This window comes from Lepisosteus platostomus, chromosome 2, assembly GCF_059453375.1.
Source record: "Lepisosteus platostomus isolate fLepPlt1 chromosome 2, fLepPlt1.hap1, whole genome shotgun sequence".
Taxonomy (NCBI): Eukaryota; Metazoa; Chordata; class Actinopteri; order Semionotiformes; family Lepisosteidae; genus Lepisosteus; species Lepisosteus platostomus.
This window is the reverse complement of record NC_142612.1, coordinates 67,441,757-67,585,935: the sequence shown is the minus strand read 5'-3', so window position 1 is coordinate 67,585,935 and position 144,179 is coordinate 67,441,757. Positions and strand designations below refer to the sequence as shown.

Below are 144,179 nucleotides of genomic sequence, written 5' to 3'. Positions count from 1 at the left end.
AGGGCTCGGAGCACCTGACCTCGTTAATTCGGTTTTATTCCCTGTCCCTGTTCCGGATCCCGTTCCGGATTTTAACCTCGTTTGTATCGTCTTGGATGGATCCCCCTGTTTAGGACTTTGGACTGCGCCCCGGATTTCCCCTTTTGGACTGTCTGGATCTGTTTGCCCTTGCCGCTGTCGTCACGCCCCCCTGTCTGTCTACCCATCCTATCCTGCTGTACCTTCCCCTGATGTCCTTCCCCACTTACTGGACTTCTGGATCATGGCACCTGCACAATGTCCTGAACTACGCTTCACGGGAGCCTGGACTGGCTCCCGTTACACATCCAGTTTCAAGCATTGCCTTTCTCATGGACAGAGCAAGAGCTTATCACGTCTCCTAAAAGTGTGTGCTGTAAACCATAGTCAACTGTAACACAAGTGTTTGCCATGCATATTAACATGTAATAGTGTACACGATCCACTGGGGCAAGCACAGTCTGGACAACATTTGGACAGTGCAATAACTTTGTCAGGGTTTCCAAAAAGGACCAAGTTAATAATCTGGTTTTGTTTTTGTGTGATACATGAATCATATAAAGTAAGAATTCATACACTATGAGACATACAGTATGTCATACATAACAAGAAAGTAGTATATGATGTAATATTCATTAAGCCTTACTGGGACATTTTCCATAGAGCCTATCAGACCTAATCTGCATGCTTTAAAAGTCCACATTAACATCATCGGTGCTGAAGGATGTAATCAAACAGGACTCTGGAACTGTTGTATTGTTAACCACTATTCTAATTGTCTACTGTACATAATATATATGATACAAACTGTACAACATCTTTTTAACAAATGTCTTTTTTTGTTACAATGCTGTTCAGTGTCCTTAGTGTCCTTAATTTTAAATTAAGGTACATGTGTTTAAATGTTGCTTTCCTACACTCCAGAATATCTCAGTACACTACATTTTAGTGTGGGGAATTCCCAGTACAACCAAAAAATTAGAAGCTGTTACAGTATTGCATCACACACCTTTATTGCTCAATCAAGGAAGTAGTTGATGTCATCTTGTAAGACAAATATGCTGTACTTTTTTTCCCTCTGTAAAAAAATTGGTATTTAAATAGACAACTGCATCTGAAATCTGTCCATTTTTCTTTATTCTCATTAAAGGCATTGCATTTTATTAATAATGTAATACAAGTAAATACATGTTTACATTGAAAAATAATGCTGGTTTATTCTACTTAATAGCTTATATGCAGAAATAATAAAAATCAATAATTGCATTGAAGCTGAAATGAAATATTAGATGCTTTGTGTGGCCTTGAGCAGTAGGGTTCCAAGGAAATTCGTGAAGAATAAAGGTCTTTAAAGCTTTGTCACTCCAGAATTTAAAGCGTGTTACTCTGTATTTTTCCCATCTTCCTCTCCAGTAGATGTGGGCTTAGCCATATTCTTCAGTCTGGAGCTATTGACACACAAGGACGTGGTTAACACATGTAACAGAAACAGTTATGTGAATCGCTGAAAGTATGAAGTTGCTTTATGGTATAAAAACAGTAAAAAATGGATAAAAAGCAATTTACAAGTCTGCACTTTAATTATGTACTGCACTATTTATCTGGCTAAAAACCATCATGGTGTATCGGCATCCATTTTAAACCACTATCAGTCTTGCATGAAAGATATTATAAGTAGGTAAATTTTACTGTACCTTAGATACTGGAGTGCATTCTTAACCCAGGTGTCTTTCGCACTTGCACAGATTTTTTTTCCACGGTAGGTGTAGAAACTGTACATTTATTTGAAAAAAAGTCATAGAAATTCAGTTTGGTGCTTTTTCTTAAGAAGAGTGGTTAAACACAATAAATATAATTTCCATGTTTAAGTACATCTCATCTGTTTCAATGGGTTTTGCACAGAGATGTTATGGGAAAAGCCCACCTGCAGACAGAAGGCTTAGCCAGCCCTTTTTTCTTTGAAACATACTGTATTTACTGCTTGTCAAAGTTGACTGACATAGTAGCTAATGGAAGACATACTGTAGGAAAAAGCAAACCACGTGATGCTGGTCATCAACGTGGCTTTGGTATTACTGAATTTCGTACAGTAAGAGGAGGTTTATTTTAACAGTACATGACTCTAATTCACTAGCTTTCAATTGACGTGGTATATAAAAATATCTACACTCCAAACTCCAAAAAATTGTTTTTTTATTTAACCCTTGAGAAGTGCGCTTAGTTGATTCTGCTATTGTCATTCTATTTACTGAACAGCACCTCTGTGATCTCTGGGTGTGCATTAGTTATTCTGATTGTACTCAATTAATATGAAATGCTTAGCTGAAAAGGGTATTATAGCTCAATAGAACTGTCATGCATTTTAAAGATTCAGGATAATATAGAATCCCTCAAATAGGCAGGACTTTCATGAGTAGTATATATTTACAGAATATTTTACATACATGATCGCATCTAATCTACAGACTTCCAGGGAACTCTGCTCATAATATCCTTTAATCAACTTGAAAGGCACTGGTTTGGTGGTGTAATTAATACAGCAGTCAAGGTTGAGTGGTCTATCTGCAAGACATGAACAACAAATGAACGCATCAGTATGTGCCTCATCTTTTTAGCCAATGTGAAAGAGATATCTACAGTTTGGTACATGTCAAAAGACTTAAGCTTAGAACTTCCAGAGAAACACTCAAATAAACAAAACAGCCAAAAAACAACAATAACAAAAACTAAAATCACCTTTGACATCAAAGGGAAGATAAAGTAACTGAGAAAAGGTGTATTGAAAGGTACCTCAGTAGCTGTAGGAGTAATAACACCCATACCGTAAGTACAGTATACTTTACATAATTATAACAATCACTAGTCTTACACTAATCCCATACTTTAATAGTAATAGACAATTAATAGACATGAATTAATTAATAGATAATAGACGTTAATAGTAGTAATGAGACTCCAGCGTGACCTACGTTCACAGAAAAAACAAATGTGTGTTTGTACATGATCATATTTTCCATTTTAAACTGTATCATACAGGTGAGCCACCCATGCAGTGTCAGTTCTCCTCACTGCCTCCCACACCTTAGTAAGGTGCTTCTTATGATACCTGCCCATCAGCCCAGGCCACTAGGTGCAAACAAACCCACACTACTATAGCAATTAACCCTTATCCCACAGAAATCTCTCCTATAGCTCCCACAAACATATTTAGTACTCTCAGCCCCTTAAGCCACTTTGTTGTTGTTTTTTACTTGCCACTGCAAGCATGATAGCAGTAGATGTGGTTTAAAGAGCAATGTAAATGTAAACAAAAGTTATTAATTCACCACTCACTACTGGGACACACGCAGTGACAATTTAGAGACCCCACTTGGCTTAGGCTGGTCTTCACAAGGAAACCAGAGCACCTGGAGAAAACTCATGTGAGGTCTGCAATCAAACCCCAATGCTGTGAGACCATAAATAATTGTACCATAAATAAATAGTCACTGTATATAATAATTAAGTCACAGCAGACTTTTACAAATCTGTTACTTCTAATACTGAGCAAATCACTGGGATATTTGTTTCGCAAATATCTGTTTCAAATATTTGTTTCAAAAATGCTTCTCCTAATTTTATTGTACCGCAACATATGATCAGGTTCAACAAAGACAGAGCAAAAACTCACATGCAAATGCTTTCTCAAGAGTGATGATTAGAAAGAGGCATGACAGCAGGGCAACAGTGAACAGGCTTCTCTGAGACATCCTGTCGGTTGGAGAAATGGCTTGGTTGGCTATGTGCACTTCAAGCTCATGTCACTTTTATAGAAGCCTTATGGGCTGGGGGGATGGTGTTAGTGGCTGCTGTTGGTCTTTACATGATGTCTGAACACATCCTCAGTTCAAAAATCCAAGACGTTCTGAAAAATCTCAAAGGCACAATAAGCACTCATTACCATTTAAAAAGTATTCTGCCACTGGCACAGTTTTCACTATAAAGTTTGCAGTCAGGACATTCAAGTAGCCTTTAATGTTTGTTGAGCACAACCTACTCCACACATTCAAAGCAAAATATAACTGAAAGAACTGAAATAACCGAAAGAAAGAATATGAATAATGAACATGACAGAAAAATGAAGTCATGATTGCGTAAGTACACAAACCTTTTGCTGTGGCAAGTATAAATTAGTTTAGGTGCACAATATTACCTCAACAAGGCACACAGTTAGTCTCTGTGTGCAACAATAGCAATTCAGAATAAACACATCTGTCTCTGCAACGTCTATTAGCTAGGTAGTGAATACGAAGAGTTTTTGCAAAGATTTAACCACAAAGATAAAGGTAATGTTTAAAAAAACTCAGGGATAAAGTCATAGAAAGGTACAGACCAAGAGGAGGGTAGAAAAAGTCTGACATTGCCTATCCCTTTGAAGACAATGAAATGGGTTATTAAGAAATGCAAGGTGTATAATGTTACTCAGACACCGCCAATCTCAGACTGTCCCTCCAGGGACTAACGTGGTTAGGAATTCCACTGTGGGGGCAACAGTGACTTTGAAGCTGCAGCCTACTACAATAGCTGAGAAAAGATCCATGACTGTATAGCACAGTGACAAGAAGTATGTCATTACTGGAAAAAACAGTTCGAATACTGCGCGGATTTTGAATTAAAGCATTTAAGTGATACTGGTGACATGACAAAACTTGTTTAGTGTCTGACATGACAGAATTGCAATATTGGTCTAAATGCAAAATGTTACTTCTAGTGCATACAACACAGCACATCATCCTGTTAGCATCATCCCTGTTGTCAAGCATGGTGATGGCGGTATTATATTATGGGGCTACTACTCATCTGTAGAGACTGAATAGCTTGAAACGACTGAAAGGAAAATAGATGTACAGGCAAATATTAAAGAAAAACCTGCTTCAGATTTCTTTCTGCTGAAGAACAACAACTGGGAAGGAACTTCACCTTTCAGCAGAAGAATGACCCAAAGCACATTGTCAAAGCTAGACTGGAATGGCTAAAGAATAAGAAAGTTAATGTCCTTGAATGGGCCAAAGTCCTAAGTGGAAAATTATTGACAGTTTGTGGAAAGACTTGAAATCCACCGTCCTTAAGCAATCCCCAAGCAACATTACAGAGCTTCGGCAAATCTGCCATGAAGAATGGGTAAAATCCAAGTTTGTGTGCAAAGCTGGTACTCTTGAACAAAAGTGTGTGGCTCTAATTGCTGCCAAAAGTGCTTCCACCAAGTTTTTAGCTCTGTATATGTACAGTATGCAATCAATGTATTTTTTTCTCTTTTATTATTGCTATCATTTACAGTAACCTTCGCAGAAGTCTTCAGATGGAGCACTGAGGTTTTGAATAAAATATTCAGTTCAGGAAATGTGCATCAGATTGTAACTTCACAAAATGGGACACCCTTTAATTTTCTGAATGCTTTTGCATAGCTCTTGTGAACATAGACTTTTGTGTGCCCATAATTATTTTATTTAATTAATCTGTGTGTTGAGAAGTGGCAAAAAAGTAAGCAGTTTCATTAATTGCATAGGAACTAATTTAAGAATGTAGTGCATTTCTCAGCAAAAACAGTAAGAAGAAACCTGTCATCTGGCCAAAGACTAGACACAATTAACATTTGCTTTGAGTGATTATCATTTAATTATATGATTCAAAATGTAATTCCAGTTTTGTATCTGACAGGCCTAGAGTAATAGTGTGAAGACAGCTGTCATGGTGTATTGTGCACGGTACACCATGAAATGTTGTAGAAAGAAACAGCATTATAGCATTGCATTACAGCAGATTTATGTGTGCTGAAAGTGGAGAAAGGAAATGTAGGACTTTGCAAAGAAAGATTTTGCAGTGAATATGAATATGACAACTAGAAGTAAATTTAAGAACTACTGATTCGACAAGATTAGGATCACAATATGTGCAGTAGTAAGTCCATATTTGAAAAAAAAATCTGAGCAAATAACTTTGTATCACTATATTATCAGAACAAACTGTTGTAGGCACTGTACATAAAGCTATGAATGACCACATAGTCCTAAACTGTGGTTTTGTTAAAGGTGAATCCCCTTTGTTAATAATAAATTTAGCATTATTGCTCATTTGGAATATTACTAATTTATACATCATTACTTGACTAAAGGTGGTTGTAGCTATCATAAAAAGAGTGTTCTGCAAACCTTTCAAAAACTAGGCCATCCTGTTCTGCCACAATCTTTAAGACAAAACCTACAGATGAGTTTTATTCACATAGTTTTTCTAGAGAGTAAATGAAAATAACACTGGAGATAAATAAAACATCTGCCTCTATCCCCTTTTTAAGGTGAGATGGACGATTTATTAGCAACTTAGTTTCAAACAATATAAGAATATGTACTAGCTTTGCAAAATCTGCATATCACATAACACTTTAGACTGAATAAAAAGGAAACTGATTATTTGACCTACTTTATGGTGTCTGATGATGTAAACAAATCTTGTAAACTATTTTAACTTCTGAAAACCCAGATTTCCAAATGTTGTCAGGAAGTTAGAGAAGAAATATGTTGAAATTCAAAGAATGCAGAGCTTGCATTTAATCACAATATGTATTTATTGTGTTGCACAATACAATTGCACAATATGTAATTATTGTACTACAATAAGTCTTGTAGTACAAATCAAATCATCACATGAACACATATTTTACAGATTCCACTTTTAGTTCCTCAATAAGCAAAATGAACATCTTGTGTTCTAAACAACACATTTCTGAAAAATACTGTTTTTGTTCTCTTCCTAAATGAAATACTTAGCTTTAATAATGTGTTCCTTACAAAGGTCACTAATAGTACACCTTATTTAAGTACAATTTTTAAAAAAGCATGAAAAACATGCATAAGGCCCACTATTACTCTTACAAAACTTACTTATGGGACTGCATCACTTCCAGTAATAAAAATCAACCATTTATATCTGTTCTGTGTTAAACATCAGCGGATGTTTCATTGTTTTTGTCCATGGCTCCTATTTTCCTTAGTCCTGTAAGAAACAACACATGTAATAATAACACTTATAGTAAAAAAATGCTGTGTAATAAACACTGTGACTGAGTGATCTTAGAGGAGCTGAATGGCCTATTCTATTTCTGGGTTTTCATAATATCCCTATTCCAAAATCCACGACCATTATTCATGAGGCTTCAGTGTTCAATTACTAATGTTCTAACATTTATTTCTAAAAATGTGAAATTGGCAGTTAATCTGTTCAGACTGAATACTTAAATACCATGAACTGTTTGCTCCGAAATGTAAGTTTGTCAGAACCAACCACCTCTTTCTCACACTGTTGCATGGTGTAACAAGGTCACCCTGGCCTGACCTGCACTGATTCACATGGCCTTGGTGTGCCTTTCACACTTTTGTGCAATGCATTTTTTGAGCCATAACAGCCAGCCTTTAACAGGAAGATCTTATATAATTAAAACCCTGTGGTTTGAACGCAATCTGCAAATGCAAAATGCAAATCTTACTTCAATCGACGAATGATTTCTTTCACCTTCCTCGCTCTTGGATCGGCACAGATCTCCCATCCCTTCCTTGTGATGAGCCTGCCAAAGGCAATACACACTTTCACACCTGCTGCTGTGTATGCAAGACACACTGAGAGGAGGAAATTGAAATCTACTGTATGCTTTATACAGTATGTAAATACTATCACTGTTAACTACAATCTGCCTTACATACTAAAAGAACTCCAAGTATACTGAAATAATACAATTTCCACAAAAATACATTTTGACAACAGTTTAAACTCTGTGAACCCCTAAAATAAAAAACACAGGGAACTTTGTAAATAGCGTAGATGGTTTGAGACAGTTTATTAGTAATACTATTAGAATAATATAATACTATTAAAAACATCAAATGAAGAAGTTATAAAGAACTTCTTAGACACCTCTTAGACAACAAAGGAAAAAAAAGCATTTTTTCTTACAAGACAGCTTCAACATTGCAGACTCCATTAGAATCCTGTTTCTTGTATGCCTTAATTAGTTCAGGTTTTACTTTCTGGATACTGGAATAGCTGTTACAGCAGCGATATCCTCCTAAAAGAATGATGACAATCATTATTTGTCGTTTTTTTGTTCTCATTTCTGAAAGTAAAGGTTAGAAATGCGTTAGATGGAGTTGTACTTACTCGCTGCATCAGTGGTGTTGTAAGAAACAAACACTGCAATCAGTAAGAGTGCAGCCAGGCTCAGTGTTCTGTAACTCATCTTAACATTAAGCATGATGATACAGTTACAAACAATTACAGAAGAAGTTAAACAAGCAGAGCTTCAGCTGAAGGAGTGCATTGCAGACTCACATTTATACACTTCTATGAGGTGAAGGGAAAATTTGCAGGGCGTTATGCCAAAAACAATTGTACTTTTCTTCCTCTCTGGGGGGATTCTCGGGCAGGTGGAACGTTTAAAGTTCACATACGGCACATGAGCACCCATCTCTCCGTGGGATAAAAAGAGAAGACCTGTGGGCAGGAGGTTTTGTGCATTGTTCAGCGTCTCAATAACGCTGTGGTAGCAGCGTAGGCACTGTGTACTGTAAAATAAGCTTTATGAGCATGGGAGGAAAACAGGTGTGTTACCCATAAAATAAAGGAATACAAAGTTGGGCCAAAAGGAAAAAGCACATTCTTTGTGCACATTCTTAATCAAATTCGCTATTTTGTTTTTGTTTTTTTACAGAAATTTTTACCTTATTTCATATTGATCAATATCTCTGTTTTGATAAGGTTCGGTCGTTTTGGTTCAAATACTGTAAGTGTCTGGCTGTTCCTTGAAAATGCACTTAAAGACATTTCTTAGCATGTTACTGACCGAGTAAGCTTAGTTTGACATTAGTTTGTTCTGCTGTAATCATGTCTAGTCTCTCATATATCAGTAAAACTGATTACAGATCCATAACTCATTTTAGAAAGGAGGTCATTTCCATATCCAAGCCACATTGGCTCATCGGGCCAGAGCTTATCCTGTCTAAACCAAAGAGAGAGCTATTGAATCCCCCCCACACTGCTCTCCCGATTACCCCCAGTGATGAGGTCACCACGTCTACAGCTGCCTGGACTGGAGCAGCTGGGATACAGGACCTCACTCAAGGCGTAACAGCAGAATCACAGCAGGGGAGCTGAGCTCACAACTCACCAGTTAGTTTGAGGAAGTACTGAACAACATTAACAGACTTGAGAAATTCTTATCACCGTAGGAATTCCCCACTCTGCCTTGGCTAATCAGTGACAGAATTTAATCCTTTCAAACATGAGAGTTCAAACACACCAGAGACAGTCCAGAGCAGTCCTGCTCCCCAACACCCTTTACTGTACATTCAGGCAACAGATCCCATTCAGATCCTGTCCTGGACAAAACTGTACCACAGTTCTATCTCACAAAATGTTATAGAGCACCTAAGAACGGCAATACAATAATTATTTCTGGTTGTAAATTAAAGTAATTTTCCTGTATGCGCTTATCTTAGCACAATACTTTGCTTAGATCCTGTTCCGGAGGCTGAACTAGAGGTGCAAATTACAATATCTGAATACAAATGCTACAAATTAAAAGTAGCATTATTGTATTTTAATATCTGATATGATTTATTCACAATACACATTATTTATATTTGGCTAGCCATTTTTAAACATGTGTAAATGACCCAGTACATGCAACATACTATAGTGCATGTAAAAACCTTAATATAAAGTGTTACCAGAATAATAAAGCTGAGTTCAAATATCTAGCATTATTAGAGACTTGGTCAGTCAAAGCAAGTATACTGTAAATGTCACAATTTAATTTTTTATGTAATTTAATTTTCTACATTGTCCGTGCTACAGTGGTGTGAAAAAGTGTTTGCCCCCTTCCTGATTTCGCAGCATGATGTCTAGCTTTTGAGGATCTTTTGGTCTACTTCACTTTGTCAGGCAGGTCCTATTTAAGTGATTTCTTGATTGAGAACAGGTGTGGCAGTTATCAGGCCTGGGTGTGGCTAGAGAAATTGAACTCAGCTTTCCAAAGATGTGATAAACCACAGTTGATTTAAGTTTTAACAGGGGGGGCAATCACTTTTTCACATAGCTCAAGCTGAAGCGCACTTGGGTTCTGCAGCAGGACAATGATCCAAAACACACCAGCAAGTCCACCTCTGAATGGCTTAAGAAAAACAAAATGAAGACTTTGGAGTGGCCTACTCAAAGTCCTGACCTTAATTCCGATTGAGATGTGTTGGCATGACCTTAAAAAAGCGGTCAAGGCTCGAAAACCCTCCAATGTGGCTGAATTACAACAATTCTGCAAAGATGAGTGGGCCAAAATCCCTCCACAGTGCTGTAAAAGATTCATTGCCAGTTATCGCAAACGCTTGATTGCAGTTGTTGCTGCTAAGGGTGACCCAACCAGTTATTAGGTTTAGAGGGCAATCACTTTTTCACACAGGGCCATGTAGGTTTGGATTTTTTTTTCCCTTAATAATAAAAACCTTCATTTAAAAACTGCATTTTGTGTTTACTTGTGTTATCTTTGTCTAATATTTCAATTTGTTTGATGATCTGAAACATTTCAGTGTGACAAACACGCAAAAAAATAAGAAATCAGGAAGGGGGCAAACACTTTTTCACACCACTGTATATTGTATATTCAAAATACAATTACAGAAATCAAAACATTGCTTTAAATTGTTTCGAAACCATGCAGTTGCACATACCTGTATATCAAACTGTACATTTTGCCAACACCAGTCTGAAATTACTTATGAAATAAATTGTGCTACAAGAAAGACACCCTGTCTTTCCATGAGATCATATTACATACAGCAGGGACTACACAATACTTCTGCCACTGGATCCTATTACCCTGTGTACATTTGGAAAACGTGTCGTCATGGCATGTCAGCTTTGTACGGATTTTTTCCCCTTTATATTGTTTACATGTGCTATTTCTAGGTTTGACTGAACTGACATTTCTCTAATTACATTGCATATTACAATTCACAGAGGAATGCACCTGCTGTCCTGCATACTGTACTTCCTTTTCTTTCACTACCTACTGCTTAGTTTAAAAATAAAGTACTGGACCCAAATTATACAGTAGTTAAGGCTGGAGTACTGCTACTGTGTTCCTACATTTGACCGCATCTGAGGCAGTGGTGTACCTGTTTAAAATGCTGAGGTCTCCCTATGTTTTATTTTTCTAAATAGGTCTAGTTACTCAAACCAGGTAGTCTTTATCTGTGTCTCTATTAATACCGCAGTATTATTTTATGCATGTAGTATCTCTATAAAAGGGATGTTTTAGAACATAAGTTCAAAGAGAACAGACCATTCAGCCCCTCTGGATTGTTGTGTCAAAAATAAAGTCAGACACATCTGCCCAAACAGTGAGTGGATCCTTAAATTAAAAGTTGCTGCTCTTCTGACGAAGCTATACAGTGACTTTACTAGTGTGACAGTCCCTTTCTATTGATATTACATCACATCTTTCTTGGCCAGATCTCCGTTTTAAACCCTGGCGAATGCATGGCATCTAGTTGTAGGCCCTGCTTGTCACTTTCATGATAAATTCTGACTTTCTATTTAGAGGCCTTTCACCCAGAGCTCAGAGTGGCTGTCAGGAGCAAGCCAGGAGCAAGATACTAGAAATCTAAAATTTCTAAAGCATAACGCAATATTATGAAGCTACAACGGCTTTTGAAAAATGCACACTCTGTCATATCACATAACAATGTTACATGCGATCCACTTGCTAACTAAAGTTAAATTTAGCAAAGCCAATAAAATAACACATTATGTTCCCATACCAGGCTTTATTAAATGTAGCCACTTTGAAAATAAATGAGTAATTACTGTAAATATTTTTCCCTTTACTGTGTAAGGACTGTAATCATGATGCTGATGGTTCAAAGTGCAGTTTATATGGTGCTGTACATATGCAGTATGCTATAGTTTTGTTCACTATGCATCTATCCATATTCAGCATATCACATCATATCTTTGCATTGTTGACCTACTTTCTTTTTGTTTTTGCATTCCATATTTATATGGGGGACCGGATGGCTGCCTCTACTTTTTTCAGTTCTCTTAAAATGTACAGTTAATTATTATTATCGTTTCAATTTCTATATCTTACTGTTTTAAAGTTCTTTTTCATCATAAATTACTGCCCGTTCACTAAAAGATTTGCTGAAGGCAATTCTTGATTAATGAATGTTCCCCAAGAGCAGTCACGAGCAAAATATTCATGGAATGTTCATGGCTCAGACTGAAAGTGTAACAGAATTTTAATGATCTTCATGTTTTTTCATGAGTAGTCGTGACATTTAATGACGAATTATGCATGAAATCCTCGAATTTATGCATGAAAGCTACATTTGCTGGCACCACCATGAATAATTCATGATTGTGCATGGTTTATTCATGATCATAAATGCAAGTTGCATTGCTTTCAAGACGAAGCTGGGCTCTAGTTTCTCATTCAGAGAACACAACCTCAGCATTAGAACAAGCAACAGAACCCTGTATTTTCCTGAAGACATACAGAAGCTACTTTTAATATCCATCAAAACGGAATATTGATGTTCCAAAATAGGAGATAATCAACAGTTTCTTAAGAACCGTAAAGTCGTCCGTGGTTGCAAGACATTGTCCTTCAGCTTCAGCCTTTGTCTGCTTCCTGCAGATCATCACATAATATTACTCTCGGCAATGGATGCAGAGATTGTTTCTGATACAGCAATGCCATTTAGGTATGTTTCCTGTTTTATTGCTGATTAGGAAAACAAGAGCAGGTAATTTGCTAGATTGTTGTTATGGAAACTCAAATTCGGGCTGCTGACCTGATTTTAGACTTCCCAGTGTTTAGAGGTGGCATTGAAAGTAGTTTTAGATTAAATGTATGTTTTTCTGTTAGCATAAAAGGCTTTTCTTCATAAATAACAGATGTTTTTTTTTTCAATGCATGTTGAAGACTTCCAGTTTTCTAATTAGAGATTTGAATAGTGAAAGGACCTCTGATAAGCCTCAATTACTATGTGGCTTATATTGAGACCCTTTGCGCACACAGTCATTGTGGTAACATTGTGAAACTCAGTGACATAAATTTCATAGACCTCGGTAACAGCACGTACAAAAATGCGCTCAACTATAATTATGGCTGAAGAGACCCCATTAAGCTTTATTCTTTATCTTTCCTCATTTTGCTTTCAGCATTGCAGAGAGGCTAGAGACGCTGGACCAGAAAGTGGCAACGATTCCCAAGCTAGAGATGGAAATCAAGGATCTCAAAAACCAGCTGAGACGAGTACAGAAGAAGCTCAAGAGCCTACAGGGGGAGGCCAGTGAGGGTGTGAAGGGAAAGTCAGAAGACCTGTATAACGGGCACACTAAGAAAAGCCTGGAAAACGTGCTCGGCCACGAAACATCACTGTCCGCTGCCTGTAAGGCCCTGCTGCTGAAGGTTTTCGATGAGCAGTACCTCATGACCCACAGCATCACGGGTCGTCGTGGCAACACGAAAAGGGAGCCCAAGCCAATGATGGATGAGCGCAGCATCCAGCTGATCCGCTACCTTCTCAAGAGCAGGTTCGGCCCATGTGTGAATGACAGCACCATTACGGAAAAGATTCAGAATGTTCAGAAGGTCCTGCGGCTGAAACACCGACGCAGGGCAGCCCAGTCTCACTGAGCGCTCATTTCAGGCCTCTGATGAGGTTTTGAGGTTTTGCTGCACACACTGCATGGAGCTCACAGTTTCAACACCTTGAAGCAATTGCCACGTGTAACATCTTTTAATTATACAGTTCTGCCTTGAAAGTTATTTTTTAAAACAGCCATTTTGATGTAATTTAACAGAATGCTTTGAATGATACATAAACATTTCACTGTATTTAACAATTAGTATATGCTTATAGCTCAGTCCTAATATTTCTATGTGCAGCAGCAAAAACTATTACTGTGTCGGAGTTGTGATGCCCTGATTCTTTTTCTTGGAATGCCATGATCACCTTTCGTGGAACTATTGCCTGCTCTCTTTGAGTAGTTAACCACTGGTATAAACAATAAAACATCAACAAGTGGCTCCCCTTTCAGAATGCTAATTCATGGGGCACAAGTAACAGCTCCCTCACAAGTCATTAGTGGCTCAAACTGGACCACACTCTAAAAAGACATCATTAACTCTGCCATGGGCTGGCCAGGTACCAGACAACAGACAAAAATGTATGAGCGGCCCAACATAAACTTCATGCTTCCTGGGACTCTCCTTATCTCTCAGAAGGTTCTGTGCAAGTAATTAGGTATCATCTCATGGCCACATACTGTACTCTTTTACACAAGTTTAAGATCATTGATGTTTTGCATAAGGTGAAATAAAGTGCAATAAAGCATGAACCCCACTAATATTTGTGTTACACCGTATATGTTTATAGAACAAACAAATGATCTTTCAAATTTGAATGTCAAACTATGGAGTTGTGGTATGTCACTGTATAGACAGTTTGAAAAAATATAATAAAACGTATAATCTAATCCATCTCAACCATTCCAGAATCAATTTCTAAAGCCTTGTTGTTATGGCTCTCAGACAAGATGAGTAGACAGCAAAAAACATTACCTGCCTCTGAGTTCTAGGTTCAGTTCCATGCAGTACAAAGACCAGAAGCTTGGGTGAAAATATGGTGGTTTTGTATACTTTATGTACCATGAAAGTTTTTTATAAAGAAAACAGGTCCTCCAGACAACAATGCAATGCTATGGAATTTATTTGTAACTGAACATTATATATACAGTAAATATACATGATTCTTACATTGCATAACAACAGGTTTAATCTCCAATTATATATTAAATCTTTCACAATAGTATTTAATCTATCTAAATCTGTAAAATAGTAACAAAAACATTTTTAAAACAAAAGGAATTCTTAAAAAGAAAGTCAAATACATCCTGTCAGGCAGTTTTCGTCTTCCAGGGCTCCTCCAGTCTTGTTAGCAGTGCAAAATTGTGTCAATGACGTCAGCCAGCAATCTTATTGTTCCTTTAAGAGTGTGCAGGGAAAACATCAGTATTTCAAAATAAAACGACAAAATGTCCAAAAGATTCTTCTACATGAAAAGCATACTGTAAATGTTGAAACACGAAAAGTGACCTTACTTAATCTTCTGTATGGCTGTCATAACCCATTTGTCTTTTGGATTTGCACAGATTTGCCTTCCCCTCACTGTTAAGAATCTGTGATAGAGAATGAAAAGAATTTAGCACGACAGATTGTTTCCCTTACAGTGTTAAGCATCAACATCTTATTTATTGACTTTTAATATGAGATATTCTAGCATTTAAGGCACAAACCACATACAGTATACAATATATACAGTATGAGTATATGTATATTTATGGATCACTTACAGTCTATAGCTGAACTACAGTATATGGCTCATTAGAACATGATATTAAATCATTAAATTTAAATAATTGACTTTTTAAGACTTCTTAATTGAGCAATTTAGTCATCAATAAACACCCAGGTCTAAAGACTATTCAGGCATAGAGGTCCCTTAAAGGAACAAGTAATAGGTTTATTCCATGCTGAAAAAAAGAAGAAAGAGAACACAACGTTTCAGCCGTGGAGCCTTCTTCAGGTGTGAGAGAGACAGGGCAGTAGGCAAAGGTAAAGTAGCGGGAGAACAAAGGTTGGGAGGGAGGAGGAGTGAGAGGCGGGAGCAGGGGACAGAAAGAGAGGCCAATCAAGATGTGTGAAGTCAGAATGGGTGCAGAGAGGTGTGAAATGAAACTTCCAATGAATGGAGAAAATTTAGAAGAACAGTAGTCTGTCGTTAAGAGAAGGGAGAATGTGTGATCCTAGCTGCAGAATAATTTTGGTTTCTGTAGTCTTTCTGATGTATGAGTTGGGAAAACCATCTTTGAGAACACAGACAGAGAGATTAGAGTGGTCGTGGCCATCAGAGGTGAAATGAGAAACAATGGGCTTGGAGAGATCTTTAATCTTCACAGCCCTGACGTGTTCTCTGAGGTCCCTTAAATACTTGTTACATTGATCTATAGCTGAAAAGTGTTGTAAATCTAAAAACATACAGTACATGTTTCAGAGTGTCTTATAAAACTAGATTGGGGCCCTCCAGGACAAGGGCTGGAGACCCCTGTAATAGACAGTGTAATGTAAATGGTATAGGAAAGTATGTATAGTAGGTACAGTCACAGAGCAAAATAAGAGAGTGACATCTACAGAAAGCAGATAAAATATGATATTGCTACAATTCAAGTTGAAATAGAGATAAAACTGTACTTACACTACTGCACTGATGTTGCAGTATTCCTTTGTATCTTGAATTCTATAATCTTTGATTATTTTGAGTGGGATTGGCTTTTCCGAATAAGACACACAACAGTTTACAGGACCTGTGCGGGGGGGGGAGAAGGATGTTATTTGCATTTACTACAATCTACAATCAAAGAAACAAACAAACAACAAGTAAACAGTAAAAAATGAAATCGGGGCCGCAGTATGCGGACGAAATCTGGTGCATTCGAGATCAAACCGGAAGAAGCCGAGTAACGAATGTAAAGTTGCACATTCAGGTTTCACAAGGAGTGGTTCCGTTCTGCTGGCAGATGGGTCTTTTCCAAAGCTATTAAAACGAAAAGTGATGGTTTTCCACTTACTCTGAGATTCAGCGACTGAAGTCAGTGTCATCAGAACTGCCAGGACTATTGTAACGCTTAAGATAAGACGCTCCATTGGGGTTTCTCGATTCTTGCCTTAGCTGTCGAGTTATGAACTATCTTTGGCGGCACGCTTCTGGTGTCTTTCTGTCGGGGTCCTCTTTTTATACATTTTTTATCATAGGAAATCTCCCATTCTTTCTCAAAAATACCTCACTCATGACAGGAACATTAGGGAAATTATTGCATAATGGTAAAATTAAAGTAGGTCACCTGGGGACCACAACCTTCGAGTTCCTTCGAAAACCTAATGCTTCCTGGGTTTAGAAAATCCCCAACTCTTTACGTGCTTCCAGTATTATCTGACAAAAATTAAATCTACAAACGTAACTTCAATGCTAATACAGTATATTAATTACTGTGTGTCATTGGAAACATTGTCATTGGATTTGTCTTTATTCATATTAAAACTGGCTCAAAATCAAATCCACCAGTAAATGTTAATTTTCTGAATTGTGATTTTTTAAAATATCAGTGGAGAGCTGTTTTTATTCCACTTATACACTGTTCTGTGTATAATTTTAGCAGACAATTGGTCTTTTGTTAAAAAGGCATTTTTATTATTTGGATTATACAGTATATGAAAAATACCAAAAATGCTTTAAAACATTCACAATTGTAAAGCACGTTTAGAGGGTTCATATTCTGCCATGTGATTATAAAAGAGTGAGCTACAGAAAAGTTAAACATAAATCATGAAAATGTTGAAATACCAGTTACACACAGTACATGCAAAAAGAAATGAAATCACAAAGGGGACTGACTTATGGTTCTTGGTAGCCTCATAAATAAACAAATAGCATGATCATTTCAATAGTCCACTCTACAGTACATATTTCTCCTGTTATTGCTTCTCAATATCAAATTAAAACATCTGGCCACAATATAATGGAATCGATGGATTCATTTTTGAGAAAATATCACTTCAATTACTGTTACACTCCTGTTAATATTGATTACTTTTATAAACCATATAATTGATTTCCATCAGACTTTTCTGTGATTCTAAATTATACCGTATTTTGACTGCTTACTAAGAATAGCTAATGCGGATGTTTAACACATTTATAAAAATTCTAAAATATTCCATAAAAACTAATGCAAATCTGATTCTCATAATCCTCAGTTGACTTACGTGTACCTTGCCAAACATGTTGAAATGTTTGAAAAGATAACTGATGGTTCATCTGAATGCTCAAAATAACCTAGCAATAACATGAATCACTTTCACTTCCTTTGATAACATAATTTAGGTATGAAACAGCAAATCGTTGAACATATCATCAATAAGCGCAACAGGTAATTTCAGAAGTTAGTGATAGTCAGCTCCATTGTATATGGTTAATACTGTTAACGAATTCTGACAGTGCTGCCCAGGGGTAACACATCAGAGCTTAATAAACACCCTTGTTAAGGAATGTGTAGAGCAGAGTTGATGGAATTCGTTGTAAATTTTGAAATTATCTCAACTGTTGGAACATGTGACTACTTGACAATTCAGCTAATAAGTATGCTATTTTTTTTAAATGTTCATTTTTTTATGATTTTGTGGCATAGAGCAATTTTTCTTCCAACATCTGAAAAGCATAAGTTTTGAATCTACATACAAAACTTTAGTTGAAGGGAATTTGTTAGGAATTTGTGCACCTTACTAAAAATTACGATCTGTACAGTATATACTGTATGCTGGTTAAAGTATCGTTGCACAAAGTTTTTATTACTTATCGCTTGGAGTAGGACAGGTCAAATCTGATATGATTTTGACAGTGGCTGTTAACATTTTTATGTGTATTTTACTGTAGAGGACATTTAGGGAACAAATCAACCACACTGTGATTAGACTTCTCTAAAATAAAACAATCAGAGGGAAGTTGGTATTTATATAATTTCTCTCAATAACTGTTATGCTTTGACTCTGTTTGAAAAAAAAAACTGGTACTCGTACTGATGGTATTTCACGAAATAATAACATTTTATTATCTTAGATTTCTATATTCTCACATCACAATTAAGAAAAAGCTTTGAAAGTATGGTATTCACTTGTATTACTATATTGTATTACTGTCTATAAATTCACTTCTATTACCAGATTTTTCTCATGAGGTACTTGGTTATTGTGAAACCAGATATTTCAAGGACAAAAGCATTAATAAGCACATGGCAATTTTTCAAGAGGAATTTTAAGAACCTCAGACAAAGAAATTGCCCTTTGGCGGTGAACTAAGTCATTTAAGAAATCTAGGGCATTCTAAATAAAAAAAAGTCAATTGAAAGTTATAAAACATGGGCGAAAAGCAGGGGTGGGAGATAAAGGGAAATTAATGACATGGTGAGAGAAGAAAGAAGATACAAATGTAGCTCACAGCTTGATTCACCGTGACCCATTTAGCTGTGGGGAAACAAGAGTTTTTCCCCTGCAAGCAGAACACCATTGCACATGACAGGCTTCCGTTCAGTGTACTATGTTCTTTCCCTAAACAGACAAATAAAACCACATAGATTTATCACGTATTCTCATTAATTATTTGGAATTAAATGCGTATTTTAAAATAACTACCACAGTTTAAAAACTAAAAATACAATCTTTTGTCTGGTGCCCATTGTGAATCTCTAGGGTTCGAAGATAATCAATTCCACACAGTAGTGTGTGTCACTACCTTCTGCCATTAAATTGGCCAAGAAGCTTTGAGATTTGGTGTTCCAAAGACCTTTAGTGCTGAGTACTTGACGTAGACATGACAATAATGGGACTTGATTCACCTAAGCAAAACCCTGCAAGGCATTGTCTAACGTGGCCCTTTGGACTTCTCCAAGATCACTAAATACAGTGGACAATGTCTTGAACTTCTTCACATTCAGCTTGTCAGCTCTAAAAAAGCATAACTATGGTCATACCTCATATTTGGTTAATTCTTTGGGTGTAGACATTTCTAAAACATTTCCAATTTCTTGTACTAGTTCATCCCCACCCATGCTATTCCTGAAATGAGTTGTATTCTACGAAAGCAGCAAGAGAACACCTTGAGCATTTGTGGATGTAGAAGACCTTTTATTTACAGGATTTTGAATCAGGTTTATATACAGGATTATGAATAACGTCCACTTCCCTGTAGGGATGACCCTAAGGCAGCCAGATCCTAATTTTACTATAGATATTGAGTGGCGTCACAGTAACCCTACAACTGATTTCTCAACCACCAATCAAATGCTTGGACCAGCTACTGTAAGTCTGCCTTCCTTCCCTCAACAAGAAGCACGTTTACACAACAAAATACACACTATTAATAATCATTTGTGGATCTCATCTTCTGCAATTTAATCAAATGGACTCAATACTGATGTGGAGAAATTTGATTTATATCACATGTTACTTGTGCTTTGGACAGTATTCCCATACTGCTGTTCAAATCTAGTCTCCCTTGCACTAATCTAATCAATAAGTCTTGAAGTCTGGTTTTGTACCTTGTAGACATACAGTTAACTGCTTTTACACCTGTGTAAAGAAAAATAGAACTTTATAATTCTTTACTCTTTGGCTTCCAATGTATCCATTTTTGGCAAAATTATGTAACAGGTGATTGCAGACTATCTGCAATCTCATCTTGCAATTTATGAATTGTTTAAACCTTTCCATTTGGGATTTAGACAAGGGCACATTACTGAAACAGCCCTTATTAAGGTGGGTAATAACTTACTTGATGGATTATGACTCTATGCTTGCCTTTCTGGAATAAGTGCAGCTTTTGATATTATGAATAATGGCATTCTACTGGATTATTAAAATTAATAAAGGATCAGTGTTCTAGTTGTTTTGGGTAATAGAAGCCATTTTTTAAATCTTGGCTGTTTTAAACCTGATGATGCTCCAATTACTCAAGGCGTTCCACAAGGTTCCGTGCCGGGTTCTTGCATCTTGGTCAGATTATTAACCATCATTGAATTGGGATTTAGGTTGAGGATGAATATGACACTTAGTTTTAGATTACTTACAAACTAAACCAGTTTCTACTGTTACTTTTCTGTACGTTACAGCTACATATTAAATATTAAATATGGGTTTATCTAAAGATAAACTATAATTAAAATGAACTCATTTCCGATCAAACCATACCATACGGTGTTTCTACGGTGTCGAAGTCTAGCCAGCAAGCAACAAGCGCAAGGCAGGGTACCCCCTGGATGGGGCGCCAGTCCATCGCAGGGGAAGTGCAAGCCAATCACACATGGGGACACTGGAAGAACGAGGGGATAAATCTGGCCCAGACACCAGGATAACTCCCTACTCTTATCAAGAAATGCCCAGGGATCTTTAATGACCACTAAGAGTCAGGACCTCGGTTTAACGTCTCCTCCGAAAGATGGCGCCCACTACAGTATAGTGTCCCTGCCACTATACTGGGGCATAAGAACCCACACGGACTGCAGGGTGAGTGGCCCCTGCTGGTCCCACTAAACACCACCACAGCTTCCCAGGAGGTCTCCTATCCAGTTACTGACCAGGCTCCACCATGCTTAGCTTCAGTGGGTAGCCAGTTGAGAGCTGCAGGGTGATATATGTATATCTCCATGAAAAACATATTGGGGTCGCACTCCTATGCTACTCTTAATTTTACGACTCTTTTCTTGAAATGTGAAATACAACCTTGAAATGTAGCAGATTAAACATGAAAGCATTTTTTTCAGGGACTTTAAATAATATTCTAAAACATTTGTGTCCAGCGATTTTGATTTGCTCTCTCATTAGGACAGGACAGGTTTCAACATGGCAGTAAATCTTTTTTTTACCACTCCTATTAATTTTCCATGTCATGAGTCTCTAACTCGACTGGCGTTTTCATATTGTCGTACTTACTTTCCTTTCTTTCAACTAATCAAGTGCAAATTCATCTTGACAATCTTTCAGTCTATATATAGTCTATATTAAAATTACAGTTAATTATTAGGATTATTTCAGATATTTTTTATATTTTGGGAATTTAACCCAAGGCCCCAGTGCTGTGAGGAGAAATACTAACCACTGCATCACTGTGCCACCCTTATATTATAACTATGAATTAGAAATCATCATTACTAGTTCATTACTACTCAAAAACCTCATCATTCTCTTTTCCACCTGTGGGAAGCACTTTCCCCAACACAACAATGGATCACAGTTTGTTCCAAACTTGCATAGCTCTAGTTCCAGGATAACTTTCTAACCTCAGTGTGGTTCAAGCAACTGTATTTTGAAGTGTTTAGTAAAATTCTTATTATGAGGAACTATGTAAATTTGCGGTGGTCTCTTATGTTAATGTCTGAGTTATTTAAGCTCTTTCAAAGGTCAAAAACATTTCAATAGTGAGCAGGCATTAGGTACATTTCTGGCATCAGGGAAAAACTATTTGGTCGTATTTGGATTTGTATTTGGAAAACAAACACCTACCCTTATGTGGTCACACACCGAAAAAACAGGTCTCGTGCTCCTGCTGTGATATGAGCTCCCAACACTTCCTAGTCTCATCTTTCATTTGAAGTGCTCTAATTTCAGAGATGGAGGAGAAAAGCATGTCTAGTCTTGATAAACCTTAAATACCAAGGGGACGGTTTTGCAGATACAGTACAATTGACACCAATATAAACTTTCAACAAAATTACAAATTCTAAATCTGAATTATTCACACCCCTTGGACTTTTTCATATTTTACTGTGTTGCAATATAGAATCACAATGTATTTATTTGGGATTTTTTGCCACTGATTGACACAAAACACTCTATAAAGTCAAAGTGAAAACAAAATTCTAACACCTGCTGTGAAGCATGGTGGTGGCAGTATCTTGCTACGGGGATGCCTCCCTACATCAGGGCCTGGAAAACGTGTGAAGAAAGAGAAGGAAAAATGGCTGCAGTAAAGTACAGAGAAATCCTGGAAGAAAACCTGCTGCAGTCTGCAAGAGACCTGGTGAGAAGAACCATCTTCCAGCAGGACGATGACCCAAGCCATGCAGCTAAAGCCACAGTGGAGAGTCAATGTTCTGGAGTGGACCAGTCAAAGCCCAGACATGAATCCAATCAACAATCTGTGGCAGGAGTTAAAAATTGTTGTTCACCAACTTTTCCCATCCAACCTGAGAGAGCTTGAGTAATTTTTGCAAACAAGGATGTGCAAAACAAGTACAGATGTGCAAAGCTGGTAGAAACTTTTCCAAGAAGAAATCTGGCTTTAATGTCTGACAAACTTGCCTCTACCAAATATTATCTCAAAGAGTGTGAATATTTAGTCAATCATTTTCCATTTTATGTATATAATGAATTTAGGAGGATCTGTATATTTCTGTTTTCACTTTGACATTAATGGTGCTTTTTTCAATCCATAGCAAAAATTCCCAGTTAAATACTGTTAGACATTATTATTCCATATAGTAACACAAGAAAATGTAAAAAAGTGCAAGGGGGATAAGTACTTTGATAGCCACTCAGCCGTTTTTCAAAACCTTCCTGCATTTACAGTAAGAGAACATTTCATACATTAACCGCCTGAATTATCATTAATGTTTTTCTTAAGCTTTAGAATTAAATTATTTAAATTTACCATTGCACTCAATTCAGATTTAGGTATCATGCACCTATAGCCATGACATGAGTGTTTTCAAATCAGCATGTTTCATACTGCACATGCAATTGTCTCACAATTCCAATCCATTTTGTGTACCATTACCTATTTCAATACTTCTAACAAGACACCTGTAGACATAAGTAATGTCATCATATATCTGAAACAAGGTTATTAACTAATTTATTAGGCGCAATTAATACTGTTAGCCTAGGTATGGGCATATTTGTGGACGAGACCACTTAACTATTTTAAGACACCAATTTAAATATTTTTTGTTATTTCGAAAGACAAAACTGATCCTTCCTTCCTTCTTCCCCCATTTTCTCCCTTTCCATTAGCGTGGGACAAGGTGCAGAGATTTAAAAGGGGAATTACATGCAAGATCGGAAAATACCATTACAACCCGCTGGAAACTTTTCATCCCTCTTCGATATAAAGGCGCCGCTAAAGATGAAGGACACAAGAGAGGAACACAACTCTAATGTTCTGATCTGTTCATTCATTCAAGCATTCTGACCTAGTGAAAAAAGAACTGAGAGAAGATGACCCAATTTAAACTGTTTGCTGTCACCGTGATGATGCTTTTGTCGGTGAACTTGTTCAGCGAACAGGTTGCAGCCTGTGAGTGTTACTTTCTTTTTCATTGTACAACTCCTGGACTTCTACATATACTCTGTCCAGATCTAAAGACGTGTGTTGTATACTGTATATAACTGGTTCGCTTTTCATTATTGCTTTTTTAAAACTTTTAAGCTATTAAATGTGCTTGCCGTGTCAGTTACATTAACTGGTTTTTCTCTATTATGTGATGTCTTTATGTTCAGTCTGGTAACCAGTAATTCTAACTGCTTGTTTTCTTTCAATTTCTAGACTGCTGTACAGGCTACTCAAAATCACAATTGCCATTCTCCAGAATCAAAGGTTACACAATACAGACTGTACATGGTATCTGCAACATTAGAGCAATAATGTGAGTATACAGAATATTTTAAATATTTTCATATGGTTGTCTGGTTTATATTTAAATCCTCTTACATAAAACACTTATCCAAATCAAGCTAGTGCCAAAATTTCAGTGTCATTTAATGGAGTCTTCAAAAGACAAAAATCTGAGTTTTTAGCATTGCTTCTTCTTAGATAAAATGATATCACTTTATGGGCCCTATACAATTTCTTGTATTAGGAATTTGTCTTTTCACATACCCCAACTAGCTCTCCATGAAACACACAGACAGGGAGAGAAACCTGGGGTCAGAGCACAGGGTCAGTCATTTATACAGCACCACTGGAGCAGTTGGGGTTAAGGGTCTTGCTCAGGGGCCCAACAGAGTAGGACTCCTCTGCCAGCTGCAGGATACGAAACCGGCAACCTTCCAGCCACAGGCACAGATCCTTAGCTGCAGAGCCACCACCACTCTTCCTGCGAGGTAACGTGTAGTTTAATGATAGAAAGAGCAGTACCTCGAAAAAGAAATATTAAGAGGTACAGTACATGAAAATGTAGAACAGGAATATTTTGATGTATTCTAATTAAAGATCTGTTCATTTCCAGATTTCACACAATCAAAAACAAGGATGTGTGTGCTGATCCAGCCCAGAAATGGGTGATGGACAGAATCCAGCGTCTTAAGTAAGTCCTACTATCTTTAATGTGTCATGTACTAGAAAGCAGAATGATCTACCACAACCTAGAAATGATTCCAAATTTAGCATGTTTAAGTAGTTTCTAAAAGCCTTACTTTTAGGTTGCAAAAATAAGACACTCTATTGAATTAACTGTTGCAATTTTAGTAATTCCTCAAACAAATGCTCCTACATCACCTTTAAAATTATGTTATAATTAAGATATGTATATAAGTGGCAAACGAATGTATAATTTGATGTAATCTGACTGTTCTTGTTTGCTTTTTTCAGGCTCAAAGCAGAGGCACTGTCTTAAAGATGAGAAGATATGAAAATGGTTCATGAAGAAAAGAGGAAACGATACTTCAGCTGTACCAACAATAATAATTTCATTAACAGTATTAATTTATTAGAAAGGGGGAATGAACAAAAGTCATTTATTTTTTCTGTTGTTTGCACTGAAATAACATTCATAAACAAGATAGTATAAAAGTAGCTAATCTAATGATAAAAATGTTTATGATAAATGTGATAATGACAAAACATATTTTAATATATTTATGCTGATATTTAAATTAATGAATTATGTGAACCAGAGTATTTACATCTATTCTAATATGTAAGATCAAAGGAATAATGAAATATCTAAAAAGCTAACATATTCTTATATAGTTGTCATAAGCTAAGTTTTGATGTTTAAAAACTAAAGTTTAATGTATGTTCATTGGAGGATGTTTTTATTCATATGGAAATGGATATGTGTTGTACATTTCAGAATTCACATTGAATGCAATGTAAAACTATGCAGTGTACATTTTATTAAAAATCCAGCATGCAAGTCCATGTTTCTTCCCTCATTAATGAAAATATTTTGAAAATATAAAATTCAGGTTTGTCTATACAGTAGCTTCATAACTCAAGTTCAAAAATGCTCAAATTGAATTAGTCTGGTTACCCTTCTCAAAGACAATACTGTGATGATTTCCATCCAGGGTTCCCCAAACACTGGTGCACAGCACTGGTAGACCTGTGGGTAGTATTAGGATAAGTCATCCATTACTTTCTAAACTCTCCAGAAAACACTTTCTCCTGAGACATGCAGTGACATCATTGAGAGACTCACTACTGTCCAGTCAGAACTACCTCTCCTGTCTGGTGCTGTGGAGCTTGCAGTGTGTTAAATGGACATTGTCTGCAATCACAAACACAGGTGGAGAAAGTTTACAGGTCTCATTCTCTTTCACATGTACAGTATACCGTAGTCACCGCTAGACAGTAAAGTCTCCAAAGAATGATTCTAGATTGAAGGGTGTTTAATAAAAATATTTGAGATCACAATTAAAAAAATAAAAAGGTATTGTGCTAAAAAAGTTATTTTGATTTCTTGCATTGTTTTTTAAGCATACAATGTGCACAGCTACTGTACCAAACACTGTGTCTCTAATATACTGTATGCTAATTTCCAGTCAATAACTAACAACATACTGTATGAACCCATATACTTCCTCAAATTCTACTTCAGTTGTGAGATGTTTCCTATAAAATAAGAGAAATGGGATCCATTTGAATAGAGTGATGATGATCGGGTTATTTTAAATAAACCCGACTTAGCACTTACATGACAATAATAAATATGGAAAACAATGTAGATAATTGTAGAAAACAAATAACCAAAGGTGTGTCACTTTTGTGAAACATACTCCCATTCTTTTAAAAAAAATGCCACATTAAAAGACGACTTTAGAGAAACCAAGTGATTCCTAAAGATTGTTTAGTGATTCATAAATATGGCCCCATGCCAGACGAGAAATCAGAAAGACCTTTTCTGGTTTCTAAATTAACCACTGGCCTTTCAACACTGTGACAGTGTGTAGTCGGAGCCGCCACACCGAGCACTGGTAAAAAGTGAACGCCCCCTGTGAGGGGACGGAAACACCGGTGTGAGGTCAACAGGGACCAAAAATAATACAAAAGTGGAAAAAACAAACAAAAAGCAAAAAGAAAGTATGCTGCTGTGCTGCGTTACCTCCAGGCTGGGCTTTACCTATAGTATTTAACAGCGTCCAGCTTGGGGAAAAAGAGAGCCTCTAGCACAGCGGTGACCAGACTGGACATATTGTACCCTCTTTAGCGGGGCCAGTCTGGTGAGGAGGGCACGCAAGGTTAAAACAAAACAAGAACTGCTGCATAACAAAAATGCGTGTGTATGCCACTGCCCCAGCGAAAGCGCGTGATGGGACAGGCAAAAAGAAAACCTTACGCGGTTGCAAATCTCTCCCCCCCCCTTGCGGGGGGCAAGTCCAGTGTGCCTTTATAGGACCCGCCCAGCTGGGGCTCATCAGCTGGAAGCTGGGACAGCTGGGACTAAAAAAGGCAGGCGTCGCCCTTCTACCAGGGCTCCGCCTCCACACTGGACACGCCCCCCAGCGTAACTACACGTAGTCCTCGGACACAGGAAAAATTAAAATTAAGACTGAGATACAATGATTACCTTGTCTCTTGACATTTATAAAGTCTCGTCAATAGAAACTATTCCTTACTTTGGTGAAACCACACAAAATGTATCGTACAGTATATAACTGTAATTGCACAAAATAAGCTTGTGTGAAAAATCACTCAAGAAGAATTGATTAGCACCACTCCATCTTTAGTGCAGAAATTGTCTTAAAATCATGAGGTGAGTTTTTAATAAATTAGTACCCAGAGTAATGTGTTAATGGCCATGCAGGTCAAACAGCACTACCTTATTGGTTAATAATAATAATTATAATAATATAATTATTATTCCCTATACTTCTATAGCACTTTTCTGGACACTCCACTCAAAGCGCTTTACAGGTAATGGGGACTCCCCTCCACCACCACCAATGTGCAGCATCCATACATCAGCTATCAGTGGGGCAGAGTAATGAAGCCAATTCATAGATGGTGATGATTAGGAGGCCACAATTGGTAAAGACCAATGGGAAATTTGGCCAGGACGCCGGGGTTACACCCCTAATATTTTCGAGAAACACCTTGGGATTTTTGATTATCACAAAGAGTCAGGACCTCGGTTTAACTTCTCATCTGAAGGACGGACTGTGATAGATGGTTTTGATAGTAAGTAAAAAACTGCTTCTGCTTTGTGCTTGTGCAGTACTGAGGCCTTGGCCAGTTGGCTTTGTGGATTATCTTACTGTCATAGAATCAGTGTAAGTAAGTAAGGCTAGTAAGGAAAGCATCAGAGTAAGTTGCACTTTATTTTAGAATAATGTACAGAATAACAGACTTTTCTTTATGGGTGTATTTTTCTAATAGTTTAAATGTGCATCTCTGAAGTAAAGGCCATTGAGTGTTCAACATCAAAAACTGAAAAAACAATTATTAAAAAAATACTGTTTAAAAGCCTAGTAATACAATAAGGATGTACAATATACTGTATATTACTTATGAACATAAACAACAAATTTAAAGCTTCCAATAGTTTCCTCATAGTGTGCATTATTAAAATAATATTGTTATTAATACATATAAATGTTAATAAGCTTCTAATATAAGTTAGTCATTAAGTAATCTTTAATTTCCATTGGACAGGATCTTCAAAACCTTAAACACCACAATTCACAATTCACTGTAAAATATACATTATATAGTTCCTCAACATTAATACATTTTTTCCTCTCTCCTATACAGATACAGATTTATTAGAATTAATCATTAAATTAAAATAAAATGATTAAGGTATCAGTAAAATCACTACAACATAATTGGGGTTTTGCATATTGGAGGTAAAAAACACTCAGTGATCACCCTGTTTAAATGACTTCAATATGGCACCAGTTTGTGGAACCGGTCTATACTGAAGGGAAAAAAAATAATGAATAGAAACATAAATAATTATCTAAAAATGAACATGAACACAGCAGGTGAAAAAACTGTCTAAATCGCATCAGAATTTTTATGCTTAAACAAAACTTCTGAGTTAATAAATTTTCGGTGGCTGTTACTTTAAGCAAAATCTCTTAGCTCCAGTGTGCAGGGTAAAGATATGGTGACACACCTGTAAACTCATGCAATCTGTGGGTATACTGTAGGTGACATTCCCAGTGCCAAAGATGACAAACAAGCCAGACTAGAAAAACTCCCAACAGGATCCGGGTTACAGCCCATTCAACAAACTGGATTACATCATCGGCTTTGTGTTGTTTTGTTTTTAAATGTAAACATCCAGGTTGGACTTTCCTCTAGTTTTCACTGGCTTCAAACACCTTTAAAATTATGATGTAATATATTCAATAGCATAATTATTGCAGCCTAAACATAATGTATTGACACCCTTCCTGTTTGCTAGTTCAAGTACAGTATGCAGCAAACATTTGTAGAAATACGCAGAAATGTTAACTACTCCATTAACCTATACAAAGTCGAGCTACTTTTGCACTTTGAATATGATCAGTTCAAAATAGACAAAATAAAAAATATAAACATGTTTTAAATCTATTTATAAGTTATAATATATAATCTATAAATTATGAATAATTAACTATGAATCTATACATTTATCTACAAAATGGAAAATTGGCAACACTATTTCAGGGATTGCAAAATGCATTGTATATTGTAACAGGTAACCAGACATTTTTTCTCATTCTGCTTCTCTGTCCTTTTTTAACAGACTTCCTCAGCGCAGGGTTTCAAAGGTCAGTGAAAGAGAGTAACAAGAGAGTGTGCCAGGGGGTTTCCGCAGAGATCAGGCTTAACTGCATGTCTTTTTTTAAATGTGACACAAACATTTTATTTTTTCCTTTTCTGCCTGCTTTTATTTTGGTATTATGCAAAGCTCTTTTCTACAGGCAGCCAGGTGAGACACACATGTAAACAAAATGAATCTTTGTTTTATTTCCTTCTATTATTATCATAGCAGCAATCATACCAGTTAAGAGTAAGTAATATTGTAAGTATATAATATAGTAAGTATGTAATATAGCTTCTGCTAAGTAAGTATATTACATGTGCACTAATATCTCATATTCAATTAAGAAGGTATTTTTTCAAATATATTTACTGAAGATCTCTTACTAAGGTTAGCAGTGACATGAAGTAGTTCGTGGAGTTTACAATTATTTACTACCTTATTTGCAAGGTAATAGGATATGAGAGGGGAAAAGAAGATGTGGTGCACAATTAAATATTAATATTTATATATAAATAAAGTCCAAATTAAGCACTTCCCTCCATTATTACAGCTCAAACACAGTAGCTATAGCAAAGTTTAATTTAAATGGTATCATGCACCCAACCTACAACAGTGTATGAATATCTATTAATATAAGAATTATACTTGGAAATCAAATGGATTAAAAATTCAGATGTAGGCTGGTGAAGTTTTTTTGTGTTAGGAGGTACAATGTTTTTGCACAAAACTGCTTAAAAATTACTCTAAAGTGACATTTAAGCAAAAGAAGAGAAAACCGCTGAAAAACAATGTTTATTGTTTTAATCATCAGCATTGGTTTTGTTAAAAAAAGCGACAAAAACATTATTTGTAGAAAATGGAATGCCGTTGTAAACAATCTTCTGTATATAATAAAAAGAATGTTGCAAAATGTAGAAATTCCATGCCACGTGCCAGATAAAAATTTCTCCACTGTAAAAATGCAAGGGGAAAAGATTGAACAATGACAAAAGGAGGAAGTAATTTAGGAATATTGTTTCCATATACACGCCTCATCACAGAAAGCCCCATGTACGAAACGGGTTCTAATTTTGATGACCTGTGGAAACTCCTGAGTCTGCCTGTACTGTATAAATGTGGCCTCCTGTTAGGTTAGTTCATAGCAAAGCTCGTAGAACACAGATCTCGTCTTACTGTGAAAGGTTGCTGACTGTACCTTAACAACAAAATGGCAAGCTCTAATCTCATCACAGTCATACTGTTTGGACTTCTGACAGTGAACTTGTTAGCCCTACACTCTGAAGCAGGTAAGCATTGTATTCACTTACTTAGCTTAAATAGCTAAAACCAGTAAGAATAAATACATTTTAGATATACAGTGGCCTTTTTGAGTAATGATTTTTTTAAGATCAAGTTGTATTTTACTTTGTTTTAAAAAGACTTAGCCTTACGTGTAAAATACACCACTTATTAAAGACACTTCTAGGAGTCACTTTCTTTGCTCTTTTGTTTTTCTCCTGTCATTTTGTCTTCACTGTAAGATTTAAGAGCTAGGTCTTCAACTGATATAATGTGGACAAAACTTTCAAAATGTTACTGAATAAATTACAGAAGGCCTGTTTCCTAAGGAAAAAGGTCACAGTTTACTTTGGAAGTAACTAATTAACTAATGGGAATCACAGCCTGGATGCTAAACCTCCTTTCTCTTTTCTTTTTTCTTTTAGCCCAAGGAAACTGTTGTCTCTCGTACTCAAAGAAGCCGCTTCCACGCCATCTGATTGCAGGCTACACAATTCAGACTGTCATGTACAGATGCAACATTGATGCAATTGTGTAAGTCATCGCACATGCCAAGTTAGCACCTGACACAGGTGCATTTGTAAGGGAGCGACCTGATTGCAGTCCAACTTATTATTGTGGCAACTACTGCCTAAACACATTCGTTCAAATGAGAACAACAGGGCTAAGAACAGCACTGGCACCCACAAGTACAGTTATCTTATAGGCTGTGTCTCTGTATTTATGCCAGCACATTTCATTTTGCAGTACAACTGCATTCTTTAGTCAGCATCTTCTCACTGTACATTGCGTACATATCTTAACATTTAAACTACGGCATACAATTAAGTTATGATCTGTACACACTAGTAACTAAAACCCACAAAAGAGCACAAGATCAAAGTAAATGAAACACAAACGGAAGCAAACAAATGAAAGGACTCATGTGTGTACTTGCGTGTAATCTTTGAAGTCAGAGTGGTGATTAAGATGACCTACAGTATATTGTGCACAGTGCTCTCCTCAAAGAGTATTACGTATGATGATATTATAAATGTATTTTTTTTCAACCATGCTGATATGCTACAAATATCTGCACTTGCAGGTTCCACACTGTCAAGGGAAAATCTGTCTGTGCTAATCCAGCAGAACACTGGGTGATGAACAGAATCGAATGGCTGAAGTAAGTGTCATTTTTGGTGTTAGTTCTCTATGCTCACACTTCTAAGCCCATGAAAAACTAATATAAAATGCATATGCATTTATGAAGAAATGCTATAATACTAGTATTAGGCTATAATAATAATGTTTTTATTACAATTACTAATCAGCAGTCTTTAAGTTCCATCATAGTCTCTTTTTTAAATACATGAGCAAAATTATAATTCTATATTATATTATGTTGAAAAGTTAAAAATTGTTTTTAAAACTCTTCTTTCCTTCTTTTTCCTAGGGAAAAAGCAAACCAACTTGTTCAGTAAAATTCTGTCACCTCTTGAGTCTGAAGATGGATTGAAGAAGAAAATAAGCTAACGACCCAACTTATTTTTAAGCCCTGTACAAATGTACAAATACAGATGGAAGGACCCTCTTTTGTTCTACCTGCAAAATACTTTTTGGTTTTCAATTTTAATTGTAGATAATTCTGTATGGTCATTTTTACTAACTGCCTTTATGCTATGATACTAATGTTATTTATTATGCTGGTCAAAGATAAAGTGCTACAATAATTCTGTTACTCTGAAAAACTACTGTTATTTTGGAGCTTAAGCATTTACAGTACATGTTCTTATTCTAGCATTTTGAATGTATTTAACTTGTTGCCTAACAAGCATTTGGCATCATATTTGATTTGCATGTTTGTGTTATTACTCTGTTTCATAAACAGAAATGATGTAATGTATCGATAAGATACTATGGTAAGATATACAAGAAACTTTAAAACACTTTGTTTTATATGGTATCACACATTTGTGTTCTTAGTTTATCTCAATTGGAAGAGATTTGTTAAATGAATTTGTACGGAATTCTCATAGAAGGCTTTTAAACTGTTTTCCTGGGGATTAGTATGGATATTTCAGTAAAATAAAACAATATTTATAAATAATAAAAGATCAAGTAGTGTTCTGTCTTCTTTCTTAACTACAAAACTACAAAAACCTTTACAAAACAATCACAGCCACCACTGCTGTTTTTAAACTTCACCGTCCGGACACAAGCAACAAAGTCTTACTGTACATCAAAACAAAAAGACATCTTTCAAAATAATAAAATAGTAAAACTTTCAACAGAGTTATCCTTTTTACCATCACTTCCTAGGTTAGTCAATCAGAGACAGGCCATGTATAGTATAACACCGTGTATTGTATACATACTGGACCATATAAACTACATATAAAATAAGAAATTCACAAAGTTATTATCAAGAAAATGACAACCAATTTTGTAGCAGGTGCACCAATATTTTATAAACAGACACTATTTCTTTTTCAATGACTGCTAAGTTCAATACAGGGTCACAGTAAGGCAGAGCCTGACCCGGACAGTCCTGAATGGGATGTATACAGTCTCACATACAGTACATCTTGCAGATGGGGGACAAAGACACCGCTGAAGCTAGACCGTATGTCTTTGGACTGGGAGAAAGACGTAGCCCCTGGATCAAACGCATGATAATAGGGACCCAGAAAGTGCCTCACGCCTGCATCAAATCAGGAAGCCAAGAGCTGTGAGGGAGAAGTGCTAACCTCCAAGTTGCCAAGCCGCACCTGAACTGACATGACACAGGTACATACGTTCGATGATTAACATCCATCATGAACGGGAAAAGTCTGTGAAAGTCTCGGGCTAGTAGCATGTGTTGTCACTGATGGACAATGTACAAGCTGTACAAGGGTGGTGTATGCTCTGCATCAAGTGCAGTATTCTGGGATTCCATCCTAATCCTGTAATAATGTTTGGACAAGTATGTGCCTGTTCACTGGTTTCAAAGTCTTAAATGCCACAGGTTGTCTCAGCTCCCACACATATCTAATGGGGTTTAAGCCTGGCAAACAGAAGATCCACAGCAAAATTAACACGTTCTCAACTTGGAAGAAAGCCACCCTAACACAAGAAGACATACTGTAGTGTTATCCTGCTGGAATTTTGACACATCAGGACACATCAGGTTCCAGCACTTGATAGACAACCAGAGTGGACAACCTGTCTACTTGTGATTAATCACAAGTGCAGTTCTGTTGTGGCTAGACATCCCTGCCCAAACTGTCAAACTTGGAACTTCCCAATGAACTTGGTGAAATGTCATGGTTCGAGGTCTACCAGCTTGTTGCAACTGATGACAATGTATCTGGCTGTAGCATCATGCCACATTAGAAATTGAACACCCAAGACAGCAAGTAACAGAGGGCTGATCAGGATTAGCCTTTAACACACCAATGGCATGGATATGTTGCAAATACATGGCACAAAACTCTGCATGAATAGAAACAAGGCATTATGGTCCTTTTTCTAAGTTGCATAAGACTATACATTCAACAGAACAAAATCTCTATCTTTAATTAAATTATTTTGTGTTTATGCAAGTCCAGGTCTCTCAGGGTTATCACAGTCAGTCCTGAATAATCAATTAATCTAAAACATTTGATGAATAACCTGAATCAAAGCTTTATTTTTCTCAAAGCAGACAAGCATAGAGTCTTTCTTAAAGAAATTTAAGTACAGTAATAGGCCTTAAGAGAGCTGTGGGCTTCATTTAAAAAAAAAAACGAATTCAAAGATGTGCAAAACCCCTATTTAGCCTATTAAGAATACATATACTATACAAAAAGGTCGTTTTCGCAAATGGCACAAGGACCTTGCGTAGTCTTATACTGCCCTCTACTGGAAAATCTGCAAAATATAATCAGAAAATGGATAGATTGGAAAAGGAGTTATCAACCAGCGGTCTCGTGAAATTCAGACACTGTCTAAAATGAATGCAAGACAAAGGGAATCTTTTCAAGTCAAACACACTCACAGTGGATCTGTTGTGATGAAGCTCATAGTAGGATCACTGGCCTGCAATCTTGCTTTAATAATAGTAAAGCAAGTTGTAATGCACATATAATATCAAGCATTATTTAATCATAGTAAAGCATAATGAAACAATCCATTATAATAATTCAATTAAATGTAATGTTTAAAATAAGGGATTTCTTGAAAGGTTTTCCCACAATCAGGAGAGATTGAAAAGACCTGCCATAGAGCTTTACTGTGTAAAAAAAAAAAGTCTCTCTTTGATATATAAAAACTGTCGTAAGTCTCCTATTCCTTTTATCACACAATACAATTACATGTAAATTGAGACGTGTGAATCTTTCTGGTCATGTCAAAGCAATTTATTGAATCAAAAAAGTAACTATCTACCCAGCAGAGAAAATAAATTCCAGAGTAGGAAAATTCAATCCCGACTTGCATCCTGTACTCCAGAATGGGCTCAGATTTGCTGCAACTCTCACCAGGACCAGCAGCTATCTGTTAAAGGCTGGACAGGTTTTTACCCTCACAACATTAGGCAATATTAGACAGAAAAGTTCATGAAGCAACAGGTTTTTACTGAGCTGCAGAAATGCTCTTTGTTCGGAGGACACAGCCAACTCACTGCTGGATCCAGAAGGGAAATGATGTCTTATGGAAAAGAACCTGTCTGTGAACATCTGTGACACTGGGCCAGTAGCCAGGTCTTGTGGAAGGGTGTGAGTAAAGAGACTCTCTGGATCGCCGGGACTCTAAAGAAGACCCACAAAAGAACATTCTGTTCTGTTTTACCTCCAGCATGCTTGTAGAAAACTCATAATGGACCACTTGTGATGTTGAATTGAGCTGCTTGCCAACCTTAGAAGCCCAAAACCTGAACGTCTCTAGTATTACACCCTGGGGCCTCTGGCTCAGCAGTAGCACAGATATGGTTGTTCCCATGAGTAACATCACTGGTATCACCTGGCACACTGGGGTAGTGCATTCAATGATTAATAGCAGATTCTTCTGCAGCTTTTAACAGTATTTTCATGTCAAGTGTGAGGAGAAATAGCTGGGTCTGGTAAGCAGGCTGCTGTGGGTGAAACATTGAAATTTACTGACTGCAGCTCCGGTATGCTTGCAAAACGCTCACGTACTGTAGTGCCTTCCGCAAAACCTGCTTGAGCTCTTCTGACACTGTAACTGTCTGCAGCTGTGCTTCTAGGTTCAGGATGGAGGGCACCACTTCAGAGAAAGCCTGCTTCTCCGTGTAACGCTGTTCCATGAGCAGAGATGTTTGCAAGCTCCTCCAATTCGGACCACTGACTCTCGGACAGAGGCTGCATGCAAAGCTCTATAAGAACCTCATTCAAAACAACTCTCAACAGGTCTCTCAGTTTTACACGGGATCAGACCTCCAGTTTTGTTTACAGTCCAAAGACAATGTTTTACCACATTTGGACATGATTTTACCTGGGACTACTGAAGATTCAAGAGCACTGCTCACCACAGTTCTGGCTCTGTTAAGTGTTGTGCTTTCTGGACACTCCACTCAAAGCGCTTAACAGGTAATAGGGACTCCCCTACACCACCAATGTGCAGCATCCACCTGGATGATGCGACAGCAGCCATAGTGCACCAGTACACACACCACACACCAGCTATCAGTGAGAAGACCAGAGAATAGAGTGTTGGAGCCAATTCATAGATGAGGATTACTAGGAGGTTTACCATGCTTAGTAAAGGCCAATGGGAAATTTCAATGGGGTTTTTAATGACCACAGAGAGTCGTGAACTTTTTGCGTTTCATCCGAAGGATGGCGCCTTTTTACAGTATAGTGACCCCTATGGCTGGGCGATATACCGAAACTTTACCTCTACCGACGTTAAGAATCTCACACCGACCTAATTTTGCTTATGTAAAAGCTTTCCCTACTCATGCGTGCTTTCATGAGCGGTCCCCTTAAAAAAACTACAACACCCAGTCGTCATATCCAGTCACATGCTTCTGCCTCAACCAACCTTCGTTCTTTATTCAAAACACAAAGAAGCGTGCCGGGCATGAGACAACAGGGTCGCTCATGCTGAACCCCAGTCAGGCAGGGAAGACTCAAGTACAACTGAAGATGAGCTGGTATCTAAAAAAGATGCAGTGTCGATCGTTTGGTGCTATTTTGGCTATAGCAAACAGGATACTGAACAAAAAGAAGTCGGATGTAAACTGTCGGAAAACCGTTTCTGCGACCAAACGTAACACGAGCAACTTGTTTAATCAAAACTAAGAGTAAAAGGCCTACAAGTGCTGCATGAACACCGAAAGAGTAACATAAGGGAGGATTTTATTTATTTACATTATTCATTTTGAAAGTTCACAATGGATGTGAAACATAATTTTATATTTTTGTTAGTAATTCAGGCAACTTCAACTTGCCTTTTACTGTAAAACAATTTAAAAGTAATCTTTTTTCATAAGATGCATATTTTGATTTCTAGCATAATTTATATTGAAAATCTATAAGATGTGAGACATTTAGATTTAGTCGGCATTTAATAAATATTCAAAGTCCTATATTTTTCATAAATGTTCATGTGCAATATGTTAAAATGTTCAATATTTTTTTCATTAAAAGTCATTCTGTTTGTGTTTCCATGAATAATGTCCTTAAATGATTTGTAAGACATTGAGATAAGATGAAGTGTGTGCAGCTTCAATAGTTTAGCATATTTAAAACATGATCTTTCAGCATATCATAGGGTTACAAAAACAATTATCGTTAATTTATCGATATCGAGGTAAATGTGTGAAATTATCATGATATTGATTTGAGATCATATTGCCCAGCCCTAGTGTCCCTGGGGTATTAAGAGCCACATGTAGTGCAGGGTGAGCGCCACCTACTGGCCTCACTGACACCTCTTCCAGCAGCAATCTTAGTTTTTCCCAGGAGGTCTCCCATCCAGGTACTGACCACTTGAGCTCCAGTGGGTTGCCAGTTATGAGTTGCAGGGTGATATAGCTGATGGCTAAAATTGCTTAGATTGCTGTGTATTGCTTGGATATCTATAGGTATTAGTAATGAGAAACTGTTGTGTGTGTGCCAGGCTTGGGATTCTTCTGTATCTGGACAGTTCAACATCCTGCAAAATGTAATTTTGTAAGTTTGTGCTGTTGGCACCACATTATCAGCACCTGTAATGAAAAAATATAGATTTTGTTTCCAGTCTTTAAACTGGACATTTGAAATACTGTAAGCAGGAATGTCCAAAAATGAATTTCAATAAAGGAAACTGGCTTCTTCATGTGTGTATATATATTTATGTAACTTAAAATTTACAAATAGTTTAAGTACAAATAAAGTCTGTGAAACATAAGTCAGATTTTATGCACTTTTTTTAGTAGTTGTGATACTTTGCGAGGGAATCTACTGTATATGCTTATTTTTCTTAAAGATCTTAGGCAGGCAGGGCAGACTTACTAGCAGCCATATCACCCTGCAATTCACAACTGACAACTCACTGAAACTAAGCAGGTGTGAAACTTTTCAGTACCTGGATGGTACTCAGTACCTCCCGGGTCTAAAAACTAAGGTTGCTGCTGGTTAGTGGGGCCAGCAGGGGAGGCTCACCCTGCAGTCTGTGTGGGTCCTAAAGCCTCAGGATTTATTATTATTAAAATGGATATAGTTGTACAGCAGTTAGGAGAATTCTTAAAAAGGCATGTGTTGTTCAAACAGGAAGAAGAAAAAAACTAATAAAATCTCTGTACTCACCGCTAAGAACGCTTTCTCCGCCCTCTATTGAAGCATCAGTATGATCCCTACACTCTTCTTCCCAGTCCTCCTAATAATCTCCAATATTCACCACAGTCTCCCCACTTCGTCTCAAGGATTTTTTTTAAAAAAAGTTTGACCCATCCTCAACAATCACAAGCAATACCTTATCCTCCGATATGACGAATTTATCAAGAGCGCGTTCAAGGCACTTTAGGATCATCTCCTAGGTACTGTGTGTGGAAGAGGACTCACATTTAGATTAAAGAAATGCAGGCTGTACCCTGCTATCTGCTGGGATGTACAGTAGAAGCAAACAGAAATACCTAGAATTAGGAAGGATGCCAACAGCTCTCTCTGGTACCATCCATCTACAGACACAGTTACTTTTCCACGTGCTGTGTGCCAGACTCCTTTATGATTGCTGTCGTCCTCGCTGCGCGGTGAGTGTGGGGAAGCGGGCGATTCTTCTAGATCCTGGAACTCCGAAGCAGTAGCGTGATTCTTGGAAGTAGGGTTCTAACACCCTGCAAAATCCTTTAAAGGATGTCTCAACAAATTGACCAGCGCCTCCTCCCCATCCTTCTTCAAGTCAGGGGACCCGGCTCCCCCACATCTCAGACTTTCTCTGGCATGACCCCGGAAGGCTCTCCTCTGAATTCCTGCAAAACCCCTTTTTCTTCTCTCGCCCTTCTTTTGCGTTACGTTGTAGACCTCCTTCTGAAAGCTCTTCGGGATCTTTAAATCGGTTCTCTTTCTTTCCTTTCAACTCCACGGCGCAAAACTTGCTACGGGTTTCCAATCCTGCGTTTTTCGTTAACACGGGGCATCTGCTTTTTTTCTTTACGGGCATCGTGATAAAAGTTATACCGAACAGCATATTCTCGTGTACGTCCTGTGGTTGTTGTCGACGTGGAACCATCTAAATCCATAATTAAAAGAAATTAATAAGATGTTGGATAGAAAAGCTGTTACAATTGTTAGAAACAACCTCGGAAAAGTAAAGGAAATCTGGCTTTAACGCCCTCTTGATGGAGAAATAAGACATGTATTTCTTGCTTTTGAGATTCGCCCAGTCCAGTGAAAGGCACAATACAGAAACAAAAACTAGGACATTGAGTGCATGGATTCATTAATCAGTTTCAGTTTTGATTTTGGTTTTCCAACTCCGTTTCAATATTCGTGGTTTTATTTAACACAACCGCATTCAACACCTACTCTATTACGTCTTCCTTGCTTCGTTAATGTCCGGAACATTTCGTGAGGTTCCGACGCAGCGTACAGGTTCTTAGACACCATCCATGCTGAGTAAAAGCAGTTGCATTTTAAGGTCTTGCATTTGATTGTTTACTTAAATAAATATGTTTCTAACTACAATATTTATTTAACATTTTGTAATTAAAGACACTCTCAGGAAACTACCCTGTGAATGCTCATTATATGGACTTTATTTTTTTTATTTGAAGGAGTAATCTTCTGTTTTTATAGTCTTAATACAAAATAAAAATCTAAAGTGTACGAAGCTATTATTATACTACATTTCTCCAAGCGCCTTCAAGACTACCGTAAGTACGTCAGACATAGTGGGCATTTGATTATGTAGCACCCCCAATGCGGTTGTATCGTTTAAACCAAGTCTGTTACATTACCCGAGTAATAATAATAATAATAATAATAATAATAATAATAATAATAATAATAATAATTGCTTACACTTATATAGCGCTTTTCTGGACACTCCACTCAAAGCGCTTTTACAGGTAATGGGGACTCCCCTCCACCACCACCAATGTGCAGCATCCACCTGGATGATGCGACGGCAGCCATAGTGCGCCAGAACGCTCACCACACATCAGCTATTAGTGCGGAGGAGAGCAGAGAGTAATGAAGCCAATTCATAGATGGGGATTATTAGGAGGCCATGATTGGTTAGGGCCAATGGGAAATTTGGCCAGGACGCCGGGGTTACACCCCTACTCTTTTCGAGAAACGCCCTGGGATTTTTAATGACCACAGAGAGTCAGGACCTCGGTTTTACGTCTCATCCGAAGGACGGTACAATCGTTGTTTCAATGCATATTCGTTTTTTTCAAGAGAGTTTATAAAGGACCATACAGTCTACGTTTTCATTTTGTATTAATTCCATGCATACAAATTTTCTCTTGAACCGCGTGATTTCAAGTGAAAGTATCAGTTTAAGTATACTTTACCGTGTAGATGTCTGTATTTTTTAGCATTAGCGCTTTGAGCCAATTATTGCACGACGTTAGCGATCCATTTAGAATAATTTCAAATGCTTTGCTGCAACCATTCTGTGTTCTTGCCTGTCCTTGTGGAGTTACGACTTTAGCTTCTCAACTGTTTGCTGAATTGGATTTGAATCTGAGGATGAACATGCTCAGTCTTGAGATTCTGCTCTTCTTTCTGCAGCTGAACACCTGTGGCTGCCCTGGCTGTATTTGCAGGGTCATTGTCACACTGCAGAGTGAAGTGCTGAAGTGAGTAAGGCTCAAAATTCATTCCCCTGTCGCTCTCATGAGTTACATTATCACCAAAGAGGACTGAACCAGTTCCCGATGCCCAGGCCATGACATTATGTGGGCCAGGCTTGCTCACAAGCACAAGGCTTCAAGGCAGTCCCAGGAGATGACAAAAATGACCAAGCTCTCTGGACAGGTGAGGCAATGCTAAAACTTTCCCAAAGCGATGAAAAGGTTACAGCATGGAGAAGGAAAGGATCTGGAGAAGCTGCAAACAACGCAACCTGTGTGACAGAGGGATCTCTGTCACTGTCCGCGGACAGTACACGCACAACACACGTCATCTTTTACTTATTTTTATTATCCTTCTTTTTGTTATTTTTTGCACTGTATATAGTTTTCTGTGGGGTTTGAGAGGAGCGCCGTCCAAATAAACCACCACCTTTGCACCTGAGTGCTCTTGAGGCTGAGCCCTCGGTCTGTTTTGAAAGAAGCCACTTGGGCACCCCTCCTGCCCGCCCCGTGACAACCTCATTAGGGCCTCAGTCAGTCTGGCAGGCAGACAACCTGCCTTACAGGGGGAAGGGGGGAACTTGTCGTTCACTCCGACGTTATGTATCTGGAAATATCTGGAACCATCTGGAAAACGGTACCAGAGCATTCGGGCCCGGACTACCAGACTCAGAGATACAGTAGTTTTTACCCCCACACTATCAAACTGTTAAATTCCCAGCCTCTCTCACTTTCACTCTCACCTCACCTCTCACCTATGATCTGAACCTCACAGTGCCTTCTTCCTTTCTTTCTTTCTTACCAAAAACCCAAACACACATTTAAATCTACCTCTACCATACATGTCAAAAGCTCACTCCCCATAATTTCTATCCCTTTATTTTTATTCTGTTGATGCATATTTTTGCACATAACCTGTTAACGTTTTGTTGTTTTGCACATTGCCTGTTGTTGTTTTTTGCACATTGCCTGTTGTTGTTTTTTGCACATTGCCTGTTGTTGTTTTTTTTGCACATCGTCTGGTGTTGTTTTTTGCACACTGCCTGTTGTCTCTGTCTTTCTTTTGCTACACAATTGTATTGTTGTTGTTGTTGTTGTTGTTTTTTCTCTTTGTACTACTTATGTCTGAGAGCTAGCTAAATAGCATTTCGTTATACCATATACCATGTATATGAGTGTAATGACAATAAACTTGAAACTTGAACTTGAATGTAGTAAAATGGAATGAAAAAATGTGGTCCCAGGCTTCCTGTGCTTTTAAAATTACTGTATATAGCACAAGTCATGGAAAAAAATTAGTAATCTGTACGCACCTTTACCAGAGGATAAGAAGCTGAAAAGCAAAGGATCATGCTTAGAAACACTGACAAGCAAATGTTCCGTACACCTAACAGATATAAGGAAGTGGGCATTGTGTTGCCCAGATATCTTAGAAACACATTTTAATGCAAAATACCCCTCCACCACACACACACATACAAAACTAATAGTAATAGATTAAAGTACCTGTCAATCCCAGTCAGACCATAAATGCTCCCAAATAAAATACTACCTGTGCTTTTATAGACAGAATGACATGTGTTGGACTGTTCTGTGAGATAAGTACAGTAATTTACACCTTGATTTCTTCCGTAGGCAGTACAGGTAATGACACAGATGATTGTGGTTATCAGGTTAATGGTCTAGTTACATCACATGCTTACTTAACATTTACCGTGCTTACTGGATAAGATTAAAAATTCTGTTGGAGATATTACAAGTGAGTAAATGATAAGGATACTATATACAATTGCAGTCATTTTGTAGAATTTAGATGCATTTGCCAATTACAGCATATCATGTTTAATAAAGAAAGTCCAGTAATTATATCAGAATTATTGAGGCATCCTATATTTAAAGATAAGATGATATTCTGAAAAGAAGGTACATTCAAATTTTAAAAATGCATGTGACTTTAAACTCAATTGAGTAATTGCACAAATTAGGTGTTGGGTATTTCTTTGCTAAGAATCAAATCAGTGTAATAACATTTCAGCATTTCTTTTTTTCCTTGATTCTAGGTGTGTTGCAGTTTAAAACAATAAAGGTGGATATACATTTACAATTCTTTAGTGCAGGAGAAAAGAGAAGCTATCAATGAGAAAGATAATACAGGAGCATTTCAATGTTTACCATGACAATCTAAATAAACACCAAAAGCAATGTTTAGGCAGACGTCTTTCACAAGCTATGTATTGTGTCTGTTTAGACCTGTGAGCAAAAATACACATACTATGATTAGATCTTCACAATCAGATAAGAAAGTTTGCTGAAAAGAGCAGAGATGGAAATAGAATCACAAGGAAAATAAGCCAATTTAAAACCAATAAGAATCAGGGAAACTAGCAAAGAAGTGTGTAATTATTTAACATAACAAGATTCAGTCAAACAGTCCCAACCTACATCTGTGTACAGAGTCAGCACGCAGAGATGTGGTCTCTTTCCAAAGTTATAGACCTCCTTTGTCTCAGGTCTTTCAAAAGAGCCAGATCGATCTATGGTGTTATATTTCACCTCTGGCTGTCTGACTGCAGAAGTTAGATGCATGTAAATTTGAAATGTACATTTCTTAGCAAACTTTACAAACTTATCAATGTAATACATACAATATATTTGTGTATAATGCATTAAATATATTAGGAATTGAAAAACTGTAGCCATCAATATTATGGTTTCATGTGGTGTTTTAACAATTCCTTAATCCATAGAGTGTATTAGGAATCATTATTTTAATACATGAATGTACTACTTTAATACTTAAATTGAAAGAGACCAGTCAGATTTTATTATAATCGATTTTGTGGCAATGTGTAAATATAGGACAATACAAGCATCTCACTCCATTGTAAAGTTTTCCTTATATTTTCATATAGTGTTGCAAACCTAGCTGTGTGGTCTCAAGTGTATTTGCCATGTTTAATGTAGTATGCAAATATCATAATTTTCCTTAAAGTCTCTTTGTTTTGTGAGTTTTTGTATGAACTCTTGTGTTTATTTATTTTTCTAGTGAAGACTTTTCTCTGTGATGATAATTACTGTTTAGATCTGTAGAGGGAAATAAAAAGTAAAGAACTTTGTGGTTCTTCAATCATTAGAGCACCAGTAAGTGCATGGGACCTCACACACTCTGATCGCAGCTGATAATGTGTATCTGGCTCCCTTTTCCCAAGCACTTAAGAATCAGCACTCCCATCCTGCCCCCCACATTTCAGCTAATGATAACTTTTTTTGCATTATTTTTCAAGTGAGCACCTGCATCCAAAAATAAAATTACATGCGTGCCATATGGATAATTACCAACAATACAGATTTCTGCATGCATTCACCTGGAATGCCATGTAAAAAAGAGCAAGGAAATCTGAACTTAATCCTATCATTGTCCTATTCCAACCCAAAAGGAAATCAAATACCTGGAAGCTCTTAATTGCAGTCTTAACGCTGAAACTCAAACTTCATATTGATAGTAATGTACAGTATAAAGGATAAAGCATGGCTTAAACAGATCCTAAAACTGGATAATTGATGTGCTATTATTAATTATTCTACTGCATAGCCATGCTAAAGGAGAGAGGAGTTCTTTGAAAATACCAAACGTCCATCCATTTCAGGGTGAGGGGGGAGACAGAGCCTATCCCAGCAAGGAACGGGCACAAGGCAGGGTACACCCTGGATGGGACGCCTGTCCATCACAGGGCACACACAGACACACACTCACATCAGGACCAATTTTCGTAGGAGCCAGTTAACCTTTCAGCGTGTCTCTGGGCTGTGGGAGGAAACCAGAGCCCTCAGAGGAAACCCACACAAACACAGGGAGAACAGACAGACAAACCTTATGCAGGGAACACCCCAGGTCCAGAGCTGAACTCAGGACCTCTGGTACTGCAAGGCAGTAATGTTAACCACTGTGCCAGCATGCAGTCTTTAGTAAATATTTACACCTGGTTATGTCACAGTTGCTTTCAATACCAGTTAACTTCATGACAGGAAGGAGAAAGACTGTGACCCCATCATTTTACCAGCAGAGGTCACTAAAACTAAAAACTTGACTTTTTTTCTGGATGTAAAATATGTAAAGAAATGAAAACAAATCTAACTTTATGCATATTGTCCAAGCTGCATTTCTGATTATTTTATTAAATAATAATTTTGGTTTGTCCTGTGTTCTTCCCCAATGACCTTCCCAAAAATGTAAATTACACATAAAGCACAATACAGTACAGTATGTCATAATAATTAATTCTTTTCTATTTTCACCCCTCCAAAGGTTTCCCAGAGTGCTTATATATGCAATTCCATCAGGACCACTATAGAAAAGATCAGAAGTGAGAAACTAGGTATAGCAGTTTGTGAAAGTCCACAGAGGAATTAAGAATGGGGAACCGTGTCAGCAGGCATTGCATGTTGAGGTTAATTCCACACATTAATTAAAACTCCTCGCCATACTGGAGCATTGGTTTGGGAATTCCTGGCTGGAAGGAAGAACACCATCTACTGCTGTACATAATACCACTTAGAGCAGCATCCTGCTTTTCCACAGAGATCTCCCATTGCAATAATGACCCAGCCCAGCTCTGTTTCACTACTGATATCTGACATTCTGAGCCCACAGAGTGGAAACACTGCTGTAAAATATAATTTCTAGTGAGCTCACAAAGGTATGTTCTGCTTTTCATTCAAGTTTGGGATCTGTTTTCCTGCAAGCTTGAAGATTGGCATGGATCTTTGATGTTGTGGCTAGTGTTTTACACAATAAAACTAAGTAAAACTCTCAATGGGTACTGGTCTGAAATTGGTCTTGTCAAGTCTGGTGTCCCTCAGGGCTCAATACTGGGCCCCTTGCTCTTCAGCATTTACATGTTCCCACTTGGTCAGCTTTTAAGATCACATGGCCTCAGCTTTCATTTTTACGCTGACAATACTCAAATATACATCCATACCAAACCCGACACTGATGTGGCTGTCTCTATTCTATCTAATTGCATCTCTGACATAAAAATTTGGATGACTCAAAACTTCCTTCATCTTAACTGTGACAAGACTGAAGTCATGCTTATTGGTACCCCCCATCAACTTCGTAAAGCCAGTCCTGTAACCCTGTCTGTAGATGGCTCTGTACTTGAGCTCCAATCAAAATTGAAAAACCTTGGGGTTATATTCGATTCTGGCTTAACATTCGACCCACATGTACAGCATACTGTCAAAACATCTTTTTTTCACCTTAGAAATATCGCAAGACTACGCCCTATGCTATCATTAACTGTGGCTGAAAAGCTGATCAACATATTTGTATTCTCTCGAATTGACTACTGCAATGCTCTGCTCCCTGGGGTATCTAAATCTACTCTGAACAAGCTGCAGTATGTCCAAAATTCAGCAGCCAGAATCCTGACCAGGTCTAGTGCAAGTGTTCACATTACTCCTATCCTGGAGTCCTTGCACTGGCTTCCGGTCAAATTCCGCGTAGACTTTAAAATCCTCATGCTCACCTACAAGGCTTTACATGGCTTGGCACCTCAATACCTGTCTGAACTTTTATCGCCCTACTCCCCACCTCGCAACCTCCGCTCTTCAAATTCTGCCCTCCTTACTGTCCCCCAAGCCCGTCTACATTGTATGGGCGACAGGGCCTTCTCCTGCTATGCCCCCAAGCTCTGGAACTCTTTGCCCAAGGATATTAGAGAGTCACCTTCTCTAAACTTCAAATCCAGACTCAAAACCCTCCTTTTCAGAAAAGCCTTTACTTAACTGGTTCCATTCTTCACCCCTCTGCTCTTCTTAATACCATCTTCCACGGTCTCCTCTATTGTTATTGTTGTATTGTTGTAATTATAATTGTGTCCTGTCTTGTGAAATTTTCTTATTTATTGTTGTAGTCTTCTTATTTATTGTTATTGTCATCCTGTAAAGCGCTTTGAGAAGCCACCTTTAAAGGCGCTATATAAAATAAAGTTTATTATTATTATTATTATAAGTAGCATTGTGATGATGCATGATGGTGCTTATATTGGTACAGTACATGCCGTCAAGCAAATAAACATTTTACCTGTTGCATCCCCCTGGTCAGGTGTTACATTCAGCCACATGACTATCTGTGTGTTCTACAGAGGGAAAGTGAGCAAAGGCATGCATGTGGATTTGGATTAATGGTAGCTGCCTAACTCTTGCCTTTGACACTTTATTAAAAAAAAACTTCAGCAAAGATCTGCAAGACTGTGGTCTCTACTTCACAGACACGATCCACAACAAAGAAAAGATATGTCCTATTTTAAGTCTTCAGTGCACAGAACTAGGAATTCTAGCCCTGTTGCTGATAGTGTATCTCCGCGAAACAGACAATGAAAACGTACAGCTCATGTTTTATCCAGACTGATAGTAGAATGTCTTCCAAAGTGCACCCTGCTCTTCCGAAACCGGGCTCTTCAGGGATACTTTTTGATCTTGGCAAATTTGTTCTTGCAAACATCCTGTCTTAAAGGCCACATTTAGACTTAAATCATTTCAGTAAAATCAACAAAGGAGAACTGGTGGCTTTGAATCCTTCAAAGTTCTTTCATAATGTTGCAAAAGAGGTTAAGGAACCTGGTCAAGGCAAATCGCTTTATACATTTTTAATACAAATTTTAATATTATCTGTTATCATTTGTAGCTTATCCTCATAATACAATACACATGAAACATAATTAATACATATAATAAAATATATACATAATACACATAAAAGACAGTTTTATGTGTATTAAAGGGTAGAATGATTCTGACAAAACAAAGAAAAGATATGTCCTATTTTAAGTCTTCAGTGCACAGAACTAGGAATTCTAGCCCTGTTGCTGATAGTGTATCTCCGCGAAACAGACAATGAAAACGTACAGCTCATGTTTTATCCAGACTGATAGTAGAATGTCTTCCAAAGTGCACCCTGCTCTTCCGAAACCGGGCTCTTCAGGGATACTTTTTGATCTTGGCAAATTTGTTCTTGCAAACATCCTGTCTTAAAGGCCACATTTAGACTTAAATCATTTCAGTAAAATCAACAAAGGAAGAACTGGTGGCTTTGAATCCTTCAAAGTTCTTTCATAATGTTGCAAAAGAGGTTAAGGAACCTGGTCAAGGCAAATCGCTTTATACATTTTTAATACAAATTTTAATATTATCTGTTATCATTTGTAGCTTATCCTCATAATACAATACACATGAAACATAATTAATACACATAATAAAATATATACATAATACACATAAAAGACAGTTTTATGTGTATTAAAGGGTAGAATGATTCTGACAAAAACAGGTAAAAAAACGTATTTTGTAAATCAGTATTCATGCAAAATTGATTGCAGTATTTATAACAAATGTTTCCTTTTCTGTGAATAGTTTATATTGTTGCCTTCTTCAGCGCTGTTGCTGAGAACTTGATTATGAAGAGCTTATTTAGAACCAACAGCGGTCAGACAAAAAAAATGCATTATTATTGTGATGACATTTTTACAGAAAAATACTGTAAAAAAATACTATCACACCTTCCTAAAGATGGTTAACCACATTGGTAAGAGCTGTAACATTTTCATCTTATATGGAGATAATAAAACCATCTGGTTATTTTAGCCTGAACACAGGAAAGTCAGACAACACGGTGATTTGGTTTAAAAATTTGCCCAAGCCAAATGAAACACGAAGACCAGGGCCAGGCAGTTTAAATGAAAATGTAATGGAAATCAAGTCAAGGCTGATTATCTAGGGTGTGTTGTGCAAACTGTCAGGCTATGTTGTAGATGCAGAGTCATTGGGAAAGCTCCAAATGAGGCTTGGAGAGTCTGAATGACAGACCTGTTTAAAGTTGGAAAGCTAAAAGCAAGAGGTATTGGGCATGTTTTCTGAACTATAAGCTTTGAAATATTTTTTCACACATAAATAACCCTTTTCATAATCTCCTAAACTACTTTGCTTGTGGACTGAACTACAGTAGGCCTACTGTAAGTGGTCCATGATCTTACAATGATCACAGTTTCTCATGCCTCATATACAAACCTGTCCAAAATGGATTTCTATTCAATCTTGGAGTCTTCAAGTTCTTCTATAAATCCTTGTGTTTTTAGCTGGATACATATCCCAGATTAGTTTTGTCAGTACAGTATGTTCTAATGCCACTGCTCTTCTTGGTATGATACTGACCCAACAGTCATTAATTCCCACCTGGAAGTCTTATCTCAGGTGTACTGTACTTCCTTTCTAAGGAGATTTGTCTGCATAATTATTTTGAATATAGATCCCACACTCTCTTCCTTAGCAAGCCTGTTCTGATGGGAAATATAGAGAAATCCACTAACATCTCCTGTTTTCTTTTATATATTTTCTTAATAACAATTGATGTATTTCTATTAATTATATGTGTAAATTAATCCTCACAATTTATCTCAAGTCATGACCAAATGTCTTTAAATAGAGGGCACCTTCTTGAGAAGCATTTATTGAAAAGGGTGCTCTAACTAGAAGCCCTTACAAACAGTAGAGAGATCACTTTATTAGCCATATACTGTTTCTTTCATTAGGAATTTGTCTTTTCACATACCCCAGCTTGCTCTCCATGAGACACACAGGCAGAGAGAAGCTTAGGGTAAGAGCACAGGGTCAGCCATTGTACAGCACCCCTGGAGCAGCTGGGGTTAAGTGCCTTGCTCAGGGGCCCAGGAGAATAGAATTCCTCTGCCACCCAGGGGATTTGAACCAGTAACCTTCCAGCAACAGATGCAGCTCCTTAAGCACAGAGCCACCGCTCCATTCTCATGGCTACTGTTCATGGCTAGTGGCTACTATTCAGTGGTATTTTGTGATTGGTTAGCTGCATACAGTACATGAAATCATGTAACAGTAAGACAGTAAATATTCCCCTTTCCAAAGTAAAGACTCAGCAGTGATCAAAAAGAGTGGACATGTCACATTTTTTTTTTAAGAATGACAGCAGGAGAGTTAGATATGTAAATGCAGTTTGGAGGCACGTACATTACTGCGATGGTATATCTTTAGAAGACAGGCAGAAATTGACTATCCCCATCAGCATGCAAAGGCAGCATGTGGAGCGCTTGGCCCTGGGTGGGGCGCAGATAACTGCAAAACTTCCGAGAAAGTGAGGGGCTTCTGTTAGGCTGAGGGTCATCTGTCTCTGTAGATATACTTCAAAAGAAGAAAGTGTGGAGGGTCTCTGCTGCCATTCCACCCTGCTGATAGAGAATTATTGTGCGCATGGCACTGGATTGGTCACTTAAACATTTAACACGCTAGCTACTGTATATGGATGATTACCTCCTTTTAGACCTTCAGTGAAGAATATACAGTATTGAATACCCTACTCAAGTACCGGGGGCTCTTCTGCTGGGAATGTTGGTGAAACCATTGGCAGGTTAAAAGCCATGGAAGTTTATTTAGCAATTTATTGTGGCACTTCATTATTTTTTTATATTTCTTCCTATTATAAATGGCAAAATCCTGAAGAATAGATATGTAAGTGAGTTGTGCTTTATTACTCGTGAATTTGCTGGTTTACAGTATGTGTTTCATTTTTTGTTCTCATTGTAATGAGACAATGCAATCCACATGTACAAGCACTGAATATTCACTAATTGATTCACAGGGACTGTCTTCATTAAAGGCCTCATGAAACGCTTCAGTGGGCCAGGTAACAAGGTACCACGATGAAGTACTGAAAGTCCAGTCCAGTCAGCAACAGGCACTATGAGGGACTGAATTGTTTGGTGAAGGGAGATGATGCAAAAACACCCAGTTGAATTACAAAAACCACAAGAAGGAAAGGAGGAAATTTGTTATTGGTGTGAAAAAACATCACTGCCCACGAATCAACATCATCATTTCTTCCAACAAAAAAGAATACATTGTTCCCTTTTTCTTCAAAGGTGCCATTATTGATCAAAGAACATCCAGAATCTCTTTCAGGTGTCGTAGTCCAATTGCCTTGTTTGTCTTATACACTTAAGACAGGTGAAGAGTAAGTGCACTGACATTCAGTATGTTTTGTATCACAGTGTTTCCAGTTTCTGTAATGTGTAATTAGTTAAATTAATAAGTACAAGACTCACATTTGAAAACATTTTTAATTATTCCATATAGGGGTGGCTCCTGTGAAGCTGCTGGCATGATCGCCTCACATCTCCAGGGCTGTGGGTTGAAACAGGAATCTGCATTTTTGTTTTTTTTTTGTTTTATGTTCTATTATATACTGTAGGTGGAACTTTTTCATTACAATAATCAGATAGTATGTTCATACAGTATATTCTTGTTTTTTATTGTTGGATTGTTAACAATAGATTTCCCATTTAAAAAGCACTAAAAAGAGGCCGGACCAGAATTCAATTGACCTGCGTATCAATCCATCCACACACTTTGTGTTTATTTGGGTCATTAAGGAATTATACAAGATGTATTCATGAGTGCTGCTTGCCTTTGTTATTTCTTCCTTCATAAGGTCATAACTATAGAAAGATTTTGACTCCATTTGACTTTTCCCAGGACTTTACCTGGATCCACAATATTTCCTTTCACAAAAAGAATGCAATTTGACCAGCCCACACTTTGGCAGACTGCACAGCAGAAGCACAATAATGCTTGTCGAAACACTTCACTTTAGAAAAAATGTGTTTCTCCCAGTGTTTTCTGGGTTGGGCTCCAGTTAACTGAACCCTCTAAAGATAAAGCACTTACTGAAAATTAAAGGATAGAACCATGCTTCATTGACGCTTATCAATAGCTAAGCTTTATTACACATTGAGGTTTTTTCTTTCTGTTTTGTTTCAAATAGGATTTAAACTGAATTAAAGTCTTCTTTGTTTGGTGCTGAGGGGGAAAGTGTGCACAGTTCTTCAAGGGTGGATGTGACTAAACATTATGAAGAGGAGAAGTAGACGAATGCGAGCCAACAGGATTAAATAAATCCAGGGGAAATACTGTGTTTTGGATATTATAAAGATATCTGTGTTAACCAGCTGAATGCAGAATTAATTTCAGGAGTCACTGTTGGCCTTTTCATTTATGTGGGTACCTGTTCCACATATTTTTATATAAAACAAGCATCACCATTGTGTCCGTTTACATCACCTATTCAGTCCAGGTTTAAGGGTAATTCAGTACAGTTCCCTGTTTGCAAAACAGTTGTGTTGCTCACCTGCTACTATGATGAATGATCAACTGGTGTGTGAGAAAGTACAACTTAAGGGGTTGCTCAGTTTAGGTTAGCTGCATTTTGCAACGACAGCACTTTGTTTTGTACAGATAGAAGCACTAATATTTCCAATCAACAAATGAAAAAGGAGAGTAATTGATTCTGAATAACTAGGCAATTTTGATTTGGACTGAGCATGTGTAGAATGGTCGAGAGAAATACATTAAAATCAGTTACAAATGGTCTTGACGAATGCAAAACCTAAACAAAAAAAGGTGTAAAATATGGTAAAGATTTCAGTAAATAACGGTACAATGCATATTGGACTACTCATATGCAGATGTTTTATACAGTATGTACAGTAAGCTAACTAAATGTGTAATTAAAACTATTTGGAATCACAAATGGAGCTGTTGTCGATAAAGCTGTTCTGTCCATAAACTTTAGGTTGGTGAGCAAATATTTATCTTCAGATCCAATAGAACATAAAGTGGATGAGTTCTGTGTTTTGTAGTTCTATTATTATAGAATGCCAATAATATTAAGGTTTTGCTGTGATTAGAGGTGCCAAGTCTCAGCCCCAGAGTGCATACTGTATCTGAGTGGAGTTTGTACAGTATATTCTCTTCATGGATGCGTGGGTTTTTTCCACATGCCGATTAGATAAAGAGATCATATTAAGAAACAAAATATGTATTCAATATATTGATAACATTTGTTAACCTGTGAAGTATTCAGTTTTACATTTTTTACAACATGAAAATATTGAAATCTAAGATGATACTGTATATTTCCTCAAGCGGGTGCCGTAAACCACTGGCTCAACAGGATCTGCCAAATCATTGAAAGTATGTTGCAAAAGCTTAGTTTTGAAAATACATTCTCAGATCTCACACTGATAAAGGTAGAAATCTGTCAAAATCATATTGTGATGATTCCACAAGACAGACCTCTGTTTCATTATGCCCACTTTACAGCATTGTCTTTGACAGAGGCCTTGCACAGTTCTTGCTTCAGGCCTTGAAGGAGTCGTGGGGGTTACTTTTAGGTTGTGGTTTGATTTTGTTTGTCATTTTTGTAATAGCAACTGTGTTGATAAGCTGTGAAAAAAATGTGTTGATTCATTTTCTGCAGTACCATTTTGTTTTACAAAGTTTGTATGATCTGTCTGTTGTATATTCTATATTCAGTTTATTTTTACTCTACCTATTTCATTGAAGGCTGTATGTCACGATTGTAGTCCCTCCTCCTTAAGGGTGCTCCGGCTCTTTTCACTTTGGACTTAATTCTGTGCACCTGCCCCTTGTTCCAGCCTCCTTCCCGTCCCCCTTAAAAGCCAGACACTCAGTCAGTTCTGGGCTCTGCATCTGATTTCCATGTCGTGTGAGCCCGGGTCCTGATGAGTCTGGCTCCGTCATGTTCCTGTTCCCCCTGCCGGTTCCGACCCGGTTCCTGGTTTTAATCTCCTGGATAGATCGCCTGGCCATACTTGTGTTTTTGGATTCCCCATCTGGATTACCTTTGGATTGTTTGCCTCGGCCACACCTCCCCCGTGCACCAGCGCACTTTGGACACGCCCCCCTGTTGTCATCCCCGTATTCCTCCATGACCTTTTTCCCCAGTGTTTCCTCACTCCATCCAGACGGATTGTGTCGTCTGCATAGGGTCTGGAAAGAACTGTTTGTGACACTGTAAAAATGTAAGGTGTTCTGCTGATGGTGGAAACATGCACTTTCAGTGGGTTATCATATTGACATTGGTTACCTTCATACTCTTAAACACTGCTGTAACATATTAAATTATAAATTGATAAAGACTGTGTAGCACCTTTATTCAGTGTTATAGCTATTACAACACCAAATAAAATCTATGCAAGTTATTCATTAAAAAACATAAAAGCCTGAGTTTAACTGAAGAGCCCAAAGTATTTTGTTTCATGTAAGTAAATATTTTTCCCCTCAAATCATTGATTTGAATTCTAAAGGTCAGGATAAAGTTAAATTAAGCAATATCAATGTTGTGGTAAATAGAACCCCACAGTTAAATATTATCTTCTTTAAACTGAAATGTGAAGCATTATGTAAGCAACAAATTGTTAAGCAAAAACAAATATAAAAATAAAATTATATTATCAAATCACAAAGGAAATACTTTAGTAAATTGCAAGGGAAATTTAACTTGGAAATACCCATTGCAGGAATTCTTGACACATTTGGGCTGAAATACCACCATAACTATAACAATTATTTGTTAAACCTAATTTAGTCTTGTGATTTTCTGACAAAAAAGACAAAACTGACAAAAAACCTCCATGCAATTCCTGTTATCAGGCTTTACAGAGGAGTTTCATATAAAAGGAGGCATTGTTTAAAGTCTTGGCTGCAGTCTTAGTACAGTCTTAGCACAATCAAAAATTGTATAATTATCAGATATGATTCTGAATATAATATTTTCAAAAACTCACACAGATGTTAGAAGTTTGGAAATGTATTTTGTTTTTGTAAAACAATTGGTAAAAATTGATTTTACAAAAGGGAAGATGCAAATGACATGAAAGAAGAGATGTCATTTCTAGTGTATCATATAATTGTCCAACTAACATAAAGTTCTAAAGACATGGAATATGTCATTTATAGGTATGTTTGGAAACCACCTGTGCTTTGGTTTAATTGGCACACACACACCCTAGGGCCAATTTGCCCAGAAGCCAATTAACCTACCAGCATGTCTTTGAACTGTGGGAGGAAACTCATGCAAACACGGAATGATTATAGTCTCCATACAGATAGCACAGTCTGGAATTAAACCCAGGGCCCCAGCACTGCAAGACAGCAGTGATAACTACTGTGCTACCCTACCGCACATCTTATACCAGTTCACTTCAAATCCTGTAGTCAATAAAGACCTCTTAGCTGGTTTACATTCAAAACTTTTTTATAAAGGGAAGAAACTAAGACGATTAGTGCTCTTAGGTGATCTGTTTCCTTTAAGCAATTACCGTGTAAACAATATATTTTCGGGGTTCACAAATCTCTTAAATGATCAAATTAAAATTCCCAATTAACAACGCTTTACCACACTTGTTTTCTGTGAATTGATTTCTATCTGTAACCTCAATATTAATCCTTCTCTCTGTGTGGTAGATGCCTTGGTGGTGGATTAATCCTACCACACACATAAAGATCTTGCTGGTGATCATGATAAATTCAGAACAGTAATGCAATACAGGATTGTGACACAATAAAACTAATGAAATCTCCTATGAGACTAAACATAATCATAGAACTGCAAATATCTTTATAAAGTAACATACATTAAGAGAAAATCTTTTAAAATCAGAACAAAACCAACTATCTTTCCTATTTACACAGTAAAGAACTGGATCGATGATTTTGTTGTTCATTTACAGAAATGTGGTAAGTCATTAAATTAAATTTTGAATGAATAAGCCTTTCGGGTTTTTAAAATGTTTCCATTCCTCTAAAATTCCCACAAAGAAACTGTATTTTTTAATTTGCCATATATATATAAATAAGTCTTGAAGCTATCAAACCATGCCCTCATTAAGTAACTTCCTTATTGGCGGAAAACCAAACTTTACTTGTTGTCCTTTGTCTTTTATTGCATGTGTGGGTGATATCCATCTTTCAAAGAGAAAAGGGAAAAGGACAGAAAAGTATAGCATAGTATAAAAGTAAAGATGAACTGAATTTGTTTTTTGTGTTCTTCATTTAAGTGTTGTTCATACTGTTCAATTGTTCAATAATTGTCATTGTTCAAAATTGTTTAATGTACTGTATTTGACTGTCTTTATTATTATTATGACATAGATGAAGATCAGATCACATTTTAGGAGCCGTTCATGCAGAAATCTAGGTAATTCCAAAACACACAAACTTTTTCTCACAACTATATGTGTAAAAGCGACAATAGTAATAAACATTACCCAAGAGTCAATAAAATGTGTTGATTGGAAAATTAGAACACGCAGAGCCCATCAACCCATCAACCTTAAATTCAGGAGAAAACCCAAATTCTTCATAACAATCATCCTGAAAACTATAGTACCACAAGGTGGTCTGAGAACATCACATGTCACCTTAACCTTAACCTAAGACAAATGACCGGATTACAGCAATACATTGACCCAGATTTCTAATTGTAAATTGGACATTATTCATTGTTTCTCTAGGTTAGTTGATAAAATCCACTGAAAAACAAAATCTTGTCATTAATTCAAGCCAAAGTATAGGTACAGATGTAAAAAGGTTCCATTAACATATATTTTTAACAATTAGAGTTTTAATAATTATTTTTATCATTTGCTTTACCACCTTTTCTTAAACTACTTATACTTATAGTACAGGATATTTACATGTTGTAGGAGACTACACCTGCAGCCAACTCCTACAGTATGTAAGATCAAACCCCTGGACTGGTGCTGTTTTTGCAGCTGAGAGCAAATACCATTTCAAGCCAAAGCATTTCTGCTCCCATTTGAAGATAAAATGTCCTCCATGTTCATTTTCTCTGGCTTTATACGAGACACAGTATAGCTGTTGTAGGAATGGATAACATATTGTATGACATTAAAAAATACTGAGTTTGCATTCAGGGAAGAAAACACAGTCTGTTTTTGTATGAAACCTACTGTAATTACAGGTCCATTAAGGGTTCAAGAAAGACAAAACTGCTAACTCTTGTCTGTCAAAAACCAAAGTCAACAGATAATATCAAAAAGGTTGCTGATTTGATATTCTGCTGCTTTCAACTTCAGATACCATATTTACGTTAACTGGAAAATCAGTAGAATTAGCACAAAGGACTGTGCAGATCATGCCATTACAAACATGTGGAATTACCAGATGAGCTCTGTTTATAGAATAGTCCGTTATTTTCTATTTGAGGATTTCCAAGAGGAAATATTAATAAAAAATGCATGCACAAGTTAATGCTAATGTAAAACTGGTAACTACTGGTTTAAGTTATAGAACTACAGGGATTTAAAACACGTTTACTCTTCAGCAGGAATTACTCACCATTGATTACTGTAAGTAGCCAGTTTAAATATTTTATTATTTTAGCTCTGAGCTGATATCATACATATCATAGAGACTGTGTACTCAAAGTAGTAGATTAACACTAGCATGTCTCCATAATAATTTAAAAGCTCTCTTTGGTTAATACTTTTAATAATATTTGATTACTCTTACCATTGTTCTATTCTTCACTCAATAAAAACCACGTTAATATTAGGACCAGTTGATTTAGTAATGCTAAAAAGATCAGATTCGTATTGCACATATATGGACATCAGGTTTGTATTCATATTCGTGTAGTAAAAGCAGAATTACACAGAAAAGACTCCAGGTTTATCCGTCAAAATCATTTGGGTCAGCAATGGTCAACACGCCTTCACTTGAAAATGAAAGCCCACGTGTTATATCCTCTGTGAACGCCGTCGATTATAAACCGAACAGTTTGGGTATTTTTGTTTTGTGTGCATTTTTAATTTCAGGTTACGTGGTACTGTACCTTTTCGTCACTAGGAAACAAGAGCTTTGCCACCCACAACGAAAATTCTCGAAACAAACAGCGAACTGTTATGCCAATGGCTTAGTAAGTAGCTTAAACAGAACCGTAATTATCCGGACCCCAACCTGTAATCACACACACACACACACAAACACGCTGAGGTCCTCACATAAACATATTTAATATTTTTTAATCCCGTCTTTCTACAGTTTGGGGAAAAAGAACCGCTGAACCCGAGCCAGAGGACGCGGGTACCTCCACAACCCGAACTACAGCAGCCACCCCCACCAACGTAAAAGTAAAGTGACGTACAGTATGCGACGTTCGGCCGCTGCTCAGCGCTCATTATAAAAGGGGACAGGACTGCCGTCAAGCCGGTGAGAGCTGCAGAGCTGCACGTCTTATTCTGGGGGGTAGGGGAGGGACAAGGTAGAGAACAGTAGACGTTTCAACGTTTGGTAAGTTACTTGAGGTAGCTACGGAGATGTAAAAGGGGCTAAATCATGTTGGCTCATCTTCGGGAACCAGACTGTTTTGTTTTTTTTTTCTCCCTCGTGGTTCAACTCTTACGGTTATGATAATGTTTAAATCATAGTTTCAGTAATTATTGTTATACGCTTAAATTCGTGCCTATTAATAGCATCCTTTGATTGCGACGCAAGACAGAAGGACATTCTGCACACTGCATAACAGCTTGGAAGCAAAAAGGTTTTCTTTGCTTAAAGTGGGCGTTCGGGTGTCCTCATTCAGTCTGTGCCTGGATGCGCGATTTATTATATTTCTTGTAAGGGTTATTATTTTTGCTGATTTATCTTGTGAAGAGGTTTTTGTTCCGTCTGAAACGACACGGCGAATATGTCGCGGTGAGGAACATGCCCGGTATACGTTACTGTGGCAAAAAAAGATACTACAGCAGTTACCTGCGGGTACAGCTGAAATACAGGAAAAAGGAAGCTAGAGGTTTTAATTTTGAAACAATTGGGATAATTTTTGTGGATAATGCACAGAATAGCTGGTATAACGAACAGGATATATTCTCCAGTAATTCACGAGGGTACATCATACTTTCTTTCAAGCTGCAGTATATATTGGTGCCTAAAAAAAATGAAGTATCCGTAGCACATGGCAGGAAGTACATCGATTGACCTTGACTCTCCAGACCTAAATGAAGTGACGCTTTGAGACGTTTAATGAGAAAAGCTTAACGCCCTGTACAGTAAAATATTAAATATGATCTTAAATATGTTTTCTTATTTAATGTTTCTTGTAAGGTAAAGACAATACAGAAAAGCAGCAGCTGTAATTGGGCCTGGTGTAACACGTGTTCTTTTTTGGCCTTAAGAGACTTTTGTCTCGTCTTTTTTCGTCTTTGAGATTAAGATTAGCGAATCGTGTTGCTTTTCGTTTTGTGCAATATTAAGGTTAACAACATTTATTAGCTGTCTGGGCAGATACAAAGGAAATATGTCCACATCACAAGGTTTTGTGAAACTATGTGCTCTTTCTATTTGATATATAGAAAAGGTATTTCTGTAACGTAATTGAATGAAGAGGGGGTCATTGTAATGGAAATGGGGCTAAGGGCTTGCTGGGGTTTGAAATGTCACAGAGGCTGGAAACAGACATAGGCGGACTTGACCATGAGGTACCTCTGATGTCCTTGAAGGCCACTGGTACATGTCCTTTCCCCTGCAGTACAGGAGGGGTGTTAGTGTAGCTGTAGTCACAACAATTGTCTTTGTATATAATAATTCACTAGATTCGCACCTTACCGATCTGAACATTAACTATATCGTGAACTAAGACACGGGGAAAAAAAGAAATCTGCTTTATATGTAACGTTTAGCAGCCAGCTTTTTTTATCAGCTTGTCTTTAAAAAAATAAAAGTTGGACTTTTTATTTCCTTGTGTGAGCTGCTCCCTTCTTCAATTTTTAATTAGATTTTGAGGCTTTTTTTAAGATGTCTAATTTTAATTCTTTTTTAGACATGGCAATATGTGAAGTACAAAACATTTTTATTATACATTATTTTATTATTATGTTTAGGTAGTCTAGCTGGACTTTTGTTGTATAAATAATAAGTATTGGAAAAATGACCGATACTGTACACATTTCTTAAACGTGCACTTTTACAATACTGACACTTAAGAGAAGCTTTCATACGTTTCTTTAAAGTTTAAAAACTGAAAACAGATTTAAGTAGACATACTTAACACATTGGGTGCTGTGTCTCATTTTAGCTAATATTAACATTCTTTATGAGCAGATTTGTTAGGCTCTTGGATTTCTTCCATGAATAATGTGGAATCTTTGAAGTAGTGTCCCGTGTTAACTCACATGATTTGTCACAATCATGGAGCAAAAGATACAGTGGTTTTTCTTTTATGAAAGGCATTAACCTTTGACCAAAATGTCAGTCTGAGTGCCGTGTTTAAATAATCGCTCCTTTTTCAAGTTGAGCTTTCTCAAGCCCCTCTAAGAATTAAGCCAATGAAATATATAAGCTTCAATATAAATACTGTATATAAGTATTGTCTTGTAACTTGGGAGTTAGGACAATCATCCTTCTAAATACTGGCAGGTTGTGTGACTTTTATAAAGTTATTTTTGCTCTTTTTAGTTTTAAAACCAAATATATTTTTGCTGTAAGATGTGCATGTTTGATAAATGCAGAAATGATCAATTGTTTTATGTCTCTTGGATATAAGAGATTTTTCTAGATGACATTTTTGAGTATTTACAATAAGTATGCTTGGGTTCTTTTCTTATTTCCTGCTTCAGTTTTCCTGATCCATTAAGTAACACTCTTGACTGCTTTCCTGAACTTTACTGCTGCATGTAACAAGAAACTGAGAAAAAAGCAGATTTGCCGGGTCTCTCATCTGTGTCCGACACGACCTTTCATAAAAATGCAGTTCCCTCCTGATCGTGCCTTTTGAGAGGGAAATTGATCAAGGACGTGCCGGTATCCCTTACTGGTGTTTAAATATAGTTGTACCCTGCAGTGCTTTTGTGTTCCATACTCCTTTTATTGTGAGGCTGAAGCCATCTCATGCTTGGCAGAATGGATGTCTAAATGTCTGCACCATGGGTTCGTTATGTAATATTAAAAGGCAGAAGGATGTTGTAGTTCCTTATTAATAATTTCCTTAAATCCACAGACGTGCTGGACTCGTTAAGATTGTAGGCTGGGTTCCTAAAGAGCTTTAGTGTATGGGGGATCATCTTGCAGCATGACCCTTGTGCATGCACATCTGGTTTAACAGAAAGGTTCCTCTTGCCAGCTTTTATAATGGATATTGTGATAAGGGTCTGGCCTTGAGCAGTTCTGAAACCTTGAATGATAAGGCTACTCATTTTCTAATGCAACATTGCCTATAAATTGCTTAACTTTTTGGGGAGGTTGGGATGTATGATTTGCAAAACTTGTCAGTTCACTTCTTAGAAGTGACTTTAGTTAAAAACATTTTTCATTGGAAAGACAGGCTCGCACAAAACAAAGTTAAAGGGATGTTACTTGCTCATCAGTTCAACAATTGAAAATGATTAGAAATAACAAATAGGATAGATCCTAATGCTGTGTGCGCATTACAGGCAGCATTAAAACACCTCAGATGAATGTTATTGATTTATGCACAAACAGAAAAGTATGGCTTAATCTGGTTAAAAGATTCTGTGTGACTGTGCTGGTTGTATTCCTTACTGGAAGGGTGTGGCATCCAATAATCCATATCCCTATCTCTTGCTGGCACCTGTTTAATTGCAGTGGCAAAACCATACTTAACATTATTTTAAAAAAGTAAGCCTATAGATTGTGCTACTGCTTGTGCAGGGCATTGACTGCTAGTGAGAATTGCTCTCCACTAATCTTTTTATTTTTTGTTTATGCTTCATGCCATCCAACTCGCACAAGCCTTCTTTACCCATAACGGAACAGACCACCCTTTGTGCATGATCCGCCTCTTAAGCATGCTGTACATTAGGGATTACACTGTAGCTACATGGTATGATATATTTGTGTAAGGTATAACCCTGCATTTGTTGAAAGTTATAAATTGTCCATACAAGCCTTAAATATTTAATGTTTTATAGTTTAGGTTTTTCCTTAGTGCCTTAATAAGAGGCACTGGGTGGGGAGGGGGATTTGACACTGCTCTACCACATATAGGGCAGACTGGTGATTTACAGGGATTAACTCAAACTTGGTTAAAGTTCACAGGCAATGAATGAGGTTGGTCACTAACCAAGAGGATGAATGAATTAATGTTAGTGTCCATAATGTAAAGCAAATTCTTACATGGTATATTCTGTAGAAGTTGTGATGGTGGTTTCTGGGGTTTTTGTATAAATAAAGGAAGTGGAATTTGACAGTTAAGGTACTCCTGCAGCATAGCATCCTCATTTCTGTGTTTGAGGGATCTTATCATTTGGAAGCTTTATAGATGCTTTGCAGTACTCGCTGTTTATATGTTGTGCATGTACAGTAAGTGGATCAAATGGCACTTCTGTAATGCACTGGTTTTCCCCATGGAACATTAAGCAACTGCAGCCCACCCTTCATTCTGTGGTAATGCATTCTGAGGTTTGAGCCAAGTTTCACTGCATTGCAGTACAGGCACTTTTGCTTCTTTGATTTAAGTGTATCATTTTGAAGATTAGTTCCTGTGAGTTTTGCATGTGTTCGTGAAGGCAGCTTTACCTAATAAGTGTTGACAGTTGAAAGTCATTAATTATTTGTTCAAGATGGTTGATGCCTCATTGCACCAATAAACATTATAACCTGTTTTTCCACAGCTCTAGCAATAGTATTAACAGACAGTAAGAGAAATATTTTCTATCAAAACATGCAATCTTTGGTGACAGGAGCTTTTGGAATTTAGGATCTGGTCTAACTTGTATGTTGTGAGTTTTGATATTTACTATTTGTGAAGGATTAAATGGAGTTGTGCCCCCTGGTGGATAAGTTATTAAACTCTTGGAAGCTGTTCAGCTTGACTGTAATGTACCCTTAATTTAATCAGTGTCTAGAATGTGTTATGGCTTCAAAATTGAAGAATAAGCAACAAAAATCAATCCAACATAAAAAAACCTGTCCTTGAAGAGATGAAACATACAGGTTGTGTAGCTGGAGCTTTGAGTCACGTACCCTGTGCTGAAAATGGAAGATGGTAATTTAATACCATCTGGTGAGCTTTGAGTAGGACTTGTATTTCATTTAGAAACTGTCATCAAAAGTAGTCACACTTTCTGTTTTATGCTACTGTCCTTATTTTCGATATACTGCTGAAAAGTCAAAGGATGTATGTGCTAACGGTATTTCCCCTCGGGGGTTTCTTCTGTTTTTTTAACAAATGTGGTGACTTGCTTTTAAGCCAGGTCATTATCCAGTGAGCTAACATTTTCGGTTTACAACATATATAAAGAAACAAGCAGCAGAATTCGCATCTGTCTTTACAATCAAATGTGAATATTATAATTGGAATTTTACTGCACTGATTACACATTTACAAATGTGTAGCATTGCACCTTAAACTAAAATACAGTATTAATTCATTATTTGTTCCTAGTTTGCAGCAGAAGAATGTAAATTGATAACCTTGAACTATAATGTAATTTCTTTTTTTTTTTTCCCCACAGGAGTTATGTACCTAGTAAACGGATAAAAATATTTTGCAGTCACGTAGCGGATTAATCCATTTTAGACTGTATGACCAGCAGGCTTATGACCCAGCTGTACTGTGGTTAAATATTTCTAAATGTAATGTCTGTAGGCTAGTAGATCTTATTTGAAACAAGTCTGCTGTTGCTGTGCAGATTGAGTTGTAAATAAACTCTTCTGTATTGAAATTTTAATCTGAAGGGCCTTTAAAATCAGGAGAAAAATATATTAATTATTTTAACTGCTAAATTGATTCCAAAAATAAATGAAGATGATTGACTTAAAAGTTAGAGATGTTTGTTATTCAAGCAAAGATTGCTGTGCTGGTAAAAACATATATTCATGTTGAGAAATAAAGATTTTATATAAGCTTTGAGATTATTTTCAATCAGTTCTTGCATAGAAAGTTATATACTGTGTGTTAAACGAAAGAAAGAACTTTAAAAATCAATGACAACACAGCTGAGTTTACATTACACAATGTTTTGTGCAGTAAAGCTAGTGGTGAGCCAGACGTGCAGTAGAAAGTTAAAGATGATTCAAATGTAGTTTCAGCTATTAACTGTTCTGTAAAAAAACAATTCGAAACATTGTTGGTATCATCCAAAAAAAACATTCCTTTATTTTGTTTTCTTGCAGCCAAGACTAACAATTTGGGTCTTTTGAACTGTTTACATTTTAAATGCCTTTTGCCCCAGGTTTTTTTTCTTTGAAATGGGAATAGAAAAATGCTTGTTGGAGACTTTTATGTGCTTCAAATCTTTCCAGGGCTTTTAATGTTCAAGGTGAATTGATGTTTATTTCTTATTTTTCTTCACAGGTTGTGAGGTCCTGTAAAACTGCAATGGATCAAGCCAGATCAGCAATATCAAATATAGTAAGGCCTTTGTTTTCCAGTATTTCTTATATTATCAACAATGCAGCCCATAACTAATAAAAAATGAAACTCTCTCTTTTGTACTCAAGCTGCTTCCTTAAGGTGCAGCTTCATTGATTAGGCAATCAGTCTTGCTTCCTGTCACAGTTTTTCTGGTTACACTCTTGTGAAACACCTTTGCTTCTTAGTTACGGTTCGTCTTCACTTTGGCACTAGAGGAGTTGAGTCGTCATTTAATGTTTTCAGGACCTTCAGGTATCCATGCCCCTATTTTTTTCAGTGTAAGAACTTTTAAAAAAAAAAAAAACCTCCTGAGAACTGTCACTTGTTATTATGATGTACTCCTTAGGTTTTTTTCTAATGCATCACATCGCACTACCTGCCCACCTAATTCCTTACGGGGCCCAGAAGCCTATGCTGGGAAGCACTGGCTGTAAGGCGGGATACACCCTGGATGGGACACCAGTACATTGCAGGGCACACACAGACACGGACGCAAACATACACACTCGCGTGGAGGCCAGTTTTCTTTGAGGATAGTTTACCTGCCAGCTTGGCTGTGGGCTGTGGGAGGAAACCAGAGCACCCGGAGGAAACCTATGTGAACACGGGGAGAACAAACAAACTTCCCAGGAATGGAACTCGGGGCCCCGGCGCTGTGAGGCAGCAGTGCTAACCATGCTGTGTCACCGGGCCGCCTTCGGTGAACATCATTGTAGCCAGTGGCATAAGCAGTAGGGCCGAGATCGATACCACCAGGTGGAGAACAATACCACCCGGGATCTGGTGGAGATGTGTGGGTTCAGCAGAGGCCAAAAATGTCTTTGACAGAATTCCTGTTAGATGTTAGTTGTACCCAGAAAGGCACTCCAAGACAAGCCCAAAAAGTTGCAACACATGCTTAAGCACTGTGGTACGTGTTTGAGGCACAAATATCTAGGTAAGCATTACTAGATATCATACTGCCTGGACACAGGGTTTGAAAGTCTGGCGTCGATAGCCCTTATGTTGAGATGGTTGAACCACCTGTTTGGATTAGCAAGTGATATTACTTGGTTACCTAGAACAGCAGGCTTTATCACTGGTGACCATTGTTTGTGGAACTAAGCAGCATTTCTGCTTCCAGTGCCATAAGCACTCCAATGCAAAGCTTATCGTTTTCAACTACTTTGCACAGCACTATGATGGCAGTCTCGATTCATGAAATGACCTAAAGTAAGAAAGGAGGCCACTCAGCCAAGAATCTAGGTAATGGATATGAGGATCTTGTCCAGCCCAAGGTATTTGTCATCCTTAAGACCAAGCCCACAGAGGTAACCTCTGTGGAGCAGCTGTAGTAGGACATATTTCACACACTTGTGTGAAAAGAAAATATGGCAGATATTTATCTTCTGGCCTATATACATTTATTATAATAATTTTGTTTAATATTTAACAGAATAGTGAAATTGCTATTACTTTTAATGGGGATTTCAAAGAAAATAATGTGGGTTTTCTGTCCTTTCAGCAGTGTAAAGTTGTTGAGATGACTAGTACAGAGACGAGCTGTATTAAAATACAATAAAAGGCCGTTCATTGCACTTGCTTTCTTTATCAGTTTACCTGTTCACTGGAATAATTCCTATCCATACAGACTGAGTCTGTACATAACAAAATAGTTCAGTATTCAAAGTTTTTTCAGTTTCCAATCCTCTGCTTGTTCTTCTTCAAGCTAAAAAAAATGATGTTCTCTTTTTGGCATGGAAACAAAACCATCAGATTTGGTCTTTGAGAGGAGCTTCTGCTTTCAGCAATTAAAAACAGGAGAATTGTCAGTGTCATTGCTTGTCTTCAGGTGAAGTCTCCAGCTTCATACGTACCATTGTGTCTCATATGTACCATTGCTCTTCTTGTAGTTTCGTGGGGAGCCCCGTTCCTACACTCGCTTCAGCCTAGCCCAGAACATGGAAGGGGAAAACAGTCACGTGGAGATGAAACTGTCGAACTCCGATGCAGATGAGGAGGTTGGGAATTCCGTTGGAGATCATCCAGTGATTCATGTCAACAAGTCGAGCAGAAGTCCTAAAAATGTTTGCTTCTTGATCATTGGAACAGTGCTCCTCTTCCTCATTGGTAATGTTTTTCTGTTTCAAGGGGGGAAGTTGTTTTGCAGAAATATGTTTTAATTCATACCTACCAAATTTTATTTGACATCACAGCTCACGTATGAGGACAGAGAAGGAACATTATGTACCCTGGTGTTCCCACCAGTTAAACCTTTGAGACAAAATATGGTATATAACATATTCAATCTTTTTTTTAACACTGCAAGCTGAATACTGCTATGCAGGAGCATTATAAGTGATCGTAAGGGCGGCGTGTTTCTTGATTGTATCGCCCAATGTAAGAATAATTGCAAACGAGTACATTTAGCTTATCTAGTTAGATTTGTTTTACAGTAGAAAGAATCCCACGTTCAGACATTTTGTGAAAAAGGCAAAAAATCATCAGCCTCAACAAATTTTCAGCTTGTTTCTTGCTCCCTTTCTGCAAAGAAGTGCCAGCCTGCTGCTCTCAGTTTTAACTGCATTCCACCACAGTTTTCATACAAGTCTGCAGCTACTGTACCTAAAGAGTCACAGACGATTCTTATACCCAATTAATCCCAGCCCTCAGTTTTTTCCAAATGAGCTGAGACGTAGAGCTTCCAAGTTAATAATATAGGAGCCCTCTTGTGTATGTATGCGTGTATATATATATATACAGTGCCTTGCGAAAGTATTCGGCCCCCTTGAACTTTTCAACCTTTTGCCACATTTCAGGCTTCAAACATAAAGATATAAAATAAAAAATTTATGTGAAGAATCACCAACAAGTGGGACACAATTGTGAAGTGGAACGAAATCTATTGGATTTTTGAAACTTTTTTAACTATTAAAAAAAATGAAAAGTGGGGCGTGCAAAATTATTCGGCCCCCTTGCGTTAATACTTTGTAGAGCCACCTTTTGCTGCGATTACAGCTGCAAGTCGCTTGGGGTATGTCTCTATCAGTTTTGCACATCGAGAGACTGAAATTCTTGCCCATTCTTCCTTGCAAAACAGCTCGAGCTCAGTGAGGTTGGATGGAGAGCGTTTGTGAACAGCAGTTTTCAGCTCTTTCCACAGATTCTCGATTGGATTCAGGTCTGGACTTTGACTTGGCCATTCAAACACCTGGATACGTTTATTTGTGAACCATTCCTTTGTAGATTTTGCTGTATGTTTGGGATCATTGTCTTGTTGGAAGATAAATCTCCGTCCCAGTTTCAGGTCTTTTGCAGACTCCAACAGGTTTTCATCCAGAATGGTCCTGTATTTGGCTGCATCCATCTTCCCCTCAATTTTAACCATCTTCCCTGTCCCTGCTGAAGAAAAGCAGGCCCAAACCATGATGCTGCCACCACCATGTTTGACAGTGGGGATGGTGTGTTGAGGGTGATGAGCTGTGTTGCTTTTACGCCAAACATATCGTTTTGCATTGTGGGCAAAAAGTTCGATTTTGGTTTCATCTGACCAGAGCACCTTCTTCCACATGTTTGGGGTGTCTCCCAGGTGGCTTGTGGCAAACTTTAGACGAGACTTTTTATGGATATCTTTGAGAAATGGCTTTCTTCTTGCTACTCTTCCATAAAGGCCAGATTTGTGCAGTGTAAGACTGATTGTTGTCCTATGGACAGACTCTCCCACCTCAGCTGTAGTTCTCTGCAGTTCATCCAGAGTGATCATGGGCCTCTTGGCTGCATCTCTGATCAGTCTTCTCCTTGTCTGAGCTGAAAGTTTAGAGGGACGGCCAGGTCTTGGTAGATTTGCAGTGGTCTGATACTCCTTCCATTTCAAGATGATCGCTTGCACAGTGCTCCTTGGGATGTTTGAAGCTTGGGAAATCTTTTTGTATCCAAATCCGGCTTTAAACTTCTCCACAACAGTATTACGGACCTGCCTGGTGTGTTCCTTGGTCTTCATGATGCTCTCTGCGCTTTCAACAGAACCTTGAGACTATCACAGAGCAGGTGCATTTATACAGAGACTTGATTACACACAGGTGGATTCTATTTATCACCATCAGTCATTTAGGACAACATTGGATCATTCAGAGATCCTCGCTGAACTTCTGGAGTGAGTTTGCTGCACTGAAAGTAAAGGGGCCGAATAATTTTGCACGCCCCACTTTTCATTTTTTTATTAGTTAAAAAAGTTTCAAAAATCCAATAGATTTCGTTCCACTTCACAATTGTGTCCCACTTGTTGGTGATTCTTCACATAAAATAAAAAATTTATATCTTTATGTTTGAAGCCTGAAATGTGGCAAAAGGTTGAAAAGTTCAAGGGGGCCGAATACTTTCGCAAGGCACTGTATATATATTGTTTTGTAAATGGCAATAAGAGTATCGCTCATGTTTTTTGCTCTTGTCTTCTAGGATTTCTGATTGGTTATTTGGCTAACCGTAGGCAAAAGGAATGCCTGCTCTGCCCTACGGATCAGTCTCTCACATCTCTGGCTGATAAAATTACTGATGACCTCCCCGACACCCTACCGGAACAGGATCTTCCTCTCGACTGGAGTGACCTGACGCGCCTGCTCGGTCAAAAAATAACTACCAGCACCTTCATGAACAGCATCAGGTAAATGTATATGTCAATTGCACTTTTCTTAAAATTGAGGTACAGTGTTACGGCCTTAAAGGCTAAATGTCGACTTTGTATGGATGGATGAAATCCTGATGACAAATACGTAAGATGTGGTGGATTACAAAAAAATCAAGTAAATGCATTGTACCTAAAGTAGAAAAAAGAAGCCCAGTGGTAACTGAAGACTTGAAGCTTGCTATAATGCAGGTAGTCACTTGAATTCAAAATAGTACATTCTCAATCAAGTGATATTGTGTCCTAAATACAGAAAGTTACATACTGTAGTACTGACTGACGCAGCATGTGGTGGCACTAGATTAATTTTGTCTTCTGGCTAGTGTGATCAAGAAGCTTGTTTATTCCCTTTTGCTTTTATTTTCTAAATTTCTTGAAATGGTTCTCTGTTGGCACGTTCTCACATGGTTTTTCTCTGGACATGGGTAACCCGTGTCTCTGAATTGTTCCCTGCATGTGTGGGCTTTGGGAGGTGGGCTAATGTTCTGTCCAGGGTGTATCCTGCTTTGCCACCGTTGTCAGCAGGGTTAGATTCACTGCGGTGATATATTGGATAAAGTGGTTATTGTAAAAGAATGGGTAGATGTTTCTGGAGATCTCTCCAGAAAAAACTGCTATAAAAATGCTCAGCAGTTTCTGTGGTTTCTTTCTTGAAGGGATTTCATTTCTGGAAGCCATGAGGCTGGCTCTGAAGAAGATGAAAGGCTTGCCATTTCAGTGTATGAGAAATTCAAAAGTTATGACATGAGACCCTGGACAGATGAACACTTTGTCAAGCTTCAAGTTGGAAGGTTAGTAGGAATTTACTATATGATTGTATATCCTTGCAATACAGCTTTGGCCACTGAGCAAGTACAGGATGTGTGGCTACTTTTTGTCTTATTGTGGCTTCTTTATTTTATTTGTCTCAATTGTAGTTCTGAAAACAAAGTTACCTATGTAGGAAGTGGGGACCGTGAAGAAACGATTGCTTCCCCAACTGGATATCTCGCTTACAGTGCCACTGGAGAAGTTATGGTAAGAGCATTGTGGTGAAATTGGTGCAGATCTGACCATTGATAACCCATATCTTCAGTTATTTAAATGACCCTTCTGTCGATTGCTAAATGTTCAGTTCATTTAGGTGAGGCATTATTGATGAATAAATGTCATCTGTCTTGCACAGAATTTGTTTCACTGAAAACACAATTGCACTCTTTTTTTTAAGGAAGAGATTTATGAAGAAATTCAGTAACGCATTGAATTAAGGCAATAACACATTGAATTCATTGAATAGCCTCTGTATAGTTTTTTCTGTACAGTTTTTTTTCAGGTAGTAATGCACCTGCTGGGTAAAATTTTAAATGTGCTTTGTCTTGTAACACAACCCATGGGTTGAACATCTCGGGAAGCTTTTTTTTTAAAAGCACTTTTATATGCCGACAGTATATGTACAATTGTTGGGAATTATGTAATGAAATAAGGCAAAAAATATTCAATTAATGGCGGGGTGGTGCAGCAGTTAAATTCCTGGGGTTCTATCTATTTAGAGCCCGGATAGCTCAGTCGGTAGAGCATCAGACTTTTAATCTGAGGGGTCCAGGGTTCAAGTCCCTGTTCGGGCGGTTGTGCTGTCCTTAAATCTATCATCAATTTCCCTACGGGATTAATAAAGTATTATCTATCTATCTGCATGGAGCTTATATGTTCTCCTCATGTTTGTGTGGTGTTACTGTGGGTGCTCTGGTTATGTCCCACAGTCCAAAGACATATTGTTAGGTTTATTGGCTTCTGGGAAATTTGGGCCTGGCGTGAGTGTGTGCCCTACAATGGAATGGCATTCCGTCTGGGGTATACACTGCCGGGATAGGTTCTGGCTCCCTTGTGACCCTGAAATCGAAGAAGCCGCTAGAAAATGGATGGATGATGGATGTTAAATACCGTTTCCTTTCTATAGGGCAGAGTGATATATTGCAACTATGGCACACCAGAAGATTTTAAAGCCTTGGTCGCTCAGGATGTACAGTTGAATGGCACTGTTGTCTTGCTTCGAGCTGGAAAACTAAGTTTTGCAGAAAAGGTGAGTAAACTGTTTTTTTGTATATTTTTATATCTAATCAGTGAGTTAAGGTGAATCTGCCTTATTTTAAACTGGACAAAGAAGTACTGAAACATTCGAAAGAAAAAAAAAATGAAAATGTTTTTTCAAAAGAACAGTCTTTTTTTTCTTCTTTTTTTTAATGTAAATCACTTTTAAAAGCCAGAACTCTGAGTTTGTGCTTTCTAGCCATATTAATGTATATAGTTTTGTTTAGTTACTACTTGTGTGTTAATACAAATCCCCCAGTGTTAGCAGGCTGTAGCATATAACTTTCTATTGCTGTTCTTTTAACTACACGTGATGCGTGTCTTAGAACCGCTTGTATGTCTTAATCATTAGACAGTATTAGAACTCCAAATGAGCAAGTTTGGACAGTGCATCCAATTCTTGCTTTATTAGTCTGTAAATTGTTCATGGAGACTTCAGGCAATCCTGATCTTGAAAACACAATTGAAGAGCTGTTTTCCGTTGTCTTTTAGGTTGCAAACGCTGAGAAAATGAGAGCTGCGGCAGTTTTAATATACCCAGATCGATCTGATTATGCAAGTCTGCCGCCGACAGCTGATCTTTTCGGCCATGTGAGTACTGAGGGCATCTGAAGGACTACTACTACTTGGCTGCGTTCCCAGAGATAACTTGTGTTGGCTCCAGAGCAGGGCTTGAAATGGGTCGCTCCTTTCGCTGTTTTAGATCTGGAGCTCGAGGGGACTTTGTAGTGAAGTATACTGGCCAGTTGATGGTGAGAAGGAACATTATAGGAAAGAAAATACAGTCGCTTTCTTAGCATTCCTAACCTTTAAAAATATTTAATGGAAGATATATTGAACTTTATTTGGAGATACTGTGTTCTGCCTGGCATAAATGAATGCATTTGATTCACCCTTTCTTCTCTAAAATGTAAGGTAAGTAGGGCTGCAGCAGACACATTTTGATAATCGAATATTCAGGCGAATATTACAAGGATTAATCGATTAATTGGCTGAAAATTTATGGCTTGTAAATGAGAGGCTGTGACGAATAATGTTTGGCATTGTTCCGTAGCCATATTCCTTTATTCAAAAAAATAACGAGAAACGCAAAACTTTGAAAAAGTTTCAACTTCTTATTTCTTACTGCATTGTCTTTCGCTCTTAAATTTCAGGAAAAAATGTTTTTTTGTGCAAAAATAAAATTCAAAATGTTCAGAGTTAAATATAAAAAAATAAGTCAGGATTCAAATCAGCTCAAAGTTCAAAATAAACTTCAAATAAGTCATTTGAAATCCAACTGTGAACTCAGAACAGCAGCAAGTAAATGTTTTGATTGACTGTAGGATTTGCTAATGTGAGCTGTGGTGATGAGCACTGATAAATAATTAATCAACATGTAGATAATATCCAGGGTTCCCACAGTCATGGAAATCCTGGAAAAGTTATGGAACATGATAAAATATCCATTAAGTTTTGGAAAAGTTGTGGAATTGTTTTTAAAGTGACCCCTGATGATCATGGCTCTATCGTAATTTTGTTCATAAGTTAGCAAACTTTTAAAAAGAGACTGCAGCATCGCCGTTGCTAACATTACACATTATAGTGTCGCGTCAGACCCTCTCGCTGGAATTTTATAGTGAGCTGTAAACTAGCCGAGCGCCCACGTCAAAATGCCAGATAAATGCGTTTTTTGGTGACCTCTGGTTAGCAGATGAAGAATACAAGCACGTCCTGGGTCTTCGTCTTTTTGATGTAAATTGTGCGGGGAAAACTTTTGACGTGAAGAATATCGAATAATTGTTTCAGCCCTAAAGGCAAGCAATTTATATAGTGTTAACTCTTTATTTTTCCATTTGAACTGGCTTCAAGTTATATATGCAGTCAAAACAGGGACTGGTTAACAATATTCTTTATAATATATTTGAGTTTTATCACCTAGTTAATGGTGTTAAATTATTAATTTGCTTTTTTTTTGTCTTTTAAAAGGTTCACTTGGGTTCTGGAGATCCCTATACCCCAGGATTTCCTTCCTTCAATCACACTCAGTTTCCTCCATCAATATCTTCCGGATTACCAAAAATCTTGGCTCAGACCATTAGCGCTGATTCTGGAAAGAAGCTGCTACAGTATGACCATCTTTTTATAGTTTTATCTTTAGGCTAATGTGTGAAGTGCTTTCCTGGAGTGCGAAAGGAATTGAGATGTTCCTGTTTGACTGGCCTTGGTTGATAGATGGGTTTTTACTTTGGTAACAATGGTGTTATGTTAGGATGTGTGTTTCAAGTGCTTTGAAATAATCTCTTATGTGGGTTGATGTCTTATAAAACCTGTCATTTAAGTGTGTTTACTTTACAAACCTTTATAAAAACTCTGTGAGAATATCTGCCCGATTATATTAACTATTTTCTGAGCTGTAGCTACATGTGGTTTCTCTGAGCCAGAAAGCACTGTTTTACTTAACACAAGGCTCAGGCGTGATAGTCTCCATGAGAAAACATTTAAAGGGAGTTTGAAAGACTGCAGACGTTTCTGGTGGTGTCTTTGTTTTTTTTAATCCTTTTTTTTTTTTAATACAGGAAAATGAAAGGTGATAATGTACCTGCTGGATGGATGGGTTCCTTTGATGGAGTGAGCTACAGGCTGGGTGCTGACACAGATAGAGTGAAAGTCAAAGTGAATAATGTCCTTCTTGAGAAGAAGATACACAATATTTTTGGAGTAATCAAGGGAAACTTTGACCCAGGTAATATTGCAGATATTTCCTAAGGCTCGAACGTATATTTACCAAATCTCTGTGACTGAAGGTCCACATCTTTGCAGTAAAAGAAATATTTGCAAAAATATTACGAGTAAGATCATTATCAGATCTCAAGTCTTGCCTTGTCCAGAAGGTCGAAGACCTCCCAAACCTCTGAGTGTCATTTTTCCGTTGTAAAGTAAAAGGGAAAATATATGTAAGTATGATCTGACTTTGTGCTACAGTACATGTTCCATTTCCTTTAGTTTACAAAAAGTAACTTTTTAAAAGTGGTGTTTTGCTGATATATCCGAGTAAACCATTTTCACAATATGCGTATTGTGCCCTGAAGTACATTTTATTGTTCGTTATGGATCTCTTTTGATTCCGATGTTCTGCTTGAGCTCCAGAATGGTGTAAAGAGGTTTTGAGGGCCAGATTTGGATACTCCACATATACATAAAACATTTGTAATTAAAAATGTAGCAGAATTTCAGCATGTAATTTACCCCTCAATCCTCCTTTTTTTCCAGCTGATTTAATTTTTCATTCTTCCCTGTCATTTTATTTTGCAGATCGCTATGTTGTGATTGGTGCTCAGAGGGATGCCTGGGGCCCAGGTTTTGCTAAGTCTACCATAGGCACAGCCCTGCTGGTAGAACTTGCCAGAGCCATTTCAGAGATGGTGACCAAGGGTAAGAAAAATGCAGGGCTCGTACAGTAACCTGAATCTGTTCTCATACGGACCTGAACTGTTGCTTGATCACTTGATCACTCCTGGACATGGAGATAGGAGCGAAGGATGGAGCAAAGAAGGAACAACTTGATGTCCATCTTTAAGGAGCAAAAAACAAAATTTGCTTTCACAAATCCCTTCAATGATGGACATTTTACATTTTTATATAGTTTTTAATTGATTTATAGATGCAATAATCAGTATTATCTTCTTTTGTTGTTTTAATGATTTCATTTCACATTCTAATGCTGTTATGGATAGTGTAGTTTTGAACTTTTTTTTTCTGAATAGATGGATACCAGCCCCGAAGAAGTATTGTTTTTGCAAGCTGGAGTGCTGGTGACTTTGGCAGCATCGGAGCTACTGAGTGGCAGGAGGCAAGCGACACCTAAACTATAGTTTTTTCTTGTTCCACCAATATGCGTATGAATGCTTTACTCACTTGTTTTCTTTTTCAGGGCTATCTTTCTTCATTGCATTTGAAAGCAGTGGCTTACATTAACCTTGATAGAGCTGTTTTGGGTGAGTTCTAAAATATTCTAACATTTTGTTTTACTGATACTTCTGTTTCCATTGGGGGTTTTTTTATGCCTAGTGTAGTAACTTTTCATAGTATCCTGTACACCAATGATAAAGATGTTTAAAGTCACCACGAGAGAGGTTTAATATCTCTCTAATTGATTACTGAATCACCCTACTCGCTGAGGTATGTAAATCCACATTAAAGGAACTACAGTACGTCCAGAATCCTGACCACGTCTAGTAATGCGATCATTCACACTCCTACCCTGGTGTACTGCACTGGCTTCCTATCAGGTTTACCTAAGGGGCTGTGCTTGGCTTGGCACCACAGTATCCATTTAAATTATCATCCTACTCCCATCCTGGCATGCTTCATTTGTCTAAATCTGGTCTCCTGTCTGTCCTGCAAGCCAGTCTGCACTCTGTGGGTGACAGGCTGCTGCTGTTATGCCCCCAAAGCTCTGGGATTCTTCCCTGTGGATATCGGCATGTGACCTTCCCTGAACTCTTTCTCATCTGGGCTGAAAACCTTCTTCTTTATAAGGACTTTTATGTAACTGGTTCTGTGTCAACCCCTTTACGTTTCTTCTGTAATCTTAACCCTCATTGTAACTGTAATTCTGCTGTCTTCTCTCGTTGTGTGTCTTCGTTCTGGAAAGTGCTTTGAGAAGCTACTTTTAGAGATGCTATATAAAAGATTTTTTTTGCCTTTTTGTAGGATCTGAAACATTCCGGGCATCAGCAAGTCCATTATTGTACAACCTGATTGAGAGTGTATTGCAAAAGGTAAACCCCTGCTTTTATCTTAACCATAATCCCATATCATCATACTTTATGAATATGAAGATAATGCCGTCTCTTTAAATCTCAGGTAAAGTCTCCAACTAGCAATGAGCAGTCCATTTATGCTGCTGTGGGAGGAGAGGACTGGGAGAACACAGTGTGAGTCTGAGAATCCTACTTTTTTCTTTTGTAATTAATGGTGTTCTTTCTTGGTTATGATTTAAAATACTAAAAGACTTTAATTTCCTCTGGAGATGCGTATTTGTACACATAGTAAAATCATACATTACCTGAACAACAACCTAGCTCGAAGTTGTGTACAGATGTGTTGCTTCTTTTTGTATGTTAGGTAAACCCTTGTCAATTTTGGTTCATTTTAGCATGGAGCCTATGAAGATGGATGATGCAGCTTATACTTTCCTTACGTTTTCTGGTATTCCCTCTGTCTCATTCAGTTTCATTCGGGTAAGTTTTAAAATTAGACACTGTTACAGAGATTTTGATGTTCTTTTTTCATTAATGCATTGAGTACTCACATCATTTTAATTTTGTAGAATTCTCCAGTTGATGATTTTCTGGGAACAGCTGAAGACACCAGACAAAAACTAGAGAGCAGAACACAAGACCTATACAATACTGCTGTTGCTGCTGCGCAAGTGGCTGGTCTAATGGCTTTGCGCTTGACACATGATCACCTCCTGAGACTTGATGTTGAAAAGTACAGCCTATTTCTGCGCACCATGGTGTCTAGGATTGTTATGGAAAGTGCAAAACTGCAGAATGTGAGATTAAACCTTTTTTTCCTGTCAATATGTGTGTGTGTCCTCTGAACAACTGTTTCATTACATTTTAGTATTTTCTGTCTTGCAAAGCAAAAGAAACTAAAAAAGTAAAAAAAAAAGCCCAGAATGCATACCTATCTCTACCATCAAACCTTGATATAACTGTACACTAACCAATAGTATTTGTTATAGTTGTCAACCATTGCACAGTTGCATAAAATTACATTTTTAAGTGTAGCTTTATGTGACTGTTTTATGTACAGTAGGTTTGTTATAGCACTCAGGCATGATTTGTACAGGATAACTTTCAAAGAAGTGAAAAACTTTCTGCACTTTTTATAACTCAAACACCTGTTTTTTACTATTTGACTATTTTCGTTTCCCCTGTAAAGATGCTAAGCATCTGCTTGACGTAGCTTCAGAACTATAATGTAAATGTTGCTGTTTTGTCTGTTTTTGTAACAGCCTGGAGCGTTATCCATGCAGTGGTTGAAATCGGGTAGTGGAGACTACAGCCGGGCAGCTAGAACTCTGTCGGAAGACATCGAAAACAGTGATGTGACTGATGCTGCAATGTCCCGCTACATTAATGATCGCATCATGAGGGTAATTTCCTTATTTCCTTTTTCCTCTCCATATCCATGTCTGTCGCAGTCTGTTTGCTTGAATTAAATACTTTAGATGGTTTCAAAAGTATGATCATATTTGCAAAAACTTTTCTTCTTCCAAATTTGATTAGATCCATTTCTCGTCTACATATGATTTAAAACCTTTGGTTAGAATCTCTCCCATTTTCCTTGAATAAAAATAAAGAATTTCAAAATGTAGAAATGCTACTTAATCTTGTCAGATACTTTTTTTTTTTAAATTGTTCTTCTTGTTTTAGCGTTGCCATTTTAGTGTTTTTCCTTTTTTAATTTGCATGGCACCAGCACTCTTCTGGAGTTAATTCAGTTATTGCTCTTGATGGATGAAAGTGTGCCATCTCTCTGTAGGTGGAGCACGGCTTCCTTTCTCCCTACGTCTCTCCAAAGGAAACTCCTTTCCGTCACATTTTCTATGGAGCTGGGCCTCACACCTTGGAGTCTCTGCTTGACCGGCTTGGGGTTTTCCGCGAAAATTCGGCAAACTTCAGTATGGACGAGTACAAGAATTGGTTTGCTCTGGCCACCTGGACCATCCAGGGTTGTGCCAATGGGCTGTCAGGGGATGTGTGGGACATTGATAATGAGATGTAAAGCTAGTGTCTGTGGTTTGCTTTAAGAGCAGAGGAGACTGTTAGGTTCACTGATTTGGACAGTTCTGGTGTTTATTTTTACTCCCCTTTCGGAAAATATTGAATGGGTTTCCTTGTAACTCGGAAGGCACTTCATTAGATTGAAGTTCCTCGCAAACGAGTGGTCGACTTCGCTTTCACAGTTACAGTGACCCACTGGTGTGTTAACATTGTTTCACCAGTTGCCTCCAAATCGCTCTAATATAGATCCAAAATTTTAACAAACACATAAACAAATGAAATCGGTACTGTACCTTATGTCTCCTTTTCGGCTGTTGTGGTCATGAACTCAAATACGCATTGAGTGTATAAGTGAAGACAAACATTTTGAAGTTTTCACATGATGAAAACTCAAAATGATCTGCCTTTTGTCCTAATTATGGCTTTACCACCTGGTAAAAGCTTTGAATTTAGTGGCAAATAGCATGCAAATGACTTTATCCATGCTCTATGTGGCTTTATTAATACTTGATTGATCGTTCCAATAAATAGTATGTGAAGTTTAGCTTAAAGTAGAAGATAAAATCTTTTTGCTATACAAGCTAAACTTGCATGTCAGTCTAAGAGTATTTTGCCACAATTTAGTGCATCAAGCGTAGATCATTGTTGTATCGTAGTTGTACTTTCATATATCGGGTCATGAATAAGACATCTTGCGACTGGTTTCTGATATTTTTCTGTGCTTTTTATATTTGTGATGGGAGCTGTTTTGCATCTAAATGACATTGATCACTTTTAAGGTTTGAGCATTGCAAAGTTTTAGCCACCATGCTAACCAGATTTGAACTTATGGATGCACACTTTCTAGTATGTACCAAGGTGCTGTATGATGGACTCTTGTCAATGGAGCTCCTTTGTGGTTAATTTGTTTTCACAGACAGACTGACGTTTTTGTGAACACGTATCTGATTGCCTATAGAGCAAAATTCTGTTACCAAATCTTTCCTGTTAAATTATTCAGTATGTAACCTTAACATTTCCTTCCAGCCAATTTCATTTGGCCAAAATGGGGAAAAAAATGTGAAGAAAAGGTCTTCACCACCTGGCACTGAGATATGTATTTGTTCATTATTTATTTATCAGTGACAGAGTTCACTATAAATAGTATTTTTTTTATATAATTATCGGAAGCAGTGCCTTCCATAATTATGACAGTTATACTGTCGATTTATTAAAAGCAGCATCTGCTATTGAAATAAACTTGTTACCAATGTCTATGTCCAGAAACTTTAATTGTCCTATGGGTGTTGTAAACTAGTCCAAATTGTACAATTATACATCCTTGTTTGGAACTAAAATGCTGGTATTTATTTTCCTCAACAGATTAACCAAGGAAATTTCACTCTTTTATGCAGATTTATGGAAATTCTAGAGTTTTAAGTTAATTCTAGACAGCATTCAATTTAAATGCAAAGTTTTGTTTTGACCAAATTTTACTGCAGTCCAAGATCAATCAATGTCCAAGTGCTTGAATTTGGCAGTGGAGAAGGGAATGAACCAAACCTTTTAAGTAAAGCTTTGCAATTTCTTGGACATAAATTTTGGTACATTTGTATTTCTAATCCTAAAAAACATTATCGGGAGCAGTGTCTTCCATAATGTGGAAAAGAAGGTAGTTTTTGCCTACCAAGGTGTATATATCGGGGGCAGTGACCTCCATATTTCACACTGCAGGGTGTATGTAATTATCGGGAACAGTGTTTCCCATAATTTTTATATATTGTTTGCATTGACTAATATTGCAAAGCTTGACTTTTTTGTGCATCATTAGTGGAGTGGGTTTTCTTTCTACATGCCCTCTACTTCTTACAGTGTAGCCATTGCTGTTGTTTTATTTCCTATGTGTGGCTTAACGTTGCCTCGAGTGATTTAAGTAGTTTACTGCCAATCAAAAGAATCCTCAAATAATGCAAATTTTGTTCATCAGAACTTTTGTTTTGCTTTCTTGACACTTGTTTTTCTCTTGCATCTCTTTTTTTTAAGTTTCAAAACGTACAGTAGATGTTTTCTCCTTTACATTGGCTAAATACAGTCAGACTTCTGAGGATCAAGATTAGGGTTAAATCCTAATTTATTAGGGAAATTGAAAAGCAAAGAAGAATGCCTACGTTTGGTCAAAGCCAATCCCCTTGACTAAATTCAATATTTTGCTGCATTTATTTTGAAAGTATTTTGTGACTTTCAGATAATAGTTTAACCTTAGTCCTAGAGAAAGCATTTCTTTCATGGAATGGGGCACTTGTTTAGAAACGGAGATGTAAAATTTGACGAAAATGCTAATGATATACAATTAAATTTAGAAACTGTTTTCAGCACATAATCATGAGGGAAAAACAAAGTGTTGAGAATGCAAACAGTACAGTTTTTCCTGTTAGCACATCTGTTTGCACTGCTGTAGTGGTGAATTAGTCAAAAGTTGGACATTTTAAACTGAGCATTTTGTTAAACATCAGGTGTTGGTTATTAGAAATCGCATTGTGTAAAATTTAAGTGTAGTCTGGGTAATGCCCAATATATTTTTTTCATATAAAATTGAATTAAATTTGTCTCGGTAAGACAACGGGAACATAAGCCTCAATAAATGGGGAAATTTGTATTCCGCTGTAAAATGATCAGTAAATGCTCCCAGTAACAAATAAACCAGTCTATGGTTTTAATGTGAAGGCTGAGGCAGTTTTTGCTTAATGTGTTTTTTTTTCAAATTGATTTTTTTTATGGATCAGTATGTTGCCTCAATCTTGTTCTTATTCATCTAGAATTACACCCTTTAATTTTGTCATAATACAGCTAAAGAAACATTCCCTGGCCAGAGTGCTGCAAGATAAATATTAATGTAGCATGGTATATGGTATGTACCGTTGTTTCCATTATTGAACAGATCGTATATTTAGAAGGTCCTATCACTAACCATATTCAAAACGGTAAAAAAAAATTTTAAAAAACAATTTTAAAACTGATTAATTTAAGTTATATGATCTACAATGAACTTTGGAGTTGGTATAAAGCTTTTTTTTAACAGAAAAAATCACTTTAAACAAGTAATGTGGTAAAAGAACCTGTAATATTGTGGCTGTGAGTGATAGTCTCATCATGTGTGATTTGATTGCTTTGTTTCTTACATTATGTTCTATTAAATTGTCCAACGGTTTGCTTTTGGATTTTTACAGCTATTGTCGTGGGAAAGTAAAATTGCTTTTTAGATCTAGGCTTTGCTGTTTATTTAAAACAAAATGTGTGACTGTTTGAGATGGTAAAGTTAATGTGAATTGGGGAGATGGGTTGTTTCCACTTTGAAGAAATGTCTGTAGGTTGGTGGCTGGGATTTGTAAAAGATAAGAAAAATCTGTATTTCTGTTTTCCGCAATAAATGTTGATAAAGCTATTGTGTCATTGTCCTTGGTTGAGTGCATACCTGTCATACTAGGTATTTTTAAAAGATCTAATTGATGTATATACAGTATATGTTATATGATGGCTTTTAGTTTTCATTATATCAACTTAAATATAAAAGCTGCAGCCTCTAATAAATTCAGCTCTTTGTTCATAAAGACTTCTCTTTAGAGCAGTATGCTTGTATCAACATAGAACATAAGTCAATAAGACAAAGAAACATGCATTGTACAACAATTAAAGGCATCATTATCAAAAAGCAGCCAGTAACACTTTAAACCATATTCAATTCAACACAGAATGTTTATATTGGACTCTGCTCAGTAAATTCTTTCATAATGCAGAAACATAGAACTGTGTCTGTTATCCCAGTGTACAGGACACTTGCTTTTTGCAAAAACAAAGTGGAGAATTGAGATTAAATTGCAAAACATTTTTGTTAGGATTCTCAAATGCAGCAATGCAATAGAGGTTTATGTTTATATTTAAAAACAAGCAGTAGTCTATTGACAGTAGGGTCTTCATATGATAAACATCCCTGTAAGCAAGAAATTATCTTGAATTCTGTGAGAGGCACAGCCGAATCATCTTGGCAATTATGTGAATCTAATAATATGTGACAAATTAGAAACACAATCTCTTTGTAAAATAGGTATTTTCTATTAAATCCTATTTTTCATCTAAAATAAATGCCTTGTCATCAAACTTTAGTGGAAGATTGTAGGTTCAAAACCCAGCTGAGACACTGCTGTTGTGCCTGCTCTTGAGCAAGATTTGCAAGTCTTTCTCCAGGCAAATACCCAGATATATTAATGGGTGCAGGTGTACGTTGTTAAGGATAAGGCTCAGCCAAATAAATTAGTAATTAAACTATTTTATTCCACTTTTCTTCTGCTCTGAGCTTAGATAAACGCAGCACCAGAACAAATGGCTTGGATGGGAATCTCCTTGGTCCTCCTATAGGACTGATTTTCTGTTTTCAGTTTCACAAAACCTGAGTAATTTATTATTGTAATCAGTTAACGATGGTGTCTTGGCACATACGTGAAATTCATCCTTCAGATAGCTGCTTATTCCTGGTAAGTCTGAAGTAGTTAGGAAACCAGAACACCTACAGTAGCAAAAACCCATATGAACATGCGGGGCACATGCATACAGAGGTACAGAAGGTGCCCCAGTCTAATATCATATTCAGGACCCAAGAGCAGTGAGGCAGCAGTGCTAAAATCCCACCTGTATAAAGGATGTTATTCATAGCCTTTTAATCGAACTGTCACTAAAAATGGGAGCTGTACACATTGGAGATTACAGATGTAACATCAATTCATACAGTATATAAAGGATGAAAACTAGACTTTTTGGGGTATAGTAATCTTTTACAGCCTGTTATTAATAATCTACTGTGTATTGACAATTAAGTTATTGAAATGATGCAGCTAAGCCAGAAGAATATTTACAAAACAATGGTGCCATGGTGCCTTAAGAGATGCCTAATATAGATTTATAAAAAGTATTTTTTTCTCAAGAAACATCAAGAAAGTTGAAAACTAAAGCATGAAAATATTGAGATTTCTGGAAAGCATTTAATAACTTCATTCATAGAATGTTAAGGGTTCAAACTAAAAGCTATTGCAATCAAAAGTGATGAGTGCACATAGGCTGAATATTGATTAATAAGAAACAGCTTGTCATCTTAAAGGTTTATAAGATGTAAAAGAACAAGTAATAAGAACTTGTAGTAAAGACGATGTAGTAAGAACAAGTAATTCCATGCTAAAAAGAGAAGAGAGAAAACAAAGTTTTGGCTGTGAAGCCTTCTTCAGGTGTATATATACAGTATATGAGATGCAAGATGTATATGTATATACAATGTATATAAGATATCCAATGCATAAAATATACAGTATATGCCATCTTAAGATAGTGACTCCTAACCCTAGTTGTTGGAGACTTTATCCGAAGTTTTCTGTTCCAGATTAGCACAAAATCACCTGTGCTAATTATTGCTATTAATCAATCTGCTTCTTTAGACCTTTGGTTTACTTGTTTCTACACTAAAGCAAAAGTTTCACGTATACCCTGTTTACAGCAATATGAATTTTTGATTACTTACTAAATTGATTAAGAAACTGCACAACTTCCAAACCTTTACAAATTGATCCTTGAAACGTGACCCAAAAAGAAACAGCCGAAGTGTGATACACTAGGACCAACATTGGCCATCCCTGGTCTAGCGCAGATAATATTGAGAGGAGATTTGAGCTCAGAATATAGAATACTTACTATCAAGAATGAAACCTGGACAAGGGGTCACAATTAGAAACTAAAAGGGAATTAATTCAGAGAATAGGAAACTTGGCAGCATGGTGACACAGTAGTTAGCATTACTGCCTCACAGCACTGGGTTCGGTCCTTGGGATGCTGTCTGTGTGGAGTTTGTATGTTCTCTCTGTGTTCGTGTGGGTTTCCTCTGAGTGCTCCAGTTTCCTCCCACAGTCAGTAGTGTCACGGAAGGACAAACCGTGGAATGACAGGAGAGTGTAAAGACCCTATGCGTAGCGGCGAGACGGGGGTTAGCCCGGGCTCAGCTGCTCAGGAAATGCCCTACAGAAACCTATGCCCTCAGGTAGCGGACGTGGGGCGACCTGGGGCTCGGCGGGTTTCAGTGACATCCGAACGTCAATGCTGAACGCCGGCAGAATGAAAGACCCGGAAATATATAGCCCCAGAGAGAGAGAAACACCGGAAGGACGGCAAAGAACCGGAAATGGGAGACAGGACAGAGAAGGAGCGCCCTCTGGCTGCAGAGGGCGTGACAGGTAGGTTAACTGGCTTCTGGGAAATTGGTCCTGGTGTGACTGAGCGTGTGTGTCTGCGTGTGCCCTGTGATGGACAGGTGTCCTGTCCAGGGTGTACCCTGCCTTGCACCCTTTGCTTGCTGGGATAGGCTCCGGCTCCTCCGTGACCCCGAATTGGAAGAAGTGGTTAGAAAATAGATGGATGGCTGGAACAGGAAACACCTTGTGGGTGCTTGGAGAAGGCTGCCCATCCAAGTGGTTGAGGCCACTGGACTACAGGATTAAGCAAGCAAGAGGAGTAAGCAGACTCCTCTCCTTTGTAGCATTTCTGATGTTTTTAAGTGTACTTGAATTATAAAACGAGCTAGATTGTTTATAAATTATTTCGTTGTAATTGTCATTCTGAAGTGCGACCACAGTGTGGCAGTATAGTACAAACGATTAAACACGAATGCCTCCAAATTATTTAATCAAGAAATATGCAACATATTAAAAATCGAAGGTCACACTCAATATGAAGATATCTTGCATGTGACACATCATCATGCACAACGGAATATACTTGAACATAACACTCTTATTTCTCTGCAGGCCTGGGGAAGGAGGCAGTGCATTTAATCCACGGCAATAGCACACTAATGCCACAAGGTGTCACACTGCCTCCACCTTAGGCCAAATGTCCCAGTCGGCCACCAAAAGGGGCTTTTTAATGGATGCACCCTGAGTCCCCTAAGTGGCTTAGGTGCTGTGTGATGTGTTGTGGATGCCCCGGTAGGGGTTCAAGTGCTACTGAGGGGCCTGTCCAGCCCTGGGCAGCTGGTTGTCTTTGAGTCTTTATTCTTCCTAAAGGGATCTATCCAGTCCTGGTGCAGCACCACCACCTGGCCACAGCTCATGGGCCCTGCCTGGCAAACCACCTCTGATAGCAGACCATGCACAGCGCAGGGGCTGTCCTAGGATGGCAAGGGTTTCAGAGAGCTCCCCTTCTTCAACTGGGGGGCTGTAGACCTCCTCGAAGGCAAAGGCCCATCCAGCTTGGTGTGCATCTTATTATCTTACTAGCTGTCCCTGGGTGACAGCATGTGCATTGTCCCTCCTGTCTTGGAGACTGATCGCCTACGATCAGATGCTCATTCCAGCAGACAAAGGCCAGTGTGTGTCCCAGTCTCTCTGGTAGCTGGCTGGCAGGGTGGGGAACCGTCTGACTGAAGCTCCATCGACCCGTCAATCTGGACGCGCACCAGGGTGGTTGGGGGTCTTATGGATTCCTAATCCCTACACACAGGCACACCTCCTCGAAGACAGCTGACGCGAAGTTCATCCCCTGGTCACTGCGCAGCTCCTCCGGAGAGACCCAACGTGCTGGACATGCCATCCAGAGGGGTATCTGTCATGGTGGTGGCAGTGTATGAGGCCATTTAGTGAAGCAGTCTGTGGCCTCCAGGACCTATCGGGTACTGGACGCAGCAGGGAAAGAGGTCCAAAACAGAGGTCCCCCTCCCCGCTCTCTGGGCGCCCCTGCCTGGAACAAATGAAGGTGTGCATGGGAGATTTCCTGGGGACCCTTCTGTGCCAAGCAGGGGTGGCAGGTCTGGCAGTACTGCCCCAAGTCCTGCTGGCTCTGGCCGCAGTAAAACAGCTCCTGGAGGCACTGCGAGGTCTTGTTTAACCAGACTGACCGGAGCCAGGCAGGCAACGCACTGACTGCAGCACTACGGCACTGCCGCCATGTCTTTCCTGCCCAATGGCTCCTCCCAGCCCTGCATACTTGTTATAACTTCACTCAGCTGGTAAAGTCTGTTGGCAACAGTTTGGGGAGCCTGGCTCTGCCCGACCTTATCGTTCCAGCAGTATCAATGTGTATCTCAGTGTGTCAGTGTAAGGCCCAGTGTCTACAAGTAACCTTTTTTTTCCACTGTAGCCTCACTTTGTTGTGTTTGAGGGCACTTAGCTCTTCTACTTCATTTTATCACCCAAGTGTCTCATAAAACAATAGTTTTTGTAGGGTTATCACCATCCAAAATGCTAATTAAGTTAGTAGTGGATTCAGATGGTACTTGTAGTTATAATTTATTGTAAGCATCAACTGTATGTGAATTTTGCAATGGGAGTATTGAACTATTCACCTAATTCTCAGTTGTAAAACAAAGAAATGCGTTCATTGCGTTACATTTTATTTACGGGCGGTCATTAAGCGGCAGATACAATAGCTCATGGATTCACGTACAGTAATTTTGAGCTCTCCGCCGCCTTGTGACTTTAGTGTGATGGCGGTTGTCTGTCTCTTTAAGAGTGGGCTGAATGAGAGCATGTGCAGAGCGGGTTTGTGTTGAGAGTGAGCGACGCTAGTAATCCCTAACACGGGAAGAGATCGGGTAAAACGGGGGGGGGAAGGCAATCAATTAAAACAGTTTTTGTGGGACTTCTAAGGTTATCGTGGGGAGGGCTTTTAAGAAACTCGAGCCCGCGTTGCGGTGGTGAAGAAGTTCGCGGCAGGGGAGGTTAAATCCGACGTGGCGACAGGACAAGAACACGAGCTGCAACTGACAGGTAATACTCAGTAGGTAAGAACAGGGCTTGTGTGACAGTGCAGGTAGAGTCATGCAGGCTGATTCATCTCTTATAGGAGCCCTTTACAAATGTACGAATGCATGAAGTCTTCTTTACCTGTAAAAGGTAGTGGCACTTTTCGAGCTACACGTTACAACAGTGAGGTTTTCCTAACGCGTTGCTTTTGTTTTGTCATGACTGCAACCCCAGACAGTATTTTGCATTTGTGCCACACGCATTATCTACTGTATGCCTGATACTGTTTGTGTGGGTTTATGCTTTATTTTCCTTTGTTTGTTTAGGAAATTCTGTTGTGCTGCACTTCGTAACATCGGTATGTTAGTGTTGATGATTAAATATTCAGCACAGTGCGTTTAAATCATTCTGTTTCGTGTATCGCATCGCTTGTTTTAAAGGGACGGCTGCATGTCTGTCGTCTATTCAACATCACTCTGTACCAGTGCAGACAAAGAGATTTGTGTAGGAGTTTAACATGTTCTTCAGTGTACATTAGGGAGGCTGCGCCAAACTATATAGCAAGCAAAACTGCATTACACCTGCGCTTCCATTGTTATGAAATATATTTGCCGCAGGACTTCCTGCCAGATTATTGCAGCCTAATGAAAAAAAAAACGCTTTTATCACTCAATTTCAGACATCCTGTCACTTAGTGGGCTGTATTTCTGTGTCAGTTCTCAATCCTGACTGAGACTGAGTTCTGTTTTTTTTCCCTCGGGGACTGTGTTACTCATAATTCTGTTGAACTATGGTCATGTTACACTGTAGCAGTGTACTGTGCATTACAGTGTGGTGCTCGGGTCACTGAGGGCTGGATTCCTAGAGTTTTTTGGTTCATCTTTCTTTTAGCAGCTGATTTAAACAGATTCTTTGATGTCCTCTTGGTAAAATAATTAGACCAGTCATGTCATGAAGATTAGAAGAGGAATGATAATCAGAAGACATGTAGCTCCTCAAAGATGAGAGATCCCCTCCCCTCTGTTCCAGGCCTTTCCAGTCCTGGTCCTGGAGAGGTGCTGAGTCTGCAGGGTTTCTAGGTCTCTTCAAAGCTTCAACACCCGAAGAGCTGAAAGAGGCTGTTAAATCTGTCTAGTTTTGTAACTAGCTGGTTTAGCTCATTAAGAGGTGAATAGGAATGCAGACACACTATCCCTTCAGGAGCAGAATTTAACAGCCCTGCGATACAGCATCGTTACGACAGTAGTGTCAAATTGTGTATTGTACTGATGTATGCATGTTGAAAACAATTGACAAACTACTGGTGAGTTCTGTATTTAATTGTGGATTGAATAAGTAGGATATAGGTAACATAAATGTAAGGAGCATCACAAAATGTTAAAAACTTGCTTGGACCTTATACTATATACAGTACGTGTAGCGTTGTTTCGGTTACGTAATGGGTTAGGCTTTTGAGAGGTGAGCTAATGTTTATTTTTCACTGATGAACAACAACGTCTGTTGACTGGTTTCAGTTTAATTTAGTTGAATGTGACGTGAACTGAATTTAAAAGCCACTGTGAGCTCACACCTTGTGTTGTGTTTTCTTTCTTCTTTTTTTTTCAGCATGAAATAAACCTATTGCTTGTTCCTGTATGATATAGGCCTTTTAAAAGTTCAAGGAAACCATTTAAAGCACCTGTTTTCCTTGATTAAAACTCTTTCAGGTTTAGAATTCTATTAGATGTCTTTTCTTCCTTGTGCTTTGCTTTAAGTATGCCGCCTTCTTTTCCTGAAGTCCTCATATGGAGTAATTAAGCATATTGTATTTTTCGCCGATACTGTTTTTGTTTTATAAAATATTTGACATAAATGATGTTCTTCAACTGAGTATGAACCAGTGGAGTTATTTAAAAATATATATATAAAATAGAAGCTCAGGTACTACTTTATAAGGGGGAATGTTAAAACAGGCTGGAGAGCAAGGGTTAGTTCTTTTAATATTTGCACATGATTGTTTTGCAATTGTGCTCAGAAGTTTTGAAATCCTGCCATTAAAATTAGGACTGCATGAAATACCCATGGATGGTCATTTTCATCTGTAGCCAGTAAGGTTATAATGTTTTTGTGTGCAGTTTGTTCATAGTGAAACTTGTAGATTTGTTGTTATTGCCAAAATATCTGCAATTACTGGCTCTTTCTTCCCATAAAACAAAGTAATAGTAACAGATAAAGATATGATTATTTCTTTTCCTATAAAGGGTAGATAAAAGAATTGTGAGATCACGGTATTCTTGATATTCTATAAAGACTCCAGTAGAAGGAAACCTGTTGCAAACTATATGAAACCTGCAGACTACATTTTGTAGTTGACATTTTTAACTCCTTGTAGTGTGTGTTTTTTTACAAATATAACTTTTTACGAAAAGCAGTTGAAGAACTGCTCCAGTTTCTGTGGCATGGTTATATCACTGAAACTAATTTAAAGCCTTTAGGAGAACCTCACCTGGAACGTATGAACAAAGTGTTTCATAAAGTTAATTTGGGGATTTCAGAGGGATCAGAAAATGCTATTATGATCCATTACAGAGGCAACAATTAGTCCTGTCACTGCTGGAGGGCATGGAATCGTATTTGGCTGTACAGTACTGGTTATGACTAGATAACATTTCTGGGTTTCCCAGACCCAGTCTCACTAGTCTTGAACTTGTGTAAACCACTTATGGTTACTGTAGGACCATTTGACTGGCTGATGTAAGTACAAAAGAAGATGGTATGTGTGGTTTACAAAGTGTTATTTCACTGACAAGCCTATGTATGCTGTGACAAATTACACAAAGCATTTCTCATGTGAAGCTCTTTATTTGAAAATGTTAGCTTTTGAACTTTTGTTACTTTAACATTTGTTACTTTAACATACTTTAACATTTTGTTAAATGTTACTTTTAAAATATCTAGTAATTAATGCTCTCTTTTATGTTGACATTTATACTGTAGTTCTTCATTTGGGAAGAAACATAATAAATAGACCAGGAATGCCTTTTTAAAGTATAAGGGATTCATGTTCCCTTACTTCTTGGCCAGTGAAAGTGCAGGAGAAACAAAGAACATGGTTCCCCATTGTGACATATGACTTGGCGTCAGATTTAAAGATATGTTTCTCTTAAGCTTGGGTGTACAAATCAAGTAAATCCCGTTATTTAAGAGTGGTTTGTCTCTGATGAAATTGGGGGAAATAAAATCGAAACAGGTTAAATGCGTTGTTTAAATTAAGATTGGACTAAAATAACCTTTTTTTTACCACTGACAATGTCAGAGCTCAAATCTCAATGATTCCAGACCTGCTGACTATTGATGTAGAGACTACATTTGACACCTCCTTCATTCCACTCTGTTAACGTTAAGAAGCGAATTAAAAAATTCCACTGTGGTGAACTTGTGGTAGAACGGAATAAACAGACCATTGGCTTGTCACTGCATACTCAGGTAACCTATGGTAAATCAACAGATGGTCCTTAGCACATGAGGGTGAAGGCACACGAAAGTGAGACTTGAGAAAGATAATTATTTGAGTGGGTAAAGGTTTATTCCATGCTAAAAGGAAAAGAAAAGAGACACAAAGTTTTGGTTATGGTTATTATTTGAGTGATACATTCTGTAACATTTAATTAGTAATTGTGTATGTTTGTTTGAAATAAAGCGTACAGTGTGAAATGCAAAATACATCAATATAAACAGTGTTGTTTTTTAGTTTTCCTCTGGCCTCCCTGCTTTTAAGTATGTTGAACAATTTAGAGACACATTTAATGGTGCGGTTTTTCATATCTCCTGACTTGAGTAGGTGGAGGTAATAAAGAGAAGCTGCAACAGAATATTCTGATCCAATTGCATGGGGGTGGGGTGAGTACAAGCCCCCACCCAAACCCAAAGAAATAACACCGATTCCGAAAAATAAGCCACCCTTTTTGGTGGTTGTCTGATTTTCATTCAGTTTTTATTCCTGCTTCTGTAGTATATGTATAAGGCTAGATCGTGTTGTGTTTTCTGGGTTTATTAAGCACACAAATGCAGTTGGAGATACCGTATCATAAGAGCGATCATAATGTGGTGTCTGGGGATGGAATTACTATAAATTCAACAAAAGTGCCAAAGGGAGTCACCACTGTATAAGAATCATCAGATAGAATGTTGATTTGGGTTGGAAGCTTGGAATATGAGCGTGATAGGAATTCCCTTCGTTCCATCCGAAAATGGTAGGTTTCCATATCAATGTGTTCTTGGAAAAATATCAGGGCAATTCACGAGGAGTATTGCATGGATCAGTCTGGTAAAACTCTTGACACCAGTTGTGTTCTGATATTGGGAAAGGACAGCGTTTTGTTTGCTTTGTAACCTTTGTGTTTTGTTGCCTTCAGATGACTAAATGAAACCAACTGGTTGTGCTAAGTAAAGCAATGTGATGTTAGTGTAGACCAGCAAGCCAGGATTTGCTGATGCTAAGATGAAGTGTGGTGCATTGACGTTTGTGTCGATAGAGCCACAGTGCCTGCATTATGCACCATTGACCTTGGCAATCCACTGTGCAAGGGATGGAAATTGTCTCTCTGTTTCAGGTAGACCTTTCCTTCAGTGCTTGTGGGGTCAGTGAAATAGATTATGCTTTTGAGCTGACTTTATGTCATGTAGATAGTTTTAAATATAGTTACTGTAAGTATTGAAAAAGAAAAATGTAGACAATCCACATTATTACCAATGAGGTACAGTAGGCCTTATTCATTTTAAGGTCCCTGACATTCATTATCAGCCATACAGATGTACTTTTATAGCTTGTAGAAATGAAATCAGCTTTCCTGCAGTACAAAGGTGAATGCAGGGGTGTCTGTTAGCCTGTCCAAGTGTTAGTCAGCAGCTGTCACTTTTGTTTCAGTTTGTGGTTTTGGCTTTACCGAGGCTGTTGTATCTGCGTCTGTTTTGTGCGTGGGTGTAAAATGTTCAATAACTGCTGCCTTCAGGGCTCATATCCGGGGGATGGTTTGATAAACCTGCATGTAAAGGCAGGCTATAGGTACGTTTTTGTAACTTTGCATCTCACTGTTTTAGAGATTCTTGATTTTTTAAAAAGAAAATTAAGTTCAGACAATGGGAGCTTTAGATGGCTATCACTGAAACCTGCAGGGTGTGGTATCTTCCGTAAACCTGTAAAATCATGCGAGGTCCTGTATCCCAAAACTTTCAAAAACATGCACTTGGGGATTGGAAACCAACAGCTGCAACAAACTCCATCATTATTATTAAGAAAATCCATTATCCCTCCCCCAACGATCCCTTTCTGCTCTGGACCAACCCAGAGTGCACAGTTGGTACAGATTTACACCCAAAAGACTTTTAATTGGATTTGCTGCCAATCATCATATTTCAGTTTTTTGTCTCAGTTATTGCTGTCATTTACTGTATCTTATCATACTTCGAAGTCTTCAGTTTTGAGCAATTTGATGCTGAATAAATTAAGTTTAAGTGTGAGTATATCATTGTGTTTGATACATGAATTCATCCACATACACATGGTGATTTTATATAGAAACCCCATGGTAGAAGTTTTTTGCTAGGCACTGTCGTTTTGTGTTTTTTCGATAAACTCTTAGTTGTAAGTTTTAATATTTGTCTTGCTAGAAGATAGATGTGTTGTTTTTAGAAATGGTGGTAGTTGTTTTCTTCATATGTTAAAACAACCCCCTCTTTCTCAGTGAATTATGAATACCTGGTATTATACTTCATATAATATGGACCATGGTTCTCCTCATACAATGTGACTTGGTAAAGGTCTAGTTTTTGTGCTTTACAGGGATGATTACATTATTCTGAGCAATGAAACTTTTCTTTTTAGTTTCCTCTTTGTCTCTTAAGCACCCCCTTACTGTATATCTAATATGTTATCTTTTGCGCAAGAAGACTGTGTGTGCCCAGTCGGTAAAGGGCTTTCTTTCACTGTTCCCGTTGCAATGCAGACTGCAAATGCAAATGTTAGAAATGATGTGAAAGGGACGGCCGTGTGTGTTCAGGAAACTGCTTCTGTTCTGTTCTGGATAACAAAAAATCTGCTCTGAGGCACAGGACATGGGTGGAGTGGGTGGATTCTAGAATTTCCATTCACTATTTATTTATTTGCTTAGCAGACGCCCTTATCCAACTTACAATATACAGTATATGTTGCTCTCTATATTTAAATTTAAATTCTGTAAGAACAAGGAACAACAGTGCAGGTACCATAAGGTAAAAGTAAATAAAAAAATGACAGGCTAGCAAAAGCTAGAAGAGTAATGTGAGAGGAGCTCCAACTTAATGATATAGCATGAACTAAAACATTATATTGTGTGGGTAGAGAGTAGAACTGTAATCTCATTTTAGGTATGTAGGCCATGTATACCATAAATAATTATAAGTGGCAAATTGTACATTACAAATTGTGCATTTTCAGTTTGAGAACTGAAAAAGATTAGCACAGTACAGTGCAATAAAATGGAAATGGCTCAAAAAGTGAAGATGGGTAGGACAAGAGTAGTTGAGACAACAACAGAGGAGAGCTGGTCTTTTTGATTGGATGCATTGCATGATAGGGACCCAGTCAAGAGACTAAAGATTTCTGGAGGAGAGGCTGCAGAATTCTGGAGGAGTTAGGGTGGGCGGGCGGGCAGTGTTGGCAGAGAGGCAGGCCAAGAGGGAGTTGTAGAAATCCACCAGGTGGGAGAGTTACAGGGGCTACAGTAGAGCTTATAATGACTGTTGGTAGACGACTAGACGATAAACTGAATACAGAAATAGATTTGAAATAGATGAGTAAGTAGTGATGAGAAAGAAGAGTGAAGATAGCAGTAAGTATCCAAGACAGAGGACAACTGAGGTCTCCAATTTCTTTTCATCTGTGTGCGACTTGGCTCTGGCCAAGAGGAGCAAAGGGGGGAAAAAGAGTGATGGAAAGGTGAGGTGCAGATCGGATGGTGCTCAAAGGATGAGATAAGGGCAGAGAAGAGAGTGGGGAGTTAGTAGAGTCTGGTGAATAAGGGGAGTTAATAGTTGAAAGCAGGGATAGTGCAGAGTAAGCTAGAGTAGACGAAGATGGAGATCAGAGGTTGTGGAGCAAGGTGACACTGGCAGACAATGGAAGATGAAGACGTGGGGGTGAGGAAAGGGAATAGTCAAGGAGTGTGACAGAGACTGGGGGGCCCTGAAGAAGATGCTATCTAGATGTGTGTGAGTGGGGGAATGGCAAGGGAAAGGAGTGGAAAGTGTGAGATGGAAGTGGAGCTGCATATAGACTGGTGAACGTTAACGTCAGCTAGATTTGCTGAAGGAGAGAGACTGGAGTTAAGAAAGGAAATAGGCCCATTCATCAAGAAAATGAGTATGATGACTGGGTGGGCAGGAGAGAACAATGGTAGGAAGTCAAGTAGGGGAATTGTATTTTGACAGCATGAAACTCAGAGGTGGTGATGGAGAGAGAGGCAGGACAGGGAACAGTCAGGAAAGTGAGCAATAGTCCAGTCCAGTACGAGTGACACAGGAGAGCGATCTTAGAGGAGCTTTAGGTTTCAGTAAGAAAATCCAGTGCAAGATAGGAGTTAAAACTGAAGATGAAGTCAGTTTTGTTTGATGCTGATTCGCATTTCCAAACACTGAAATTTTACAAGGCCTTGGCATGAGGGAAGAGGGAATTGGCAAGGAAATTGTGTCAGAAGAGGTGGAACCACACCAGCAGGGGGAGCATGAGGTTGTTAGTGAGGAGGGAGGGAAACGGGGATTTAAAAATGAGTCATGACGAGGAGGAACAGAGCAGAGGAGGATAAGAGGCACACAGGTAGGTAAGGGAAGCCAGGACCATGAGATCTGAATGGGGATTGACAGATGGCGGGTGTTCCTTGTCCTGGAAAAGGTGTGACTTTGTGAGAACTTGCCAAGTTTAATTGTAGTCTTCCTTCACCATCCTATCCTAGATCAGCTCAGTTCTTCATTGAATCTTCCTTCAGTCTGTTTTAGAACTTAATACAGTAAGTCCATTTATAATCCATTTATACTACAAATCTCTCAGTTTGCAATTCCTTCATCTGACAGATGTTATTTTTGATGGTTCCCTGGTGAAAATCTTTCCTTTTTAAGGTCCTATAAAATCTTGAAATAGGATATTTTTTTAACTTAATTTGGACACTTAAAATAATGTTTATCTGTTTATTTTTATATAACTGTACATTTATTAAGCCTGTTTTTCTTGGCCTCGTGATATATTATAAATATTAAACTTAATTTTACGTTGGGACTTGCAAAACATAATGAAATACCTGAGTATGACCAACAGCTGCTGTGTCTCATTGTTTGCTAACTGTTTTGGATTAATATTTTGGGGAAAAAAAACAAAGAAAGGGTGGCAGATTTGTTGCATTATTATCACTGAAAGCTTACTTCATCTGAGATTATTACTGCTAGAGTTAATAAGAGTAAAATGGACAATGTGCTCATTGAATACATTCAATGATAAAGGTCACACCTCTCCGATAAATTACATCTTCTTAACCTGATGCACTCTGTTAGCTCAGCAGCTACACACCCACTACAATAACCAACTAATATGCACTGTTCATATATAGGGTGAGGTTGCATTGCATAAAACAAAGAGTGAGTGGGCTAAGTTTCTGTGGGTTAGTGATTATGCGGAGGTGAAAATGATGTAACAGGACTGAACTGCCGTGCACTTTACCATTAAAGTGTACTACAGGAAACAAGAAAAGCTCTGATGTTGTAACCTTTGGCTTGCATTGCTGCAGTGTTAAATGTCATTGTTTTATGGAGTGCTTAACACTCAGTAGTTGACATGTCACGTTTTCATTTTCATCAGAAGTGCGTGTTCGTATCCATAAGAACTCAAGCAATACAATACGAATACAACACACAGAGAGGGGTGTTGTATGTAAGTGAACATTTAACTTATTTTTACATGTCCTTAATTTCATGTTTCTTTTTTCTCCAGCTTCAAAAATATAATAATATTGCATCTTAAGATCTCCTTATGGGTCTGTATAGAACAACAATATAAGTAAGAAATACTGTAAAATTATATTCTAGAGAGTATAAGTGCTATAGCATTTAAAACAGTAGTTGGGCGTTTTCATCTATCATCTATCTAGGGCCAGCAGCCATATCACTCTGCAACTCACAACTGGCAACCCACTGAAGCTCAGCAGGTGTGAGCCTGGTCAGTACCTGGATGGGAGACTTCCTGGGAAAAACTAAGGTTGCTGCTGGAAGAGGCGTTAGTGGGGCCAGCAGGGGGTGCTCACCCTGCGGTCCATGTGGGTCCTAATACCCCAGTATAGTGACCGGGATACTATACTGTAAACAGGCGCCGTCCTTCGGATGAGTGTAAAACCGAGGTCCTGACTCTTTGTGGTCATTAAAAAATCCCAGGGCGTTTCTCAAAAAGAGTAGGGGTGTGACCCTGGCCTCCTGGCCAAATTTTCCTTTGGAAATCATGGCCTCCTAATAATTCCCATCTATGAATTGGCTTAATTATTCTGCTCTCCTCCCCACTGATAGCTGATGTGTGGTGAGTGTTCTGGCGCACAAAGCGCCGTCGCATCATCCAAGTGGACGCTGCACATTGGTGGTGGTGGAGGGGAGTCCCCATTACCTGTAAAGCGCTTTGAGTGGAGTGTCCAGAAAAGCGCTATATAAGTGTAAGCAATTATTATTATCATCTATGTGACATTTTCATCTATGCTTGGGTTTTCAACTTGGGTGTGCAATATATTTATATTTATAATGTGCAATACACCTTTATGTGTAATGTTCTGGTTTGTTCTTTGTATATTCTGGACTGTGAGCAACTCTTCTTAGTGCACTTCTCACTGACTGTACTGATTGTATTGTATGTATTGTATTGTTGTATTATTGTATCATTTCGTTACACTGTGCTGTGTTGAATGTTTCAAGCTGCTGCTGCACTGCAATTTCCTTCACGGGATCAATAAAGTATCTATCTTTATAGATCATGCCTGTGCATACATTATGTGTATCTTTTATACAGTATGGATATGTGTAGTTTAAAATGTTTAATTTATTAATTATAAAATACATAACATTTGTATGGAATTGGTCTTTTATTAGAACTTTTTTTTGTTTGTGAAGTATTTTCAGAGAGGTTTTCTCGCTACTTAATTTAACAACAAAAGCCTAGTTTAATATTTTTTAATTTAGTGATGAGTCCCAATTTCCTTCTCTCATTCTTTCTGGTAGTGATGCATTTGGAAACTAACTGCAGTGATGTTAGTCTGTACTCTGCTCCTTGTGCTATGTGTCATAAAGCAGTGTTTCTGGAAGTGTTTTTTGTCTAAGGTGGTGTGAGAACATCATGGGACTTGTATAAGACACTCTTATTAAAGAATGTCTTCAGTGACTTCGAATGATTGCGTTGTTTGAACTGTAGCTTGTTGACTTTATTACGAAGGCAAGGCTGTGATGAAATCTGCTATGCTATCTGCATCTGAATCACCAAAAGAAGTTAATATTACAGGTCTTTTATGCCACAGTATACACGGGACTTCATTTAAATAGCTTTGTCAGTATAACAGGTTTGTTTCAGAAAAGGTATAAATTCATGCTGCAGTTTGTGTAGACTTAGTTCTAAGTTTATATTCAAGCAGAAGCACCTACAGTACTGTTTAAATACTAAAAAGGTTTCGATGTAGTTACACTGATGTTATGAAATGGATTGAATCCTTTTTAAGTAGAAGTGAACATGTTTTATATTTTGTTTCTTGTGAAAGTGGATTCCCTTAAGGTGTATTCATTTTTCTTTCTGTTCTGCTTGTATTTATTCTCACCACTTGGGCAATGAGTTTTTATTTTGGCTAAGGTACCGAATGCTGGCATATGAGCTGTGGAATTTGTAGTAAAAGTCAAGTGAAAGAACATGACAAGCAAAACATTACAAATTATTTTGTACTGTATATACAAAGAATCAGATAGAATTAGGTACACCGTATTGCTAATTGTGCCCAACATTATAATAAGGAAGCTGTTTTTGAAGATGCCATGCTCTCTTAAAAAGCACCATAATATAAAATTGACCGGTTCTGTCCCTGTCAATCATACAATTTGGACAGGACGGTTTTGTCTCTCCTCATTCCTGCAGAGTGGAAATGAAATATTCACCAAGGGTGGTGTTGCAGCTCTGCTGGGTTTGTAGGAGTCCTGTCTTTAGCCTGATGGAACCCCTGAGTCCTTTGTTCATTTAGGCATTTACTTTGGGAATTCTTGCACTTCTGCCTGGGTAAATACTTCACAAGCTTGTGCTGACATTAATTTGTTTTATTATGAAAAGCTGCTGAGATGGCTTTCAGCCTAGGAATGTCCCAGTGAGCAGTATAAACTTGACGCAAGCTCAGCATTCAGCTGATGAGCTTGAAACTGAAACGCAGACTCAGTCCTAGAATGTGGATGGCCTTCCCTTGGGCCTGGAGAAATGTTTAATTTGGAGCAACACTGTGAGGGTGGCATTTTTGTTCCACTTAAAAAAGGAGTCCAGCCCTCTTTGCTCTGACATAATGTTTGTGTTTGGGCTGGGAAGTCCAACTGCGCTGCAGGAAGTTTACTGAAATTGCAGGGAAGGAAAGCAAGGGGCTTGTGTTTTTGGCAGGACAAAAGAGCCTTTGTTGGAGGTAGCAAAGAGTGGCTTTTTGTACTTTTTGTACTTTAGGTGGGTGTGCAGTCAATTGAATCACCCCAATTCAACAGCTGGGAGTAAGACATTCCTCACGAATGGCAAACTCCCAGACACCATAGTAGATGTTAACATTGGTACTTGCTTCATAGAATTACATGTACAGTACATTGTCATTTGATAGGTGAGAGTGTATTCTTTAAAAGACTGGTTTAATTAACATGTATGTTTAAGCTGGAAATAAACAATGAGGCACATTGTACTGTGTTGTAATGACAATAATATTTGGAGTACAGCAGGACATTATAAAACATATACCATGGCTTCTTAGTGTTGCAGTTTATTAACACTTAGTGAATCACATTTACTTATTTTTAAATGTTAATGTCCAGACATACAGTATACATGTCCCTTGGATAGTACATGTATAGATTGCTGCTTGCATTTATTGACGACATAAAAATATGCTGCATAAGCCAGATATTTGCTCTTATGGCTATTCTCAAATCTTATTGCAAAAATAACTATGTAATGTAAAATGTCCTTTTAATAAAGTTCTGCTGTACTGTACGTATCACATGGACAGGAAGAAAGGATTTTTTGGAAACCAGTGTCAGAAACATTCCTTCACTGTGGTTTGCCAATGTTCAGGGTACATGATTGTTCTTCTTGCGCAGACAGGGAATTCGTCATCCTCATTAAGGAACCACAGCAGTGAAGCTGTATGTGTCCCGACATTTTCACAGAGAACCGCAGAACCATTCAGACCTCTGTGGGTGTTTGAATGGAGCAGACTTACCAATAGCAGCGTGATACAAACTGGGTGCTCACTGAGAAATCACTTTTATTCTCTGTCCAATTAGATTAAATAAAAACAGAAATTATGTTTAAGACACGTTACATTGATTCTCTCAATTTAGCGCATTGTCCACAACAGCTTCAGTAAATGTTTCTTGTTCCCCTTCTGTGAATGGATATTTTACTCTCCCAGATTTCCACCTAGAAGCTAAAGCAGCAGCTACTGCTCAGTGTGAATCTTTATCTTCTGAAAAGTAATAATTCTTCCCAGTCCACAGCAATCTAAAAATCTTCTTTTATAATGAATCCATGTCTCTCATGATACTATGATATTTAACCATAAGCCATGTTATTATGAAATGGTGAATATATTCGATTGTTTTAAGTTATCGTGGATGATGTTCTATGTAAATACTATTCTTTCAGGGTTTTATTTTTATTTCACTTTATTTCTTTGTAGTGTTTTTAGTGTTTTTACCTGTTAATGGTGATGTTTGTCACAAATAGAATATAGCAGATGCTTACGATAATTTTATTGCACTTATTTTGCATCATTGCCTTCACAGATATCACGCGTAATCGTGATATGAATTCAGAAACACTACCCTGATGTACCTAAACTGAAATCCGTGCCTTTCTCCTTATTAGTGTTTTTTTAATTGCAGGTGTGCTGTAACCACAGTGAGGAAAAAGCTTCAATGGATTGCAATGCTCAAAACCTTCTGATGGATTGACACGATGGAGCCCACAGCGTCGCAGTCTTAGCCCATAATGGACTACGGGAACAGTGATCCTGTTTGTGGATGAACTCCAGTGACAGAAAGAGCTTCGTTACAGAGTTGCAGCAAAAGGTTTGCACCTTGACTGAAACGCGTTCTGCACCACAGTTCAAATTCTGGCAAGTTCTTCACTTTGCTTGGAAAAAACGTAATCAATTGTGGCAACCTGAGTTGGGTGAGGATGAATCAGTTTACTGTTTGGCGCAAATGCAGTGTTTTACACGGCACACGAATCAGTGTAGTTTCAGGGTGAGAAACTAAAATTACATGAAGATAATTCCATGAATGTTTAAAATCAGCTTAAACAGCTTATAGATGGCTAGCCTGTTGCAAACCAGCAGGTTCACACATCGTGTGGCCAAACCAAGTTGCCCATCTCTGATTTGCCTGAACGTGCCTTCCGTGTGTAGTAGATATTGTCAACCTCCTAGCAGGGCACTGCTTTTCATGCATGACTGTCCTTCCTTTATCAACACACCTTTGCTACACACACACACTTGTTTCCTTGGCATACTCTCTCACTGTACGCTTCTGTGAGCTTGTGTTTTCTTTGCATTCAGAAATCGAGTCAGTGAAGTCCGCATTTGGCCATGTGTGCACGTGGCCAGCCATTATCTTTAAAATGATGCTTGGCATTGCCATGGAGAAGCGGCACGTTGCCTTGGGCTCATCACAAAGCAGATTATTGTGTTGCAGTGCTCTCCTTGTTCAGACTCACCAGGGTAGCTTGCCTTTGACTGTCTTGTTGCCCCTTTATATGCAAGGTCTTTGTCCAACATCCATGGGCACAAAATAGGCTTTCTTTACCGCTCACCCTGAACTGTTGCTGGGAGGTGTTGTTGTAATGGTCTCTGTAAGATGGAAAGAGCAGAGGGCTAACTGATGGGTGCTACACTAAGGGTTTTCTGGGTGTTGTCCTTGACTTGAATGCTTGTTGGAAGAGTTTTGTTAGCAGTCTATTAATGACTTGGGTACAACACTTTCAGACCCTGGGGATTTATTAACTGCTTCTAATACTTGTAACACTTCTGCTTCACCTATGCTAACACTATTTAATTGATTTAATCTAGAACTTTTTGTATATTAGTTTTGTGCAGTGTGGTGACTGTATAGACTGTACTGGAAGAGGTAAAGAAAGCCCTTTGGAATATGTAAGATATTTAAACCAGGTTTTAGATATTTAAACTAGGGCCATTGAAGATCCCAAGAACGTGTTTATAAGATTATGGGTGTTAACCCTGGTGTCTTGGCTTGATTTTAGTTCAGGTTTACTCAGTCTGGCCTACCTGAATTTCCTCTCGTATTGAAGCCATTTCTGGCTTCTGCACTTGATCTGTTTGATCTTGTTGTGGGGCCGCCAGCACAGAATGGCTGCCAGACCTCACCCAGGTGGCTGCACTTCAGTGATGGATGAAGTGGGTCCCATCCTTTCACTGAATACACATTGATAGTTCACTGATAGTTCATTGATACCTGGTATCCTGGTTGGAGCAAAAGATAAAAGCGGTGGCTGATGAAATACTGTGGGGGCAACAGAAGAGCTCGATTTTTGAGCATAAAGTAAAATAGTTGCACTGCGTAATTACTATTTTTAATCTGCACTCTTTTTTACTATGATCAGTTTCATAGTGCAATGTACACCCAGTCTTAAGGACAACTGTTGTGTTATTGTGGTTTCAAAGCTGTTCTAAAATGCACTTGCTGAGGTCAACCACTTCCCTTTTCAGTGCATCAAAACATGATCACATAAGCCCAAAATAACACAAAGACGAGTTTTAATTTTATAAAAGGGACGGGAAGAAGGCCTAAATGCTCTGAAAAGTATTTTGTAAACAGCAGTGTGTTAGTCTTTGTTAGTGAGGAAGAATTTTAGCATTTACCTTTTTTAAAGTGTATAAGATAGTGACTAGTTGGCTTTGAAAAATGCTTTTTACCCAGCAACAATATGAAAGAACAATTGTAAGCATATTATTTGACCTTTTGATATTAGTGGTACAACTGCAGAATGTGTAGCTCATTTCACACCTTTTATTTATATACTTCCTTTTTTCTATATGCAAGGTAGAACTGCTTCTTAAGAAGAACGTGGTCAATTACAAAGAAATGTTTGTAGAGAGAAAAACAACTCCTAATATGGAAGCTTTCCTGTGTGAATTTGCTGTATAAAACTCATTGCATTTATCATCTCAGTGGAGAGGTTACTCACAGATCTGTATGAGAGGCTGCTCTCAGGTCTGCATGATTATATCCTCCCCATGCACATGTATAAAGGGACTCTGCTTGACCACACCTAACCTGAGTGAAGACTTTTCTTCGACATTAGTCAAGTGGCAATGGACAGCATAAAGGTGGCAGAAAGGAGAAAAGAACTTTAGTTAGAAAGTAATCTTTTGATCACTTTAATTTGAGTTAACATGTCTGTGCTGTAACACAATTCTGTGATTTTCCACAAAACTGCAGTTTGATGTGATCCCCCTAGTACATCTAATACAGCAACATTTTGCATAAAACCTGTTCATCTGTACAGTTTGTATGATGTGTGGCATAAGTTGCACTTGTGAATGTGATGTACTGTAGACGCGTATTTATTTACTGTACTGCTTAATATAATCCGGGACTGTAATTCACAGGAAAAGCCATGTGAATGCTGAGGGAATGTGGGGAGTTGACCTGAGTGAAGTAGTTGTGCTGGATTTGGGCTAGAGAAAGGGGGGGGGGGTGGTGCTGGCAGGGGAAGTTCGTCTATTTTTAAACTGGAGTGTGGAGAGAAAAGCCCAAAATAGCCCTTCGTCCTGCATATGGAGTGTAGTTCCAAATGCCTGGAGTTCCTACGAGAGTAACAAGGTAAGAGGAAGTAACAGGGGTGTCTGGGAGGCTGTGTTAATTTAACCCTCTAACATCTGTTAGAGCTACAGTATCTGCTCTCTCCAGGACTCTTTCATATGCAGCTGCTGGCTCCTAAAAGTGAAATGTTACCTCAAAGCCCATTACATCTTTTACACCTTTCTATTTTCACCAACATCTGATGCCCAGTAACAACAGTACTTCTTAAATTACCTCTTAAGAAACGTCTCACGACTCTGGATGCAAGTTATAAAATTGTAATGATGTTTTAATTGTTGGGGGGGCAAGAGGTTCCGCATATCCTTGTTTTGTGTGTCACATCTTAATCCCTGTTTGTTTTGGGAAAAAATACAAACAACTGGCTCAGAGTAATTTCACAGGTTAAACCTACTGAAGTGAGGTGGACCAGTAAATGCTTGTGGTTTTAAACAGAGTACAATTCCAAGATGGTGATAGTCCTTACTGTTTTTTTTAAGGTCCTGTGATTTAGTTTTAAGGATCAGTATGATGTCTGGGGAATGGTCAGAAGGCACCTGACTGCTTTCCTTTCTCTTCTTATCCTTTTTTATTTCCTTGCACAGGAAGACTGGGTTATACATTGACAAATAAAACACTCACTCTCCCCTAGCTGTCAGAGGTTGTTCTGAAGGTGCACCTCCTTACTCCTGATCCGAGTGTCTCCAGACTCCAATCCCAGATGTCTTTAACAATATGTCTGACACGAAGTGCTGGAATGGAATGGATCTTGAGATAGTTTTCAGTTTGGGTCTTGAAAACACATCTCCAGAAGAGAAGGGTTGAGGGGACACCTGTCAACATCCAGTCCCTAACCTTTCTTTTGCATGTAAGGAGACAAATAGAGTAGACTCTGCTGTGTTTGCTATGCTCCAAAACTCCAGGAAGAAAAAACAAGGTCCTGATGTTTCTTTCAAAGTTAGGCAATCTGTTTTCCGTAATAAATTAAGAGCAAGTGTAGCAGCACGGCAGTGGTAAGGCATATAATTAATTGTTTAGAAAAAATTAAATAAGAAAACAGTCTTTTATGACTTGGATTATCTGTTGAGGGGTGTCTGTATTTGTGTCTGTGTGTGCCCTGTGATGGACTGGCGTCCTGTCCAGGGTGTACCCTGCCTTCCACCATGTGCTTTCTGGGCTTGTTTGTCTGGCTCCCTGGCAACCCTGAACTGGAAGAAGCTGTGAGAAAATGGATGGATGATATCCATTGAACAAAATATTAACTAATCGATTGAAACAAAAAGACCACTTTTCTTTGAAGTTGCCTTATTTTAATAATAACCAGATGACAACACAGAGGGTTGAGTGTAATATACTGTTGACTTTTGATTTGATGATATCCTTAGTGGTCTGATTAAGACTAAACACCAACTTCCCTGATTGCACATTTCCTATGGGCAAGCTTCCAGGAATCAAGTTAGTGGTCTCTCTTTCTCCAGACGTTGTAAGAGCTTTGTAAATCAACCCTTGATTAAAGTTGGTCGAGACAACAAAAAGTACAAAGGGAAGCAGTCAGGAGCTAACTATTTATTTGATACCTTGGCGTCCAGATCTTCAGGACATTTTGCCAGAAGAAGATCAATTTGTATTTCCCACCTTTTACTGAAGGTAGAGTTGAATACTGAATAGTACTGAACAGCTTCTCGTATGTAGAATGTACACAATTAATAATACACAAAGTTAAAATATTTCTGTAACTGCATTGTAAATATACGTTTTGTTAAATACCATTTCATCCTAATGAGTTGTAAACTTCAAATATGCCAACTCTTCTGGGTACACAGTACTATAGATCTCAGTGTATTATTGAAATGTAGTCTGTCTTTCTTATAGTACTGTTAAATGAATATTTTATGCAGTTTTTCACAATTTTATCAAATGTATTTAAAATTTTTCCAGGTTTTCATAGTTTAATTTCATTGTGATAAGCAATGGACAGTGGATAAGCAGTTTTGAACAAATTCGTAGTTGAATCAAAAGATCTCAGTCTGCCCTGCTACCCAAAACGACTTGTTGTACTTCAGATTAGCTATTTATTCAATATGAAGTAGAAAAAACACTGAACTCTTGTATAAATTAATATAATTGTGCAGTAACGTTACATTAAAAGTGTCATGAATAGAAAATTAAGAAAGAGTTAGTGCTAATTTCTGAAATGCTGCCCCCTTGTGTCATAATGAAAGGCTGCCTGTAAGGACTTCAGATCTATACAGTACAGTATGTTTTTCTTAGTTTAATGTTAATTGGAAGATGGGCCTAAACCTACGTTATCAGGGACTCTGGATAAATCAGGTATTAAGAAGATGCAAATGCACAGAATATAAACAAGCTTTGAGTGGGATAAAGCCTTCACTTCTGTTGAACTCAGAGGAACCTATATCTGAATGCTTCACACATTTCTTTATAAACCACCAACAACATATGTAATTTCTTCTGTTAATTTTTGAATCACAAAACCAAATTGAATTCATTCAACGTGTCTATCACAGAAAGATAACATCGTTGCTGACTGCAGTTTTAATTTCTTCATGTGTGTGCAGGTGCATGAGTGAACATCTCCTACATTTCATGCAGAATTTTTTAATTGGTGGTTTATATTAGTGCTCTCAACTCCAAACTTACCTTCACAGTTTGCATTGATAAAGCTACGACAACCATGCTGAATAATTTATTATTTCAGTACTTCAACACATAAATTAAATAAACATGTCTTTCCAGATTTGTGCCAGGGGTAGTGAATTCACTTGGCTGTCTTATGAAATAAAATGTTTCATTTGAATGATAAGCAGGCGACTTAAACTGCTTAAGTGATAAGTTCAGGTCATTAATCTTAGCAGTCATACAGGAATCAAGAATGATGCCTGAAGGAGTATGAGATTAATTGACTGGAGGCACAATAATAAAGAATAGTGGTGAATCAGAATTGGCTAGGAGGCTTTGTTCCAATTATATATTAATGCTGTTGGACTAAACTACAGGTAAGTGGGCTTAAACGTGCCTATGCACGCATTTGTATCTCAAATGGAAAGTGCGATTCACAGCTTTACCTCAGATGACAAAGAAGGCCCGAATAGAGACAAGGTTGTCAGTGGTTTTATATTAAAGGTTTTTCTGAATTGTGGGAGTGTTTTTTCATTTATTTTCAGAAATGAGGAAAACGAGTAAAAGAGTATTTTTCCATTTTCATAGTGATTCATACTGCTTTTATTTTTGGTAGTACAAAGCAATTAAAAAGAAGTGATTAAGTTGATTTCTTTCCTCAGGCATCATAGTGTGTATGGTTGAATTTCATATTGCTGTAGTGACCAAGGAATGTGCTATGCTGCTATGAGACCTGAATGCAAGCCCCTGATTAAACAGTTTGATCCAGGTAACCTGCAGCTGTATCTATTGAAAACTAAGTAAATCTGCAAGCTCAGAGATCACAATTTCCATTGGTAAGCTCTTTTCCTAGAAAAATTATTCGCTAGAAAGATTAAGGAGAGCAATTTTCCATTTCTCTGAGATCAGAGATCTTTGTATGGCTCCTAAACTTTCTGTAAAAATAGAAAAGCCTTCCACGGAAAAAAGGATAATGGCTATTGTTTCTCTTTTTTAAGCTTTTCATATCTTAAATGGCACAATATTGAGGGAATTGAGTATTGGCAAATATGCTTACTTTGGAGGGACATGGGTTCATCCCAGATTTAGGCAGGTTGCACTGTTTTGTTTTACTTTTTAAAATTCAGTTTCCCATTTTTGCTTTATATAGCAGTGCCAAATATTTTTAAGGGTATTGCCATTCTGTTAGTGTAACTCTGGTTAACTCTTTCAATGTCTGTGTGCAATTAAGTTTTATTTCGGCATTATTTGCATCTCTAACTGTTGTAATTTAATTAGATTGTAATTGTTTTTGTAATTACTTTTGAACTATGGCACATGCTTTATAATTATACTTGTTGTAATTTTAAGGCACCGTGGTGTCAGTGCAGTGCCATGAATTCTTGTTTTTAAAGAATACTGTTCATACCAAGAATTCCACTAATGTATCACAAGAAAAGATCCTGTGCAAAATGCAGCTACATTAGGATACCAGGAATTCATTATCCCTAATACTGGAATGAATCCACAGGCAAGGAGCACAAGATAATTCTCCAACTTCAGAACCATCCTTTTTAGAATGATCTTTATAAGATCACTTTATTGGCCATGTACAATTTCTTGTATTAGGAATTTTGTCTTTTCGCATACCCCAGCTTGCTCTCCATGAGATACACAGACAGGGAGAGAAGCTTGGGGTCAGAGTGCAGGATCAGCCATTTATACGGCGCCCCTGGAGCAGCTGGGGTTAAGGGCCTTGCTCAGGGGCCCAACGGAGTAGGATTCCTCTGCCCGCCACGGGATGCGAACCAGCAACCTTCCAGCCACAGGCGCAGATCTTAGCCAAAGAACCACCGCACTGCCCTTTATTAAATATCTGCAGGCAGTCTGAATGTACCATGTTATAGTATGTGCTCTATGAATTCTTTTTCTTTTCAGAAAACTGAGGTTAGTTAAACAAGGCCAATCTTGTCTAAATACCTTGTGGCAAACAGTACCCAGGAGCAGGGTACCGATTTGGGATTTTAAATAGGTGTGTCTCGAGGCAAGTGGGCACACACAATGCAGATGTTAGCTAAAAACAGTGCTTTTTATTTACAGAGTAAGAGAAAAATAACCTGAACCACAAAATAAAAACTCAAGCTCTTCTTTGATCTCTACTTAGACTTCTTATTGTCCTTCTCTGTGAAGTTGGGCAGCTAAACTGCTAACTGGCAGCACAATAAAATCACTCTCAAAATTCCCAACCCTCACAAAACTCCACGTGCCCATCCTAATGCTGTCTTCTTGCTCCTTTCTCCCTCCAGTGGAACAGATTTCTTGAGGCTCAACAAGTACCACCATCTTGTCTCCTCCTACCACCCACCTGCATTAATTTAATTGTTCTTTTGTTTCCTGTTGCCATACAGATGATTATTTCCATAATCTACGAGTTATAGTCATAAGACATATTGGTCTGTAAATGGGGCAAACAATGAAGCACCTGGAACCTCTTGGTATTGGTATATCTTGGTATATCTTTCTAGCAGCATTTTTTCCAAATTAATTTGAAAGACAATCCCACCTGAAGAAAAATCTTGATGTTTTTGCAGGAATGTAAAGGTAAGGTCACACGGTTTGGCCACCATATTGGCTTTCTGACAGAGGGGAAATTTGTTGACAGTGAGAAATTTTAAAAATTGTTGTGTAAACTGAAACCAAGCATTTTTGAACCGTGGTGGTCATGATATGCCATGTTTATGATAAAGTGAGGTTCATGTCAATGTGATTGGGAACATCCTGGATTTGGTTAAAAAAAAAGGCACTTGAATGACTTGGACAACAAAATCATGAGGTTGAATGAAGTGGAACTTAATAATGAATCATAAGCTTGTGATGTTTCTCAGGATTGTTCATGGCAATTTGCTGTCTTAAAAAAAAACATGCCTGGCAAGAGTCGGTCAAATTGAATGGCTGGCAATTTGCATATTGTGCATTACAGTATATCTTGGTGGTATTGTACAGTGTGCTAGATTTATGAAACTTACTGTAGTTTGAATGTTAAACGTGTTGCTTTGACACCAAATGGAAGTTTGATCATTTGTTGGTCTAAGTCATGAGAAATCTGTTTCTTATTGTTTAAAGGAGCTACACAACAGTATTTTCCACATAAATATTCCCAGAAATGAAGTTGGAATGGCTGTGGCTTCTTTGCCTTCAGCTATGCACAAACCCAAAGACTTCTTTCTTCAGCTTAGCATATGGGAAGGATTTAAAAAAGGCAAAGGAAATTGCTTCTCAAGTATGATACACATTGCACATTGAAAGCATGGGCAGAGCCAATCAAATTCTTGTTCTGGTTATGATTAAGGATAAAAAGGTAATCTACACAAACCTTTACTGTTAGGCCAACCAAACCCATGGGAAACATGTCTGAAATGGATGAAATACACACTAATGGATATAAAAAACTAATTTATGGAAGGACTGAGACCTTCAGTTACTCTATTAAGTGTAATTAGTGGTAGTTTTTACACTTCAGCTGGGTTATATGTAGAATGATCGCATCATTTTAGGTAAATTCCGAAATTTAAAATCATTCAAGTGTCTAAATGTATGCCTATTTTATTGTGTCCAGATTGTGTGATTTGTTAGTTTTTTAATCATTCCCACTTTCACCCGTCCCTACTCATGTCTACATTTTATTTAGTCTTTTCAACTCTTTCCAATCATGTTTTGATTTGAAAATCATGTTATCTCCCTCTCTCCTTCAGACATCTGAAGAGGCTCCACAGCCAAAACATGTTTTTTCTTTCTGCTTTTCAGTGTGGAATACATTTCTACTTACTCCTCATTTAGAATATTTCCTGCTTTTTATAAAACCTCCCCTACTTGATTTATTTTAGGAATAGAAAAGCACTTTAATGGCTGCTTGTATTAGTTGGTATAATTTAATTTACTTGCATAAATACATTTTTTTCAGACTGCACCTGTAGTGTGCTAAAGAAGTACATGGAAATTGTGTAATTGCTATTATCAGATGGGTTTAGCTTTTCTGAAGTCATTCACTAGCTTGACTTATGACTCACGAAAATTTATTTGAAAGGATTTTAAAGCAGGAAGTTCATTCTCCTGCTTCTTGCTCACTGAATGTTTAAGTAAAGCAGTTAAGTAGGTCCTAAAATCAACACATGTAACCCACTCATATCTGAGGGAGTCTGACCTCATCAGTGTATGACTTTTCTTTTCAGCCTTTTAATGCAAATAGGCCATTGGGGAGATTAGCACAGATGGTGTGTTTCTGTCATCATCCTTAATTTTATTTTAATGGGTGCCTAAAAAGAAGCTAAGTTTCTGTTAGCCATTGTACATTGTACTTTTGAATACATTTCTAAAAAAAAAAAATTAATTTTCTAAATGTATACTGATGACACACTTATTTTTTTTGTTTTCTTCCTCTTTTCTTTCTGAATAGTTACTATCATGCTGATTACCTAAGATCTATTATTATAGTATTTGGAAAGCAGGTGAGGGCCTCTAACTAACATATTTGTTGCATGGTAACAAAATACCCCTCCACAACACAGTAGAAAGAAGGAGAGAAAAAAGCCCCTTTGTTTTGATTAATTTGATCTAACAGTCCTTCCACAGTGGTCTTTTTAGTAATGTTATAAAGTCAGGAACAACTCCTGTTTGGTTAGGGTGTTATACTGAAATTCCCTGTATAGATTTTATGGTAAATTCAGTTTTTCTTGTTCATATTTTCAGCTTTAGGTTTAGTGAATTAGAATCAAAGAATGAAATCAGTTTTGAAGTGGAAAATAATTCTTATTTTTCAATTATGTGTTTCTTAAAATTTTCACTGTACTGCTGCTAAAAGTAGATGAAAACATCAGCGGATTGTTGGTTCACTTATAAAGGAAAACCTAATGGTTATCTTCATGCTTCTGTTAAAAGCAGCATCAAACACAGCAGTAGGGCAACACAGTAGGGCAAGATGAATCACCATAAAAACATTAGGATCCATATCTGGACTATTAAGGAAGTGTTGAATTGCAGGTGGTGGAATATTTTAAATATTGCCAATCCAGTCAAGTTCTTTTTAATCGTTAAAGAATTGTATGGGTATCCGGTATATTTTTTCTTTTCATTGCACGAACATAGTGAGAGGAGGTTCCCTATGGAATTTAGCCTACTTTTTCCACTGAAATGTACTGTATGTTGTATTTTTCACTTTGAAGTCTCTGTTCCATTTTCAGAAATTTGGTTTTTTTTGGGGGGACTCTGATAATATCAAGCAGCATTTTTTAGGATACTAATATGTTAGACATTCTTTGTGTCACTCTTCCTCTGCTGTTTATCTTCTGAAAGGCAAACTGAGATATATTGGAATCTGCTCTAAAAAAAGGCAAATAAATAGAGGATTATCAACATCACTGAATGCTTAATATTTAAATTCCTGCCCTGTATTTGCTAGGGATTAAGAGGGTAGCTCAGTTTTTTGCTATATTTTTATTCTGTAGTCAGCTTGCATACCTTCAGGAAAGTGATGGTAAATACCCAGAAGTCGCAACTTTTGAGTAGGCTGGAAGACCAAACTGTCTTTTTAGTTCCAGTACGGATTATGACATGGCCAAATGTCGTGTTTATAGTGTTTAATGCGAAGACATCAAAATTATCGAAGTGGTGGTTTTAACACTTCCCACCTCTCTCTATCATCCTCCTCAGTGGCATTTTAGAAGTAGATGCTACAGCCTAAAACGGGGCCATTAGTGCACAAAGTTACACAAACCGTAAATAAAGGTACCACTCCACATCCATACCAAAGACTTCCCAGAAAAACAGGATTCTTGGCTGTCGGGCATTATCAAAATAGCCGGTGAATGCACAGTATATACGTTTGCTTCCTCCTTAAAGCAAGCTCTCTAGAACTGCTGTCAGCCATGAAACGGTTAACTGAGTTGATTAATTTTTGCTGGAAGGCTTTTTTTACGGAGCAGGCTGTCCACCCCCAGTGTCCTGCCTAATGGAGCGTGTTAATTTCATCAGGGAAACAGTGGGTAGCATGGACACTACCTCTGCCTTTCTTCAAAAAAAACACACACACACACACATTCTGTGTTCCCATCTCTGTTTGTGAGGTGAGCCTGTTTTCATCTTCACTAGAATATCTTGTAACATTGGTACGGGGGTGTGGGGGAGACACGTATAATGACATTTCTCTGGGCTCTGCAGCCATCTGGAGAAAGTGGAGTAAGTGGGAGGGGTGAGTACTGGGACCACAAGAGACCGATAAAGGGAGGGGGAGAAATAAAGCAGAAAACTGAGACATGGGAGACACAAAAAAGCAGAACTGATGCCGTTTTCTCTTGCAACACACAAGAGATTTCTGGGTGGCTTGTGAAACGGTGCAGGTTTGCCAACAGCTGAGGACAGACTACACATACAGTAAGAGATAAGCGGATGCAGTGAGTGGTACAGTACTGCGGTAGCCATCACTGTTCAGTAATGCGGCGATGCCCTCGCTCTGTCCTCTCCAGCTGCCAGATTTGGTCTGCTAGTTGCTAGACAAACAGGCAATGTAGATGAGGTGGAGGGGGAGGAGGAGGAGTGGGGGGAGTGGGCGGTAACATTAAAAAAAGGATATAATCGCATGGTAACAATAGATTTAATTTTTTTTTTTTGCTGATGCAGATGTGAAGCTTGAGCCCGTACCAAGGACTACTCTTAATTCAGCTGTGTGTTTGCGGGGGCTGGATCTGCTCTGGGGAGGCAGGCTGATCACACCGAAGAGGAATACAAAAACAAACAGACGATTTATGAAATAGAAATAGGCCAAGTTGGTCATCTGGCATTTGTTGAGGACTGAGGCTTAAGTACAGCGCAGTATTTCTGATTGCAGCCCAGGACAGCCTTTTTTTTTTTGTTGTTGTTGTGCCGCGAACAGCCTTGACTTGGAATGCCATAACGGAAGAAATGAGGAAAAGAACCGCACTTTTGTTTCTAATTCATGGAAAACATTCCACTGTTTAGGAAGAGGTGGAAAAATGCTACAGTATGTGAGAAATCTGAATTGGAATTTACTGTGAGCAGTGATGCAGTAATATTACCAACTGGTTGTTCTGGGTATTATTCTGTCAGCCTACATACAGTATTAAACGCACAGTGGTTTGTCCAAATAAGAATTTATCACAAATTGGACGCGTCATGTGAACACAATGTTCTTCCAAAATAAAAAAAAGCAATACAGCAAAAGGTGAGGTGAGGAGAAAATGAATAGCCAGAATCACAACACATTTTTAGGACAGGATTTGAAAACGAGGAAATTAAAGCCAGTGAGGTGATGCATTAAACGCACACAGAGAGCTTGCGGGTGCATCACTATTTCTAAGGTAGAAAAAGGCAAGGTAGTCAAAGGCAAGCCCTGTGCAAATAAAAGATTAGAAATCGTGTAGATACTGTAGCTCTCTTCCATCCAGGAAGTCTGGTACATAGACTCACAGATGCCACACTAGCTCAATGCACAGAGATGTTTTTGCAGACATTCCTCTTTCCTTTGAGCCTCTGAAGCAAGAGAGTATTAGCTGCAGGTCTGTATTTTCATTCATTGGCTAAAGACCACCACTCTGTATATAATTGGCAAATTGTGTTGCGTGGTTACAGCTCAGAGATAAGTTGGGGGAAAAAAGATGACGGTTAGTCTTTGGCATCAACCGAGCAGTCGGAGCTCCATTTGAAATTTCAGTGGGACCAGAGTTGTAAGCTGGCAGCCGAAGCAGACAGCTATCACGAAGTCTTGGGGAGAGAAAAAGAAAAAAATGCAAACAAAATTAATGAAGTGGATATTTTTTCAGTGGTTCTCGAGTTGTGGCCTGTGACTGTCAGATGCATTCTTGTGAAGTTCTCCCTGAAGATTCTAAGCTGTCCAGTGTTAAAGCATTAGAGCTGAAACCTGCAGTAAGAGGTAAAGCTGCAGTTCAGACACCTCCTGCATGACATACTGTATTAGGGGAAAAAAGGTGAGGAGGCAACAGAAGACATCCTTTATCTACAGTGAATATTTACAATTACAATTACAAAACAAAAAAACAGCCTCTTCAATGCAAACATTAGGATAGCAGTTGAACATTGCTATTGCCCTACAGTGCAAGAGACAGACTTCCTGGAGACCCATATATTAAGAAGACAGTGACATCAACATGGGAGACTCAGAATATCAACGATTACCGAGTGATGAAGAGGAGGTATAAGATTTATTCTCTCTGTTTAAATTGCTGAGCTGTTGTGCATACTGTAGGAGGTTAGTTTTAGGAACTATTTTTGTGTGTTAATTAAATTAGCTGTTTAATAAATAAAAGAGAAAAACAAGTTTGTTAGAATACTTTGAGCCATATTCTGATATTAAAAAATTAAATAATAGCCTAGTGCAGAGGTCAGATTTAAAAAATAAAATTCCAAGTGCAACTTGTATAATGTTCGTGTTAGCATGTAAGATAATGTATTATCAATTCCATGAAAGATGACTCAAATGTGACTGCACACTTGGTGTCATTCTGAGATTACATGGTACATGATAATGTGTGTTGAAGAAGACAGAAAGCAATATTGTACTTGATAGTAACCTTTTGTTTGGTCTTTTTCATCGCTGAGCCCAAAGAACACTCACTCATACATGGGTTGTGCCAGTAGGTACCAGCCTAGTCTAACTATGTCATGAAGGAAATCTTAGACTTCTGAGAAAGAAAAACTAGGGACATTCGGGCATGTGTTATACAGTATGAATATGAAACAGAAGCATTAACCCAGTCTCACATGGCCAGGAAAGAATATACCACATTTAATTTTTCAGGGATGGTTTTGAAATATACTGCAGACGTTTGTGTGCAGGGTTTTTGATTAAACACAATCAGTACAATTATTCATAGGACAAACCAGTCAGAATGTGTAGGTGTTTTCTATGCTATTTTAATTGATTAACAGATAACATCAGTAAAACCTGGACAATACTGTGATGTAGTACAGTATCTATAGAGATCAATGTATCGCTTTGCTTTGCTTTGCTTCAGACACTATTCGCAGAGAAAGCTAAATTAAGCTTTTATGCAGTTTATGGTCTAAAGAAAATAGACCAATAGATGGTCTGAATTGATTTTATTAAAGTCATTTACGCACAATATCTTTCTGAGCAAGTATTGATCTTGTTTGAGGACAGATGTGGGGAAAGTGAAGATCCATAATTTGCCTATGGCGTGATGCAAGTGACCATTCCTGTGGTTTTAAAATTCTGCTGTGTCAGGTGATTTCCCTACAGCTGTTGCTGCCTCATCTCTTCACTGGATATACTGTGCAGTAAATGCACCCTTAATGTATTGGCTTATGACTCTTTTCCTAAAGTCATAGTAATTTTAAAAGGTCCCTCTTAAACTGACGTTTGATGGTTCATGTATTATGATATTAACAGAACTCTCTGGGCATTGTTGTACGTGTGTTTTATTCTGTTTTTCTTATTCTTCTGTACTTTTGATTAGAAGCAGACATTTCAGCATTGGAACGTGGAGTCCTGTCTATCCAAACCAGCGGCTGTATTGCTGATCCAAAACACATTGTCCTGCATATTTCTCTCTAACCAAACACCAACTTTCTGAGTTAGAGGGCTGTTAACTCTCCTTGCCTGTCTGTGCCCGGCCAAGAATATTGAGGTTTCTTTCTAATGCAGAATAGTTCCTAGCTGTTGCTAACCCAATCTGTAAACCCACACTGCAAAGATAGAAGTTAAATAGGTCACTGAATGAGCCTGACAACCTTCTATGACAACCACTATATACTATATAGTGTCTTGACACTGGTTCTTGTTTTCTTAATTAAGATAACTTCTGTGCGACTGAAAGAAGGTAAAATCTTATTTTTATAATGCAGTTCTTACTGTTGATGCATTCTTTACTGTATAAGTATGGAACTTTATTTTTTGATGTGTGTATAGAATACATTTTTACTGTGTCACCACATACAGTATGTAAAGCACTGTGCTTTCAGTCCAGCGTACGTACATGATTCTCAAACCAAATGTTACAATTGTTCTGTACAGACAGTATTCTGCACAGGGGTGTGATGACTCATCCCACCTGCGTCTCCCCTGCACTGAAAGCACAAGCCCTCTGTGTCCGTCTTGACCTTGCGCACTGTGGTATTAACACAGCACCAGTGTCTTAAGTCTGATCATCTCTGTGTTTTTTAATTCATCCCCTGAAAGAAAAAAAAAACGAAAAAAAGAGCTTTGTTTCTGGTACTAAGCTACCCCCTGCTGAAGAATTTAATTTTAAAACAGCTTGTGTGGTGCCCAGCTTGTCTCGAGGGCAGTCTGAACTAAATCTTTACCCCCTAGTGCAGAGACTGATGTAAACCGCTTTAATCTAGCTATTGTACTGAAGTAGAATTTATATGTCTGTCACAGATTGAATAGAATAGACCATCTGAAATGAATGGAAAACAAACAGTAGCGGCATGTTTTAATATTGTTACTTTTTAAAGGAATTTGATTTGCTGAATTTTTCATTGTCAGACCTTTGCTGGAGTTGAACATAAGGTCAGGATTGTTTATATCCTCGATGGCTAGGAGTTTAAAATTATTTCCTAAAATAATCTTTTATTTGTATTTAAAAACAGTTTTCCCATTCCTGATGAGTACTTATTGAATTGTTAATGATGCGTTGCCATTTAGTGCTTTGCTTCTACAGCAAGTAGGTTTCTCTGGAACGATTGGGTGGAATCACAGATGCACAGCTGTAGCTGTCTGCCTACCTCCGCATTGAGGTGTGGGATGAATTTCAAGGACAAAACATGGCCACTAGGAACCTGTTAAAGATGTGCAGCCTAAAACATTTGGGAACATATTCACCAACAGAATGTACAAAACATGTAAGCTCAGTTTCAAAACAAAAGTTTGCACATGGTTAAATTGGCTTTTTCAGGTGCTAAGGCAAACACTCCTCTACAAGGTGAAACAAAGGTTCAAGTACATTAACACACTTTGCCATTTATGAATGGAATATTGTATGTTATGTTTGTATTACTTGTTATTCAGCTTAGTAGTGTACTTGTGTACTTAAAGCCTGTAGGCTCTGTGAAATTAGCACTTGACACTCTCTTCAAATGTGAAGACATACTGTAGGGTTGGGCTCACTCCACAATGCAGCACAATGACTGGGATTGTTTCTGTACTGCTTAAGTTCATTTGAAGTCGGTAGTATTTTGTAGCTGAGAGTGTACATATCCTGTACAAAACGATTCTAAGCTTAAATGGGCATTAAATATTGCCCGAGAGCCTTCCACTATTCTGCCTTTTCCATATACAGTACATTAAATCATTTTTCAAGGAACTGAAAGTTGAAGGATTTTAGCTGCTAACTGTATCCTTTTCTTTTTGATACTATATATTATTTATGGATCCTTATGTGACAATTCATCCAAAACGGTATAAAATTATAAATTGAAGCTGAACAAAAAACTGTTGTTTTAACTAGTTAATTCTGAATACAATTGTGTAGTACATCTTTTACCCATATTATGAAACGTACAACAATTTACTGCTGTGTAGAAATTGAATTTTTGCTCTTTTAGATCCACAGTTATGATGCATAGCACAAGAAAAAATATTTTCAAACTGATATTAAACTGTATACTGTGGCACACGGTTTGATTTTTTTCATACCACTTGGCCCCATAATCCCCAGACTGAGATGTATTTTAAAGATGCCCTAATATTTTAAAAGCATTTTGACTACTTACTGTCTTCATACAGTTGTCCTCATTTGCTAATCAAATATGCCATTGTAGTCCATTACTTTTACAGTACATATGAACATTAGATTTGTAACCAGCGCAGATTATCATGTATTTTAATCAAGTCGCAGTATTTAAAACATGGGTAACTGAAAATGATCTAGTAAAATGAAATACAAAATTACTCCAGATACTTTTTATTTCTTCATATTCATGGGGGATGATTGTATTGTCATTCACCCCTACAAAATTCACAACTTGCGGTGGACCTGTATTTTTGTAACAAGGAGTTTGATGACATCTTGTGGCTGATTTGAAAAATGTCACTCCATATAGATCTAATTGAACAGACCATTTATTTTTCTTTTAATAATTTTCATCATATTCTTTTAATAGTACTATAAAAATTATATAACCTCCCCACCATCCACAAATAAAAGCATTAATACAATTAATGAATGATTGATTGTGGTCACTATTTTTAATAAAATTGTTGCTTTCTTCATCAGAGTTAGGAGATATTTGCAAGGTCAGTCTGGAAAATGAAGTGTTTGCCTCAACAATTGTCTTTAAGTGCAGCTGCTCTGGAAAGAAATTAGCACCAGTGTGTCTGGTACCAAAGGATATTCACGGATAGCCTGGAAGCCTGCAGATGTTACTCATTAAGCCAAAGTGACAGGAGAACAAGCAGATTTATTGTTGAAGGACGGTTTTCCTTTATTGTAGTGTCAAATACAGAGCTCCTCTGAGATATTAGGTCATCTCTTACAAGTCTGAGCTAGGTTTCTAGGCACTGTTGATCAACATGGGTTTCAGTTATTCAAGATGGCGTTCCCTGTTCTCTGTTATTTTCAGTGTTTATGTTACGATGTAGAGTGATGATAATAACCTCGAAATGCTCTCTAAGCTGTCATAGAGCTTGCTTTCTTCTTCTCATGTTTTTCTTAGCGCCTCTCTTGCTTGTTTTATGTTGCTCAGTCTATTATGTGAAGCTGGACAAAGACAGAATAAGTTTTAATAAATTAAACAAGTTCCACATAATATGTATCAAGAAAGGGACTTTGGGCTACGCTTTCTCTGGAGATGGAATCTTCAGCAGAACTCCTTCTGCAGGAAGTTTAAATTGGGTTCAGATTTTGTTTCAGCTTGCATTGGCATTGTTTTCATTTGTATTTTTTTTTATGGAAACAAACTGCTTCCTTATGCCTTCCAGTTTCAGATGTTTTATTGCATTCATTATGATTGCTAAACGTAAAGTATCATATATTACAAAAGTATTATATGCAGAAACACTAGCAGACAACTTGATTTAGGTAGACTTTTGGGACCTGTGAATACATGTTCTTTCTACGGTATGTAATTTTAATGGTTCTTTCATATTTAGGAGACTATTTTAAAAGGTCAACCGTGCTATTGCATTTATTGTTACTTGTATGGAATGGCATTTAGTGATATTAACTGTACATTTGCTGTCATTTATCATGATGGAAAATTAGTTTTGTGTTGGTGAACTTACAGTATATTGGAAAAATCCAGCTACAGTCATTCCAAAAGAGATAAGTCTCTCTGATCATTCTCATGAACAATGATCTTATTCCTTGGCTAATGCTTGTGAAATTTCAGTTCCGAAAATCTGAATTCCCATTCTTCTTTACACACTTCCAATGACTCGAAAAGTCCCTTGCAAACCATTCTTTTTTATACCTTTAGTTTTCTTTTGGTGTTTTTCATTGCATATTGTGCCATGTTTGTGTCCACTTTTTACTTTATGGCTTGTACTTAAGGTTGAGAATGTGGACGAATGGAACAAAAAGCGATGCTGACAAAGGAAAGCCCACTCCATAGTACAAGCAGGACTTACATTGTTGTGTAGAAAGATAACATTTTGGGGAAGGCGTAAAGAGGAAACTAAACAAGAACAAAATAAGATATATTGGGCTGCGGGGGAGTGGAGACTACAGTAGTGCAGAAAAAGAGTGAGTGAGAGAGAGAGGGAGAGAAGGGGGCCCACAGGAAATGAACTCTCCATCCTGCAGTTAAATCTGACCTCTTGGCTTTTGATCAAATAGTATTCCATCCGAATACCATAGAGTCTCTGTTTAACCAGCAAGCTAAACTAGGCAGGCAGCAGGACAGGGGGCACATACAGTGCTGTCGGGAGCTGCCTAACGCAGGAATTACAAAACCACACTGCTGCAGACAGGCAGGGGGAGAAGATATAGCCAACTTAGTTAAAAGAAGTAACAGGCAATCCAAAGTGGAGAAAGCTTTTTTTTTCCTCCCTTACATCAGAAGCAAGATCAGATCTCAAAAGAGAGACCGCTAGAATAGGCTGTGCTTCTATTTGTAGGGAATTATGGACTGGATATATGAATTGAAGAAAGGGAAAAAAGTACAAAACAGGGCATTTGCAGGAAAAGCTACAAGGAATGTTGGGGGATTCATGAGTTGTCAATCTGAATGCGAAGTGCCAGTCCGGTTACAAGACTTTGGAAGTGTATGGACTGGATCTGAAGATGCTGCTTTTTAAAAAAAAACAAGGTTTTAACAGTCTCTCTTGGGACTTTCTAGCTGTGGACCATTTAATGGAATCTGATGGTGAACCCGATTTAAAAAAATGGAATCCTTGGGAGGGGAATTGTGTTTATGGATTTTTTTCTTTATGAGTTCTGAACTACCTTCTCTGTGTAGGTTAGCAGGAAATTCTTTGTTTGCAGTGAAGAATCTCAGGCCTGAATTCTTCCGACCTTGATGCTAAGGGTTCAGACATTGAGTGTGTTTTTATACAAACACCGCATAACCCTGGAGCAAGGATGCGGCGCTTTGACAAGCTGAAGAAATCAATCCCCTTTTTTGCACATTTTCATGTGTATCGAGTAAGTTGGAGTTATGATGGTTTTGGTTTATCAAAAGGGTTTGCGTTTCTTTCCATAATGTGCAAATAAAATGCCTGAATGTCCCAATGAAAGAAAATAATTTAGAAAAGAAACACAGTAAGCAGTTTATTCATACTATGATCTAAACATCATTAAAAGCCTACTCTAGAAATACCACTGAAGTAAATGTAGAATTTGGTGGCTGTTTCTCATTTATTGGGTGTGTTCTTGGGACATGGGCTTACAGTAAAACAGTACTTTTGTAAGACAACACCATGCTGTACAACATCCTTTCGGAAGACAGGAAGATTATGCTCTTGTTAATGGCTTACTGTACATTGATACAGCAATAATTCTTTCAAGTCAGCTTATGTATTTAATGCTCCGTTGATTGATTGTTTTTTCTGCAGTCTGCTTTCTAAAAGATCGCATTTATTCTGTTTTCTGTGTCTCAGAGAACACAATACAGTATGTTGCCTCTTACTTTGGAAGCACACTTTGGCCCCACTGTACCTTAGCCTGAATTATCAAATGTTCACTTCAGCTCTTTTTATGGAATAGCATGTACTATATGTGAATGTCTTATCATGTACATTTGTTTTTCGTTGTAATAGTGTGCTATTTTAATTCCACCTCAGTGATTTCTTGCACATATTTTTATTTCTTTTCATTTCGACCTAAAAAGAATATTGCTAAGTAATGTCGTTTGCACATTTGAAATCAAATAATGGGAATGAAATTGTAAGAGAGCCTGGCCTACAGTATATTCTGATTTAAAAGATGCAGATTTCATGGGAAATCAATGCAGTACTTCTATTTTGTGTTAGCCAAATGTATATATTCTGCAGTAGTATACATTGCTAATACTGTATATGAAAGATAAAGTCATTTTCAGACCTCTGTACATTAAGGATAGATGTTCACCTGTTGTCTTAACCTCTGGAATAAGATTATTCACTCTCAGTCAACTGCATGTTTGAAAGAGAGTAGATGCGACTATATTTTTGTGACAATTGTAATGTTTGCGTGCTGTAAATATTCATGCAAAACAACCTAATCAGTACACTAAGTCTCAAAATGAGAAATGAACAAATGGTTTTTCCTCTGATGAGGATGTTGTCTGCAAGAATGAAACCAGGTGATTTATTAAAGTCCCATACAATTTGCAGTCAGAGGCCATTTGTCTCTTAATGGTGCTGTACTATATGGGCAGGAAACCTTCTGAGAGACAGGCACTAATGATTTTACATTCACCACACCAGTGTCAAAAGTAACACAGGACAAAAAGTATGTTCAGCTTCCGCCAGTACCACGGAATTTTGAAAAGCACACATTGTGTATGCATCGATGTTTTAGTTTCTTGTCTTCTTTTTGTGAACAGCTGCAGTTAGCGCCATAAACAGGTACTTCTAAGGTTCTGAAAAAAATGTTTTTCTGTCCGACGCATTTGAAAACCTCCTTCATTAATTCTTGGAGAATTTACTTTTTACTATGTTTGACTGCCTTCATCTGCTTTCTGTTTTCGGGATGTGGGTCAATAAAAAAAGGGAGTGGCTTAGATATGCCAGCTCTAAATGAATGATGAAGAGATTCATGTGGAAGCTATTTGCAATCTCAGGTGATCCAAGCAATTTTCCAGTTTTCGTTTAGGAAGTCGGATTTATAGTATGTATGCCTTTTATGGATGTGTAATCTAAAGGAAAATTCTCAACTAACAAAATATTATTTTGACCACAACCCTTGTGAACTGTTATTTGGTTATTTGGTCTCAGCCAACATGATGTTCATTTTGTTTTTTGAGAGACGTATAAAGAACATGATGGCTATACTTTGAAAGGTGCTGAGAGAAATGCTGAGCCATTACTTTTGGTACAGTAACTGTTTCATTATGACCTAAGTGCTGTGTAATCACAGGCATTGTATCATACCTTCAGCGTGTGTTCGCAGTGCTTCTTTACAGTAATGCGTGGCTGTCCAAAAGCCACAGGGCCATTGTGATTAGACGGCCACAGGCAGTGCATTTCTGAGCTGGCCCTTGTAAGGGAAGGGAGACAGAGGCTTGTGGAAGGAAAGTGAAACATTCCCTTTAAGCAGTGCTTCTGTCAAGCATGAGTGTGCTGCAACTTAGTGCTGACAACGTCTCTGATTCATTACGATCATGGGCAGTAGGATGCAATCTTCTGACTGGCAAGACCATTGACTGCTTAACAAGAAAGGGCAGACGTTGGGATCATTTTGACCCCTGACCTGACCCTTGTATCTTTACCACCGGAACTCCAGCAAGACACAAGACAACATTGTTCTCCGTGCTTTTTTGGAGATGGAATGTTGTCCTAAATACACACCAATTTTACAAGCACAGTGTCATCTTTAGGTAAAAAAAAAAGTGGAAGAAACAAGTTTCACATTTAATCAAATCTACTTTTTTGCTTCAGTCTGCTGTATCTTGACATGTGATGCTTTTTTATACTGTATACATGAAGGTAATGTTCCACTCAGGACTCGACAACATTGGCTTTAAAGCTTGTTTTTTTAAAATTTAATACACATTTTTAGGATTTGTTTTGCCGGCTAGTTTTAAGATGTTGTCTGAAAAAATACGAGTACCTCAATGCAATCCCTGTGAGTGAGACTGGAGCTGCATAATTCCATCTATAAAAAGCTGCTGTGTATGACAGGGATTCGTGACTTGGATTCTCTGGGACAGGAGGTTTCCATGGAGATAAACAACACAGTGGTCCCAAGGCCTGAGCCAACCACTGGCAGATTTGTTTATTCAGGATGAGCCCACCAACTCAGTAGCTGGTAAGAGGTGCTACAATAAAATCAAATTTACTGGTGCAAGTGGATCATCTGGGCTAAATTAATTGTAATCACACTTTCCTTGACCCTGTTTTCTGTACTGTACCCTAGCTTCTATAGTATAGTGGCCAAAGTGCCGCTGAAAATAAATGTCGACTGACTTTACTCAGACAAAGCTTGTTTGGCCCCTTGAGACTTGATAATGCCTAAAAAGTAACTACCATCCAGTGCCAGCTCTATTACGGACAATAATGGAATGATATGGAGGGTAGGTTCAGTGTACACTGTGCATGTAGCCCCATGACATAACATGCTGTCTTTGTTTGAAAGATTATTAATGGCCAAAAAGGTTTGGAAGGTGCTGTATGAAATTATACATCGGAACTATTTTTATTTTTACTCTGAGTATAGCTTGCAAGCAGAAATAACAGCTAAAGATAACAAACGCAAATGCCTCTGACATTTCAGTCACCCCATTAAGAAACCTCAGGTTCTTGAGTGTCAGGGGTTGTGACAGGGGCACAGCTGTGATGAACAATGTTCAACAAAGTACTCCAGAGTATCCTTCTCAACGTGATTGAATCTGAAGTGGCCACAGGGAGAGGCTGGGGTGGGTGATTGCAAAGTAATTGAAAGCAGCTGATGTCCTGTGTGCTGAACAAGAAAGCTAAGAAAAGGGAGGGAAATCTACTTCCTTATCTTAACTCCTACCAAAATGGCTGGATTATGCCAATGAGAATAATTTTCAGCACTACAAAATAGTGCAGTAGATACTTGAATGAAAGCAAGCTTCTAGATGTTTACAGGTAAGTATTTACTGTGTATAAAAGAATTACAATAAACTCAAAATAACGTGTAACAGCTCAGCTATTGGAAAAAAGGTCAGATACTGAACAAAAAGTGTCAGGCTTCTGGTGTCAATCCCATCTGCAACCGGACGTGTCAGTGCGGCAATAATTTGTATCTCTAGAACAGACCAGTTTTCGCAATGTAACTGAAAGTTGCTGAGCGCACGTGACAGTGTGGCATGTTGTGTTCTCTGTGTGCTCCTTGGCAGAAGCTGGGCAGTAGCATGCAGTCAGATGAGGGGACGGAGTGGCTTCTGGAACTCTTGATGGAGGTACAGCTGCAGCAGTACTTCCTGCGCATCCGCGACGACCTCAACGTCACCCGCCTCTCTCACTTTGACTACGTCAAGAATGAGGACTTGGAGAAGATTGGAATGGGTCGGCCGGGTGGGTGTTGCTTAATCCAGTAGCTGTAAACCTTCTAAAAAGTCTTGTCAGAAAAATTGTGAACCGAAAAATGCCGGTTTAAAGCGACGGTTCATTTGGCCTTTACTTCATCCGATTTCAGAAAGATTTTTCGGCAATTGTGCAATTATTGTGCAATTATTTTTTATCGTAAAGTCGGCTACACAACTGGAAAAAAAAATGTTGACTCATTGGTGATTGCATTCTGACAGAGTCAGGTGGAAATAAAAATCAGAGTAAGAGGACATGTACTGTAAAGCATTGGAAAAATATGGAAGGACAAGGGCAAGTACTGTATATAATGCAAATAATGAGTTAGAAATGACTAGTAAAAATGAGCTATACTCATAATTACATTGTAAAATGTCATTGAATGTCAAAAGTGTCACACCACCTCAAGGCCTGCGTAAGTATAGGCAGAAATATCATTGTAAAAACTATGTCATTTGTAGAACTTCAGACTCGTGGTTAACACTATGGCTTCTGAGAAGGAAATGTAAATGGTAATAGCATGATTCTCAGGTTTTAGCTAACGAGGGCTACTGCTATTGACAGTTTTCAGCCCTATGTGTCACCCGGTGTGGAATGTAAGAGCCTTTGTTGGTGGTTGTGGAGTCATAAAACCCATACTGCTGCAAACAGAAGAGAAAGGAAGGGAAGGAAAAGCCACACACTCCAAAGCTTGACTTGAAGTAGTTCTATAAGGAAGAATGGGAATGAAATTAACAAAAGCCAATGCGAGACTGATGAACATTTACAGGAAACATCTAGTTGAAATAATGGCTGCTCAAGGAAGTGCCAAAGATCACTAATTCTAAGGGTTCACATTCCTTTTTATGCAAGGTTTTTGCCGCTACATCGTTTTGTTAATGAAATAATAAAAAACATAGTTGATATCTTTGTGGTTATCTTCAGCTTTTTGATAAAGACTTTCATGAAGATCTAATTATGTTGTAGATCTAAAATAGACAAGAATATGGACCAACCTAGGGGGCTCACAAACTTTTCTTCAGCGCTGTAAAGTATATTGTATACAGCTGTGGTTTGGGGATTTTGAAGGCTCTATGGATGCTGTGAGTAAAAAATCTTGGCATCATTTATATAAAGCAGATTAGCTCAGGTCTCCTCATTTGGCTTTCAGAAAGCAAACATTAGTTCATCTGAGCAAAGCACCTGCTTCCTGTGGGTTGGATCCCATTGTGAATGTTTCCTGCCTCTTTCCAAAATGTTTGCAATCTGCAAGCTCCCTTCTGCAACAGCCTTTGTGTGACCTTTTGAGTCTGCAAGAGTTTGTGCCTTAAAAAGTTTGCATGTTCCAGTTTTATCATGGTTTAAAAAGATCTGGTAAAAAAAAAAACAATGAACACAAAAGCACATTCTTAAGATAACCAGACAGATATGGAGGACTCTTTGCCAAAAAAAGTTTTAATTTTTTATGTTTAAAGGCTGCATTTCTCTGTTTAATAATGGTACAACTATCACCACACAGGCAGCAAAGCAAAAATTGGTTCTGTAATTGACAATCTAAAGAGATTTTCAAAAAACAAATATCCCTTTCTGCAGTTCTTATGCCAAGCCATTAAAACTTGACTTAACTTAAATGCCTTAATTAGAAAATTCCAAATTCAGTACCTCATTTGACCTGGAAAGTGTTTCTTCTATGGGTGTTAACAGTCTGGCTGACCGCAACGTTTGTGTTATTTCTTTCTGAAGGCCAGAGACGTCTGTGGGAGGCTGTCAAAAGAAGGAAAGCAATGTGCAAACGCAAGTCCTGGATGAGCAAGGTATGGAGTGGTTTATAATGACTTTTCTGGAGACAAACATTTAGTACAGTACAGTATCCTTCAGATCCTACAGTATACTGTAAAATCTCAGTGTGCCAGGAAACTAACACGGATTTATTGCCTTTTGTTGCAATACAGCTTAATACAATTTAAAGCCACTTGATTTCAAATTCTCTTCTGTGTGTAAGGAATTAATATTCTTTGCTGCCTGTTCATGTTTTACTCTACGTTTACCTCTCCTTGAATTTGTGTAACAGGAAATGTTCGGTAACGCTTTAGCTACCACTTATCTATCGCTTCGATTATAAAAATGTATGAATTTAAAATATGAATAACGTTACAATATAGTAGTATTTTACCTTTAAGGAGTGCAGTCTTGTGATTCATGCCTGGTAATTATGCTTAAGGAGCAATAAAATTAGTTTCAAGCACAAAACCTTCATTTCGTGATAAATGAGATCAGTGTTTTTAATTCTGAAAAAGAAATTGAAAATGGTGATGTCTTCATTCGGAATTCAAGGCTTCTTTTCTGAAATTGTAATGACTTGGGAAGGTCTGGAATCAGCAGGGTGCTGTAGTAGTCGTGCTTGCTTCTTCGTAGTGTTAGTTGACAAGTGTGACAGACCACAGTTAACAATAGGCACTTCTTGGTTGTTTTGTTTTCTAAGAAAGTAATGGAATTTTTTTTTTATGCTGTCTTTGGTTTGTGGACCTGGGTGCTGTGTGTTCAGACCCGTGAGAGAAGGGACTTCCAAATGTGGCTTGCCTGTTTCTGGCATCAAGACAGCCTAACAGGAAGCAAGGGATTGATAGGCTTCTAAAATTACATGGGTTTGTTTCTGTTCCAAGCAGGGATCTGTGGCTCAGTAATCTGTGCCCTCTCCCACCACACTGCCCCCAGCCCGGCTGAAGCCCAGGGCAGAGAAGCACTTGCTTCATTGTTATCAGGGGAGTCGCTGCAGGTTCAAGGCTTTGTCTGCGCAAAGCTGCATTCTTAAATCTTAAAAAAAAAAAAGAAAACTTCATCTATGACCTCAGGCACCCAGTCACTAGATCTGCAGAACACTTGACGTTAGCCTAAAGCATTGTGCAGATGTCTGGGAAAAACATGTTTGAAACTTCATGTTCGTCATCACAGAATAATGAACAGTCTGTACTTTGTGTTCTTAGGGTAGCAACCAAGTAACAAGTAGCTGTTGGTTTATTGTTTAGAATTTAAACTTTTGTCCCCCCTTTGCCAATGTTATTGTGAAGCACACGTCTGTTCAAGATGGTTTGATACCGCAGAGCTGTAAGTGGTGTTGGGATAAAGTTGCAGGGATCTCCCCCTTTTCATTTGGCCTGCTTTATGATAAGTGGGTTGGCTGCTAAGTATAATGAATTGTTGTGCTTTAGTCTGCTTCCACTCAGCCAGCACCTCATCGCCTTCAACTGACAAGGCCTGGAGGGAGGGAGTGAGGGCTCCACTTAAGAAAATCTGCTGAGAAATAACTTGTTGGTTGCTCGGTGCAAGAATGTTCTTTCATCCTTCAATGACGTGTCTCGTGTAACAAAGTGGCTTTAAAATATTTTAATTACAGATAAGATATTCGGAGAAAACAAGAGATATGTTATTAGAACTCATTGACTAGACTAGATATTTTTTCTCAGAAGATCTAGCCTGTGTATTTATAGTGTGAATTTGTACCCTGCAGTATACAGTACATTTATGTACTGTTACTTTCACATAATCATCATTAATGAATAAATGACATTAAAAAAATAAGGGGCGATTTCGAGCTTAAGTTTTAACCTTGACCAGTCTGTCTTTTAGTGACATGCCGGCTTCTCTCAGCTGCTGCACCTGTGCTGGGTCTGTTTTGGGAAAGGCGGATTTTGGCGAGCTAGATGGAATCACTCTCAGCTGCAGCCTCTCTCTCTGCCTCCTCAGGTGTTCAGTGGGAAGAGGCCCGAGTCAGAATTCCAGCCCCAGCCGGCCACCACCTTCCGCAAAGTCTCCACGCCGCCCCCTCCCGAGGGCCAGCAGGCCCTCACCTGCCTCATCAGCGAGAAGGACCTGTCTCTCTTCGAGAAGCTGGGTGACGGCTCCTTCGGAGTGGTCAAGCGTGGGGAGTGGTCCGCTCCCACCGGGAAAGTGGTGAGTTTGAAAAACCAAATTCGGAATGGAAACCCTGTGCGGGAAGCTGTTTTGCTTTGTTTTTTTTTTTAAAGTTTTTGTGACAACGGTCTAAATCTGGTTTCTGGTCTGGCCTGAGCCTCGGAGATGAAGATTATGTCAGGGAGCTGTGCTTTCACACCCCTAGGTGCTATTTTCTGCAGATGTAGGTTTATCCCCCTCTCTCTGCCACAGAATTCAATAGGGGTACCCAGTCAGTCATGCTAGCAGTTACTTAGGCTGGTGTCTTGCCTATTAGAGTTTCACTGACCCCCTCCGACCTGATGTATCATGTACCGTATATAGATGACCAGGCTAGATTTACATTGCAGTACACTTATCTGTCTGCACCCTTCCTGTAACACATGTAATTCTCATTCCATGTGAGGCAGGGTAACAGACAGGAAGAAACTGTATCGCTTATGAGATAATTTTTTGTCATTCAACTTTTAAAATCGTCCCTAGCTCTAGTACGGGTTATTTTTCTACCCTGCTTAAAATAGTAAGAATCTACTTGACTTTTTACAGCGCTGGGACATGCGATCCCCAGGTTTCTGCATTGTTTTCCTATGTCATGTTCAGGTTTCAGTGTCCACCCTTAAATTATATACTGAACAAATTCGGCCTTGGGCTGAATGTGTCTGTATGCCGATTATAGTAAGAAGCAGTATCACTGTGGGAGCATTAGGAATTCTGGCTTTGCTGTGCAATATGTTCCACTCCCATCTCCTGAGTTCAAATCATTCAACTGAAATAAAGTCCCTGAAGTTTTACTTGGAAAAGAAACATATAGAATTGAAAACGCCTGGGGATGAAAATATGACAATATGCCAATGGATCTACAGGGGAATAAGCTAGACTTGAAATGAACTGGAAACTTCGCAAGTGGTGTGAACAGTTATTTTTTTAGCACTTTTTTGCGCATTTAGCTCTGTTTTTTTGGCAGGAACTTCTTGTTACACTCCAGTTCTGTTTCTTTTAGTGGGTTCTTTGCTTTGCTAGACTGTTCACAGCTTACGCTCTATTAATAGATCCACGTTGCTGTGAAATGCTTGAAAACCGATGTCCTCAATCAGCCTGACGCACTGGATGACTTCATCCGGGAGGTGAATGCCATGCACTCCCTCGACCATCAGAACCTGATACGACTGTATGGGGTTGTGCTCACACACCCTATGAAAATGGTAAGCTAAGAGCCGTTCTTAAAAGCACCGTGGCACCTTTCAAAATCTAGATCAAATCTGTGAGGCAACACTGAACAAGTATCAGTGTCTTTGCCTTAGAAGAAAGGTGCAGCAGTGTAAGCTGCATCATTCTTAGTGAATGCTCTTTTCACTTAATTGTTTCAGTTGTCCGGGCCTCTACAGCTTCATGTTTCTCCAAAAGCATTATTTTTGCCATTTTACCTTTTTTTTGTTTTGTTTTGTGGTTGAGTTTATTTTTTAAACTGAGATTACACTAAGAAACTGATACATTTGCCGCAACAAAGTAGTAGAGTATGTTAATCTTATTTAACTGTATAATTTTAGAATAGTTTGAATTACTTTTAAAAAACATGATGCAGTTGTAGTTATTATGGACCTTCTCTTTATGGAAAATATTGCTCTCTTCCCTTGAATTTTATATAACCTATGCAGAAATTGACATGAAATATTTTTATATATATCTGAACCTATTTTCTGCTGTGATCCTTTTTTTTCATCAATTAGGTAACGGAATTAGCCCCTTTAGGCTCCATGTTGGACCGTCTGAGAAAAAACCAAGGGCATTTCTTGATATCAACACTGTGCCAGTATGCAATCCAGATTTCCAATGGAATGGCCTACCTGGAGTCAAAAAGATTCATCCATCGAGATTTAGCTGCCCGTAATATCCTGCTTGCAGCCAATGACCTGGTAAAGATCGGTGACTTTGGACTCATGAGGGCACTGCCAAAGAACGACGATCACTATGTCATGCAGGAACACCGCAAGGTCCCCTTTGCATGGTAAGACCCTGCTTCTCCACCTCTGGAATAATACAAGAGTGCAGCACTGGAAGGTTATCAGAATAGGCAGGGCAATCTGTGAGTCCACTCATATTGCTGGTCCTTGAAAACCCTGGGCTTTTTCAAGGTGATCATTGAAAGCTGTTTGTTTGAATTAAGGCAGTAATTGTGAACTGTGGCACCATCACAGTGCCTGTTTTTTTGTCCTGCATGTTTCATGCCTTTGTTAACTTTGCTCAGTGTACTTGGTAAATGCCATATGTTTTGCATTTTAATCAATGAGAGACTGCTTTGTACCAGCGTGCACGTTCATTGTCACATTTGATTAAGAGATTTGTTTGGTTTGCGCGACAGGTGTGCCCCTGAAAGCCTGAAGACGCGCACGTTTTCTCATGCAAGTGACACCTGGATGTTTGGTGTGACCCTGTGGGAGATGTTTACATACGGACAGGAGCCCTGGCTCGGGCTCAATGGCAGCCAGGTATCAAAAACAGCAGAGAGCAGGCCGTTGGTCATCAACATCCAGATCTGTGCCTCAAGGTCCTGCGATCTTGCAGGTGTTGGAAATCCTCAGGAAGGATTGAGAAGGATGATTAGTTTCACGTGGTTCGGCACAGGATTCATTCCCTGACTAAATTCAGTTTGCTTCAACACACATCAGGAGACAAATGGAATTTGCATCATGGACTATAGAAATAAAATAATGTAAATTATGGTGACATATCAAAAAAATATGAATAGTTTTTTTGTATGTTCTGCTTTATAGATGTGCAGATAGGATTCAGTGGACAAACAACTATCTTTTAAAATGGGCAATGTTTTGCAGATTCTCCATAAGATTGACAAAGAGGGAGAGAGGCTGTCTAAGCCAGAGGACTGTCCGCAGGATATCTACAATGTGATGCTGCAGTGCTGGGCCCAGAAGCCAGATGACAGACCCACCTTTGTCGCTCTGCGGGAGTTCCTGGTGGAGGTGAGTTGAAGACATTGGTGTACAAATCTGTACGCGTATACTGTATGCATTGTGTTTCAGCCTTACAACAGCTCTGCTGCTGGTGCTTTATTTTTAAGATCTACAAACTTAGAAGTGGTCGTTATTCTGGTTGTTTGTGTTGCCAGACTATGCCAACAGACATGCGGGCACTGCAGGATTTTGAGGAACCAGACAAGCTCGAGATTCAGATCGATGATGTCATCACCATCATTGAAGGCAGGTAGGTGTTCAAAGCAGAGCTGTTTTGCCTGAACTTCCTCTATGGAGGTTGCATTCAACCGGACAATTGCATGCAAATTGCTTGGGAAACATTTACATAGTGTGAGTGGCGTCATATGCAAAAAAGAGGGATTGGATCTTATGAGCCTGTGAGCTTGCAGTTTCCGTTTACTTTTTTGTTTCTAAAACTGTTGGGCCAGATCTTTGAAAAGGGGCATAAAGTGGATTTGAAAGGGGCATAAAGTTTTCTGTTAGTGCTGCATGCCTTAAAGGTCAAAAGACACCAGTATAATTGTCGGTCTAATATACATATAACAAGTTGCGTTTAATACATTAAAATGTAAAGGCAATACATTGATTTCAAGTGGAAAAGTAATTTATTTATTAACCTGAATTTAATTTATGTTTCCTTGAGTTCAAATGTTAAGGAGTTTTAAAATACCATTTAAATGTCATGGCCTGGTTACTTTAATTTTCTTGGCTTTGAATGTGCTACATGTCCAGACCACAAGGGCAACAGCACTGCAGTCAAATTGAACAGCTGCTCGACTTAGAAAAATCCTCATGTTAAGCAAGCTGTTAAGCCATTGGAACAGTGAGAGCATAAGTCAAACTACAAAGCATTAACATTTGGTATAATTCTGAAAAAGTTGACTGAAAAAGTTGTACTGGTGAACGCTAGTTTATAAAACAAGCTCTGGTTTGCATCTCACCGTTTGGTGCCTGTAATTTACTCTTTCAAGGTGAATGTACTGTTGGATATTAAATGGAAAAAAATAGTAAGCATGTTCTCATGGGAAGACTAGTGGCATCTGATCTTTGGCTGAAGAAGTCACTTCATAAAAACTTGTTAACAGAAATTGCTGTGATTTCTCCTATCAGGTCTGAGGCTTTCTATACTGGTTATTGGTTACTCTGTCATAGTAGCAATAATGAATCAAAAATGTCTAATCTCCACTCAGAATTGAAAGTCTGTACATTTTTTATAAGGTCCTTTGTTCGGTCATTGTCTAGCTACTATTTGGAGAATATGATCTTAACCTTGCATTTGTGCCTTATTATTTCTCCTACCTTTTAATAAGTGTCATGTCATTTGGAATATTCTTACTGGGTTATTAACCCTTAGGCTGCAGCTTGTAGTAGTATTAGGGCTTCAGATGTGGACCTAGAAGGTTATGGATTCAAGTCAGTTTAGTGCACTGACAAGGTACAAGGTACTTAACTTGACAAGGTACTTAAGTCTGATTTCTTCAGTAAAATGCTGTGCTGTAAAAATTGATACTTTTCCCAGTCATCATTACAGTATAAACAAAAGTACAAATTGTTCACAGACAAGTTAAATAAAAGCTTATCATCATTAGTATCAATGTTTAGCAATAAGGCGATAATGCTTGTGAAACAAACACCAAATCTTTATTATCGGTGGAGTAGTGCTTTTAGGTATTTTTTTATTATTTTTTGTTTGGAATCTAGGGCTGAAAACTACTGGTGGAGGGGCCAGAACAAACGGACTCTGAACGTCAGCCAGTTTCCCAGAAACACTGTCACCTCAGTGGCTGGACTGTCAGCGCATGATATTAGCCGACCACTTAAAAACAGCTTCATTCACACAGGGCATGGCGACACCAACCCTCACCGCAGCTGGGGTTTCCCTGATAAGATCGATGAGTAAGTGCCTCACTTCTGCAGAGATGCGCATTCAGCTCTTTCATATACTAGGCTGTAGTAAATGATGATAATCATCATATGAGAATGGTATCAGTTATTTCTTAGCAGTTATACAGTAAAACAATTTTTTACTTCAAAATGTTCCCACTATTCCCTTGATCTGCCACTTTCCAGGATCTGTTTTTTGAGGTCTGGCGTCACATCAATTTGAATTGGTTTTGGCAGTTATTTCTGTGGCTGTTTGCCTCAAGAAATAGATGAACAGCTGCTGTCCTGAGATTCCAACATCTTGTAGGCCAGGTCACTTAAGGAAATCCTCAAATCTTCCTTTTTCTGTAAACCACTAGAGGGTAGCAAAGTATTTTTCTGATTCATTTACACATCCTAGAATTTCTCTCTCTTATGTTTTAAAAGGCTATTTAAACACTTAACTCTTAGAGTAATGTTTTTCGCATTTAAATGCAATATGCAATTATTATTGGAACATATTTGGAACATCTTATGCAATTCTTGGTGCTTATACAGTTCTTAGTATTGCAACATAATGTTACAAGCAAGAGGATGCCACTTAACCCTTTATTCTTGTTTGGTTGCTAGTAGCTTTTCCACCTAAAGATCTCACCCAGCCCTTTTCAGAAGATTTCTGGGAAACTCCACCACCATTTGTGTGAAAAAGTGTCTCCCTTTCTCTGTCCTAAAAACACTTCCTCATAACCTCCAGTTGTGCCCTTGTTTTCTTGCTTATGTGCCAAAAAGTAAGGTAATCTCGTGGGTTGACTGTCGGCACTTCTCATGGTTTTGAATGCATGTATCAAAACCCCTTGCAATCTTCACTGCTCAGGACTAAAGACAGCCAGTCTTAACTAGCGGCTGTTTTAGACTCCTTAAATTTACTGACATATGTAGGCAGTGCCATTGATGACCAGCATTGCATGTAGCATGTGTGGAAACACCATCCCAAACCAGAAAACCCATCAGAATGGGTAACCTGCTCCTCCTGCAGTCACCCATTGTTACCTTCTGAAAGGAATGGAATTGTTCTTCATTTAGTGGCTGGAGATTTCAGCCTCAGAGTTCAGGAAGATGTTAGTCTTGTTCATTGTTGTTCTTGCAGTCTGTATCTGGGCAATCCCATGGATCCTCCAGACGTGCTGGGAATGGATTTTAACACCGCCAGACCAACTCAGCTACCAGGACGGGCGAAAAGTGAGAATGCCTGTTGTAATGTGGAACCACTCATGTCGCATTCTGTGCTGGTTGTGCTTGATTTCTCTTTTGGACCCCATAAAGGCATAATACCTCTTAATTAGCTTGGTTACCATGAATTGTAAAGAATAGCTGCATACAATTTTTCTCTTTAAGATTTAACTGATGTTGAATGTTGAATGAGTTTATCTTGTTTATTATTTTGTGTTATTGGAATAGTGGTAAAAGTATTCTTTTCGATTCAGGGATAAATTCATTTGGTATGTACAACCAATGTATTTGGTAGTTGGTAGTCAGGTATGGAAAGATACTGTCATCACAACCTGTAAATGTTTAACCCAATACTAATGATAATACTAATACCAATGATTATATAGTGCATTTTCTGATGAATTGGTCAAGTATTCCTTCAGTGTCCTGTTGCCACTCGAATCCTACCTGCACTTGAGCTTCTAGGTGCGACTTAATAAACTAGTTATTTCCATCTCTTCTCCACGTCCTTCATTGTGCCGGCTCGATAATAACATGGCAGTCTCTTTTCACTCTTTTTCTTTCTCTCTCCCTCTGTTCTGTTTCACCTATTCCTTATCTTTACGCCCTGTGGCTTTTTCCAGAGGAGCCCCCACCTCGCCCCCCCCAGCCAGTGATTCTTGTCAAGAGTAAGTGTGGGCGCTCAGTCTGGTGCAAACACTGTTCCTGCCCTCTCTGTTCTAGACTAGCTCCACTCTTCAAAGGTACACTGTGCACCTTCCTTACCTATTGGCCTGGACTGGAGTGAATCTTGTGCTTGGTCTGCAGCAGTTTGCAGCCTTAAATTTGCACTAGACACTGCGCTGGATTCACAGCGTTATTCTGCAATTAGAACTGCTATTAACGGGGGTGAAAACTAAATGATTCTACTAATTGTAATTTGTTATTGTGCTTCTGTCGCATGGTGAATTAACATTCTATGAACTAATGACCTTTTGCGCCATCATTTCATATGAACGTGCCAAAAGATTTGTGTGGTGTTATTTTTTCCAGATAGATTATACATACTGTTTAAAGAACTCTGAGCTCTGTGTCATCTGTTGCTCTACACATTATGCATGCAGTGATGATGCCTTTAGTCAAGTGTAAAAAAACAACTAGATGTAACTGGGGGGAATAAAAAATAACTTAAAAGGGTCACTGGTCTGACTGGTACACATTAAAACAGTCTGCTGTCTTGAAGCTTGGCTATAAGCTCAAGTATTTTCAGGAAAGACTGTTGTGATGTAGTAAAATCATCACAGTGAGCAAATGTTTTTTTTTCTTTGGGGTTTAGAGCCTTGTTATGACCCCGTGACAGAAGAGGACGATTTGACAGCCTCAAGCCTCAAGAAACTGTACCTGAAAAAGCCAGGATCAGTCAAGGGGCTGAAACTGGTGAAGCCTGCCGCTTGGGTCTCAGCAACGAAGACAGGGGACTGGCAGAGCTGCGGAGCTAGGTCAGCGGGCACTAACGAGGTATCCTTGATTGACTTTGAGGAGGAAGTGCCCCCTTCCACTCCATCTCCTGTTGTGGAGAAACAGATCCCCGTGCTAGCGAAGTTAGTCTTAGAGGCTGACTCCATATTGGACAAAACACCTCCTCAGAGTCCAACTCGTATCCTTCCTCGCCCCCTGCATCCTACTCCCGTAGTAGACTGGGATTCCAAGCCTCTGCCGGCCCCTCCTGCCTATGATGACGTTGCTCAGGACGAGGAAGACATTGAGGTGTCCTCGATTAACAGCTCTGAGCCCAGTCTGCTGGATGACCCGTCCAAATATAGGTTGGCCAGGGCCCAAAAAGTCAAAGAGAGCGGGGAGCCCAGCGTGAGCTTTGTACAAGAGGGTGAAGCTGTGGACAAGCCCAAAGTGGAGGACAATCTGTTTCTGCCCTGCAGGCAGAACCCACAGAATAACTTCTCCCAGTCAGCAGAGATCTTCGAGGAGCTTCAGCAGGAGTGCATGAAGAGGCTTAACGTTCCTGTGGTTACCTCTCTGCCTTCTTCCCCAAGCCCGAACAGCTTGGATGTGCACAAGCACATTGTTCTGTCCTTCTCTGAGGACAAGCCTCAGATACCCCCCAGGATACCCATTCCCCCAAGACCTATGAAACGGAACGATTACGGGAGGTGGTCTGGGGATCTTTCCCCGTCCTCGGGGGGCGAGGAGGATAAGGACAAACCCCCGCAGATTCCCCCTCGGGACCCCTTATCCCAGCCTAACTCCCGAACTCCCAGTCCCATGAGCCTCCACGTGGGTTCACCTCAGCAAAGGACCAGCCTCTGCTCAGCAGCGTCATTCGGCTCCTACCTTTCCACATCCCCTAGCAAACTAATGCCCACAACCCAGAGCTTTGCATCAGACCCCAAGTACGCAACACCCAAAGTTATTCAAGCACAGGGCAAGGACTGTGCCAAGGGGCCTTGCATTTTGCCCATTGTAAAAGATGGCAAGAAAGTGAGCAGCACTCACTACTACCTCCTCCCCGAGAGACCGCCCTACCTAGACAAGTACGAGAAGTTTTTCAAAGAAGCAGAGAGCCCTGAGGACAGCTCCTCCAGGAGGACAGTCACTACGGCAACAGTGAGGCCCATGATGCAACAGTCAGACCTTCGAGCTAATTTCTCCTCGAACAACAGCAACACACATGGAGTCAAAACCACAGCGAAAACGCCCTACAGCCTTCAGAGAGTGAACTGTGATGGACAGGCTGGAAAATCAGAGAGTGCCAGGTCAATGGATAAAGTCAAATTAGTAAGTAACCTTGCCTTCTATAATGCAGTACTTTCCATGTACAATACCATCCATTACACCTGTTTGTTGTAACACTGATGATGAGATTCACTATATCTTGTGCTTAAGCCCTTCATCCTGGAACTAAAAATGTGTTTTGTATTTAACATTCAGGATGAAGGTCATTAAACATTGTTGAAGGCACAATACTGTACATAGAGGTTCTGAAGTTTTTTTAAATGTCTCATGTGAAGGTGCAGGATGCCGTCCATGGAGTGACAATAGAAGAGTGCCAGGCTGCCCTGCATAATCATGGCTGGAATGTTCAGAAGGCAGTGCACTATCTCAAGGTAGCCTTTAACACTGCATTTTTAACATTTCTGTAGCAAGGACTAGTAGAAAGACTACAAAAGATTATTGAGACTAATTAAAATACCATAACACCTTCCTATATACTGTATATTTGTTTCATAAAGATATATAAAGACTTGTGACTTACGGTAGTGTTAATATCCGAGTTAATAACTTGTTGTGTATCACAATTTACTTCATATTTGGTTTGATATTAAAAATAGCAGATTGTTGTTTCAGGAGTGAAGGCCTTTTTTGTTTTCCTAGTCACCACCTTTTCAAAAACAGTGTATTTCAAATCGTTTGTTCCCCCCCCCCCCCCCTTAGGTTGAGCAGCTGTTCTGCCTGGGGCTAAAAACAAGGGCAGAATGTCTTAAAATGTTAGAGACGTATGACTGGAATCTGGAACTGGCCAGCTCCCAGCTGCTTGACTCCTATGGCACTGTCAGGCAAAGGTAGGACCTTTTAAGTATTGGTCTGAACTGGGTAATGATCAACACATTAACACAAATCTCTGAAATAAACACTATTTACAGTCTTAGAAAACACAGTACTTTGAGCGCCTATTTCAGTTAACTGAAAAGGCATACATCTTCAAGGACAATAAAATGTTTCCTTTATTTGTAGGCGATGATGCCTCAGATGTTCCAGTTTTATTTGCACCACTGATTTCAGCCCCACCCCTGCTGGTGTGCACAGGAACTGCTGCTTTGTGTGGAATGGAATCTTAACCTGAACAGAACTCCAATTTGATGGATACCTTCCCTTCCATTGACACTATTGATCCCAGCTGCATTTTCAGCCCAAAGGTCAAATTTCCACCAGTTCAGTATTTCTTCAAAAAGAATGATCGACTGGGGGTGTGTGCAGTTGTTTGTTTCATCAGTGTCCTTTTTTCTGGTTAGCTCGCTAATGTTTTACAAAGGGGTCTGTGTAATTTTTTCTCTTTATGTATTATTATGTTGTTTCAGTTTGTCTTCTGTTTTTTCATGTTTGTTTTGTGTTTTATTTAATGGCTTTAACAGATATTATTGCAGAGAGATATATGAAAGCCAATGAGATCTGTATTTTTTTTTTCAAAACCGTTCTGTCAAGTACTATTTGAAATATTTTAATGCTTCTGACTGTATTAAAGGGGGATGGCAGTCAAGCTTTCTGTTCTTGGTTTTTCCGCATCACGTTCATAAGCAGATTCTGTGTTTAGCAGTTAAGCCCATCTCTGACACTGAGCCCTATCATAACATGTTGTGTTCCCACGAGCACTACCAGTTATGTTTGCTATTATGTGCTGTTATAAATAGTACATTATCAGTATGTTCTGCATTTTAAAGAGAAATTCAGCACAAATGATATTGGTTGGGAAGTCAACTTCAGAAGAAGTTAGTTACATCATAATCTTGGAATTAAATCTGAAAACTGACCCATTTTAAAGAAGTGCATGCCAAAAAAGGAATTGTTCCTAAAGGAATGAAACAAATGTTTTTATGAAGTTACAGACTTGCTCACAGTCTGTAAGTCACATTACTAAAAAAAAAATCCATTAACATTTTGTGTTAAATGTCAGAATTTAGATTGTGACTAACAAAATACTAAAGTATAGTTTTTGCACTAATTTAGGCCTTCAGCAAAGACATCTGTAGTATACTATGAGACGTTCAGTAATTAAATACATGTGTTTGAGTCTCATGTGCTGTGTATACAACGTTACACTGTAGAATGCATGCCAAAAAGGACATCTTCCTCACTTTTAAAGAATGCTGCAGTTGTTTGTTGTGAATTAGAATCAATGTAACCACCTCTTCTTTTAGAAAGCTCCAAGTAGCTTGTTCAGGAATTTGTCAAATAAGGCAAACCTATTGTTTTTATCAGTGTTTATCTGTTTAGAGAGCATTGAACTTCTCTTGTAAGATTTGACTTGGTAACGTTTATAGGACCATCCTTATGAATAGTGGTGCTTAATGTTTACTGTGCAGGTTACCTCTTTATTAGGAAGTTGTCTATGTTTTAATTGCTGTTCCAATTATCTGAGATTTATTTTTAATACATAAACTGTATGTGTATATATAGTCTACCTAATATTGATGGCAGCACTCTTACTGTAAGCGTCTTGACAACAATGGAATTCCCAAAATGTTTGTTACAGTGTCTGTGAAACATTCTGATAATACAGCTAGTGTTCTGACTTTTAGGTGTTTATTTTGCAAAGACATTCCTCTTTCAAAATGCAAATACCAGTCAATGTGTCTTCACAAGATAGATCCCTACAGTGTATAGCCTAAAGTATTCCTTTTCCTCTGAATATAAGATGATTTATCATTATTAACCCTAATTATTTTAAATATTGTAGTTGTGATTCTGTTGTGTTATGAACTATGTTCGTCTTCGTTCTTTATTGAGGCAACTGAACTTTCCATTCAGTGAAAAGCAGCTCACCTTATTACATTTTTAGCAGATTCTTAGTGTTTTTAATAGGGAAATACAATTAGCAAAAGGCTTAAAGGAACGTCATATGTCAGAAAATAAACACCAAAAATGACCACCACAGACCTTAGCTCGTCTTACCATTGCTTACATTGCTAAGCTTAAAACAGATTTAAAAGACTGATGCAAAATCACGTTCAACGGCAGGTGATATATTTGGGTTTGTGGTGACCTTTGTATGTTCAAACCAGCTTGTATAGTCTCACGGTGTATGTGTAAAATGTTTAGAATGGTTGTACAACTGAAATTTCACTTCATGAGTGTTGGAAATTTGCATAAGAGATAATGCTGCAGTTCTGGAAAATATGTATTTTTATTAAAAATAACTATTTTTTATCTTTTTTATGCATGTCTATGGTGTTTTCCTCCATTTGCTTGGATTGCAACTTTACGAATACGTTTAACTGTGTTGAAACGTTCATGCTAACTCAGGTTGTGTTGGATCCATGCAAGCTTCCTGTTCTTGACAAGTGACTTTGCATTCCAGACAGAGGTGTTCCTTTCAAAAAGATGTCTTGCACAACAAAGAGAAGCAAAGATGTGTTTTAGCCATTCTAGATTGTCTTTTTCAATAATTGTGTTATAGCCTTCCTGTTGAACAAAACATTTTGAAGATTGGGCCGTAATATAAGACTCTATTGTAGATACTTTGGAACATTGTCATTGTATGTTTTGGCAGTATGATTGAATTATTTAAAAAAAAAAAACATAATTTCATAAGTTACATTGATTTACAAATTTCCAAACATTTAGCTGAACTGAACTGATTTGCTGGTCTGGAAGGTTTGTTACAATAATGGTTTCTATTTGCCAGACAGATTGTAATAGAACATACTGTAAGCTTTGACATATCTCTTGTGTCCACCTGCTCATACATTTCAGTTCTTACCCTCCAAAGATAAGGTGTTGAGGCACAGACAGTTCCATTCATTGAACGTAAATTAGCCAGTAGATCATTCTTCCAAAAGCTGACAGATTTAGTAACTGGCATGCATATTTTTTCAGCATCCACACTGTGTAGCATTGTTATGCTGCTTTTATTCTCATGAGGCGTGATTGAAAATACAAAAGAGCCTGATCCTTATCAACTTTTGTTCAAGAGTCCTTTTAAAACAATCAGTTTAAATGCAATTTTATAGTAATGAGAACTATGAAGTTCTAAGGCAACAGAGGTTTCTGCAGCATTTTTTGGTTTTCTTGGATGAAAATGGATTTTCTCACTAAAGGTCATATTTACACTAGTAAGTATATTTTTTAACATTTTGGTCATTCTCATTTTAGCTTAGAGTTGCTAGATTTAATATTTATTCCAACCTAAAAGTACTATACTTTGAATGCCTCTGTATGTCAACCAGATTAACAAACATTAACAGGGGCATTGGTCTCAGGTATCATCTTTTCACTCCACACTGAGAAAGTGTGCTCCTTTTCCTGTTGATTATTTTCCAGTGAATCTTCATTGACATGTACAGTAGCAACTGATTGCAAGGTTTCTTTTTCACAAAAACCTTTAAACTATTTCCATTGTATTTTTGCATTTAGCTTTTCCTAAGGAGTGTCTTTAGACTGCTTCTACAGAAGTAGTGAATCATACAGTATTTACAGTGCGAGGAAGTGGATCTAATTTTTCTAAGGAACACGCAACAAAAATAATTCTATTGACCGATACCCAGTGATTTGATTAAAAAAAAAAGATTTTAAGAGTGCTAACAGTTTTAATCATTGGTAAAAAAGAAAGAAGTAAACGTCAACAGCCGTCTGTCTGAACTATAGACTAGAGAATTACCTTGATACACACTAGTTTGGAATCATTATGTTGAGAAATCACGACTGATATTTGTCCACCGAGATTTCTTGTAAACGTTGTACATCACATTTGTTTCAATTAAAAAAACATTCTATCAATAAAACTACAACAGTCTACCGTATTATGTAATTTTAGATTGTTAAAAGGAATTTTCATTGCAGCACTGAATTAATTACTTACATGTCTGGATTTGATATCTTTCTATAGCTGATTATCTGCAATCCAGTGTAGGGCATAGGCAAGGTTAGTGCCATTATCCACAGTACAAAGAAGAGTTTGCTCTGTTCAAGAGGAAAAAGATAAAGCTGGTAATTTCACTGCAACCTGTCTTCATAATGTGTGTCCTATGGTATATATAACCGATGTTATAGCAAAAGCATGTTAATAAATAACCTTGATTTGCACACTGTATTTTTGGAAGGCAAAGTAAATGTTAAACCTACATGCCTGTGTAATAAATGATGTCTTGAAAATGTCTGGAAGCTCAAGTCATCTTGTTAAATGTGTATATGGTTTTATGTACAGAATATATTTTATAAATGTATTGTTTGTATAGGTTCTGACTGTAAATTCATTAAAATATTATATAGTTCCTATGTTTTCATTGTGTGGTGATTTGATTATTGAACTCTCTAGTTTTCATGTCAAGTGGATTAATTCCTTGCAGATATACAGTATTTCATTTTGATTTGACATCTTCATTAAAAGACCCTCTACAGAGTCTGTCTACATTGAATGCAGAGTTGATAAACTGAAAAGTTCTAAGGATTAGTTGCTTGTATTTGCTGGTGATGTTCTTAGGACAGCAGCTAGTAGTGTTATCTCACAGCTAATTGGTCCTGGGTTTCATTCCAGAGTGGGATGATTTCCTAATCTGTGTGGGATTTTCATGCTCTCTCTGTTTTTTTACTTTAAAATTTCTCAAACAACCTTCAGTACACCTCATAAAGGCATGGAGAGAGGCTGGGTAGCTATATCCCCTTAAAGAAATGGAGTAGGGTCCCTTTCTGATTAAGTCCTCTTTTTTACCAGAGTAAAAACATTACTCATATTGTTCTTTTGTATTTTTTTTAACTGTCATGTTGTACAGTATTTGTAATTAACTGTAGAATTTTTTTCTCTATAACAAGCTGATCAGGGATATTTATTTCTACAAGGCTTAGGTAAAAAAATCAAATAAAATTATTATAAAGCATAAAAGCTGGAAGGCAAAAATGCACCTTAATTAAATATAATGTAGGATTATGTCAGAAAAGATCTTCCCCTGTGTCCTGTTACAGTATGCTTGTCATCTAGACAGATTTTCAATTGAGCTTAATATTGTCTATATTCTTTCAAATTTAATATTTGAACAATTGAACAAAAAATGAACGTGTGGTCAGTCATAGAGTCATGTGGCTCCTGGACTAGTAATGTGCCAACAGGTTACTATTTACATTACCATTCTGTAGCAGTAGATGGCACTGTAATCTGGGGCTGGCGAAGGAGCACAAAGTAACTGAAGAAACCTAGCTCTTTAACTTAGTTTACTTTTAGCTCTTAACCCAACCCTTTATTCTGAATCCCATTCCCTCCATTTCTCTTCATACTTTAACTTGCTGTTACCTTGGATTTAATCCTAGCTCCATTTTAAATCTGATTCTCGGAGACGTTATCTCCTAGGTACAGTACAACCCAGTCCTACACGATTCCTAAATTAATCCTGGTCCTGTAGAACCTTAATTTGGCTTGTGGAGTAGAGGTTAGGGGTCTGGGTTCTTGAGTGGAGATTCACAATTTCAGGTGGGGACATTGCTGCTGTTTGCTTGAGCAAGGAGCTTTACATGGACTGCTCTAGCGAAGTCAGCTTTGTAAATGGGCACCAGAATTGATGAGTGAAGCACAAATTAATTGTAACACCGTTCAGTGACTCAGCCAAATTAATGATTCTAGACACACCTCTTATCCTAGCCTCAAGGATAACTATTAACCTTTTTCCCGGGGATTCTTGGGTCTTCCAGATTTTGGCTTCCTGAGAAGAAAAGGCTGTGCTCTCCAGGAACAGGAGTGACAATCACTGCCCTGAACCGAAATGACAACTTATGAAAGTGTGCAACCAAGAGGCAGTTCAACCTTTAATTCAACCCAAGTTTATTCCCTTCCAAATCTTGTAATATAATGCTAAATCTTAATTAATTAATTCTATCCTAACCAAGTCAAAAGATAGCTATTTCTTCTGTCAATTTGTTGTTGGAAAAAATAAGACTCGGATCTATTTAAAATTTACGAATGTGCAGACCATTACTCTTTAAGTTCACACATATTTTCACATCACATCATTTCCCTTATGTTTGTCATTTTAATTTTCAGTGAAATTAAAAGTTCTGAAAGTACACTCATTGCACGTGTTTATGTACAGTACTAAAGCAAATTAATGAACACCACGTTAACAACAGTGTTCTTTGAGATCGTGGAGTGTTCTCACAAGTGACAAGTCTTCTGCAATTGGAAGCCTCTCTCATGGTCATTGCCTGCATCTACACTGCGTGGAATGTGAATCGGGTCCTTGGATTTTGTAACTCAGCATCTGGTGGCATGTTTTCGAATTGTTGAAGGGCATGGCAAAATCCAAAGTAACATAGCAAGCCCAGACCGAGGGAGGAAAAA

The 144,179-nt window shown here is 38.1% G+C and overlaps 6 protein-coding genes, 1 long non-coding RNA gene and 1 other non-coding gene across 19 annotated transcripts; 6 read left to right on the top strand and 2 right to left on the bottom strand.

Annotated features, from left to right (window-relative positions):
- Positions 1-1,138: 1,138 nt before the first annotated feature.
- Positions 1,139-3,836, bottom strand: ccl20l (C-C motif chemokine ligand 20-like). The gene is made up of 4 exons (XM_088614969.1): positions 3,689-3,836; positions 2,463-2,580; positions 1,713-1,790; positions 1,139-1,466 (listed from the first exon to the last, which is right to left on the bottom strand). The coding sequence occupies exons 1-4, from the start codon at positions 3,765-3,767 to the stop codon at positions 1,400-1,402; spliced, it is 342 nt and encodes a 113-aa protein (XP_088471095.1). The 5' UTR covers positions 3,768-3,836; the 3' UTR covers positions 1,139-1,399.
- Positions 3,837-12,471: 8,635 nt separating this feature from the next.
- Positions 12,472-14,691, top strand: LOC148676879 (uncharacterized). Its single transcript, XM_088614924.1, has 2 exons — positions 12,472-12,803; positions 13,264-14,691. Exons 1-2 carry the CDS (start codon positions 12,763-12,765, stop codon positions 13,739-13,741), a joined length of 519 nt encoding a protein of 172 aa, XP_088471050.1. The 5' UTR covers positions 12,472-12,762; the 3' UTR covers positions 13,742-14,691.
- Positions 14,692-15,256: 565 nt separating this feature from the next.
- LOC148676876 (uncharacterized) lies at positions 15,257-40,057 on the bottom strand. Of its 2 annotated transcripts, XR_015928907.1 has the most exons (6): positions 38,715-40,057; positions 25,966-26,037; positions 22,584-24,848; positions 22,217-22,311; positions 16,362-16,470; positions 15,257-15,285 (listed from the first exon to the last, which is right to left on the bottom strand). It is a non-coding gene; the product is annotated as an uncharacterized LOC148676876 (long non-coding RNA). The 2 variants fall into 2 exon arrangements; XR_015928906.1 differs by lacking the exon at positions 25,966-26,037 and having other exon boundaries at positions 22,584-22,639.
- Positions 23,871-25,848, top strand: LOC148676878 (C-C motif chemokine 20-like). Its single transcript, XM_088614995.1, has 4 exons — positions 23,871-24,008; positions 24,258-24,357; positions 24,940-25,017; positions 25,302-25,848. Exons 1-4 carry the CDS (start codon positions 23,930-23,932, stop codon positions 25,324-25,326), a joined length of 282 nt encoding a protein of 93 aa, XP_088471121.1. The 5' UTR covers positions 23,871-23,929; the 3' UTR covers positions 25,327-25,848.
- Positions 30,449-33,057, top strand: LOC148676877 (C-C motif chemokine 20-like). The gene is made up of 4 exons (XM_088614983.1): positions 30,449-30,974; positions 31,392-31,500; positions 32,051-32,128; positions 32,399-33,057. Exons 1-4 carry the CDS (start codon positions 30,896-30,898, stop codon positions 32,424-32,426), a joined length of 294 nt encoding a protein of 97 aa, XP_088471109.1. The 5' UTR covers positions 30,449-30,895; the 3' UTR covers positions 32,427-33,057.
- Positions 40,058-58,286: 18,229 nt separating the features above from the next.
- Positions 58,287-81,417, top strand: tfr1b (transferrin receptor 1b). Of its 2 annotated transcripts, none has more exons than XM_088614863.1 (19): positions 58,287-58,408; positions 64,431-64,487; positions 66,383-66,599; positions 68,925-69,129; positions 69,807-69,941; positions 70,068-70,167; positions 71,087-71,209; positions 71,710-71,808; positions 73,186-73,325; positions 73,776-73,942; positions 74,512-74,631; positions 74,964-75,049; positions 75,131-75,194; positions 75,913-75,980; positions 76,066-76,136; positions 76,358-76,442; positions 76,532-76,759; positions 77,225-77,365; positions 77,755-81,417. In XM_088614863.1, the coding sequence occupies exons 2-19, from the start codon at positions 64,455-64,457 to the stop codon at positions 77,995-77,997; spliced, it is 2,325 nt and encodes a 774-aa protein (XP_088470989.1). In that variant the 5' UTR covers positions 58,287-58,408; positions 64,431-64,454; the 3' UTR covers positions 77,998-81,417. The 2 variants fall into 2 exon arrangements, with proteins under 2 accessions (XP_088470989.1, XP_088470999.1); XM_088614873.1 differs by having other exon boundaries at positions 58,307-58,327.
- trnak-uuu (transfer RNA lysine (anticodon UUU)) lies at positions 70,681-70,754 on the top strand. The gene has a single exon. It is a non-coding gene; the product is annotated as a tRNA-Lys (tRNA).
- A 5,127-nt stretch (positions 81,418-86,544) lies between the features above and the next one.
- tnk2a (tyrosine kinase, non-receptor, 2a) lies at positions 86,545-142,125 on the top strand. 10 transcript variants are annotated; one of them, XM_088614783.1, is made up of 17 exons: positions 86,545-86,773; positions 99,899-100,084; positions 123,944-124,121; positions 125,853-125,923; positions 127,833-128,060; positions 129,110-129,262; positions 129,788-130,065; positions 130,420-130,546; positions 130,892-131,038; positions 131,185-131,279; positions 132,752-132,946; positions 134,061-134,152; positions 134,767-134,811; positions 135,459-136,915; positions 137,149-137,244; positions 137,573-137,700; positions 137,873-142,125. In XM_088614783.1, the coding sequence occupies exons 2-17, from the start codon at positions 100,037-100,039 to the stop codon at positions 137,877-137,879; spliced, it is 3,345 nt and encodes a 1,114-aa protein (XP_088470909.1). In that variant the 5' UTR covers positions 86,545-86,773; positions 99,899-100,036; the 3' UTR covers positions 137,880-142,125. The 10 variants fall into 10 exon arrangements, with proteins under 10 accessions (XP_088470909.1, XP_088470918.1, XP_088470926.1 ...); XM_088614792.1 differs by having other exon boundaries at positions 86,545-86,787; XM_088614800.1 differs by lacking the exon at positions 86,545-86,773 and adding an exon at positions 86,810-86,899.
- The last annotated feature ends 2,054 nt before the right edge of the window (positions 142,126-144,179 follow it).

Excerpts from the sequence above, each read along its gene's own strand:
- tfr1b (XM_088614863.1), top strand. The coding sequence starts at position 64,455 with ATGGATCAAGCCAGATCAGCAATATCAAATATA. Across the intron at positions 66,600-68,924 it reads AGTGCTCCTCTTCCTCATTG|GATTTCTGATTGGTTATTTG; the intron begins GTAATGTTTTTC and ends CTTGTCTTCTAG. Across the intron at positions 75,981-76,065 it reads TTGAGAGTGTATTGCAAAAG|GTAAAGTCTCCAACTAGCAA; the intron begins GTAAACCCCTGC and ends TTTAAATCTCAG.
- ccl20l (XM_088614969.1), bottom strand. The coding sequence starts at position 3,767 with ATGTCTCAGAGAAGCCTGTTCACTGTTGCCCTGCTGTCATGCCTCTTT. Across the intron at positions 2,581-3,688 it reads TCTTGAGAAAGCATTTGCAT|ATAGACCACTCAACCTTGAC; the intron begins GTGAGTTTTTGC and ends CATGTCTTGCAG. Across the intron at positions 1,791-2,462 it reads TGTAGATTAGATGCGATCAT|TTTCTACACCTACCGTGGAA; the intron begins GTATGTAAAATA and ends ATAAATGTACAG.
- LOC148676879 (XM_088614924.1), top strand. The coding sequence starts at position 12,763 with ATGGATGCAGAGATTGTTTCTGATACAGCAATGCCATTTAG. Across the intron at positions 12,804-13,263 it reads GATACAGCAATGCCATTTAG|CATTGCAGAGAGGCTAGAGA; the intron begins GTATGTTTCCTG and ends TTTTGCTTTCAG.
- LOC148676877 (XM_088614983.1), top strand. The coding sequence starts at position 30,896 with ATGGCAAGCTCTAATCTCATCACAGTCATACTGTTTGGACTTCTGACA. Across the intron at positions 30,975-31,391 it reads AGCCCTACACTCTGAAGCAG|CCCAAGGAAACTGTTGTCTC; the intron begins GTAAGCATTGTA and ends TTTTTCTTTTAG. Across the intron at positions 32,129-32,398 it reads AACAGAATCGAATGGCTGAA|GGAAAAAGCAAACCAACTTG; the intron begins GTAAGTGTCATT and ends TCTTTTTCCTAG.
- LOC148676878 (XM_088614995.1), top strand. The coding sequence starts at position 23,930 with ATGACCCAATTTAAACTGTTTGCTGTCACCGTGATGATGCTTTTGTCG. Across the intron at positions 24,009-24,257 it reads CAGCGAACAGGTTGCAGCCT|ACTGCTGTACAGGCTACTCA; the intron begins GTGAGTGTTACT and ends TTCAATTTCTAG. Across the intron at positions 25,018-25,301 it reads GACAGAATCCAGCGTCTTAA|GCTCAAAGCAGAGGCACTGT; the intron begins GTAAGTCCTACT and ends TGCTTTTTTCAG.
- tnk2a (XM_088614775.1), top strand. The coding sequence starts at position 120,022 with ATGCGGCGCTTTGACAAGCTGAAGAAATCAATCCCCTTTTTTGCACAT. Across the intron at positions 131,039-131,184 it reads TGCGGGAGTTCCTGGTGGAG|ACTATGCCAACAGACATGCG; the intron begins GTGAGTTGAAGA and ends TTGTGTTGCCAG. Across the intron at positions 131,280-132,751 it reads ATCACCATCATTGAAGGCAG|GGCTGAAAACTACTGGTGGA; the intron begins GTAGGTGTTCAA and ends TTTGGAATCTAG.